This window comes from Rhinolophus hipposideros (genome assembly GCF_964194185.1).
Source record: "Rhinolophus hipposideros genome assembly, chromosome: 8".
NCBI classification, from domain to species: domain Eukaryota; kingdom Metazoa; phylum Chordata; class Mammalia; order Chiroptera; family Rhinolophidae; genus Rhinolophus; species Rhinolophus hipposideros.
The window spans coordinates 44,993,274-45,137,452 of record NC_138054.1 but is presented as its reverse complement, the minus strand read 5'-3'; the positions used below and the strand labels follow the sequence as shown (position 1 = coordinate 45,137,452).

The following is a 144,179-nucleotide window of genomic DNA, read 5'->3' as shown; positions in this document are numbered from 1 at the left end:
AATAAGGGTAGAATCACCGCGAGGACGCTTGATAGGAAAGCTGAGGTCTAGAGTGATGAAAAGTGTGTTAGTCAGTGTGGTGAGAAAGGGTAAGAATCTGGTGAACTAAGGTTATCCAGTTACTACCAGTAAACTCCACTGTGATCAAAGACAATTCATCAGACTTTAGGGAGATTGAATAAAATATGCTTTTAGACTATGAAAATCTTTTTACTTTGATTACAGAACAATATCTAATATGTATTGTATTCTGTATCTACTTGTTCCACCTATAACACACAAATTAGATACTATTGTTGCACCCATTTAGCAGATTAAAAAAACTGAGATGCAAAATAATTAGCTTCATAGATAGCAACTGGCAGAGCTAGAATTGAAACTTCTGACATCCAACTCCAATGTCCATGTCCATGAGCTCTGTTCTCTATTATTCTTACTATGCTATACATGCTTAGACAATAGCCCTTTGACTAAAAATGTAATTTCTTGTATACACTGACATAGCAAATAGGTTCCCTAACATCTTAGACAGAAACATTCAGTACAAAGTTGTACTCCCTTTCGAAAATTAATATTTAGGAATTTAACTTACATGTTAATGTTTTATGAGATGGTTGAGTCAGTCCAGAGACCCTGATCAACTCTGGTTGATCAACTCCTCCCCCCCACCCCCCAAAAAAGTTATCTAAAGTTAAAGACCAAATCCTGAGTCCTGGGCATCCCATTAGACCTTAGCTGAATAACCAGCCTCCTCACTCCCTTCATAGTCTCTCCATCTCATATTTCAGACAAGTCTATGTAGCTGTTTAGGAAAAAAATTGCCCTGGGATAAGTAAGAAAGTACTCATCATCTTAATGTGACGGATAGAAAAGTAGCACAGGACCAGAACAATACTCATGTAATTGTTCTTGATTGCTTTGGGAGTTGCCACTGAGCTTGAAAGAAGTGCCTGGGGGTAGTATCTGATTAAAATGTTGGTGTCAGAGTGTGCGTTATTTGATTCCCATTTCAAAATCTAGTTGGAGACACAATATTCTGACCAAAAAAAAAAAAAAAAAAAAAATCAATAACTGAGAATGTCAAGGTTTTTATGTTTCTTTGCTCTTAGTGATTCTGAGGCTTCCTAAGCAGACAGATTTGACTCAGAGAAATGTATATCTTTTTCATTGGTCACCTCAGCAATTTTCAAAAACGTACCAATGCACTTATTAAAGTCCATGTGTAAAAATTCGGGGCTTGTCTTTGTAGCAGAAGTATTAAATAAGTTCAACAATAGGACTATTAGACTGAGGTGGTTCTAATGACTTTACAGCCCAGTAAATAAATCAAACCTAAACCTGTAAATGCCTCAAGGTTAAGAAGTTGAAACCAAAGGTCAGCCAATCACAAAGAGCAACTAGGCTTTCCCAAATAAGGCAACTGCTTAAACTATAGCCAATCAAATTATTTCCTTGCTGTGATCCTGTGTCTTCTCTATAAGAGCCTTGCCCCTGGCTCCCGTCAGTGGAGGTCTCTTAACCACTTCTGGTTTAGGACTGCCTGATTTGAATGGATTTTTGCTCAAATAAATTCTTAAAATTTTTAATATGTCTCAGTTTATCTCTTAACCTAAGCATAGAGAGGGTTTGTATTATTAGCTCACGAAGCACTTAAGTAAGGGGCACTTCAAGATCTTTAGCAAATGTGTTTATGTGCCTGCTTATGATTCCAGGCTTGGATCAGTGGAAAGAAAGCAACAAGCACTCTGCCCTCCCCATAACCCAGGAAAGGAGCACTGTTAGGCACAGTATTTACAAATAACCCATATACTGATTACCAATTTCAAAGACAGTTTATGGTAGGGAAACACAAGCTTGAGCAAAGTTCAAATTGCAAAGAAAATGTCTTTTCCTTCCAGGGGGATGTTTTGTTGAAATGCTTGAAATATGTTTACCAAAAGTGAAAAAACAAAACAAAACAAAAAGCAGTTTAGTAGACTTTTATGGCATCTCAGAGGTGGTGCTTGGGAAAGCTAATTTTAAACTTCCTCAACCTGCTTTGGAGTCCTCCTAACAACACTGGAGGGAGAGCTGTGGCAAAGCTGCCTGAGGCTGAGACTGGATTCCTCAGGTTTGTCACTCTCTTCAGGGTGTGGCATGGGCAAGACATTATGCAAATGTTGCTGAATAAATGAGAGACTTTGTCTCATTGCTCAGTTGTGCCTTTCATCAATGGCAATTTGGCTACACAGTTGGCGGTAAGGGTAAGCTAGTTGACCTCTTGGTAGGCTGCTATAGAGGAAATTTAGGAAGAGTGAAAGCAGATGACCTTGATGGCATTTTTAATCTTGAGAGGCTATGATTTTAAGACCTTTCAAAGAATCACAGTTGGATGGGCATAATAGAGCCGCATGCCTGGTGCCTTAGTCCCGAAGCACAACCTCTCTTACAGAATTTGGTGATCTAGTGATGAAAATAAACATTTCCAAGAAGAACTGTTCTAACCCTTCAGATATAGGCTGTAACACAGGGTTTGTCTAACAGTTTAAAATCAGAGCCTCCAAGCAATTTTGGAAAAATCTGTATTTTTTTATCCTGCTGGACTCAGCAATGGCCTCATCAAAATGCGGGGGTACTTCTCTCAAGGCCCAGAAGCTCCGTGGGGACCATTTGAATCTGGGGGAGGCTTGCAGGAGCCCTGAACTTAATTGGCTCCTTTCTTTGGCTCCTCTGAGACCCTCACTGCTCTCCACGCGGAGGTAATGACACGTGCCACCTTACATTCATTAGTATAATAGCTTTTATGATTTGATTTGCTCCTAAAAAAGTGTTATGCAAATGCAAATGATCACCAAGACTGATAATTAACAGGCTTTACCTGCAAATCACTAACACTGAATGTCTGTCTATGTCAGAGAATGAGAAATTTGAAGCATTATTTAAGAAAATTCTCCCCTCTTTGTGCTAAATATGGTGACAGTCATTTGTAAAAGCTATGCCTTTCTCTGGTTCTGTAGCCTGAGTGTTTTTGCTGACTGAGGGATATACTGATATAATTCATCTTTCAGAAGTGTTAAATGCTAGGGTGGCAAGATGCCGCATCAAGTATGAAGGGAAGGGAGAGGAGCGGGAAGCATGGAGTCTATTTCCAGGTGGGTGAAAAAGCAAAGTCCCCAAACCTTGTGTATTTAATAGAGAGAGATTTGTCATGATTTGTACACTGTCAGCAGCACACACAAAGAGCTTTACAGGATGAGAAAAAGTGCCAAAAGCAGGCCCTGAACATCTCAGACGACGCGTAGCTCAGCCCCATGCACGTTGTTTTTCTCTGCCCTGTCCAGGTACCGGATACCACTTACTGAGGGCATTGGTTATCTCCATGAAACCAACAATCTGATTAAATAGCAAAACCTTCAAGTTCAAACCTGAAAGGAAGAGAGAATTTTTATTTCTAGAAGTGTACTTCATTTGCCCATTAAGTTAATCTGCCCATTCTACTATTATATTATTTAAATAATTTTTTTAAAAGCTGAAATGAAGGATAAAGGTGGCCAGGCTTTCATTCCCTAAGCAGGTTGACTCCATTTTTTTTAAGGATACATTTCATGAGGGTGTTTTGTTTGTTTTATATATATATATATATATATATATATATATATATATATATACACACACATATATATATATATCAATTACAGCTGACATACAATATTATATTAGTTTCAGGTGTACAACATAGTGATTAGACACATAACATAACTTACAAAGTGATCACTCCTATAAATCTAGTACCCATCTGACATCATACATAATTATTACAATATTATTGACTATATTCCCTATGTTATAATCTACATCCCTATAACTATTTTGTAACTACCGTTTTTTACTTCTTAATTCCCTCCCCTTTTTCACCAATCCCCCAAACACGCTCCCATCTGGCAACCCCCAAAATGTTCTCTGTATCTATAAGTTTGTTTCTGTTTTGTTTGTTTATCTTATTTTTTATATTCCACATGTAAGTGAAATTATATGGCATTTGTCTTTGACTTACTCCAGTCAGCCTAATACCTTCTAGGTCCATTCATATTGTAGATGGCAGGATTTCATTATTTTTTATGGCCGAGTAATATTCTATTGCATACGAGTATATGTAACACCACTTCTTTATCCATTCATCTGTTGATGAACACCCAGGTTGCCCCCATATCTTGGCTATTGTAAACAGTGCTAATGAACATGTGAATGCATATGTCCCTTCCAAATAGTGCTTTAAGTTTCTTTGAGTAAATACCCAGAATGGGATTACTGGGTCCTTCTTTGTCTTGTTATAGTCTTTGTTTTAAAGTCTATTTTGTCTGGTATAATCGCTCCCCCAGCCTTGTTAGTTTGTTTCTATTTTCACGAAATACCGTTTTCCATCACTTTCCCAATACCTTTTTCAGTTTGCATGTACTTTTGGATCTGAAGTGAGTCTCATGTAGGCAGCATATTCAAGGGACTTGTCTTCTTATCCATTCAGCCCTCTTATGCCTTTTGATTGGAGCACTTAATCCATTTACATTTAAAGTAATTGTTGACAACATGTAGTTACTGCCAAAATTTCATGAGATTTTTATTATTATTATTTTTTTTTTACTATGTGAATTGGAGCATAGCCTTTGTTTTTCCTGTTAACTGATGTCTTCCTTTAATGACCCTGATACTGACGAATATGTGGCAAAACCCTCTCCTTATTCAGCACAGTACTTAATTATGGCGCATGAATTATGAACAAGGAAGCTTTACCATTAGCTCAGGGCCCCTTATCTTCCTTGGCTTGCTCGGGGACTGTTCTTTTGACATTCTTTGCGGATTTTTTATTGACTTCTTATAGTGTCACAACTTGATCTGATCTTAAATGCTTGCCTTCTCTGTGTAGCCCATTATAGTTTTAAAACTTGGCTCTTTCATCTGTTTCTTGATCCAAGGTCAGGATTTTCATTTGTCTATAGATAATTTACTTCTACCGGTTATTTGGGATTTTCAAGCTCAAAATGCCAATTGAAGTGAGTTCAGAGACGAAAAGAGACTCGAGTACTTAGGAGTCTAAATCACTTAAGGTTCATCCCTGGGAGTTAATTCTCCAATTCAAGGTGAGAAGTTTTATAGAGTGAGAGAGGCTTGGTAATTCATGAATTGACTTCTAAAGTCTCATGTAATTTGCTTTTTAAAAGAAGTGGAACATTAGTGATTTGGGTTCAAACTAGCGTGCACTCAACCAGAGAATTAGTCCTGAACTTTTTTTGTGTTTTTCCATTCAAACAGGGAAATTGGTGTAGAAAATAGGAGAAATTGACTCTGTAACCCGCTGATGTTAAATCTTAACATATAAGTGGGAATATTTTAAAAGCATATTTTAAAGTAGTCCAACCTCGATTACAGGATTGGAATCATTTGAATCTTCAGCACATTTTCAAAATTTGCCAGTTGTTTATGTTTCCTTCTCTCTTTTCATTCTTTACTTCTCTTTTTTCTCCTGGTGCTACTCTGCTTCACATGTTTTAACTGTGCAACCTAGCAGCTTCCCCCATATGCCGCCTCTTTCTCCATACTACTCAGAATTCCTTTCCTTGTAAGGTGATTTCAGCTAGGTGGTAGGAGAAAATATTTTGAAAAATAAACTCCCCTTTACTAGACTATTTGAAAAACGTACATAGAAGACAATGACATTTATAAAACAACAACATTCTAAAAGTGGTGTTGTGGCTACTTACTGGTGTTGCCCACTCTGAGCAGTAGAATCTTGACTTCAATGGTTAGAGTCTCCCCAATGAAGAAATTCATGTATAACAGAAATGGCAAGCAAATTCATCTTATTAGGCTAATTCAGGTTGACAGTGACTGTTTGCAGTTCCTTATTAAGAAGGTCTATAACGTAAAGTTTAGGTACAGTAGGAAAGAACAGGACAATCCCCCAGAGCTATCTTCCGTAGTTTCGGAACATGAGGATGGGGATCCCAAGGTCAAACTTCTACCATTCCTAACCCATTGAACCATGCTAAGAGATCCTATCCTGTCAAGCAGTTGAAACTGTTAAATGAAATAATGCTTAGGAAGTATTTAGCATGATGGTTCTCGATTGTAGCTGCTCATCCAAACCACTGTGTCACACTGAGACTTCGCTGCAGTGCGTCTTAAGTGACTAAAACAATACAGCAACATCATCAACAATAACAACAACAGCGACTGACTAGATCAAAGTGATTTTCCACTGGGATTGAGACCCACTGACAGTAGACCATCAGAATACTTTAGCTGCTGCTGTTGTTACTTTGTTACTATTATCATGGAAAAGCATTTCCCAAATGGTGTACTGTGAATACCAGAGCACTAAATGATCTATCAGAATGAAAATTGTGATCACATATGTGCGGGAAATGCTGTGTGATCTATTGCCTTCTTCAAAACTAAAAGGCACACTTACTTATTGAAAGAGTTGAGAAGTCCTTTAGTAAATACATTTATTTCCCAAATTTTTGTGAATTCCGAACTTTATCCCTGAACATCCATTGATATTCTTTGATAGTAAAATTCAGAAGAATACATTCCGAGTATAGTTCTTAAAGATTTAACTTAAGTAGGAATACATAAAACAAATCTACACATACGGTACTATGTAATTCTATTTTGTATAATTTCTTATTTTGCAAATTAAGTAACTGTTCCTCTTACCAAATAAATTGCAGCAGAATGCAACATCATGCAGTCATTTCTGGCATAAAAGATGACAACAGAAAACTTCTTTTTTGACTGAATCCAATTACCATCCCGATTTTCTGTCTCTCTGTACCGCATTCTCCTCAAAAGAGTTGCCTATATGTGTTGTGGTAGGGACTGAATTGTGTCCCCCACCCCAAAAAATTCCTATGTTGTAGTCCTAACCCCCAGTATCTCAGAATGTGACTCTATTTGGAAATGGGGGCCTTTAAGGATGTGAGTAAATTCCTATGAGGTCATTAGGTGGGTGCTAATCCAATCTGACTGGTGTCCTTATAAGAAGAAGTATTCAGAAACATTGACAGACACCAGGTATGCAGCACACACAGGAGAGACAGTGTGGGGACAGTGAAAAGGTGGCCATCTGCAAGCCAAAGTCAGAGGCCTCAGAAGATATCAACCCTGCTGATACCTTGATCTTGGACTTCCAGCCTCCAGAACTGTGAAAAAATATGTTCCTGTTGTTTAAGCCGCCTGGTCTGTGGTGTTTTATTATGGCAGTCCTGGCAAACATGCTGCCTCCAATTTGTCTACTCCATTTTCTTTTCAACCTGCCCCATTCAGGCTTTTGCCCATGCCATTCTTCCACAACGGCACATATCAGGATGCTGTAGCCTTTGACACAGCTGATTACTCCCTCCTCCTTGGAAATATTTTTTCCACTTCATTGCTAGGAAGTCAGATTCTCCTTTGCTTCCTCCTGCTTAATTGAGCGGGTCTTCTCAGTCTTCATTCTGGTGTCTCTTCATCTCTCTGATCTCACTTATCTTATGTATCTATTATTATCTATCGTCTGATTCCCTCCACTGGAATATGAGAGATTTTTGTCTCTTTTATCCACTAATACGGAGTCAGCATAGAACAATGCCTGCCACATACTGAGTAAGTTCAACAAATGCTTTTTGAGTGAATAAATAGAATAAAACCATTCATTTCACTTAGGGAAACGGTCTCTTGTCTGGTCTAGAGTCTTCAGTGAACTCTTGTGGTTCACTCTGTTTGGATGCAGTAAAAGTTCATGTCAGCAGCACTTTAGTAAATTCTTGCATGGTCTAGCAGTCAACAAGAGGTTCCAGACCTGGACTCTCTGCCTTCCCTGGTTGTCATAACAGAGGCACAGTTCTTTAATCTTTCTGTGCCTGTTGCCTCAAATTTGAACAAAAGCTAATGATTATTTCACTCTGTGGGGTTCTTGATGAGAAAAAGAAGAGAATGCACTGTAAGGTACTTAGCACAGGGCTTGGCACCTTGTAAATACTCTGTTATCTTCCAACTTTGTGATCGGAATCTCTGTAGTAGAGCTGCATAGGTTATTTGAATGCAGAGACCTTGGCTTTTGTTCTATTGTCTTTACCAGTTCTAGTGCTACAATCTGCATAACGAAGTTACTCAGAAATGCCTCCCACTAGTAGAAGCAACACCCTAACCAGCTACATGGGCTTTGGAAGCTACATCAGAGTCACAAGGATGAACTGGACTTTCTGGGTGGAAGAGTAGCAGCATTCATTTTTTTTCCCTCTGTTCAAGTGTCAGAATGTCCAATGTATCTCTTATAATTCTGTTGGAAAAAACCAAAGAGAATCTGAGAGTTTCATATTTAAGAGTTATGAGTCAATAAAATACTTTTTTGGATATGGAAATGCAGCACAAAATAGTTAAGTAACCAGAGCATATAACAGGAATTGTGTATCTCTATTCAGTTGAGGAGGGGCATAGTATAGGTAGGAAGGGAGCTGTTTGAAGCTTACAGTATGAAAAGCACTTTAAAGAATCCTTTATTTTCTGTGCTCCCTCCTGTTTGCAGCAGAAAGCAAGGAGTTATTTCACAAGGCTCTGGGCCAGAGAGCATGGAAAATCCTGAGAGAACAAGCTTCAGCATTAAATGCATAGACAAGAGAACCCAAACCCCGGATAACACATGCAGGAGGTCTCCATTTGGCAGAGGGCTTGGGAGAAGGCAAACCTTCTTAGCAACAGTGATAATAAGTATGCTATTGAAGATGTACATCAAGTGTTAGAATAAGGAAAGCCTGGATATTTTGTAAATTTTAAGGAGGGAATTATAGGTAACTAGAAAAGCAAGTATAAAACGGGGCCCAGTGAGAATAAGTGGTTTAGTATGGTTCAGAACATAGTGTGGGGCTGAGGTTTCCAACATATTTGTATTTACAAGGTAATTTTTAGATGGTTGCAGTTACTGGCTCTCCCCAACCATTTAAACTCAAAGTCCACTTTCCTTCTCTGGGTATTGCATGAGGGACTTGGGTCACTACAGTGTAAAACTCTAACAAGGAAATGGGTTAGAGTTGCTGGAGCAGTTAACACAGCCTTGCTAAGAGTGGTATAGTATAATACCTATAAGATGGGCTTTGAGTTCAAGCAGACTAGGCTCAAATTCAAACCTTGTGAGTGGCTAACTGGGTGATCATGGGCAAGTTAATTAATGTCCTTGAGTCTAAATTCTATTTTATATAATGTGGGGATAACGTTTTCTCTCTCACAAGGTGGTTGTGAGAATTAAATGCAAATATATAGAAACAACATTTAGCACAGTGTCTGCCTCTTAGTGTTTGCTAAGAGTAAATGATGGCATGGAGGTTGACAACAATGATTGCTAATGGCTTAGGAGGGATATCTTAGGAAGGAAGTTTTTAGTATCAGAAAATGGATATAACAGACCCACATTCAGATAAATAAACACACCTCTGTCCCTAGAAGATAGTGGGGAAAAGGGAGAACATCATAGCTTCACAAGAGAGAATTTGCTGTGATACTGGACCTTCTTACATAACTGGAACATAGAGGAGTAAGGAAGTATAATCCACTTTGTCCCTCTGTACTGTAGACCTAGCTCACTTGAGCCCTCTGCTCTCATTGTCTGGCCACCTAATATCAGAAGATCAATGATAAACTCAATAAGCTCTGATAAAGTCGATTCTGGAACTTTAGAAAAAAACTAGATAAACCCAATAACAGAGAAATGATCTTATTGGATTGTCAGTGATAGAAAAAATATACGCAATTAAAAAAATATCCTTTTGGACTGTAAGAGAAGGTATTTCTTTCGCAGTGGTGTTCCCCAGATCAGTGGGGCTAGACAGATCTTATACTAGAAAGGATGTGCAAGTGGTGCCCAAGGAACATGCCTTCTGCTCTTTGTTCTAAGTTTCCCCATGCTGCCCTTTGGGACATGCTCCCCAGGTAAATGTTACATAAGGCTCTCTGAGTTGTTTGTCAAAACCATTTTTGAAATGGTGAAGATTTTTATCTGTGCTACCATCATCGATGTCGATAAAACATTTTCCTGCTGATCCTCTTAAGCTCTAAAGGAAGACTTCTTGCTATTCCATAATATGCCCTGACTCCTGAGATGATTACATTTTATGTTTGCTCATGACATAAACTTTCAGAACCGCCAGCTGAGTTGTCATTATAGTACAACTGATTCCTTGATCAATGTGTAGTATCTGAGATGTCTTTGTTCCCCTGACTTCCCACTGGTTATCAGATTATAGATAAGAAGAAAAGAAAAGAGTGTAACAATCAGAGCAACACAGGGGTCTCTAATGATATTAGAGGTTACCTTCTCTTTAAGAGAGCATTTGTTATTTTAAAATGATTGGATTATCTAAATATGTCATGCTGGGCAAGTCAACTCAACCATAGACAGGGGCCTTTGGAAAGCTTTCTTCCTGATCCCAGAGTTCACCTCATTTTTGGCTGCAGGAAATCTATGGCCTGAGAAATTAGAGGTCTGGAACAATCTCTAATCTCAGAGGATGGCTTTTTTGTTGAAGTGCTGCCTGACTGTGAGGAAAAACACAATTTTCCTTATTTTTTTAAAAAATGTATTTAAAGAAAAGTACTTAATGCTAGCCTATTACTTTGCAGAAAAGAGATAATACTTTCCACTTGCTCTGAGAAAACTTCAGCTATTTTATTTTTTTCCCAAAATGAAAGAAAATTGACATATTGAGACATTCTTTGGAAAGCTTATAAGACATTTAGAGTTGGCTTGCAGTCTGTAGATATTCAGCCTATCAAAAGATTTAGAAATAAGCCTTGATTGATCAATTTTCCTATTTTGAAAACGTCCCTGAATCCGTTATTATGTAAAACAAATACAATTGGTTTTCCTTTCAAAGGTGCTGTCTACGTAATATCCACTGTGCTTCAGTCCTAGTCAGAATTGCCACTTCCCACCATGTTTCCCCGAGAATACTACCTTACCAGAAAATAAGCCTTAGCATGATTTTTCAGGATGACATCCCCTGAACATAAGCCCTAATTTGTCTTTTGGAGCAAAACTTAATATAAGACCCGGTCTTATTTTTGGGGAAACACGGTATACGCAGATACCCTTCTTCTTACAGAAATGGGGACTCTGCCTCCTCCCTACAACCCTTTTCTCTATGGTGCAAAGCCAGGTGAGTGTGACTGGGTAAACCACTTTGTGTTTAAAATATCTTTGTTGAATCATAGCTGTCAGGTTTTAATCTTAATGGAATAAATGCACAGGTCTTACATGCCTGTGTCATGTAACAGCTACTTGGTGAAGGAAATTGTCATGCATGCAAATGTGATCTCCAACAAGGAAAACTCAGATGGACCATAGCAAATTGTATGGAAATCGCTGGAGCTAGTGATCACCACAGAGAGAATGTACAGTGTGTAATTCAAATGGCCAAGGCTGATTATTTAAAACAAAAATCATTAGGCTGAAAAGTGTTCTGCTCAGCCGTAAAATTTGAGTTATCCTTTCATCCCCTCAAACAGTCTCATCTTGTCCTTCTCAGCTCCAGTACACCAGGCTTAGGGGCTTCGGTCACAGTTTGTAGCTAATCCATTTCTCCTGCGTTGCTACCGTGGTTCCCTGAAAATAAGACCTAGCCAGACCATCAGCTCTAATGTGTCTTTTGGAGCAAAAATTGATGTAATACCCGGTCTTATGTTAAAATAAAACCGGATCTAATATAATATAATATAATATCGGGTATAATATAATGTAATATTAGGTCTCATATTAACTTTTGCCCCAAAAGAGCTGATGGTCCGGCTAAGTCTTATTTTCGGGGAAATGTGGTAGCAGGTAAGGTTGTTCACGCAGAAGTTGTTGATGACAGTGGAAAGCTCTCTGCTTTCTTACAAGAAGACCCAGAAGCCTCAGATAGCTCAGGCTGAAGTATTGGTCTGATTAGTCAGTGGGAGAAGTGTTGACCTGATCCCTCTGATTAATCTCACCAACAGTGCAAAGACCAAGTGGCTGGAATTGTCATAACTTCTACTTTGTGACCAAAAATTGCTCAGAGCTAATGGGCAAATGGGCTCTGATAGATAACCCATTGGGTAGGATATTGGGGAGCCAGCACGTGGATATTTCAGAATAGCAGCTCTAGCTGAGAGAAGGGCAAGGCACAGATAAAGTGAGGTTGGAGAAAGGATTTCCAGTAAGGAAAGACTTCCCTTGGGTCTCCTGGTTCCCACGGGATCAGATTCCTGTGCTGAGCCATAGGCTGTGTTAATGCTTCTGCCCTGTGTCTCTCATGTAAATGACTGAATGTGGAGTGTCCAGCTGTGTACCAGGCACTGCATAGTACATTAATTTAAATTTAATGCTGTCAGGTATTAGTATTATATCCTTCCTGTTATCCAAATGAAGGAAATGAGGCTCCAAAGATTAAGTAACTTGCCTCAATTCACACAGGTAGTGCACAGGTATTAGGAATCAAACACACAGATATCCAATTCTTGTGTTTTAATTACAATACACATGAATGCCTCATTTCTTCTCTGCTCTTTGCAGTCTCTTTCCTACCTGAACAGTCTTATTTTATTGTGAAGTTAACGATCCTAGAGCAGGATTCTGCCTGAAGTATCCTTCCTGAAGGAGTTGCCGGGACTGGTGGGTCATCAGACAACGACTGGGACCAGCGTTGATTACCTGATCACGAGGTTCCAATGCAAAGAGTGCAATGCTGGGTGGACCTCTGCAGAAAGAGAGTTAAGAAAAAGTCACTTGACAAACAAATGGAATAAACTATGTGACACTCACTGAGTGTCCCCATGTATGTCAAGTTGAATGAAAAATAGAGGCACAGAGATTTTATTTTTTTTCTGTTTGAGGTAGACCCACTGCTGGATCTATATTGGGTCCAGACACATGCTTGCTTTTATGATACAATATTATATACTGTAATAGAGCTTAAATTACTGATTTTTAATAAAGACACCTATTCCCAGCCTCATAGGTCTTAGGGAAAAACATTGATGCCTATGATGCTATTCCTAACAAGAAATTCAGATGTTTTCTGATTCCAGACCCTCAAATTATTAATAATAATGAAAGGATCCTAAGGAGAGCAGCAAGAGAGAAGAGTTGAGGAGCTCCTCTAGCTGAGAAGAGATGACAACTGTGAAGTCTGCCGTCCTCAGTACTACCATTCTGAGCCTGGCGAAGGGCAGAGTCTATGCTGGGAAAGCAGGACATCAGCCTTACTGAATTTCTTTTTTTTCTTTAATTTCTTTTTTCTTTTTTTAATTACATGGTATTGGGGTGACAGTGGTCAATAGATTTACATAAGTTTCAGGTGTACAATTCTGTGATCCATCATCTATATCTCACATTGTGTGTTCATCACCCGGAGTCAGTTCTCCTTCCTTCACCATATATGTGATCCCAAAACAAAGTCTGGTGGCTTTTATTTGATTAGCAACTGTCTTTTTGACTTTCTGAGGGCAAGGCATTGATGGAGAGGTGCGTTTAAAGAAATTTAGGATATGAACCCTAACTCAAGAAGTACAGTCAAGGGAGGGAGAGGGGACTGAAGGGGGCGGGGTGTGAGGTGGGCATAGTACTCAGCAGGTTCTTGTAAAACGTGAAATGCCAGAATTGTGTCTTGGCAGAGTTGTGTCCTGGCAGTTTAGAGGAAGGGGAAAGCTTGTACATTCCAACCACAATAAGAGCTCAGAGTTACAGGTACGTTTTTGAGAGACCCTGTGAATATTTTTTTAATATATGTAATTTTTATTTTTGCTCAATGCCCTGGAGTCAAGCTGTCTGTTTTTTTTTTTGTTTGTTTGTTTGTTTGTTTGTTTGTTGTTCTGTTTTTTACAGATTTCTTTTTATTGGGGAAGGGGTACAGGACTTTATTGGGGAACAGTGTGTACTTCCAGGACTTTTTTCCAAGTCAAGTTGTTGTTCTTTCAATCTTAGTTATAGAGGGTGCAGCTCAGCTCCAGGTCCAGTTGCCATTTCTAGTTGCAGAGGGCGCAGCCCACCATCCTTTGTGGGAGTCGGACCGGCAACCTTGTGATTGAGAGGACGCACTCCAACCAACTGAGCCATCTGGGAGCTCAGCAGCAGCTCAGCTCAAGGTGTTGTGTTCAATCTTAGTTGCAGGGGGCGGAGCCCACCATCCCTTTGAGGGACTAGAGGAATTGAACCGCAACCTTGTGGTTGAGAGCCTTCGGAGTTAGGAGCATGGAGCTCTAACCGCCTGAGCCACCGGGCTGGTCCCAAGCTGTCTGGTTTTGACACCCACCTTCACTACCTAGAGATTGTGCGATGGTATCCAAATTACTCTCTTTCTGTGCCTCTATCTCCTTATCCATTAAACAACAACACTATTATTAACAACAAATACTTCATTGTATTAAACGTGAAGAGTAAATGAAATAATTCATATAAAGCACTCAGTGCATAGCTTGGCTCATGGGAGAGTAAGTCAAAAATAATACTATAACAGAAATTGTTGATTGCGTACTTAATATCCATTCTCTCCATCCTTGATGACCAAACCCCAACTGAGTTGAACGGCAACATGCCCAGATAAATGTTCCCTTTCCAGCCTCCCTCCAACCGGAGGTAGCCACACGGTGCAGTTCCAATCAATTTGTTGTAGGTGGGAGTCTCCTGGAAGTTTCTGGAAAAGTTTCCACTTCCCTATTCCGTAATGTGGATCTCAGGTCAGAAGTCAAAGCCACCATTTGTGATGGTAGCAGCAAGCAGAGGGATGTTTGGAGAGAACTGCAGAAATACCAGCCCAAACACCACCAACCTACTCAGTCAACACCAGCAGGCACCTATATCCAAGGTTTCTTTTTATGTGAGGAAAAAAACTCCATGTTACTTATTTTTGTTTTTATATTGACTCTGCGAGATGGTCTTCTGTTATTTGCAGGTGAAAACATTCCTAATCGGGTTAGCTATGATTTTTAATTTTATTTTTTAAAGCCAGAGATTATTTTATTTATTCTTTTTAAAAATTCAGGAAGATCAGTATTGTTATTCTCAGTGTTTTTTTTTTTCAGTTGAGACTTAAATAGGGACTTAATGATAAAAATAAAATTTTAATATGAAAAATAGTAATAATGATAGTAATATAAATAATGAATTCTAATAAAATAATACAATACTAATGTAATAATAGCTGCCAGTTTTTGAGTGCTTATTATGTGCCACTTGCATTATATGTGATTAATCCTAACAACTCTGTATCGTAGGTATTGTTATCTCCATTTTACAGATGAGGAAACTGAGGCACAGAAGAGTTAGGTAACTTGCCCAAAGTGACAGAATTGAGATTCAAATTTATATCTTTTTGACCACCAAACTTACGTACCTAATTAACTACCTAATCCTACTGGCCTTTCTATAGTTCTAAAATGCTTTCTCTCTCCTCCATGTTTTTTAACATGCTGTTTCTTGTGTCTGGACCAGTTTTCTCTCTACTATCTTTTCTTGGCTGAATCTCATTTATATTAGAAAGCTCAGCTTAAATAACTCTTCTTGGAAGACTTCCTGACACTCCCTCCCCTCTGTGTGATTCCACCTTGTCTGTTTTTACTCTTATCATAGCACTTAGTCCACTCTTCTGTAAATTCATTTTTTTTTTTTCTTGCTAACCCGATCAGAAAGTTCTCTTCCCAAACACTGGCTCTATGCCTTATCTCTCGCTGTTCTCTTAGGATCTGGCTTATAGTAGACATTCAGTTAAAGTTGTCAGAATTGACTGACCTTTTGTTTTAGTTGGAAGCTTGAGGGGACTTATCGTACCTGGAAGGCTGGAATGAAAGCAGGTTTGGGGGAAGGGAGAATGATGGGCTCTATCCCTGGGTACCCAACAGGACTTGCATGCAGGTCAGTTCTCATAGTGCCAGGGAAATCATGCTCACTATTTTAGCATTTACTGCAGTCAACTCTAGGAGGACTACTTAGCCCATGGTCCAAATAAAAGAAGAAAGAAAGTGCTCTGAAAAGGTGGCAGTGTGTGTCTCTAGAAGGCAAGCCTAGACATGTGGTAGGAGTTAAAGAAATGCAGAACTACAAAAAAGAATCCCTCCCACGGATGTCTAAAAATGATGTTCCTAGCAGCTTTAGGTATCACAGTTGTGCGGGCAGAAAAGTATTTGATTAACTCACTGGCATTATCTCTAAGGTGTGGGTGTGTTGGAAATTTGCATGCGCAGGGCTCCTTTCAGATAAGCTGTTGGACATTGTTCTATAATACATAGGCTGCATCACTGCTCTTCAGCCCTGTGTCCATGGCTGAAGTCATACACTTTAAAAATTGTCCCTTCCAAGGTTAGTTGACTTGAAATAGAATTTCTGAATGTACTGAAATGAGACATATACCCCACCCCACCCACCCTCTTCATTCTCTATACACTGCTTTCTCCTGAAGGTTTTCAGATGGCTTTTTCTCATCTGCATTTTTTGGTCTGTATTTATTTAGGTATATGGTGAATCAGACTTGGTTCATTTAAGTGGAAGAGTTAGTCATAGTGCGATATTGAGGTCTGAAGGGGCCACATCCAGGAGGATCTGCAGAAATAAAGGGATGGGAATGTGGTGTACACAGCATCCTCACTACTCTGCCCCCTTCTCACTCCTGGGTGAGATATACTCTTTAGCTGAGTGATTCCCATGGTTAGAGAAGAGAGCTTTCCACCCCAAGTTTCAGAAGGACAAACCCAGGTAAAAAGAAAACTGAGTTTCCAAATGTGACTAGGTATTCCTGATTTTACCTGAGTTCATTGATTTATTGGTGATTCATTTTTTCTATCTGATTTATTAGTAATGATAATTGATATTTTTAGATCACAGTAATTCCTAATAGGTTTATTTCTTTGTCACATTTCAATCAACTGGTAGTTGGATCCTAGGAGCAATTTGTTGGTAACGGCTCTGAAACTTAGTGTTGGTTAGTAGAAAATTATACTCTAATTCAGGGGTTGGTGATTTTTTTCTGTATGGAGCCAGATAGCAAATATTTTAGGCTTTGCAGGCCATGTGACCTCTGTTGCCATGACTCAACTCTGCCATTGCAGCCCCAAAGCAGCCAAGACAATACAGAAACAAATGGGGGTGGCTGTGTTCTAATACAACTTCATTCACAAAAACAGGTGGAAGGATCTGGTCCAGTGCAAGGCCATAGTTTGCTGACCCTTTAATTATCGATGTGTTCAGTGGACAGAGGGAGATTGGTGACACAGGTTCTATACATTTCCCTTCCCTGATATGGAGAATCACGGCACCCAGACCTTTTCACTTTCATAGTTTCATTGGTTTCTCCCCACAAACGCATGAGGCAGGGAGCTGCAGGCTTTTTTAGGGCAGTGGTGCATTCTGTTTAAGACCACAAGCTTTGGAGAAAGAGCAGGGCTGGAATACAGCTCTGTATTTATAAGCTGAATGAACAGGCAGACTGTTACCCTTGTGGTGCCTCAGGTACTGAATCTGTTAAGAGAACGTAATAGCATCTTCCTCAAGTATAAAGTCCCTTCATGGATGTTCATGATAAATTTAATTATTATCTTCACCATTTATGAACTGGGACTAACCTCATGGCATTAATGAGTATTAAATGTGGTAGACTATGTAAAGCTTATAGCACAATGGTTAGTGCATAGTGATGCTTAATAAATGTGTACTAGTATTAATTTTCCCATTTTACCAATAAAGGAAATTTAAAATGATCAAATAATTTTGCCAAAGCAGAAGTGGGACTGAAACCTAGTCCTTACAATACCAGAAATCAGTCTGTGCCCACTAAAAATGAACAAATGTGTGTTAAAACTCCCTGAAAAGGTACGAAGTGAAACTCAAATGGAAATAGTTTTCATTGGAAGTGGTAGGATATAGACAAACCCTAACTTTCTATTAGTTTCATTTATTTGTTTGTTTATTCATTTTGAGTCATATATTCCCCTGTACAATTCCTTAATTTGAGATATATTTTCTTTATATACCAGGAGGCAAGTTGTCCCTGGGGATAGAATGTAAGCTTGAGAACTGTGAGGGTTAAAAGATGTCATATTGCCTCTTCTTCTACATATGTTCCACTTGCTTTAAATGCCGGTGTTTTGTTTCGTGTTGGTACCATTTCCTCTACTCAGCTGAGTAGAGAAAATGGTGGACTTATAAACCAAAGTGGGAGGAGGCTAGAGACCTGTGACGTGTGTACTCCTGCGGCTCAAGAAGATGACCTGGGCTAGTTAGATGAATTTCCACCCCTCTCTTCTGTGGTGAGTGACAGAGCAGTGAAGGGCTTTGGAGAGGGGATGGTGCTTGGAATGTCATTAACAGTGAATAAAAATTCAGCCAGAGCTGAAGGGGGAAGTTATTACGGGCAGAAAGCACAGGCTAAGCAAAGCAGGGCTGACTGGAAAGGAGAGAGACCCTAAAGAGAACTGCCAGGAAGCCGTTGAGACTGTTGCTTGGTAACCACCTACGTAGCACAGTTTGGTGGCTCTTCGTTGAATCATTCAAATAACTCGTGGCTGTCCAATCCTGTTTTCCACCCACATAAGGGTGAGCACTTGGATTGGAATCTAATTCTAAATCAGCAGCTGATCTCGACAGCAGTGATGGGGAGTAAGTTATATCAGGAATATTTCTTCTTAATTCAGGTGTAAGTTTTTGCCTCCTCTCCTAAGAACCCTGCAGACTCTCCTAACCTTGGGCAAGAAGGCCCTGGGACTAAGCAAACTATGACTGACTTGAATGACACTCACCGCTGCAAATACTGTTTCCACAAATAATACCTAATTCTAGAAGAAGTGAAACTTAAAATAGAAGGGGGATGAGGGAAAAAAAGCCCAGGGGAGGATGGAAATGAACATATTCATTTATTAAAAAGGAAATATAAACACTTTCAAAATATGGCCCTTTCAGCACTGGCAGGCGATGGAGAAAGATTTGTCCAGATCACGTGTGTTTTCTTGACGATACTCCTCCTCCCTCCTTGAATAAATTGATAAAATATCAAGAGCTGTTTTGGAGAAAACAGGCACCCAAGAATTTACAGTAGCTGTTGCACACTGCAGCAGTGACGGTGTGTGTTTGATTCTAGCCCAAACAATCTCTTCCTCTCCTGCACAGAAGGATGGAGATTCTGGTCATGACTCACAAGAGGGATGGCCAGACGAATGGGGACACCAGGATGAACATCTTGGGCTTGAGTGGGCCTTGTGTGCCCTTACAAGCCTGGGGAATTGTAAGAGCAGCCCCTCCCCCCATCTGCCTCCATTTGCTTTTCATTTATCTTTTTCACTTTCCACCCCCACAAACACATGCACACATTGAAGAGAAGAGGCTGTTTCTGGCTTGCTAGCAAATCACATCCAGACACGAAAAAGCGAGGAGAGAATACTGCTGAGAGAGCGGACCACATTTTTGAATAGCTGAGTTAAGGACCCTTTAGCAGGAAAGAGACTTCTAGGTGTCATGTGGTTCTTCCCATTTTATCGACTTGTTTTGCTTCAATGGTAAAAATTCTTGTGAATTTCTGTAATTAGCAACTTTTGTGACGGTTTCTGAAAGAATGACAGAGTGGCCCCATCAAACAGAATTCCTTCTCTGCAATACATTTAAATGTTTAATGTATATTTCTTTAACTTCCTGGAAGAATGGCATTACCCAGCTAAAGCCTGAGGGTCTGGTCATGTTCTATTCTTTTTTGATTCATATATTGGGGAAGAAATGAGTCACACTTGATTGAGGTATTGAGACCACCTGCTCATGCAAACTATGTGTGTGCATGGGGACAGAGTGAAGTGAAATGTCGTAGGGTGGACAGTGTTCCTTCCTGGACTTGAGACCACGACTTGCAGCATCTTGATCTATGAGCCGTTGGGTCTGCAGCCAACTCTGCAGAGAAGGGGTGTGTGTGTGCATGTGTCCTGACACTCTGGTTCTTCACGGAATGTCCAACTTTTACATTGATGTGATCCTTATTGCCTCTGTGGGAGAGACTGTTTGCCCAATCAGACTGCCAGGCACAAATTATGGTAATAATAATAATGGTTATTTATTGTTTGTTTTGTGCTTGGCAGTGTGCTAGGTGTCTCACCTCATTTAATCCTCCCAATATTCCATGAGTAGATATTTATAACCTCTACTATAATGACCTCAGGGAGGTTCAATGAGAGTACTCAACCTCAGATCTGCTTATCTCTGAAATTTGTGCTATTTTATAGCTTTTCTGATCTGATTCTGGAATTGCGCTGTGAAACCCACCATCTTTCAAAATCATTCCCATAAAATGTAAGGCAGTGAGAATATTTTATTCCTAATGTATGACAAAGTCAGAAATTTAAAACGCTTCAATATCTGTGCTACTCAATTTAGCACATCATTTTATGTTCTCACAAATTGTTCTGTTTCCTTTATAGAGACCAATCCTGGAAGGCAGATTTTTTTTTTTTTAACTTTATGTGTGAGTGTGTGTGTGTGTGTGTGGGGGGGTGGTATTCTTTTTTCTGGGCTTAATATAAGATTAGAAATCCAATTACAGCGAAGACAAGGGAGCAGACAAGACATTACATGCGTGTGACCAATGCAAGGTGAAATATTTTTACCTGGTTCCTGTGGAATCACATTTTATACGAGGATTAGATTCTGAAGTCAGCACACGTGGTGATTATCTGTTAGTCTTTTCCCCAGCACCAATTGCCTATCTAACACAACCCCTCATTTCTCAGCCATGTGGAATTTAGACCGGGTATTCTCATCACAACTGCAGAATGTGCCCTTACTAGATTAAATTAATGAGGAATGCCATCTCCTTGGCTACAGCTGTTGATTCAGGGATATCACCTCACCCAAGTAAAAACAATCAAGATGTTGTTCCTGGTCTTTGGTGTGATCTATAAGAAAAGTAACCTTTCTTCTTTCTATAGCTTCTTGTGAGGACCAAGAAGGCCAGATCTTCATATGAACCCACCCATTACTGAAAATGCAGAGCTATGAAATGATGAAAGAAACCTGCATGTCAGGAACATTGTTTTAAGTCCCGAGTTACCCCTACCCCAGCACTAGGAAGCAGTAGATTTTCTCATTGCTTAAGGATTTTGAGTTGGTTTTTCTGTTCCAAACAACACGAGTCCTACCTGATTTTCCAGGAAAGGTAAAACAAAAACAAAAACAAACCTCATATGTTATTACATTATAGATGGTCACAAAATCTCAAGATCATTATGACCGTTTGTTTTGGGGTTTTTGTTTGTTTGTTTTGTTGTTGTTGTTCTTTATCATGGAAGCAGATTGCTATTTCTTGGTTCTTGGTTTGGGCAAGTGTAGAGGTGACTGACATTCATTTAAGGGCTATATTATAAAAAAAAAAAAAGTACTTCTTTCAATTCTAGAATAACAGCCAGTATAAGAAGACGCTTAAAATGAGTAAGGCAAGTGGAAACTGAGTTTATCCCAGAAAATAGCAGATCTGTGCACTGCTCTAGGACATGTGTGCATTGAGTAGATGTCAAGTAATATCACTGTCCTTGTCAGTTGGGGCTGCTGTAATAAGAATACCATAATCTAGATGGCTTGAACAACCAACATTTATTCCTGAGTTCTGGAAATGGAAAAGTTTGAGATCAGGTTCCCAGTGTGGTCAGGTTCTGGTGAGGACCCTCCTCCAGGTTTCCTTACGTGGCAGAGAAAGGGAGCTCAGGTCTCCTTGTAAGGGCTCCGACCCTATGACCTCATCCAAACCTAATTACCTTCCAAAGATTCTCACCTCTAAATATAATCACATTGGTGATTAAGGCTTCAACATATGAATTTGTAAGGTAGCACAAACATTTTACCCATAGAAATTACTGACACTTTAAAATTCCCTCCCTCCCTCCCTCCCTCCCTCCGTCCCTCCCTCCCTCCTTCAGTCCCTCTCCTCTCCCTTCTTCCCCCTTCACCTTCTCTCTCTGACTCTACGAAGTAAGTATATGTATTTGAAATTACATAAGAAAAATAAATATATCTAGACTATAACTCCATAGAATTATCTAACTTTATCCTCACAGTATCACTTTAAGGAAGAAGTCAGTATTTCAACATTCTACACATAAGGGCATTGAGACTCAAGAAAATTTAGAGCTTTCAGCACTGTATTTAAAACCAGGATTTATAGCCAGTCCTATAAGACACAAGCTACATGACATGGGGGAATCAATAAATTATTTTTTGATTGATTAAAACTCTTATTGGACTGCAACTTAATGAAAGTTATAAATATGGTGGCAAATTGCTACCAGTTAGGAATCAATGACCCCGTTTAATAATGTGGTATTTAAAGTCTTGGCCTATCCCCTTGACTATCTGAGTTTTCCCCGCTATATTTTAGTTTTAGAGTCTTGTAAATGTCTAAATTGCAGACTAACTGGGGATCATGTAGTAGTAGCATGTCCCTCAAGTAGATCTAAATGGCTAAAGCATGATAATTTCTCATGAAACAAGGAAATCGCACATGTAATATGTCAGAAAATAGTTACTAGAATTCAGAAGAATATTTTAATGATTTACTGAAAGAAAAAAACAACTAGAAACAGAAGTCAATTTAACATTAACATAAAAAAAATCAAAATAGTATTTTTTCCATGCAGAAAAGCTATAGATGATGGAAGCAGAGGGATACATGTGAGGCTTAAGGTACCAAATATTTTTACACCCAGGTCTTTTGAATATGGGAATGCAATAGTGGGAATAGAGATAGGCTGTGATTGTCTTAGAACCTTACCCTCAGCAGTTTCTTTTCACATTTTCCTTATTGGCAGAGTAGAAAGAAGGAACTCACATTTATCAGGGGCCGACATTGTACTAGTCTCTTTGACATGGTGACGTTATTTAAATTAATCACTTTAAGCTCTTTGAGATAGACTTTCGTTTTAGAGCAAACAAACATCTGGAAATTTTAAGAGTTTTGCCAAAACAAATACCACATAATAGAAAACCCAGGTCTCTAACTTCACAAGTCTAGAACAGAATGCACTAGAGCACATGTGTTTTCAAGTCTCCTAAATATCAGAAATGATCCCCACAGAGTCGTCTAAAGCTTTCTCTAAAACTAAACCTTGATGGTTGGAAGAGTTTTTCAATTTGTTTGTTTTTTGAGTTAGAGCCATTAGTTCTCTGCACCTTCCTTTGAATTTCTCTGCTAGCCATAGACTTCATCCTTTTTTTGCCCCTGGTATTGCATATACTCTATAGAGTAACTATTGAATGGCAGCACGTATTGGAGGAGGACGGAAAGTGAGTGAAATGAGATCATTTCGAGGTGGTGTAATGTCAGGAAGACCTGGGTCTCATCATTGGATCTTAAAATTTCTCATTGTGGGATCTTGGAAGGTTACCTAACCACTATGACCCCCACCTTTTTTTTTCTCTCATCTGTAAAATGGAGATAATGACCTTTCATAAGATTGTTAGTAATAATTAAATAGTATATGTAAATAACCTTACAGAGCTTTCTTTCAATCCTCCATGCCCCACTTCCTTCTATGGTTAAGTTTGGTATAAGGGAGTAGGAGTCAAGTAGTCATTAGATAATACTCTGAATATCCAATATATTCCAGCAGATGTTCTCCATCGTAGGTCACCCTTCTAGTGGAGAATCGTTTAGTAGTCTGTTGTGCTTTAATGCTTTCAACAGTTTGTTGGCTTTAATGTTTTTTCAGTGATTCTTCATCCTAACTGTGCATCAGAATAATTGATAGAGTGTTTTAAAATACCCACATGCCTAAGCTTGACTCTGACCTTGACTCATAGAGGTTCTGGTTCAATAGGCTAGCAGTTGGGAGAGAAGCTCAGTAATATGTACTTTTATAATCTCTATGGGGAATTTTGTTGCATATGTCAGGTTGAGAATTATGACAATTTAGACCACATGCTCTCGAATGCCAATGATAGACCAGTCTTGGAAGCAGGTGGGAAGGTTGCATTCCCAGTAGATAAACTATGCTGAGCCCATCCTAATCCCCACAGCTTTTTTTCTTAAAGTATTGTCTTTAAACTACCTGAATCAGTAATACTTGGTATTGTTATAAGTGCAACTACCTAGGCCTGTCCTGGTATCACAATCCTTATTTATGAGGCCCCAAGAATCTGTATTTAATAAGTTGCCCAAGTGATTGGTCTGTACACTGAAGTTGGAGTATTATTGCCAGAGAGATTTCAGACTAGAGATATATGTTGAAGACAAATCTGAGAATAAGACACAAACCTGCAGGGGTTTCATATGAGAATTAACTGTGCTGATTTCTGTAAGTACAATGGCTCTTGACTCATTGTGAACTGAACCTGTGCTTGTTTCTTCAGTGAATTGATTGTACATACTAGACATTTAATTTTGACCCCGTCTCCTGTTTTCTTGCTCTTGCATAACTCCACTATGGACTTTCAGGTATGCCAAGATCTTGAAGAAAATCAAGCTCAATTCAGACCAACTTCAGAATAAAAATGAATTTTTTTTCCTTCCTCCTTAGAAAATCTGACTTAATTAGTATAGACTCTGTTTAGCGTAGAAACAAAATAATAGGTATTCTTTGAATTCCTTGATTTTGTATCACTTTGGTGAAAGCCCATAGCATGGAGTTTATGTTGCATTTGAGTGCATCCAATAAAGAAGGATGAAATATCACTTGTTTTTATAAATCAGAAGGGGAACTACGTGGTAAAACATGCAATTCGATGCCCTAGTTTTTGACAGTCTATCTAGGAAAATGTCATGCTGCAATGCCAAGTAAATTGCCAATCTTCTACAAAAGAAGGCTTTCTTGTTCTTTTGGTAACTATGGAGGTTTAGTGTGCTTGGATCTTCTGTAGAAATATCTAAGCTGTGTTACCCCACTCTATGCCCACATCAATCAAGTGCAGTTTTGTCAAAGTGGCTTTAATTTATTCCCTAACTAATCGTGACTCCTGCTGAAGTTTCGGTCACATGGACAGGGCTTGGGAATAAAATAATAGTGGTTTTAGAGGTTTTCTTCTTAATATTTTTTTCATATGTTTTGATTAAAATGAATTAAGCTTCGGCTAATTTAACAACCTTTACAATAAATTCATCAGACCCCTGAAAACACGGGGAAACATAAAATAGCTGCTGCATTCGCATATTAAACTTCTGGTCTTTAGTATTCTGTGATTTATAAGTTTTCTGGCAACTGTTTTATGGAGTACCCTCCCTTTCTTTAGTGGTGGGAGGACCAGGAAGAATAACAATTACCTTATAACTTTCTCAATTATTTTACTGTAATTAATCCTTTCACAGTCTTTAGATTTGGTTTTTTTATTGAAAGGGTAAGAAACAGTAGCTTATTTAGATCAGACTGCCTTGCCCGTATATTATACATCTGAATGTTGGCCACCAATTTTTTATAAAGTAGCAAGATTCAAGAAACAGTTTGAGGGGAGCTAATTTATCTAGACGCTAATCTCTAGTGGTTTGCATTCTTATCCTTTTGATTCTCTGGTTTATGTCTTCATCATCCCAAGGTGGGAGAACAGGTTCTAAGACTCACATCTCCCTAACCCTCAGTCTGAGGTCCATCTCATTACATTGTATCGCCATCCTTTTGTATATTTCCTTGCCTGTTTTCTGCTTCGAGTCCATAGGTATGAATCACAATCACATCTCTTAAGAAATATTTCAATTCCCTAGGGTGGGAACTAGTTTTGTTGCCCAAAGGAAATACACAGTCTATGCTTCTAAAACACATGGAAAAATATCTTGTCATTAGGAAGTAAGGATTCACATTGTCAAATAACTCAATACCGTGATGAGGTTTCAGAAAGAAAAAAGAAACAACCTAAGAGTATTTGAATTCAGGAAATTTTACTTAACAGGATTAATTTCATAACTTGCATCTGAGGTCCTTCCTCATCAACTTGCTTCCTACTTTTCCAGCTCATTTCCTGTTACCATCTTACACTGAATATTCCAAAAACACTAAACTGTTTAAAATTTTTATATGTCGTATGTTAGAAGGAAACAAGGAACAGGTGGTTTGCTAAAGACTCGGAGCAGCAATTGTCCTGCAAGAGCTACAACCGTAGTATAGGCTGCCAGGTGGGACCTGAGGCCACAAGGCACTGTTCCTTGTGAGCCGAACTAGAGAACACACAGCCGCTGCTGGAAACGCCACCACACAGAATGAAGAAAATACGAATAGCCTGGTTACTCCCCTCTTCTGGCTTTTCAGTCTTTCACTATTAACTTCCATTGCATAAACTTATAGAAGTCAGTTGGTAAGAGAGCTTGGGAAATATAGTTCCATGAGATATTAATACAAAGCAGAGTGGGAAGGAGGTAGAAAATGGATCTTAGAACAAAATTCAAATGAATTTTGCAAACTGTCTTTAGTTTAACTTACCCAGAAGTACTCTAAAATGAGGACTTGAGGTCAAGTGGGTTATTTGGGAGGTGAATGCAGGATATACAGGAACAGAAGTGGGAAAATGATATATAGAAGTTAAGGAAACTGATGGCAGTTAAGGAAACTGATCAGTTGAGAAAACTGATATGTATTAATAATAATATGCATGTTACCACTGTGTGCAGTTGGGGACCAATAATGTGGGGAACCTCTGAAAAACTGCATAGAAAATGCATCAGATATCCCACCTGCAAGTTGAGGAAACTGGGGTCTGAATGTCCCAACTCTCTTCTCTCACTGGTGGAGAACTGATCTTGGGAGGGGTGGGGCCATTATACTGGGGGCACGTCCAGCCTTCCCTGAGCACGAGTGAAAATTCTCAGAGAAAGGTGTTCAAAGAAAGCTCACAAACAGGGAATCACAGGGGCTTACAATAAGAACTTGTCACAGGTACAGGAACAGTGAGTATCGAAGGGGCAATGACAGCACCTGATACATTCTCAAGATGGAATCAGGTGCTTCTTTTTTCTGTATTTTTTGTACTTTGTTCATATCTGTCATTCTGTTTATTACATATCTGTTTCTAATCTATCTCATCTAGATGTTTGCTTCTTAAACCAGAAGCTATTTCTTATTCTTTATCTAGTCCTGCCAATGACTAGAAATCTTATATATATATATGTATATATATATATATGCCACAGAAATCTTTTATATATATATATATGTATATATAAATTCAATCATACCTAACTTCTCCTTTCTTATAACAAATAATTTAAAATATCCCATTTACTGTACTGAAATTTAAATAGTATGCCCTAACTCCATACATTAAAAAAACAACAACAATATTATGTCCTAACTCTGATATAAAGGAAAAATAAGAAACTGACTTATAATAAAATATAATAACATGCATATCATGATATAAAGGATAAGGGATGCATATAGTAGATGACATAGTGGTTAGATAATTGCATTTACTCATAAAAATACATTTAGCTTTAATAAAAAGGAAAATATTAATCTGAATATTATTTACAGTTTTTATCTTCATTAATTGAAATAAGTTAAAACATGACTCAGTGCCTATATGCATAGACTTAGTGTAAATGCAACAATTGAAATGCAGAACGACACAGGAGTGTTGTGTTGGCCATTTAAATGTCATGAGATTTGTTGTGACTTATGACATGCTTTTCCAAAAGGGTAAACAAATCTTGTTAGATTTACTAAGAAGGTATTTTTTTGTTGAATAGCATAATGGCATTTCTGAAAACTTGTATGTAATTAAAACAGAATATGTGTGTGTGTGTGTGTGTGTGTGTATTTACATGAAAAGTAAAGTTAGGATTTCTGCTCAGATATTATATAGAGATTATTCATCTACACGAATTTCCCACAGGAGATTTTGTGATAGTTGCCAGACACGAAACAATTCTCTAATGTGCAGGATGGGTCTATATATAGCTTTCCTGGTTAACCATACACCCTAAATTGCAAGAGGACCCCCTAATCATTGTGAAAACCAAAAAATACTCTCAAATTTCTATTAGATCCCTTTGAACATGGGACTGCCCCTTGAGAACTGCTCTGTTAAATGTTTGTTGAATGCGTTTGCTTCTGCAGTAGATTAGCCCTGAATATTGTATTAGTTACAGATAGGTGAACAAGAGGTGGAAATTGCCTAGTGATATAAAAACTGGAAATTTACTGATGTATTAAAATCAGTTCCAGACTATAAACATGGTTGATGGCTGCTTTGGAAACATATGTTTAAAAAGTCTGGATATTTAAAAATGTTCTCCAGAAGAAAATGTAATGGACTTGGCCATTTCAGTCCAGCATTTTGAAAGTGGCTTGGAAAGAGATATGAGAGCCATGTTTATCAGATTTGGAAATAATGCAAAGTTGGGAGGAATAGTTAATGTGATGGGTGACACCCATGGTAAAACAATGAGTTAAATACAATAAAATTCAAACTCAGTTTCCAGAATATGATTGCATCAGTATATAATGAATGCATTATACTCACTTGTATTCATTCATTAGCTCATTAATATCTTAATAAGTAGACACACTGGTTTCACTTGTTTCCATATGATCTTTAAGGACAACAGATGTCTTGTGTTCAAGGCTATTACCCCACTCTATTAGATTTGCTTATGGTAATATATTTAATTCTGAATGGTGCTCTTTGAGCACTGACCAATCTGAGAGCTTTTAGAAAATACAAAGATAATGAAAGATCTAAAAACGTCTCCATTTGAAGAATGATGGACAGAATTGGGAATGTTCAGAGTGGAGAAGAAAATATTTAGAGAAGACATAGTTCACAAATGAGTGAATTAAGATCAGAGGGGCCCAGTAATTTGCCCACAGGAACAAAATTAAAATTGTTTGTAGTTTAATTTATTAAATGTGACTTACCAAAGTGACGAACTCTGCGTCATTTGCGATGTTCATAATAAAAACATGTATTGGTTATGAAAATCCAAACCACTATCTACACAATCCCCCAAATGTAGTGGCTTACTAATTCAATTACTTAAAATTAGTTAATTTCCATGTATCTAACTGTCCAATCCTTGATCCTGTTAAGTGATGTTTTTTCCTCTAGGTGATGGTTCTATAACTCATACTTTCTGCATCCTTTTAGGGCTTCAGTATCTTTCTCATTTACCCTGCCAGGAGGGACAAAAGAGCATGTGTTGTAGCACAAATACTTTCTAAAAGCTGCCTTGCAAATGGCAAAAACATATTCCACTAGATAGAAGAACTCACATGGGAGGTGGTTTGGGAGGAAGAGCAAGCAGTGAGGAGGACTGTGAGTAATATCGGCCTCACTAGGCAGTTGTCTTCCTAAGATTCTGGGCTATGAAAAGAGCATGAATATGTTGATGGGCAACTAATCTTTTCAGCCACAACTAGCACGATTACTTTTTTCCCCCTCATTTTGCAGTTGAGGACACCAAAGCTCATTAAGATTTAGGAAACTTTTCCAAGGTCTCACAGCTTTTAAGTGACTGCTGAATTTTTGTCTAATTTGAAAGTCTAGGTTCTAATTCATATTATGTTCTTACGTCATATTATACTATCTCTAGGGAGAGACAGTTCTTCCATTACTACACTTTGCTCTTTTCTTCAAATGAGTTCAATCTCTCTGTTCTTACCATCTTTGATTGATCAGCCAGTGGAATCTTACCTAGTTCTAACTTTTCTTGAACCAACAGTTATATCTTTTCTCTAGACAAATTATTTTTCTGTTTGTCTCCCTGAGGCATGCCACCAATCATCTTTCTTCTGGGAGTGGTTAGAACACACACACACACACACACACACACACGTGCTTGCACACACTTAGACACGCCCTTTCTCTGACCTTTTCTAACTCATGCATTTTTCTCCTTTAGGGGATGAAACTACTCCTTGTTCCACTCTCTGGTATTTAAATAAAGTCTGCATAAAAATCTTTCAGGCTATGCTCAGTCTCCTTAGCAACCTCTTTAGCAACAGACTTCTTTAAAAAGGAATCTCAAAAAAGTTACACAGGACCATATTCCTTATAATTATACTAAAAATTGAAATTAAGAAAAAAATCTGTCATCACAACTTATACCATCTTCCCTCGCATTGATTCATTCAGTAGTCCTCTACTTATTGACTTGCTTCTGCTCCTGCTATTACTGTCCATTCTCCACATTGCAATTAGAGCCATTTCTAATCATAAACCAGTATGTATTATTTTCCCATTAAAATCCTTCTTTCCAGTGACGTCTATTTTCATTCTGATACAGCTCAAATTTTGACTAGACCCTAGAAAAGCTTAAAGTCCCCCATCTCTGGAACTTACTCTCTCATGTTCTTCCTTGCTCCTGCCGTCCTGCATTGCTGTTGCTCCAGTCTGCCAATCTCATTTCTTCTTCAAGCCCTTTACATTTGCTGTGCTTCCTGCCCTAAGATTTTTACATGATTCATACCATCTCATGCTCACTGACCACCTTAGTTATTTATTAATAGCATTTGACTCTATCTGAAAATACAATCTCTATTTGTTAATGCATTTATTATGCATTCATTTCCGTGAGAGGAAGACTTTGTCTTCTTCAATACTTTATTCCTCATCTCTTGGCACAGCGTTGGCAATGAGTAGTCACTCAGCATTGGATAAATTAAATAACTAATGACAAATGTTTGTTTAGAGCTTCCATGTACCAGGCTGTCTTGAGTAATTTTTTTTTGTTTCAGAATGTTGATAAAGTGACTGACATTTGTTACAAACAAAGCCCAGTACTGTGCCCATATCCATCCTGGAAGTAAATGCTGATGCATTAGGGACATTCTACTCTAGGTTTAGATTAAGAGCAGAGTTGGGATTCTGTCAGGCAGCCAAAGCTGACCATATTTAGTTTGCAGAATTGACAAAGGCACTGTCTCTCCGGTTTGGCTCCCTGCATTCATCTAGACTTCACGATCATGTAAAACATGTTTGCTTTAACTTTGGGCAAACTTCAGCATACTGTAGTTTGAGGGCAATTCATCTTTCAGATAGACTGTTTCCAAGATTATAAAATTGAGCACAGGTGACAAAAGGGGTATGCTACGTTAAAAAAAAAATCATACACCATCATCACGTGGGACTTATTCCTGGGATGCAAGGTTGGTTCAATATCTATGAATCAATTAATGTGATACACCACATAAACAAAATTAAAGATTAAAATGATATGGTCATATCAATATATGCAGAAAAAGCGTTTAACAAAATCCAACATCCATATATGTAAAAACTCTCAACAAAATGGGAATAGAGAGAACATACCTCAGCATAATAAAGGCCATATATGACAAACCCACAGCGAGCATCATACTCAACAGGAAAAAGCTAAAAGCATTCTCCTTGAGATCAGGAGTAAGACAAGGATGTCCACTTTCACCAGTTTCATTCAACATAATATTGGAAGTCCTAACCACAGCAATTAGACAAGAAAAGTAAATAAAAGGCATCCAAATTGGAAAGAAAGAAGTAAAACTGTCATTATTTGCAGATGATATAATACTATATAGAGAGAATCCAGAAGATTACTCCCCAAAATTATTAGAACTGATAAATTCAGTAATGTAGAAGGATACAAAAATAATATTCAGAAATTGGTTGCATTGTTTATATGCCACTAATGAACTGTCAGAGATATTAAGAAAATAGTCTCATTTACAATTGCATCAAAAAAAAAAACCTGTGAATAAATTTAACGAAGGAAATAAAAGACCTGTACTCAGAAAACAATTAGACACTGAAGAGATCAAAGATACAAATAAATGGAAGCATATAATGTGCTCATGGGTAGGAAGAATTAACATCATTAAAATGTCCATACTACCTCAAACAATCTATAGAATCAATGTAATCCCTATCAAAATACCAATGGAATTTTTCACAGACTAGAACAAATAATCTTAAAATTTTTATGGAACCATAAGAGACCAAATAACCACACCAATCTTGAGAAAGAAGAACAAAGTTGGAGGCATCACACTACTTGATATCAAACTATACCACAAGGCTATAGTAATCAAAATAGCATGGTATTGGCATAAAACAGACACATAAATCAATAGAACAGAATAGAGAGCCTAGAAGAAAACCCACACCTATATGGTCATTTAATCTATGACAAAGAAGGCAAGAATATACAGTGGGGTAAAGACAGTCTATTCAATAAATTGTATTGAAAAAACTGGGCAAATACATGCGAGAGAGAGAGAGAGAGAGAGAGAGAGAAACCAGATGACCTTCCTACAGCATATACCAGAATAAACTCAAAATGTATTAAAGACTAAAATGTAAGACCTGAAATCATAGAAACTCCTGGAAAAAAACATTGGCGGTAAAGTCTCTGACATTACTCTTAGTATTACTCTTAGTAATATTTTTTTCTGATCTATCTCCTCGGGCAAGGGAAACAAAAGATAAAAAAAGTAAACAAATGGGACTACATCAAACTAAAAATTTTTTGTACAGCAAAGGAAACCACCAACAAAATGAAAAGAAAGTCTACCGAATGGGAAAAGAGGTTCGCCAATGATATCTTCGCCAAATTCTTGAAATGTTAATATCCAAACTTTGTAAAGAACTCATAACACACACGTACACACACACACACACACACACATGCACACACACACACACACCAAAAAAACAAACAACAACAACAACAAAAAATAGGCAGAAGACCTGAATAGTCATTTCTCCTAAGAGGACATGCAGATGGCCAATAGACACGTGAAAAGATTATCAACATCACTAACATTAGAGAAATGCAAATTAAAACCACAATGAGATATCACCTCACACTTGTCAGAATGGCAATCATCAATAAATCAACAAACAACAAGAGCAGGGCAAGATGTGGAGAAAAGGGAACCCTTGTGCTCTGTTGATGGGATTGCAAATTGGTGCAGCCACTATGGAAAATAGTTTGGAGGTTCCTCAAAACAGTTTAACATAATTAAAAGTATAGAAAGAAATTTTCTCCATCCCTTAAAAAATTTCTATAATAAAAAATAGAACTACTCCATGATCCAGTAATTCCACTGGATTTTAGAAATCCAAAACACTAATTCAAAAAGATATATGCACTCCTACGCTCACTTTAGCACTATTTACAATAGCTAAGATATGGAAACAATCTAAGTGCCCATCAGGAGATTACTGGATAAAGAAGATGTGGTACATATAAATAATGGAGTATTACTCGGCCATAAAAATGAATGAAATCTTACCATTTGCAACAACATGGATGGACCCAGAGCATATTATGCTAAGTGAAATAAGCCATACAAAGAAAGACCAATACCATATAATCTCACTTAAATGTGGAATTTGAAGAACAAAAGAAACAAAACAAACAGATTCATACATACAGAGAACAAACTGATGGTTGTCAGAGGGTAGGGGGTTTGCAGAGCTAAGTGAAAAAGGTGAAAAATCACAAATTGGTAGTTACAAAATAGTCCTATGGTTGTAAAGTACAGCATAGAGACAACAACTATGTATAGTGCCAGGTGGGTACTGGACTAATCGGGGGGATCACTGCATAAATTATATAAATCTCTCACCACTATGCTGATCACTGTACATATGAAACCAATATAAAATAATATTGAATGTAACTGAAAAAATAAAAATTTAAAAAATGAAAACAAAACAGAAACAGACAAATAAGAAAGGTTTGCTTAAAGGGGAGAAAGGATTCCTTAGTACTTTTTATTCCTGCCCCTCTCCTCATTGGCTAAGTAGGTGCTTTATAGATGATGCAGATTATTCCAGAGGAAATTAATGCAGTGTATGAGTTAATAAAAAGAATTTCTCCTGCATTAACTTTCCCCTTTAGCTCTTAATTAGCTGTTCAAGAGCAGCACTTCTGTACATGTCTAAAAATAGACAGAAGCTTGGTCAGGAGAAAAGTAAGGCAACCTGTTTTCTCTGTATTTCCTTAGTTGTTCAGATTTGCACATTATTTTCATGAAACTGATAGGTTTTGTATATTTTTTCTTTTAAAATTGTGCGTCTATAATTGGGAAATCATGCCCAGAGATTTACTTATTTTAAAAGCATAGTATTACATTACTTTGGCCTAGAGCTCTGTAGTTTTCAAAGCATTTTAATATAAAGAATTTAACTTTTATTCCTTGGATACAAAAAAGTGATTTTAACATTAAAAACCACTTGTGGTGGCATCTTGCCTTCACATGCACATAAACTGGCAGCCCCTCCTACCTTGCTGTTTCTGGGAGTCCCAAGGAGATGTCTGATTTTGTCTTAATATACCGTGTGCCAACCATTACTACCCTGTTTCCCCGAAAATAACACCTAGCCAGACAATCAGCTCTAATGCGTCTTTTGGAGCAAAATTAATATGAGACCCAGTGTTATATTATTGTATTATACTATATAATATATATTTATATTATATTATTATTATATTATATTATATTATATTATATTATATTATATTATATTATATTATATTATATTATATTATATTTATTATATTATATAGACCCGGTCTTATTTTACTATAAGACCGGGTCTATATTTTATAGTAAAATAAGACCCGGTCTTATATTAATTTTTGCTCCAAAAGACACATTAGAGCTGATTGTCTGGCTAGGTCTTATTTCAGGGAAACACAATATTACAAGTTGTCCATTGTTTTCTTTCTCATGTATACCTGATTCTTTGTTAATGTTCTCTGTTCTCCAAATTGTTTTTAAAAATGTAAAGTGTTCACTGGTGCCCGTTTACCATGAGAATGCTGATATCCTTTTGGACCTTGAAGGTGCCAGATGGGTGCTGTGAACTCCATGGAAGCGGAGAGAATGCTTTGGTTTAACATACAGAGGGTGCCAAAAAAATGTATACACATTTCAAGAAAGGAAAAAACGATTAAAATTGTAATACTCAATATGTACCAATAACAAAAGATGAATACAAGTCATGTGTATACATTTTTTTGACACTCCCGGTATTTTATGCTAGTTTCCTCTCTTCTTCCATCTACAGGGTTGCTTATACCAAGTACATGGATTCTTTGAGTAGACTCCATCCCCTATCCACTCACAAGGTGTGCTCTCACTAACTCTAGCACTGGCCCAACTTAGGCCTATGTGGGAGTCTGCTATTTATTATTTCATTAAGTTTCCATGACAACTCTACCAGGTAGTCAGGGAAAGGCATTATTGGTCCCATTTTATATATTAGAGACAAAAATAGAAGAAGTTGATTCATTTTTTTAAATTAAAAAAACTAATTATAAAGAATTATCGGGTTAAACTGAGGAATCGGATGTCTTTCTACTTATATTAACCCAGAACCTTTTTGTTATTTCTTTGTCTAAAGATGGTTCCTTTTTTTAGCTCTTCGTTCAAGGACTTTTTCCTTTCCAGCTTTAGTGAGGTATAACTGACAACAAGGACTTTCTAATACCTCTAAGTAGAGGTTTGGAACAGACTCCGGCAGGTCCATTGGGGTGATCAGACACCAGATGGAGAATATGGGCTAGTTAATCTCTAAAATCCCTTTCCAATCCTTTTGTGGTCAGTATTCCCATAGCTAAACCCAAAACAGAACTAACAACCACGTGACTCTGCTCAAGGAAAGGGAGGAGGTCTGTGCTTTTATTAACAGAGGGGTAAGGCATGCACAAAGCGAAATGGTCCATGGATCCAAGAGGAAAAGCAGAGGGAGGACATTTTTGGTTTAAGCAAGAGCTGAGTCTGGTAAAGCAGTTTTTGATTTACCAACTCCATCCCGTTCAAGGGTAGAATGGTGCTGACCTGACCTGAGGTCTTCCATGGCGGTAGGAGTTTGAAGGGGGGAAGAAGGAGATTACCCGTGGGTAGGACCTGAGTGGGAGCAAAACGTTGAGTTCAGAAACATCTCGGCATTGCAGAACCTTTTCCCATTTGTTTTTGGCTCCTTTTCCAAGTCTAGGAACAGCACAACCCTAACAGAGACTTGGGCGATAGTGGTGGAACAGAACTCTCTGGTATATAAGAGCCAGTTAGGGGAAACTAGCCTCCCAGGAAAGAAGAAAGACCATTGACGATTGTGAGATATTGAGAAAGTCCCTCTTCTTAGTCTTTGAGTCACCGTGACTCAAGAATTCTGGGACAACGAATTGTGAACTGACCACTGACACTGGCTGGCTGGCTGAGAGAACTGTCTCACTTTCCCTACATCTAATTAGCCCTTTCCCACAGTTTACTGCTTATTTATCTGACTAAAGATTTTCCAGCATGTAGGTTTTCCGTACCTGTGCTTCCCCCCAGAACACTGAGGCTCATCACCTTGTGTGTGTGAGTTGGTGGAGAAGAGGGGACTTTATTTCTTTATTTGGTTATCCATCATCTTTCTCCTGAAATGGACTCTGTGTATTAGCTTTGACCCATGGACTTGGAGCACTTTGCTAAATTCTTGAACCATTCGAATGTGATACTCTGGCAACCCATATAAGTGGCTTTGTATCATTTATCTCGGCCTTGGAAGCTGAGCATTCTAACCCAAAACACCGGTATGAATAGATGTAGTATTTATTTTTGATTGCGTATAATTTTATACATGGAAATAAGTGAGTTCAGACGGCATTAATAATCTAGTTAAGGTTCACATCAGAAAGGAAAAGCAGGTTTTCTTTCCATATGGGTAAACTGAGACAGGTTAAATGTTTTTCCCCTGATAACATAAAAAGTAACAGTTTTGTGACTATAACTGCAACCCTGATTCCTAGTTCCCTGTTTTATTCATCAATAAAACACACTCAACACCCTGCTCTCTTGCTCTGATTGTTGTATTTACATGCCCCAATTCTCCCATTAAACCTAAATTGCATTTGTAGTTAAATCTAAATTGTACTTTGCATCTCCAGCAGAAAGCTTTAATTTTTAAATTATTTATGAATTAGAGGAGAGGTTATTGGAGAGCACAGGTGAAAGTGTAAAGGTTAAATGACTGGTAAATTAGGGAAGTTTTCCTTAACCTTGGAGGATGTCTTCTGAGAGAGGAAGTGCACTTATGGCTTCAACAGCATAATCTGGAACAATGAAGTAAGGAAGAACTTTCTCATAAATTTCACTGTGCCAAATAAGGGAGTTTGGTTAGGCAGAAACAAATTTCCAGACACTGAAACTGTGTCTGACATACAGAAAGCACACAGTAAACATTTGTTAATGAATAAGACCGATCACTTTGCTGAGAGTTGTAAATCATAATGAAATATTATTGAATGAGGAGTGCTTCGAAATGTCCTCTAAAGTTGATTTCTATCCAGTTTTATGACTCTAAGACTTTATATTATATAGTTCTTTTTACTTTTTGGAATTTTAAACATAGGGGCTCATCTGAAGATGAAATTTCCCTATATACAGCTCCATAAAATTAGCTTATCACCCTTTTGTGAGAAAGTAATGCATCTAAGTGCATTTGAGTTTGCTTCGCAAAACATAATCTGCAAATCTAAGAAGACTTTTGCACAGCACTGTCACTTTGCCAATATCTTTACTTTGAACACGATTGGTTTCCTTAAATATTTGTTTCAAAGACTTGATTTTTAGAGCAATTTTACGTTTACAGTAAAATTGAGAGGAAAATACAGAGCACCCTCTACATGTACAGCCTCCTCCAATATCAACATCACTTACCAGAGGGGTGCATTTGTTACCAAGGGTGAACCTACACTCACATATTATAATCACTGTAGTCCATTGATACTTTAGGGTTTACTATTGGTGTTGTACATTCTGTGGGTCTGGACAAATGTATAATGACATATATCCATCATTATAATAGCACACAGAGTATTTTCACTGCTTTTAAAATCCTCTGTGCCCTGATTATTCATCTTCCCCACACACACACACACACCCCAGGCAACTACTGATCATTTTACTGTCTCCATAGTTTTATCTTTTGCAAAATGTCATACAGTTGAAATCGCGCAGTATGTAGCCTACTTAGATTGGGTGATTTCACTTCGAAATATATATTTAAGGTTCTTCCATGTCATTTCATTTCTTGATAGATCATTTCTTTTTAGGGCTGAATAATATTTCATTGTCTGGATTTCCCACAGTTTATCTGTTCTCTTATTGAAGGACATTTGGTTGTGTCCAAATTCTGGCAATTATGAATAAAGCTGCTATAAGCCTCTGTGTGCAGGTTTTTGTGTGGACAAACGTAAGTTTTCTAGTCCTTTGATAAGTACCAAGGAGTGTGAATGCTGGATCGTATAGTAACAGTATGTTTAATTTGAGAAGTTCTGTACGTCTTCCAAAGTGGCTGTACCATTTTGCATTCCCATCAGCAATGCAGGTTTCCTCAATATTTTAAAACTGGGTTTTTTTCATTCCAGTTTCTCCTTTACCATCTTGTGTGCATGTAGAATCACAGTGCTAAACATGGCTAGAATGGTCATTGATTAGTTTATCTCCATGGATTTTGGCAGAATAATGATTAATTTTGGACTAATGGGCTCCTAAATTTTTTTTAATCACAGCAATTCCATGTCTTTTTATTTCCATAATTTGTAAGTTATATAAACATTTGAAAGTTTGAAGTATATAGGAACATATATTTACTTTGTTTGTCTGTGACCCAGTCTCTAACCTTATGGTTTAAAATTTTTTTAAAAAGCACTAGATTACTTTTACCTAGAATTCAAAACATATGTGTGCATATGTTTTGTGCAAAACATATTTGTGCAAAACATACATATCTCCTAGTATTTATCTGTGTGTATCATTCCGAAATTTATCTTCTTTTCATTTACTTTTTTTCCTTACTGGTGATCTAATGTACACATATTTTTTTATTTTATTCTACATTAAAATGCATTCAATTTTAGATTCCACGCATTTGTCTTTATTCAGTTTTCAATGCCACCGTAATGTTTCTGAATTAGGATAATGTTTATCATTCTCAAAAGACCTGTTTCCTTGTATTCCACCTCTAGGTTCTCTGAAACGCAGTATTAATATGTGAAACGCATTCTTTTGATTGCTCTACAGAACTTTCTTTATCTTTAAACCATAGTATAACCTTATTATGTTTCCTGGATGCAGTTAGGACAGAATTAATGAAAAATGTCAACAAGAATAACAGTCGAATGTTTGACAGTGAACATATGCCACAGTCATTTTGGGGACAAATCTAAATTAGACATTCTAATTAAATAAAGGTCAGCTTTCCTAAGCAGATAAGTCAATAAAGAAGCGATAGTGTTTTTTTTTTCATAATATTGATACCATAGCTAACATACTTAAGTTATTTTTTTCTTTGAGTTCTATGTGAAACTTTCTGTATCTCAACTTACATACTAATGGAAAAATAGAAATAGCATATATCTCATTAGACTCTGCACAGCACAAATTATATAGGCTCCTTCATCCCAATCATTCAGCTTGATTGTGCGAATACATACCTTTTTGTTCTGTCCATATAGATCCAAATACTTATCAACAAGTCATTGCTAAGTATTTACTTTGTGCTTGGAATTTTCACATTTGTGTTGAAAGTCTGATATCATCCATTAGGATTATAAAGTTGATCTGGCCAGACAAAGGTACTAAAGAGATAGTCAGTCCAGCTTTTGATTTAACATATATTTAACATATACCAGTGGGACAATTAGGTTTGTGAATTTTCCACAGTGTCAGTGCACAGTGGAAAGTTCGCGAACTTAATTGTCTGACGTTCGTACGTATTAAGCTTTTTCTATATACTGTGTACACGAAGAAGAAAAAAATTACAACGTTTGTGTATCCCAAACTATTAGCTGTGTGTTGGAGGTGTTTCTAGGTAGTATGTTGAGATGGCATTAAATGACAAGGAATCATACAATGGGCAAGCTCTTTTCCTTTCTCTCCCTACCTTCTGATTATCGTCAAAGAGAATGTTTCAGTTTCATGTCCCCATATCAGCAGCTGCTTTCTAGTACTGACAAATATTTCTTTCCTTCCTTTTTTTTTAATGAATGGGAGTGGCATCAGTCTAAGAGTTTGAGGTAGACAACATTATCATTACAATTTAACAGTATGATTATTATTTTTGTTGTTTTTGTCTGGTGCTTTTCTCTCTAATTGGAGTAAGAGATACAATTTTCCTTTAAATAAGTTGATTTAAGCTAAAAAGTAAAAAGTGTAAGTTGAAAGAATATTAGCAATACAGGTGATACATCAATATGGCAAAACTTGGACATTGTTACACATATGCCCAAATCAGGAAATGGCAAAAAACAAAACAAAACAAGAACAAAAAAAACAAGCACTTAACAAATCAGGCCTCCATGGCTATTTACTGATTATGGTTTTTCTGCTCTCCATAATAGAAAAATACAGTGGCCTTTTGTCTTTGCCGTAAAGGCAAGCATGGCAGAAATAAGAATGAAACTCAGGAACCATGATACCTGGAGAACTGATCCTTCCCTCAGCAGCAGCATGCATACCCCCAGACCACGCCTGCCATTAGAATATAAGAAGTGGAAGAGAAATCCCTGGACTCATGGGAGGCTAAGCAACTCATTGAACTTGTTGGAACTTCAGTTTCCCCAATTCGTAATAAAAATTTAATATCTTCCTTGTTTGTCTTACAGGTTTGCTTTGAGGCTTAAAGAAAAAGCTGTGTATGAGAGAGATGTGAAATTCTGACCTACTGTGCAATGTAAGACATTATTATAATTGTATATTACCAGTCTGCCTTTTGTGTATGGATCATTGTTCTCTATGCTGATCCTTTGCCCATAATCCCTCATATTTGTTCTCCTATGTCTGTGCTTCCTATTTCCTAACAGATGTAGAAGATAGCTGCCATGGGGACATTAGTATTTGGCAGAGAGTCCACTTCGCCTATCTCTACTGGGACTACCTCATAGGGACCCTCCACTGGATTTACTGCATTGGGCAGTTTCTTGTCAACATCATCTGTTCTCCTGTTCTCATGGCATAAGGGAAGCTGAGGTTTGACAAGGATCAGAGTCAAGATCTTAAAGGCATCTGGTGAGTACTTGTTCCTTGCCTTGGCACATGGATGGAAATAGGGGTTTCTCACTGCACTTTGAGTAAACCTCTCTTATGGCACATACTGCATTGTACCAATTTTATATGTTAGGCTTATCTTTTGCAACTGATCTCCTAAGTAGAAGAAATTTGTTTTATTTCTATCACCTCAGAACCCTACTCTATGCCTGCTATATAATAAGCAGTCACATTTTGGGAGGAATAAAAGTGCAGGAAAGAAGGAAGAAAACATGAAAGTTGGGCAGGGACGAAGGAAGGAAGAAGAATGAGTGAATTATCCTTATTCTCTGGAGTGGATAATTGTGTTTTTATCATCTCTGAAGGTAGAGCTGTAATTTAAACCTAGAATTATCTTCCTTAGTATCCATTTTGACTACAGGTTTTTTTTCCTTTGGTTTAAAAGCCAAATAATACGTTTTCTTAAGTGAGTGCTGTTTTTATGACATGGTAAATATATATAAATAGCAATCTCAAAATGTTTTAATCAATTTTTCTTTTGCCTATGGGATTATTTTGTTTTCTAGTTCCCAAATGCCAAAAGAAAAAAAAAAAGTAATTCAATTTTTAAAAATGTAGACAATTTTGCCTTTTGATGTGAGATCTGGGCACTCATCCTTGAACTGCAATTAGAATCAAGAAAATCATTAAGCATCTCTAAGAGGACATCTTATGTGAATTTAAATAGCTTATATTTTTAGTTCACTTTTTCCAATTTTAAGCCATTGCACCACACATAAAAAGGCATTTTCTAGGTCAAATGTTTACCTAAAAAATTCCTTGCTACACTTTGTACAGTTCTCCTTTATCCTCAGGTAGCTGTGTTTTAAATTCCATATGATTATGAAAGAAAAAAAAAGGAAGGAAAAGAGGGAGACAGTAAAAGAGGAATAAGATAGAGAAGGAACTTTTACTTAGATTCTTAGAACAGCAGACAGGAAATATTTTGGAGACAACGCTACAGTTGAGAGAAAAATAATCACAGTGTGAGAAAATGTTGCACAAACATAAAAATCTAAGTAGAATATTTGTTTTTTTCTCTTATACTCTAAGAACCTTTTTCTTTATTGTACAACATTCACCGTCAGCTATCTTCATTGCATTTGATGTTTAAAAGTTGCATATCTTCCTCTAAAGATTTTTGTTCAGTTCATTAAAACTGCTCTTGTCTACACTGAATGATGGTCTTTGTAAGAGAGCGAGCTATAAACACTGGTATTTCACTGAGGTCAAGAACCATTATTTTTCATCTTTTTATCTTAGGGTTTGGGAAAAAAGTTTGGAAAGTAGTAGACACATGATGAAATATTTGATGAAAAATAACTAAATGATTGAATGATGTATGAATGACAAAGATCAAATTTAAAACAAAAGAAAATATAACAATATCCTAAGTATTTTATTTAGTTGAAAATCACAAATGTTTACTGTGTGCCCTCCATGATTTGTACACTAAATTTAACACTGTAAGTTACATACAATTAATAAGTTTCTGAAAACAGTTTTAATATCAGCCACAGATTATATCATGATATCTTTAATCAGCATCAATTTTTGCTTAATTGATATAATTGTGACATACATTAATTACTAAGAATGTCATGATTAACCTCACTAACTAGTTTTCTGACTTTTTATGCAGTTGATAAAAACTCATAGAAGAAAAAGTCTTTATGTGTAAAACTTTGTACCTGAACAATATAACCTCCTTTCTACTTCAAGCTCCATATGTAAAGTTTAGTTACATATGGAACTTGAAGTATTTTCATTTTAGTTTGAAGATGGTTAATTTTTCAGGCCCTGATTGTTGAGGAACCAGATATCAAGGTGGTAAATTAGGACAATGGGACAAATTGAAAATAACGTTCAAACCTTTATTCACATGCTGTGACAAGAGCAAGCAAGAGACGAAAAGTGGCACTGGTTCCTCAGTATTTCATTTCTTTCCATTGAACTGCACCAGGCAAGGTCAGGTGGATTAGTGCAGAGGGGGCTGGGGGTTGGGAGAGTCTTCTTACTGTTAAGGAGCCCACAACAAAAAGCTCCTGCCTTTTATAGACCTGGGGGGCTGGATGTGTAAGGAATAGGACTGGAAAGTTAAAGTAGAAAAATTACCTCGGCCAAGGCCATCACTAAGGAGGCCTCTGAATGGAGGTGCCTAAATTAGGAATGCAGATATGTAATATGTAAGCGTGGCTAGCTGGCCCAGGGGCGGGGGTGGGGGGAAGGGGGCCGGGGGCTTGAGTCCTTGACTACAGCTCCCTCTAGGAAACGACAGTGCGCTGGCGGTGTGCCAAGTCTGGTGTGGGGAGGGCAGCTTCTCCCCACAAGACCTGCCAGGCAAAGCTTTGTAATCGCCTATAGCTTGGTCAGACACAGCACGTACAGGATTCTGGCCTGGAGCCAGACTCCTCGCTGTCACACCATCTTCCCTCAGCTTTTCAGCACTGGGGATTATGCTGCGCAGCTCACTTCTGTTAGTGTCCCTCTGCCTGGAATTCTACAGCATCTGGTTCAAAAATATCCTTCTTTTCCATGCCCGTACTATCTTTCAGACACTTGATCTCATGGTCAATTAACCCGTCTCTGTTAACCTTCATTTCCACTTGTTCTCTGCCATGTGCCACAGATAACAGAGTAAAGAATTATCCCTGAGTGCCCTCAGTACTGCCCAAAATCAAAATATCCTCTCCCGTCATCTCTTGCTTTCCTTCCTCTCATGCATAAAAAAAAAAAACGGTCTTCCATCCATATTGATATTTTAGAATATTGTTCTGTTAAATTATTAAATGAGTCCCCTTGTGGCCAAATGGAACTTTTTTTTCCAAAACTCGCTACCTGAATTATATGACTTCAATTGCTGACATCCTTCCTTGCCCTGACCCACCCCTGTCTTGGCATTTTAGTACCTAGCCCTACATTAGCCTCACATTTTGCTTTCTCTGCTTTGTTCCTGCTTCTGGGCGACAGTGTTTGCTAGAGCCATCAAACTTGGCTTGCTAGAGGTGTGTGCTGTCCAACCACAACTTGGCTGTGGAGGTTTGCTTGGCAACCCTCCTGTTCATCCCTCATTGGATTTCTGGCTCCCTTTCTTCAGAGCCAGAGTCAGGCTTTAGCTTTACATCACTTATCTTTTCCCCACTTCTCTTTACAGCTGACAACTTTCTCTGTTCCTTCAGTGAGATGTGAGCTCTCCATCTACTCCTCAGTACCTCCTGTATATCCTTTGTAATTCCCTGTAAGAGAAAAAGTGATGTCTCTTTCTCTCTCTAAAGGCAACACGGCATCTTCAATATTGTAATATAGCATAGTGATAAAGAACATGGACTTTTTAGACTAAAAAAATGCCTGAATTTGGATCCTATATTCACATCTAAATTAAAATTTAATATAAGAGGGGAAACAGGACCTGGATTTACACTCAATCCTGAAACAATCCAGAAAACAAATTAAAAAAAAAAAAAGACAGGTAACATATGGAACAATTGTTTTTAAGACACTAGAATTAGGTTATAAAAGATGACCCATGGAAAACAAGAAACAAATGTATACTATTCTTAGATTCTTATACTATGCATGAAGTAGTATAATATCACTTAGAGGTATACTGCATTAAGTTAAGGATGTACACTATAAATTGTAATGCAACCACTAAAATGAAAAAGAAAGCTGTAGCTAATAAAGTAATGAGAGAAATAAAAGGGAATCATAAAAAAAAACAACAAAAAACAAAACTCTCAGTGAGTCCAGAAGAAGGAAAAAAGAGAAGAAAAAGGGAACAAGATGAAATTGGACAAATTAAAAATAAATAGCAAGATGTTAAACTTAATTATCTCAATAATTACATTGAATGTAAATGATCTAAATACCCAGTTCGAGGTTAAAGATTATTATATATGGAAAAAAGAAAAACAGACTCAACTGTATGCTATCTATAAGAAACTCACTTAAAATTAAAAATTTATCTCAAAGCCACAGGCCTAGATGATTTCACTGGTAAATATTTTTAAGGAAAAAATAATATCAATTCAACACAAACTTTTCTGGAAAATTGAAGAGGAAATACTTTCAAACTCATTGAATGAACAGGCCAGTGATAGATGTTATTAATGCTGTACATATGAGGGATTTATCAAATCTACCTGGGATGATTAGGAAAGCCTTAACTTGTCTTCCAGTAAAACCTTGTTGATTTTACATTTCTTTTAATTGATAACACAATGCTGTACCTTTAAATAATGCCTAATTTATTTCCTGTTAGTGCTATAAGCTATATAGTGTAACAACAATAACAAAAAAGTCCATCAATAGAACAAATATTAAAATGCAGCATGGACAGAATGTCAGTTATGATCGATTAAATACAAGGTCAGACAATTAAGTTTGCGAACTCATCCTAGAAAAAGTGCTACACACCTCATTGCTGAATATTACTATGGTCACCTTTGAAGTACTTCCCTTGGGAAACTATGCACCTATGCCAGTGCGTAGTACACCCTTAAAAGCAATTTTGGAACTTTCTGGAATGGCCATCAGAACTGTCATCGTATTACCCTTGATGTCCTGAATGGCATCAAAGTGTCTTCCTTCCAATATTTCCTTTATCTTCGGGTAAAGAAGGAAATCATTGGAGGCCAGATCAGGTGAGTAGGGAGGGTGTTCCAGTACAGTTATTTATTTACTGGCTAAAAATTCCCTCACAGTGACATATGTGCTGGTGCATTGTCGTGATGCAAGAGCCATGAATTGTTGACGAAAAGTTCAGATCATTTTCGACTAACTTTCACACAGCATTTTCAGCACTTCCAAATAGTAAACTTGGATAACTGTTCAGTTGGTACAAATTCATAATGAATCATCCGTCTGATCTCAAAAAAGGTTAGAAACAGCGTTGAAAATAACTTCACAAACTTAATTGTCAGATCTTGTATCTATAAAATAACTGTAAAAATCTGTATCATTCACTGAGAAGCCTTTTAAAGGTTATTGTAAAAATGAAGTGATTTTTTTTCTTGATAGAAATTTTGTATATCATTTCTTTAATGCAAGTTACTCCAATTACCATTTGGCTAATGAACTCTTCAAATTTCATTTGCATAATTGGTGCTAATTTTGACAAGGGGAATTTGTCCTGCTGTGATAAAAGCATCATTGGACTCACCGATAGTGATTATTTAGTTTGAAATCAGCACGGACACACCACTGAACAGACAGCCTTGTCATTCTGGAAACGCTGTTTTGTCTTTTTAGGTTTCTAAAGTGCTAGCTTGCTTTCCCGTTACAGGGTCTGGGACTCAAGACATAATTGATTATACTCAGAGTTAAGGTTACAACTAGTGACGAAGCTTTCATTTCAGTGGCATCTTCAGAGGAACTGATAATTCTGGTCTTCAAAACGAACTATCTCTTTTCACAATTTGAGGACATTTTTATATGTTACTGTTTATACTTGTATATCGGTGAATATCAAGTCTCTATCTCCATAGCTCCAACTTTGCTCCTGAGATCCATAGTCACGAAGCAAATTGCCTACTAGACAGTTTCACCTGGGTGTCTTGTACTAGCTAGCCTCTGTGCTAAGTACTCTCCAGAATGTACATTGATGGCTTGGGGGATGAAAGCACTCTTTAAGTGAAACAGATTATTAGACCAAATTAATCTAAAACGGATCACTTTCTCAGACCTCGAGACGGACTTGACAATTAGTACAGACCCCTCCATTACAACGATGGTGATGCAGAATGACTATGCAGGTATGAAAAACAGAGCTGGATGAGCTGTTCTTCTGTATCTGGAACTGTCTTGTGTAGACACAACTAGATTCATGTATTTTATAAAATGCACAGGTCCATTAAATATCACTGAGTTTGATTATTAAGGTGGGGAGTCAGGGTAAAGCCAAGCTAATATTTTTTGTTTCTTAATAAATGATATGAAAACCAGTTTCCTCCTGGAATTGTTATGTGGATTAAATGTGATGTGACACGAGCAGTGATACCACTATTTCCTGTATAGCACACTTAATCATGGATTTCGGTAAAGCAGAGGTTCCCTCTCGTTTTTGTTGATTTAGATCTATTAATCTGAGTCCCAACCACTACTGCATGGAAAGTAGCCATTACTACAAACTGGAGGGATATGGAAAATAAATAAAAAATATACATTTGAAAAAGAATCAGGAACGTACTAGCAATCAGAGCTGCAGTAGTGAGGGGAGTTTGGAGAATTTGACATTTATTAGGTACGGATGATGTGCTGGGCTGAGTGTGCAGAGTGCTTAATATGCTTTGTTACATGTGTCCCACAAGGGTTTGCTGAACGCTTGCTGGGCTTACACATTGTGTTCCAGGCATGAGGCTAGCTAAGAAGCCTGTAATATCAGTGCTATGCTGTCCATTTTTCTCCCTTACAAATAAACTGAATATTGGAACTTTAAGTAACTTGCCTGGGCTTGTGCAGCCTATGTTAGTCAAAAATCGAACCTGGGTTTATTTGGCTGCAAAATGTGTGTTCTCTATTCCAGTACAGTGCTGTCTTCTGTGTTCATTGACGGTTTCCTACCAGGCAGTGAAATGAAACTAAAAATGATGATCTTTAGGAGGGGGTGTGAGTTGGGTTTAAATTCTGGTTCCATAAATTATTAACTTTATAATCATTGGCAAACCCAGCTCCTGGCCCTCAGTTTCTTGACCAGTGTAATGAGTAATACAACTCCCGTTTATGTGGCTTGCAGCGATGATTACATGAAACAATGTCTGCAGAGGGTATGGTTTATTATCTTGTCCTCAGAGAAAAAGTTATTTATTACATTTTTTAAAAGAGTGGTGCCTTCTTCATTTTTCATTCCAGCATCTAGCACAAGTATCTATTATGTTATAGAAACTTAAGAAATGCTCATAGACTAAATAATGAATAAATGAGTGAATGTATATAAGGCATTCAAAGGGAAATGCACCTTTCACAACAGTGTTCTCATTCAAATAACCAAGATATGCTCCCACACTGTTAGTGTTCTTGCTTATCATTTTGCTTTCAAATGATTCCTGCTGCCAGGTAACATTACTAATGCTTCACCTTGTATTTTGAGAAGTATGTCAGACCAGAGCATGCGGTGAGAACTGAGGAAGCACAAACCACATCCAAAGTAGAGCAAGAGAAAATGATCCATTAATCCAGAGTGAAACAGCTCGGTTTGTGGATCAAAATTACCAGAGATGTTTGAATGGGCTCTGATTTTGTAAAATAATCCACAGAAAAACATACTTAAAACGAAACTTTTCAGTTCTTTCCAACTCGATCTATACAGGCAATGCAATCCCAGACAAAATCTCAGCAAGTTACTTTGTGGATATCGACAAACTGGTTGTAAAGTTCATACTGGTTCTAAAGAGAGGCAAAGGACCCAGAATAGTCAAGTCAATATTGAAGGAGAAGAACAAAGTTGGAGGAGTGACACTCCCTGACTTTAAGACTTATGATTAAGCTACAGTAATCAAGACAACATGGTATTGGCAAATGAATAGACAAATAGATCAATAGTACAGAACAGAGAGCCCAGAAATAGACCCACTTTAAATAGTCAATTGATCTTTGACAAAGGAGCAAAGGTGTATAAATACAACGGAGCAAAGATAGTCTTTTCAACAAATGGTCCTGGAACAGCTGAAAATCCACATGCGAAGTAAATAAATAAATAAATAAATAAATAAATAAATAAATAAATAAATAAATAAGAATCTAGAAACAGACTTTCTACCGTTCACAAAGCTTCACTCAAAATAGACTTGGGCCTAAATGTAAACTGAAAACCTTCAAAACATCTAGAATATAAAGTGGATGAAACCCAGATGACCTTGGGTATGGTTATACTTTTTTAGATACAACATTAAAGGCACAACCCATAAGATAAATGATGGATAAGCTGGACTTCATTAAACTTAAAAGGAAAAAACCTCACGTGCTATGAAAGACAGTGTCAAGAGCATGAGAAGAAAGCTACAGCCTGGGAGGAAATATTTGCAAAAGACACATCTGACATAGGGCCGTTATCTAAAATATACAAAGACCTCCTAAAAACAAACAATCCAATTAAAAAATGGGCAAAAATTTTAACAGATATCTCACTAAAGAAGATATACAGATGTCAAAGATGCTCATATCAGATGTCATCAGGGAAATGCAAATTAAAACAACACATCTAGTAGAATGGCCAAAATCTGATGATGCCAAATTCTGGTGAGGATGTGGAACAACAGGAACTCTCATTCATCACTGATGAGAATGTACAAGGATACAGCCATTTTAGAAGACAGTTTGACAATTTCTTAGAAAAGTAAACATATTCTTACCATAGGCTCTCGCAATCATACCCCTTGATATTTACCCAAAGGAGTTGAAAACTTATGTCCCCACAGAATCCTGCACATGGATATTGATGACAGCTTAATTTCTAATTGCCAGAACTTGGAAGCAACCGAGATGCCCTTCAGTAAGTGAATGGATAAGTAAACTGTGCTACATCCAGACAATGGCATATCGTTCAACACTAAAAGAAATGAACGTGCAAGTCATGAAAAACATGGAGGAAACAAAATCATTTTACTAAGTGAACAAAGCCAATGTGAAATGATTATATACTGTATGATCCAACTATACGACATTCTGGAAAAGACAAAAAAAGATCAGTGGTTGCAAAAGTACCGATTTTATGGCCTATGGAACATACAGTGTCATTTTATACTATTGACACATTATATATGGGTTTTTCAAAACTAAGTAAAAGAAACAAGTCTAAAATATCTAACATGTTCTATTAACTAACAAGACACTAATATTTATGTAGTGCCTTGTTAGTTTTTGTAAGGACTGACAAATTGTGGTAGATTAGATTCTTGTTCAAAATATTCATTTTCTCCTCTCCAGGGCATGTATGTACCTGCCCCCTTACTTTGGGCTCTGCCGTGCGGCTTTCTTTGGCCAATGAAATTTGAATAGAAGCAATGATATGCCAGTTCCACACCTATGGCTTAAGATTAGGGTTGCCAGATTTACCAAATAAAAACACAGGGTATCTAGTTAAATTTGAAATTCAGATGAATGATGACTATATCTTAGTATATATGTATGTCCCAAATATTGCATGAGATGTACACATGCTAAAAAAGAAAAAAAGAGTTGTTTATCTGGATTTCAAATTTAACTGTGCATTCTGTATTTTATCTGTCAACTCTGTGTAAGCGCCATTGAACGCTTTTGCTTGTCTTGCTAGTGCTATGGAAAGAATATGCCCTGGCCAGCCCACCAGTCCCAGGAAGGGGATGCGAGGGTCATTGATCAGATCTGCAGTTTAACCTGCAGATTAGAGCTGCTCAGCTGACATTTGTCTACATCGTCTGAGCCACAGCCCACACATTCAAAACACAATTGTGTCAGCAAAATAAATGCCTAAGGTTGTTTTTCACTGAAATTTTTGTGGTTGTTATACAGTAATAGGTGACAGGCCGTCTTCCCTAGCTGCCAGCATCTAGAATAAAGGACACTTTTTCTCCTCACCAATCCTTGTCCCTCTCGTGTTTTGGACCCTTTGGCAAGCTGCACTGAACCTGGAGGGAAGTTGGCACGCTGTCAACTGGGCCGGGCCACGCTGAGTTTCAGTTTCCTTTTCTCTTATTCTGAAGACTCAAGGTTGCTGAAGAATTTTCTGCTATCATTTTATGCCTGCCTAGCTGTCCAGGTAGAGCAGCTACCCTGGGCTTCAGCCCTCACACCGATTCTACAAACAGGTTGAGAAACATGGCAATGGCAACTTCTTTGACATGGATACAAGAAAAGAAACTGCAGATCGTTTTGGGAGGAAAGCAGTTTAGCCTTCTCTATAAGGCTAATGTCCATGAATTCTCTACTAGCGATTGGTTTGAGATATGCTGTAATCAAGGGCCTACTCTAATAGTGATTTACGGTGATCCAGTTATTAGGGGATATATGTCAGAGAATTACCAGAGAGCAAAGCCAGTTTCCATCCCGCTGTTTGCCTTTCAAGAGACTGAAATTTCAGGATGTAACATAGGACCGTATGGACCAGTTAAATTGTTTGGTGGAAATACGTGTCACTATAAGAATTTGGAATTCCACATACATCTACAGAAAATAGAGGAGACTGTGAACTTTAATTTTAAAATTAAAACTACCTGAATGCCACCATATTTCCTTCCAAGAATGTGAGGTTTTTTGATGTGAAGGTTTATTGGACACAAGGAAGGTAAAAGGGGTCGCTGAGCTCGGGAGAGCTTATTGTCTGCCGTCAGGACTTACAAACCATAAGGAGACCTAGTTCACCTCGTTCATTCTGCTCCTGGGACCAGTTGGAGCGGGGTAGTCTAGCTTTTTCAACTCAGTCAAATCTATTTTCCGAGGCCACGTAACCCACCAGGCTTTGGTGGGCTCTGATACAACTGGGATCACTGAGCAGTACAGGACATATTCCATGAAAGATGGGAAGGATGGCATGTCCCTGCCATTTATTCTGTGCACCTCAATGGGGCTGGATGAGGAAGAAGGAATGTGCGCGGGTGACATACTCTACATCTTAAAAGGCCACATTTCTGACACATACCAGTTTAATTTCGCGAAACCAATTACACCAGGTCATGGTGACTATAATGACTTCCCATTGCTGGAGGACAGAATCCATTGTGTGGCAATTGTATTTGACGCTAACTCTGTTGAAGAGCTCTCTAGGGAGATGGTGGCAAAGATCAAAAGAATTCGAAGAGAGATGATAAAGCGTGGTATAGCACATGAAGTTTTGCTCATTCATGTGGATAACATGGATCTGATTAGGAAAGGCGACCTTATAGACGTACACAGAGGTGTGCCTGTGAAGCTCAAGCTAGAGGCAGCCCACACAGAACTTGGATTTGCTCTTTCTGACATCTTGGTGGTCAGTAATTACACCTGGGAGTGGGATCTGGACCCTGTAAAGGACGTTCTGGTCCTCTCTGCACTGGGACAGATGCTGTGGACTGCAGATCACTTCTTAGAGGATTTGCCTCTTGAGGAAATAGCTCTCCTACCTCTGAGTCCCTCTTAATGTGTGCGGTCAGTGATATGTAGAGATATCAGAGGCAAGTAACTTACCAGGTGTGCAAGAGGAGAAAATGACTATGGGAACCCTTCACACATTAATAATTTTTATCTCATCATAGAAGAGCAAAAGTTGAAAAATGAGAAAACACACGATAAAGAGAAGTAGCTGGAAATCAAGAGTGTATTTTACTTATGGCTGGGATGACGATTCACAAAAGATTATACTATCTATAAATGATTAGAAATAAAGGGATTTGAAGATTATAAAAAACAATCATCATTTTTTGGATTTATGTTCTATAGCTGTGAACAATTAAAGTTTCCTCTTATAAAAAAATAGGTGACAGACATAAGTTTTCAGAAAATAAACGGAATACAAAGCACATTGGCATTGTTACCATAAACACACGATCAGTAACTTCAGCGACTTTCTCTAAGTTGATCAAAGGTCTCATGTAGATGCACTTTGTGGTAAATATTTTACTTTTAATTTATGCCCAGATAAAGTTTGTTCCTTTCGGTAACACAGTACCATTTCTGTGAGAGTCACAAATTACCCTTGATTAATTACTGGACCTGAACCTTTTCCAGTTCACACCTTTCTCCTGCTGTTACCTATTTTCTGCCACACACAGACCAACTAACTATTCACACTTATAAGTCTTGTTCATTTATCACTTTATTCAATGGATATTTACTTAGTGCCTTGTTAGTTATGTGTCACTGCCTACCTAGCAAATCATTTCAAAACTTAGTGTCTGAAACCAACATTTCTCATCTCACAGTGAGTCAGGAATCTGGGAATGGCTTAACGAGTCCTGTGCTTCAGGGTGTCTTACAGACTATAACCAACATGTTAGCTAGAGTGTATTCATCAAGATTCAACTAGGGAAGATTTCTGTTTCCAAGCATATTCACGTAGGTGTTGGAAAATCCTGTTCTTCATGGACTGTTTATTGTACAAAGTCTCAGGTTCTCAGTGGCTATTGGTCACAGTTCTCCCTCAGTTCCTTGCCTCCCACAGTTCTCCCTCAGATCCAATATGCCAGCTTATTTCCTCAAAGTATGTAAGCCAAGGCAGCAATGGAAAGAGAAGACCAGCAAGATGGATATCTCTGTTTCATAAACCTAATCACAGAAGTGACATCACATCACTTTTGTCATAATCTCTTTATTAGAAGCAAGTTCCTAGGTCCAGCCCCCATTCAGGGGAGGATATAACACATGAGTATGACCACGGGGATGTGGGGGCCATTGGGATCCTTAGAACCTGTAAGCATTACCTGATATGGCAAAATAAGAGTCTTTGCAGATGTCATTAAGGATCGTGAAATGGGGAGATTGTCCTGGATTATCTGGGTGGACACTAAAAACAATACATGTATTCTTATAAAAGCGAACCAGAGGGAGATTTTATACAGAGAGGAAAAGAAGCTATGGAGGTGGAACACAGAGAGATTTGAAGATGCTGGCCTTTAAAATTGGGACGATGCAGCCTTAACCCAAGGAATATCAACAGCCGGCAGAAGCTGGAAGAGGCAATGGATCTATTCTCCCCTACAGCCTCCAGAGGGAGGGAGGCACGGCCAACATTTTGATTTTGGCCCAGTGGTACTGATTTTGGACTTCTAGCATCCAGAACTATGAAAGAATAAATATATGTGGTTTTAAGCCACCAAGTTTGTGGTAATTTGTTACAGCAGCTGCAAGAAAATAATATGGGACCATGTCAGAATCCGCTTACCATAGTACCATTTGTGTGTGTGTGTGTGTGTGTGTGTGTGTGTGTGTGTGTGTGTGTGTGTGCGCGCGTGTGTCAGTGTATCGTTCAGGAGTCTTTCATATTCACCTAACAGAAAGTCATTCTTAAATTAGCCTAAACAAGAAACATTTGTATTAACTCATATAAGTGAAAACTCCCAGGTCAATTTAGTTTCAATTACTCTCCACACTTGGGACTCAAGTAATGCCATATATCTTTCTTTATTGTTACTTTTATACTTAGGCAGAATACGAATTGTTGCCAAAATACAGCTGAAAAATGACTGACGATACCTCCTGCCTTACATACTATTCTGAGCATAAAGAGTCATTCTTTCTCCCCAAGTGTATGCCCCATAAACCCCAAGAGCAATTCTCATTGGCTATGATTGAGTCATATGCCATTTATGAAGCCGATCTCTGTTTAGAGGTATATGATAGTCTTAGTTCAGGCTGGTTGCTATGTCCCCATTGGAGGTGATGTTAGCTTCACCAAACTCATGGATTAAGAGGAGTGATTTCTTAATACAAATTAGAAGCTGTTATTGGAACAAAAATGGATAGATCCTGGATAGGTTAAAAAAAGGGGGGAGGGAGGGTGTTATATTTCATTCAGTGCTAGTGAGAAATAGAGATGAAAAAATCAATTTCTTTTTCAAGTAGTTTAGAGTGTAATGTTTGGTGAAAAACACTAAAAAAATTATTACAATGTGTCTAAAATAATTTCTCAGAAACCAAGGTTAAACAATATCATAGATACAGATAACATACATGCATACAGATTTATGTACATTCTACTTTAAGCAAGTACCTCATTGACTTTCTTGATACTCCCTGGAAACATCATGCTGTTTTACATCACAGAACTTTGGGAAGTAGTATAATATATTGTTTAAAAGCATTGGTTCTGGGGTCATACTCTCTTGATTTAAATCATGGCATTACCATTTTCTAGTTCTGTGATCTTTGGCAAGTTATTTAACCTATCTGAGATTTAGCGTCCTAGTTTTTACAATTGAAAACTGATTACCTACTGTTTAAGATTTTTTCTAAATTGAGATTTAATGAGCTGGTTCATGCTTAGAATTTTAGGAAAATGCCCAGCAGTTACTCCATAAGTATTATCTATCATTATCTCTCAGCTTTTCTGGGCCTAAAATTTCTTCCTGTTTTCTCTTCTGCCAATGAATTCCTTTATCTTAAAGGAGTAGATTAACTCAGCTCTTATTTGAAGTCTTGTCTCACAACTTTTCTTAACAGTTTCCCTTGGTTTTACCTCTATTATTATACTCACCATATAATCTTATAAACATGCGCTTTTTCAACTTTTTTTCTCTTGGTAAACAGTCAGAGCTTGAGAGTGGGTCCTCAGTAGGTGTTCATTAAAATTTTCATGAAATAGTATCTTAAGAAAAGGGTGGTGAAGCCGTTGCGCACATTGCAAATCCCTGGGAATCAGAATATATTTATTCTCTTTTGGCTATACCAGAAGTTCACATAATGGTCTCTACAGTGTAATTAATTCATATATTTCTTAATCGAATTCATATATTTCTGATATAACAGAGCATTGTTGCATTTCAGAATATTAGTAAGAAATAATATTGTTTGCAAAGTACATGAAGTGTTTTAGTGACTAAAAGTTATTTTCACTGTTGTTCAATGATGTAATTCTCCTCAACTGACATTTTTGTTTTTGAAAAAAAAATCAAACCATGCAAATATTTACCCTTATGATATGTTTGATTTCCCTTTGTAAATAAGATTGATAACTAAAAGGTAAGCTCTGTGTTTGTGGGGTGGGGGGAGAGAGAGAGAGACAGAAAGAGAGAGAGGGAGAGAGAGAGAGAGAGAGAGAGAGAGAGAGAGAGAGAGAGAGAGAGAGAGAGAGACAGAGAGAGAGAGGGGGAATATGAGAGAATGAGAATGAATGAGAATCTGAAGAAAAAAAAAGTCCTGGACTTGTCTGATGTTTGTTTTGTCCGAGATAATTGTTTGAAAGGTCATATCCAGAGTTAATTAATCTCTGGCTGTACGCAACAATATGTATTATACTAAAGAAGAATATCACATTTGGATTTACCCCTAGTGGGGGATGGTGAATCAATATTTGTTCAATTAAATTGAACTGAGTTGGAAATCCTTCTTCTGTAACTTTTATGGAGAGCCCCTGTGTTATTTCTCAGGTCTAAGAGATCTAAGTTTGAAAAGCCTAATGAATAGTGACAACTGTATCTTCAAGTGCTTTTTGATCTTCCCTTTCTGTGCCTGCCTTTCCACTGCTCTTATAAACACTCTTCTAACTTTGTTTATTAATCTCCCAAGTAGCAATATTAGCAAATGGGGCCAACTCACAGATGGAAAGTTAGAACTTGGGCCAGACAGCTAACATATTCATCCACTGCAGTCCAGAGTTAGTCAAGTGTGTCCAGCTGGGTTAGCATAATAGGAGGCCTATTAATACAACATAGCATCATCATCAGTGAATTGAGACTAAATTCTCTTTCACCAGAAATGAAACTGCACCGTCATAGTGAATGTTCCCAAACGCTGTGGGGAAAAGCACAGACCGGTCTAAATTCAGGATTCCTCAACATCTAACAGAAGGATTTTCACCGTGGTAAGTAGAATGTGTGTTTGCCTCTCAGTGCATCTTCCGTTCCATTTCCCTTGAAGACCATTCAATCAATAGCTAATACGAGCTATGGCGGGTAGATTGTTAAGGCAATTGTAAATAGAAGACCTACAGTATTCAAATCTAATTTTTTTGCAAGTGATTCAAATTCCAGGATGCTACAAGGTAAGAAGCCAAGGGTGCAGAATTCACATAGTGGCACTGAAGAAAAAAAAAAGAAAGATTTAAATAAGAGCTAACCAACTTGTCACATATTTTACAGTGAATATCTTAGGCATTATTATTGTCTAATTATGACAAGAACTCCCCTTCATATTGTCCCTACCTATACACGTGCTCAGTGAAATGGAGAAGTGAGACAATTCCAAAGCTGTATTAAACAAGTAAACAAGAAACATGTATACTGAAATTATCTAAAGGAGTCCAGAACTGAATTTGTGTGGACACATTTTTCAATTTTCAAATTTATCTCTCTGGCTTTGGACGTCACCATTTTGATCTTCATTCCTCTTAGCTCTTTGAATAATTTATTAAAAGTACAAAAATCTAGACATGATCTGAGAATGAGGAAATTGACAATGATGCTATTATTGTTGGTGAATGTCAATCAACCTGCAAGAAGAAGACTGCCATATTGGAAAGAGCTTTGTCGTTAGGGGCAGCAGGTTTGAATGTTGCATCTCCTAAATGCTAGCTTGATTTAGTTATTTAAATTATATTTTAAATTCTAATTACTAAATTCTAATTAGGATAATTATAACAGTACTTTCTTCATAGAATTCTTGTAAGGCTTATATGATACAATGCAAAGCACTTAGAACTCTGACATGTAACAAAAACTCAATAAGTCTTAGTCATTCTTATGACTACAGTTATGACGTTAGTAATATTGTTATTCACATCCTGAAAGAAATGTATTTAAATCTCAAGTTTGTCACTTAGTTGCTTTGTAAATATGAAAAAGTTATTTAGCTGCTCTGACTCTTAGTTTTTTGGTATATCATAAGGGGATCATATCATCTACCTCATAGATATGCTGTAAAGTTTAACCAAAGTATTCCTTGGCAGCTTGTACTATACTGTAAATCACCAATATCATTTCTGGCATAGCATTTGATAAGTAATAGCTATTTTTATTGTTGCCTATTATTGTTATATGTTCAACAATATCCTAAAGTCTTTGAGGGGAAGTACAAAAAAATGCATGTGTCCCAAGGCTCTTTAAACCTAATTAGACAGTCAGGACATAGAGAGTAGACTAAGAAATAAACTGTCTAAGCATTCAAGCATTTTTGATAATTCACATATATCAGTAAAGAAATTGGACCTACCCAATGTATGATTATTTTTTTAAAAAAACTACATGTCTTATGGTAGTAATATATAATGAATATGATACATACAAATAGACACTTTAAGGGAGTAAGGTAAAATATTATTAAAGATATAAAATCATTTTTACTTTCAATAAATATTATCAATTCATAAATAGATTATAATTTGGGGGAGCAATGTAATTGAATATGTCTCATCTCATTGATTTTTAATTCTGTGATATAGCAATGTAAAGTTCTAATTCTGGTTTCATTTTTTTTTTATTCCTCATTTTTCTTGCTGTCATAGTTGGAAAAGATTTATAAATCCAAATGGCAGAAAGACATCATCAAATGTACTTAAAAAATTATTACACAGGATATTTAAGTTTATTGACCAGTTATGAAAAGTTTGTTGTTTCATCTTATACATTTCCTTCTCTGATTCAATTGGTTGTTTTTCAACTTAACTGTAAAATGTGGTACTCTTACATTTTTAAAAAAGGGTTTCAAAAATGGTTAAAAATTATATTTTGGAGGTTTTAGAGGTTTTAGAGTTTTAGAGTTTTAGAGTTTTTAGAGGTTTTTAGAGGTTTTGGAGGTTTTAGAGTTTTAGAGGTTTTAGTGTCTGCAGATAGGAGCCTTTTTATACGTGATAGACACCATTTTTGGCAGCAACACCAAAGATGGATGGAAACAATATTAAGTATCTATTTTCCAAATACCACCTCCACAGCAAGAATATCTTTCGAAAGCAATTGTTTTCTTGTTTATTATTGAGACATTACATTTACCTTGAAAGTATGTATTTCAAAGAGTTTATTTATTAAAGATCTGATAGGTAGCTGCTACCGGACAGCGACTTGTCATACCAGAAAAAAAAATCAGCAAACTTGGAACTGTTGCCTTTTGTAAAATAGAAACACAAAATTCATCTTTAGGGTCAACAGCTCTTTTCACCATACTGCCAAAAGATAGCCAACAAAATTTTGTGAGTAAGAAAGATTTTACAGCTAATTCCCATTTTATCACAAAGTGTGGTAAAGATTTTGCTCTTTTAAAAATCTTTAGTTTTAAATGCAATTAACCACATGATGTCATCCCATTGAATGCAAAATGTGATGTGTTAGTACACCAACCACCCAGTAAGAATGGCACTGTCAACACTTCTGTCCTATGGTGTTTTTATTCTTTTCAGGGATGATTTTTCTGAAATAGTTCAGGCAGTGTGAAGACTGATAAGGCAGAGGTTGAGTAAGACAAGGTGAGGCAGAGGTCGGCCCATCTACTAAATGTTACAAAAGTTAATTTCTTCCTCACATCGATATTAAAAATAAATATCATGTACTCTTATTTTCTCCCTGCCCTCAGTGGATGGTGTTGTACATTTCTTGGTTTGTGTCTCCTATTTTGGAGACCACTGCAAAGACTGCGGACTTTGGATGTAATCTGTGTAGGAAAATCAGCAAAAACTTGGCTGGTAAGAAAAGGTTCATCCTTTGAGTTTGGGTCAGGGAGAAATAGCCTTTAGTTAACGAACTTCTTTGTGACAAGTCTTTTAGTAAGTGCTTTCACACCAATTCTCCCTTTTCCTTATGGTATTTAAATAGTAAAGTGATATTCTCAGGGGTCTATACCTGTGCTGTCCAATAAAGTATCTACTAGCCATCTGTGGCTCTTTAAATCAATTAACGTCATATAAAATTAGAAGTTTTGGTTCTTCAGTTGTACTAGTCACGTGTCAAACCACATGACTAGTGGTTACCATATTGAACGGCATAGATTATAGAATATTTCCATCATTTCCAAGAATGCTATTGAATAGAGCTGGTCTGTAGAGGAACCTCTTAGGAGGCCTCGCACAGAGATTTTCTTTATTGCCACAGGTACTATCTAAAAATCTAAAACGCCAAACGTGAAAACACTAGCTCATATGTATTGAGAACTAACTTTGTACCAGTATGGTACTAACTGTTTCATAAGGATTCTTTACTTAATTCTCAAAACAGGTCTATGAAAGAAATTTTTATAGAGGAGAAGGAAGTAATCCAAGGCTATTGGGTTGTTAATGAGTAAAGCTGTGATATGAGTCTCAGCAGTTAGAAGTGGTAGCGCATTTGCTGATATCACATCCTCTGTGCCAAGCACACAAGTGGAGTGAGGAGACTCAGGCACACGCCTTGGGCACAAAATTTAAGAGAACGTAATGTGACCAAAAATTTAGTAATCGAAATAAAAATATTTTTAATGCACTATTTTTTAAAAAATGAAACTAATGCAAAAAAAATTCATGGGGAAGATGATATCAACATTTTAAAATAAAAACAGAATTATTATTACTGATTTTTCCTTTTGCCTCAGGTTCCATTGTGGTTCTGTATGGCACTTTATTTAAAATTTCGGTAGTGCGTCATCATGTCTTTTTTTTATTTTTTTGCACTAATTAGGTTTTTAAAATATTTCCTTCATAAACTTTGAATCACTTCTTTGGGTTCTTGCGGTACCCATGACTGATACAACTTATTAATCAGAATCTCTGAGGGTGTGAACCAGGAAGCTACATTTTTTTCGAGCTTCCTAAAGTAGATTTGGTAAATAATGATCCATGGTTCTCTCCTCTGCTTTGTTTACTGGTGGTGTATCCAGATAAATTAGCCATCTGGGCACAGTGATTTCATTACCATCGGCTTTTACCGTCACATGACCTGTCTTGCTGTCTGTCTTGATTTTTAGGGCAATTCTCTCTTCCCATGTCACCCTAAGTAACAAGTAGTGATATGTCATTAGATATAGAAATTGTTATATATAAATTTCTTAGATATAGAATTATTGGGAGCACATAGTAAACACTCAGTGAAAGGTAGCAATATTTTTTATTAGATGACATTTGTTTTTCCCACTCCTGGATGTGTTTTTTGCTTGAGAGATGCGTAAGTTGGCCTAGAATAATTAAGAATTGAGCCATTGTACTGGAAATTCTAATGTTACAGAAAATGAAGGCAACCATAACAAGTGATTAATAATGAAAAGTGATAGTATGTTCTGTAAGAGACTAGTACCTTCTAGAGTTACATTAGACGATGGCTACTGTAAAAAACCACTCACCTTTCACCAGTGTCTTTTCAATGTTATATTCCAAGGTTTCATACTTTACAGAGCACCTCCATTTCTAGGAGATTCTGTGGTACACATAGGGAAAGAAAAGGAGAAATGCACGGACTTCCGGTGCAGACAGATTGGATGAAATCTTGGAAAAGATACCTGATCTCCCCGAAACTCAGTTTCCTCATAGGAAAAGCATATGATTATCTGAATATGTTTATATTTGATTGTGGATAGGGTTTATATTTTCTTAACTTATAGTTTGTAGAGCTTTGTTAGTTATATAATTTTCATGCCTAAAACATAACCTTTGCTTGGTTATTATTAACTGTATTTTCAGCTAATGAAGATAGATCCTAATGAGAAAAATAAATAAATAAATAAATGAATAAGAGTGCAATTTAATTTGAGCTTTCCCTAAGCATACTAATCCAACCTCCATTCTAATATCGTGTTTCCCCAAAAATAAGACCTAGCCGGACCATCAGCTCTAATGTGTCTTTTGGAGCAAAAATTAATATAAGATCCAGTCTTATTTTACTATAATGTAAGACCACCTTTTATCTAGCATAATATAAGACCAGGTCTTATATTAATTTTTGCTCCAAAAGACACATTAGAGTTGATCGTCCGGCTAGGTCTTATTTTCGTGGAAACACTGTATGTGAATAAATTATATGAATAAAAGTATAACTAGTAGGTAGATTATTAGTGTGAGATATCAGTCACCTAACCTTTTGGTATGTATTTGTTGAGAAATGTACAACTGCCTTATAACAAACAGGATATCACGTAATCAATTAGTACACATTTATGGAGCCCTGATATAGTTCTTATTGAGTCTTTGGTCTTGACTCATTCTAATCAAATATGTTTAATGAATCACTAACTACTTAAAGAAACTATTCTAAATCCCACCTTATTCTGATACTTGATTTTGATGTCTACAAGTAACTGTGTTAGTGGTGTGATTATATATAAGGCAGAACTCTGCACGAGGGAACCCCAGTTTTAACTGACATGTAGTGTAACTGTTGTATGTGATGGCTTGGTCAAGCTTTGTGTCAGGGATCTGTTGCTGCCTTTTAAAAAAACACTATAAAACTTTGTGATATATTGCATAATTTATTATTTCTCACAATTCAGTGCATTGACTGGGTTAAACTGGGTAGCTTTTCTGTGTTATATGAGACAAGTGAGGACGAGTGAGAAGTCAGCTGGGCCTGAAATGATTGCAAAAGCATCTTATCCTCTAGGGTGTGGCCTCTTGACATATATTAGTTTAATGACTGTCTTCCAAGAGGTTGAAAGCAGGAGACGCCAGTCTTCTTAACACTTGGGCCCAGGATGTCATTTCAACTGCATTCCAGCAGGTCCTGAGACTAGGGTTTCATGACAGAGGAAAAAGACTCCACCTTTGATGAAAAGTGTGGCATATGTGTATAGGGGTGGAGGAAGTGTTGATAATGACATATGGAGTCCATCCATCTCTGTACTCAGCCACCACAATTCACACCTCCCCCACCTGCAAAATGCATTTATTTTCGCCCCAAAAGTCACATCCGATTATGAAATCAGCTCCAAGTTTAGGACCCTGTCACCTCGATTGATCCCAGTTGGGGATAAAGCTCCTCAGGGGCAGTTGTTCAGATGCTGGAACTTTGGTGCAGTTTCCAAAATAAAATATATGGCATTGGCATTGTGACCAGGTAGCTGGCAGAAGCCTGAATGGTGAGCCAATCATTAATCAAAGAAGAATGGAAACTGGGGAAATTGCTATGGGAGACTAGAAAAAAGGTAGGCCATTTAAATATTGGCAGAAAGATTGAGAGTGCCAGCTAAAGTTACTTGAAAGATAGAAAAAGTTCCTGAATAACCCTGGATCTGGCTGGGGAGCTTTCTAGGCAATTTTTTTTTCCAATCACAGTTGACATTCAATATTATTTTATATTAGTTTCAGGTGTACAGCATAGTGGTTAGACATTTATACAATTTATGAAGTGATTCCCCTGATTAGTCTAGTACCCACCTGGCCCTATGTATAGTTATTATAATATTATTGACTATATTCCCTATGCTGTACTTTACATGACTATTATGTAACTACCTATTTGTACTTTTAATTCCTTCACCTTTTGCACCTAGTCTCTCAAACGCCCTCCCGTCTGGCAACCATCAGTTTGTTCTCTGTATCTATAAGTCTGTTTCTGTTTTGTTGTTGTTCATTTACTTATTTTGTTCTTTAGATTCCACATGTAAGTGAGATCATATGGTATTTTTAGTTCTCTGTCTGATTCATCTCACTTAGCATAAGACACTCTAGGTCCATCCATGTTGTTGCAAATGGTAAGATTTCATTTTTTATGGCCAAGTAATATTCTGGTGTGTGTGTGTGTGTGTGTGTGTGTGTGTGTGTGTGTGTGTGTGTAGTGCTAAAGTGAACATAGGAGTACATACATCTTTTCCAATTAGTGTTTTGGATTTCTTTGGATAAATACCTAGAAGTGGAATTGGTTGGTCACAAGGTAGTTTTTAAAAATTTTTTGAGGAACCTCCAAACTGTTTTCCACAGTGGCTGCGCCAATCTGCAATCCCACCAACAGTGCACAAGGGTTCCCTTTTCTCCACATCCTCATCAACACTTGTTGTTTGTTGATTTATTGATGATAGCCATTCTTACAGGTGTGGGGTGATATCTCACTGTGGTTTTTATTTACATTTCTCGGCTGGTTAGTGACGTTAGGCATCTATTTATATATCCGTTGGCCATCTGTATGTCCTCTTTGGAGAAATGTTTATTCAGGTCCTCTGCCCATTTTTTAATTGGATTGTTTTGTTTTTTTTGGTATTGAGTTGTATGAGTTATTTGTAAATTTGGGATATGAACCCTTTATCAGTTGTATCATTGGTGAATATCTTCTCCAATTCAGTAGACTCTCTTTTCATTTTGTTGATGATTTCCTTTACTATACAAAAAATTTTTTAGTTTGATGTGGTCCCAGTTGTTTATTTTTTGTTTCCCTTGCTTGAGGAGATAGATCAGGGGAAAAAAAATTTACTAAGAGCAACGTCAGAGAGTTTACTACCTACATTTTCTTCTAGGAGTTTAATGGTTTGGGGACTTACATTTAAGTCTTTAATCCATTTTCAGTTTATTGTTATATATGGAATAAGAAGGTGGTCCAGTTTCTCTTCCTTCTTTCCTTCCTTCTTTTTTTTTTTTTTTTGCATGCATCTGTCCAGATTTTCTGATACCACTTATTGAATAGACTTCCTTTACCCCATTGTGTATTTTTGCCTCCTTTGTCATAAATTAAATGACCATATAGATGTGGGTTTATTTCTGAACTCTCTATTCTGTTCCATTGATCTATGTGTTGTTTTTATGCGAATGCCATGCTGTTTTGATTACCATAGCCTTGTAGTATAGTTTCACATCAGGTAGTGTGATGCCTCCAGTTTTATTCTCCTTTCTCAAATGGTTTCATTCTCATTTGGAGACTCCTCTGGGGAAGGATTTAAGGTCATTCAAGTTGTTGGAGGAATTTATTTCCTTGTATCACTGTGGGCCCCAAGCTTTTGCTGGATGTTGGCTGGAGACTGTATTTGCGTCCTAGAGGCCACCCACACTTCCAAGGCTGTTCCCAACTCCTTGCCATGTGGGCTTCTCCACCATGGCTGCTTACTTCATCGAGCTCATATAGAGCTCAAGCCCCATTTTGTCAAGACAGAGTCTTAAATAGTGTAACATAATCACCAGAGTCACATCTCATTACCTTTGTCATATACCATTCGTTAGAAGCAAGTCACAGCTTGCTTCTATATAATTGTGAACATGAGGAGGTAGGCATCATTGTGGGGGGAGGTCACAGGATTCTACATAACTGTGAACATGAGGAGGTAGGCATCATGGGGGGGTCACTTTAAGCATATGCATAACAACACTCTAAGGGAGGAACTATTATTATCCCCACTTTGCAAATGAGAAAACAGAAGCATTTGGCCAAGTTCCCATGTTCTGGTGGGTTGTGGCAATTGCCTACAAATATTCTCCCATTCTAGGCTGTTCATGATGCTCCCATATTAAGAAGTGGAAAATATTTTCTCAGTCTTGAAACTGGAATAGCCTTGTGACTTGCCTTTTCCAACAAAGTATGACAAAAGGACTTCTAGGACTTCTAAGTCCAAGCCTTAAGAGAATTGGCAACTTATACTTCTCTCTTTGAGCTCTGAGCCCCATGCAAGAAGTCCAATCTTTCTGTTGGAGAAACATGTGAAAAAGAGTGGAGGGGATATATGAGACCATCCCATACATTCCATCTGAGCTCCCAGCTGATTACCCCAGCCGACCCCACATGAGACTCCCCCCCAAAAAAAAACTATGAAGAATAGCAAATCATTTTTATTTCAAGCCACAGTATTTGTTTTTATTGCTATGTAATAAATTACCACAAACAGCAGCACCTTAAAACAACACATGTTTATTCTCTCTCAGTTGCCCTGGGTCAGGAGTCAGGTAATAGCCTAGGTGGGTCTTCTGCATAGGATCTCAAAATACTTCAGTGAAGGTGTTATACAAGTTGCCATCTCATCCAAACCTTGACTAAAGAAGAATCCACTTCCAAGCTCATTCAGTTAATTGGCAGAATCCATTGCCAAGCAGCTCTGTACCTGGGCCTTGGCTTCTTACTCATTGATGGCTGAAGACTTCTCTCGGGTCTGTAGGCCACCGACAGTTCCCGGCCACATGGTCTTTTCCATAGCACGTCACATGTGACTGTTTACTTCTTGCTCAAATCTGCTAAGACAGAAGCATATATAATATAACATAATCAAAGGTGACATCCTATCACCTTTGCCATGTAATAAACCTAACCAATGGAATGAAAGCTCATTGTTTTGCCATATATTATTGGTCAGAAGGAAGTCACAAATTCCACCTGTACTTAAGGGTTATTTTGCTCACATCAGTATGTGTCTGACAGGGCCATTGTTGTAAATGGCTTATTAAGCAACGATAGATAATTAAAGTGTCTTCCTTTGAGCAGAAGCTCTGTCATTTTAAGCCATTAAAGAGCCAAAAATTTGTCATTTTTAGCCATTAAAGAGCCTAGTCAGATACACCACTTTACTAAATATTTAAAAATTAAAGAAGCATCATTTAAATAGAAATCTTGACCACAGTACTTAAGTAGAGAGTGCTTCCCATCTGTGTCAGCAGGTAGGAAGCGCTAACTTCAGAAAATCTTTTAGGCCATTACAAATGCTGAGCTCAGTCTGAGTAGTGTTGTATCCATATTCTACTTTCAGATTCAAGATTCTAGATTCAAATAAACTTTTTTTGGAGGCAGAGTCATATTGGGGGAATATGTCATTTCATATCTCAAGAATTAAGTTCAGAAAAAAATTACAATAATCACATCACCTGACATCAGATAATCTTGAAAGCTGAAGGCCAAGGGTTGTGACATGTCATTAGCAGGAGCCTTTGAATGTTAGTTATAATCTCTTCACTAATACTCTAATCACCATAAGTGAAGATGGGAAAAGTTTGGATCATGTTGATACCCTAACCTGCATAGATAGCTCCCAGGGTATGCTTTTGTCAAAGGGCCATTTACAAAGATTACCAGGATCAACATGTATCATTCAGATTGAGATCATTTAACAGGATATTATTGCTCCAAACTCCGCTACAGGTGTTGCTTCATTGCAAACAGTAACTGTAACTTAATTCAAACTATACACAATAACAAATTGTGTGAAAGACAATTCATATGCGTCCTCAATAAACACTCAAAATAACCCTATTTTAGGTACTATGGTAAACCACTTCAATAAATAATTGGAGGAAATGAGTCTTAGAGAGTTTATCAAAATGACAAAGATTACACAGCTAGGAAGTCACAGAGCCATGACTCCAACTTCACTCATTCCCATTGTACTCCAAAGCCCGTATGTTTCTCAGACTGTGATGGCCTGTCCATTTATCATTCCTCAAAAGTGGATGATGCCAAAACTTTGGGGAAATATTTGGTTTTAACCTCTGAAATCTAAGCATTCCTCTCATTGGAGACTGATAATAGCGATAAAGCATAGATTGTCCAGGGTTTTCTTAAAAAAACTGAGATTATAGATGGCAGGTTGATAGTGTCATCCCACGTGTCAAATCATTGATGTCTAGACATGCACTTTTTGTTTGTTTTTCAAATCAAAAAGAGAAGTTTGAAAATCTAAACTAAATACGAAGACTTTGACCCAGACAGCATAGCTGGCTGGTTTTACCAACAGTAGTGGTAATAAAAACCAGGGGCATTCAGAGAACTGAATCGAAGAATTAAAGAAATAGAGTTTTAGAAAAGTAATTCTAAGCTTATGAAAAAATAAAATCAATCAGTTGAGGAAGGAATTCGCAGTGAAAGAATCAGCACTTCTAGTCTCATAAATAAAGTATGAAAAAGTCTCTTACCGCTGAGGAGAGTTGCTGTACTTCACATCACAGAACTTCATGGAACTGCTGAACTTCAAACAAACTAGATATAGACAGCTCTGAAAACTCAGGCATGTGACAGTTCTTCCAAGGTCACCACAGAGACCGGAATAGACAAGAAAGGATTTTACACCCACCAGTTTGACCCAGATACGGCTTCAAAATAGGCTCAAAAAGCCACCTCATTTGTTCATTCATTTTTGTCATGCACAGGTACTGCCATTCCTACTGTGTGCAGCAGGTATTGAGATAAGCACTGTGGATATAATGGTGAGCAAAATACACCTGGTTTCCACTTTCATAGAACTCCCAGTATAATGGAGCAGAAAAGGAAGACAAGTGAACAGGCATTTGCAATAAAGTGAAATCGGTCAACTGTTGTGTTATGTAAGTCACAGGGGGAGGGCATGTCAGGGAAGGCTTCCTGGAGGAAATCACACAGATGGTGAAACCTGGGTAATGAATAGTAGACAGCCAGGTTAAGAAGGCTTAGGAAGCCTGTTTTATACAAGGAAATGGCTGTGTAAAGACTCAGTAGTGAGAATGCGCAAGAAACATAAGAGGAACAGAATGAATTGGGACCTGGTGGAGCCCAGAGTTTACAGGTGGGCGTGGCCAGCGGTGATCGTGGAGTGTTGGGCCGGAGCACAGCCTGTGGGTCTTGTGAGCCTATTTGGGCAGTGAAAAGGGGTCAGTACAGGGGAAGCACTGAATGAGGGGAAGAGAAGTGGTCAGATTATTCCTGGCTGCTGTTTAGAAAATCAATGAGAGTTGGCAAGATGAGATGTAGTGAGACTAGTGTAGCAGTTATTGCATTAAAGAATCAACAAGGTTGCTGATTCGCGGTAGGAGCTAAGGTAAGGAGGACTCAAGAACGTTTCCCTGGTTACTGGATTGGCCAGGGTATAAATGGCAGTGCTATTTAGTAGATAGGAAATCCAGGAGGAGGAGCAGGCTGGAGGGGGTTTACAATGAGTTCAATTTGGGGCAGGAAGAGGTTTACTGAGAACCACTCTAGTGAAAGTTCAATATCACACACACACACACACGCCCACTTTAAAGGATTTGGTGCAGAAAGTAAAAGTGATGGTAATGCTGTATCTTCATTCTTCATCCAGTCACTATGATAGTAAGTTGATAAAAAGTGGATAACTCATACTTTATGTTTAAAATGAGAGAACTTTTACAAACAGTGGTCATTCTATAACTTTATAACATTTGTGATTATCTCCCGTTTCATACCTTTTCTGTCATTCATAAATAATGTTAGTCATTGTATTAGTCTGGGTTCTCCAGAGAAACAGTACCAGCAGGATATGTGTATGTATATATAGAGACATTTATTCTAAGAAATGGGTATAAACAATTGTGGGGGCTGGCAAGTCATAAAATCTGCAGATCAGGCCAGCAGGCTGGAGAGCCAGGGCAGTGGATGTTGCAGCTTGGGTTCAAAGACGATCTGGAGATAAGAATTCCCTCCTCCCTGAGAGACCCTTAGTCTTTTTCTCTTAAGATCTTTAACTGATTGTATGAGGCCTACCCACATACTGAAGGGTAATCTGCTTTACTTAAAGTCTACTAATTTAAAGGACTGTCTCATCTTTAAAAATAACTTCACAGAAACCTCCAGACTGGCATTTGAACCAATTTCTGAGTACCACAGTCTAGCCCAATTTGCACATATAATTAACCATCATCATCATACCTATTTACTAACATATGGATTATAGTCACATGTGTATCACTACAAAACCTTGTTCAAAATATATTTTAAAAGTTCACAAGTACTTCTTCAATTTAAAATTAGCTTTTTAAAAAGCTAATTTTTCCCATGTCGTACATTAGTCAATTCCAGAATTACAACTGATTACAACAATTGACTTTCAACAATCCCCAGTGGGCCAGTCTCAAGATTGCTATAATATTCTCAACAGTAGTAATTGGTACTGTAGAGGAGGTTGCTGTTGTCATTGCTTTCAAATTTCTATTTAAAACCAAGTCATCTTTGGTGGATGACTTAGTGTTTTTGTCCCAACTCTTCACAATCTCCTTACAATACAACTTTTGTCCATATACTTTGCCTTCCAAGAGAGTAGGTAGAGGATATATCTCCTCCTCATTGACATTGAACTTGGCTCTGTGCCTTGTTTGGAGTAATAAAATGTGCACAGATACACAAACAAAGTACAGTTACATGGTATGACTTACCACCTTGTATTTCTATTGCTCAGCAAGAGGAGAGAATTCACTGAATAGCTATTGTCTCAGAATGAGAAACATGTGGGGCAGACCTAAACTGGACATATATTTAGAAATAGACCCATGCCGCCTGTCCAATAGACCTATGAGTAAGGAAATTTATTAATTTTCTAAGCCATTGCAATTCTGGGGTTGTTTCTTATATAATTCATTTATAGAAAAACCTGAATCGTACTGTAGAAAAAGGACCAATGTACATGTCACTGGAACTTAATTAATTGGCATCATATTTTATTCATTCATCCCACAAATATTTATTTAGTGACTACTACATGCCTGGGATCATTCTGGGCAGTGTTAGTACTTTTCTACTGCCAGTGATATTTCTTCTCCTTTCTTATATAGGGCACAAGAAACCTGCCTTGCTGGCTTCTTGTTTAATGTGGATCCAGATAGAGTTGCTGTAAAAGAAAATAAACTTTCATATTATTTTTTACAAAACAATCAGTGTCAATCATTATATGGCCTGAAGGAAGGAAGTCAGACACAGAATATGATACTTTCTGATTAACAAAGTAACGATGGAATTTTAAACATCTTATATACAAACGAAGTTACAGATTGCAGGTGGGAACACTGAGTGAAAACAGGTCAAGGTAGACTGCAGTGAAAAATGACTGAAATCTTAGGGGTGTGCAGCAGCAAAGATTTATTTACCACTAATGCGACACTCCTGGCATAGGATGGTCTATGACTCCTCTTCATGTTATCTTCCCTCTGGCCCTTTGGAATATCTAATGTGTAAAATATTGTTGAACTCATAACAAAGGGAAAGTATGTGATGGCTCTTAAAATTTCTATTTGAAATACAGTTCAGTCATTTCTAGTCTAATCTAGTTGGCTGATTCTGTCATCCATGGGTCATGAAGTTATAACCACCCTCCAGGGAGAGGCACCAAACAATTGTGAACCATAATATAGTCATGCTGAACGTAATGATGGACCACATATACCAGTGGTGGTCCCATAAAATTATCATAGAGCTGAAAAATTCCTGTCACCCAGTGATGTCATAGCCATCATAACATACGTAGTAGTTCAATACGTTACTCATGTATTTGTGGTGATGCTGGTGTAAACAAACCTAATGTGCCACCAGTCGTATAAAAATATAGCACGTACAATTATATACAGTACATTTCACTTGGTAACGAAAATAAATGACTTACTAGTTTATGTATTTAATATACTATACTTTTAATCATTATTTTAGAGTGTACTCTTTTTACTGACATAAACAGTGTTTGCTGTAAAATAGGATGCTCCGTTCGGCTGGCAGCAGCCTTAAAAAAAAAACAAACAGAAGAACCCCTAAGAAAATTCACAGTGAAGGGTTTAGCAGAAGCTTTTGCAGACCTCAACAACCTCTTTAAAAATGTTGAAAACAAGGACCGCCACACGGAAAGGTTTTCATTAAGTGAGAGGAATATTCATGGTACATTAACTGCTTACAAGCAAATCAATGATGAAAAAAGAAACAAACCAAGCAAACCAGCCTGGACACATTTCTGAAAAGAATGACACATCCTCAAGAAGAGCCTCAGCAGGTCCTTCAGGAGCTCGTCCAGGGGAAGACACTGGCATCCTAGAAGATGACAGCTCCGTGGGAGTTACTGCTCCGGAAGACCTCCCGTGGGACAAGGTGTGAAGGTGGACGACAGTGCTATTGGTGATGCTGACCCTGTGTAGGCCAGCTCATGTGTGTTTGTGTCTCAGTTTTTAACAAAAATGTTTAAAAAGTAAAAAATTAAAAAAATTAAAAATTGAACAAAGCTCATAGAAAAAGGATATAAAGAAAGATTATTGTGCAGCTCTACATGGTTTGTGTTTTATGCAAAGTGTTATTACAAAAGAGATGAAACAAATTAAAAGTTTTTATTATAAAGTTACAGTAAGCTAAGGTTAATTTGTTATTAGCAAAAGAAAAATATTTTAAAAATAAATTTAGTGTAATCTAAACTTAGAGTGTTTAGAAAGTCTGCAGCCGTGTACGGTCATGTCCTAGCCTTCACATTCACTCCCCACTCACTCACTGACTCACCCAGAGCAAGTTCCAGTTCTGCAATCTCCAGTCATAGTAAGTGTTTAATGCAGGAGGACCATTTTTTAAATCTTTTATATTGTATTTTTACTGTATCTTTTCTATGTTTAGATATACAAATATTTACCATTGTGTTACGATTACCTACACTGTTCTGCACAGTAACATTTACAAGCCTGGGAGCAATAGGCCATACCAGCTGGCCTAGGTGTGGAATAGGCTGTCCCATCTAGGTCAGTACAAGTGCACAATGACGAAATTGCCAAAGGTCACATTTCTCAGAATGTATCCCTATCACTAAGTGATGCATGACTGTATGCTTTTTCTATGCAAACACCTAAAATGTGTAGCCTCAGAATTATTGGTTACATTCTGTAGGAGAAGACTTTAAACTTTTGAAGTCCATAGCCTTAAGGGAAATTCTTCGAAAACAGCCAAGGCATTTTATGATGAGGAGATACCTGAACAGGTATAAATCTGTCATAAATCTTACCCTAACAAGAAATAGAATATATATTTGTAATAATTCTAGGTCAAATGCCTTGCAAACATTCCAACATTTTATCTTTATCAATGAGTAGAAAATGACTTCGGAGTTCAGAATTTTGCTTCCTGCAATGTACCTGAGTCCACAATCTTTTATCCTCTGCCAATTTTTTCATTAATATTTGCTAATAAGATGCTTCATAGTCCCTGGGGTCAGCATGATTTTTATTAGATAGGACTGAATCAAAGAATATAGGGCTTATAGGTTTTCTGTTCTGACATTAAAGATTACAGGGCTTAATAGTTATATTTTTATCTTCTCAATAAAGCAAATAGCAAAATCCCTGGCATAAAATAGGACTAAGAAAATCCTACTCCTTTGCCAACAAATATACTTCCAGCTGCCTTTAAGGATTATTTAACCTTTATGAAACCTAAAAGTAATGCTTTACCATTTATAAAGTGCATCTTAAAAATTCAATTAATTCTCATTACAAGCCTATGAAATATGTATTAGTCTGTTCCCTTCTTTATGGATGAATATGTTGCGACTAGAGGAAGTTAAACAATTTTTGAAACTTCAAATACTTTAGCAAGTATTTGCTAAAGGGACCTTTATTCAAATCCTATACTTTTCCCGGCATACTTGTTATATAATGCCTAAAATTCACTTGAAAATATGTCAGCATAGTTAATGTGATAGTGTGTATGTGCGGGTGATTTAAATTATAGCTCTAGAGGTGGTTAGATGGTACCATCCTGACAGGACTTTAGAGGTGGTCAGCTAGCAATATGATAAGGACTACATTCCAGATGTGGCAAAAAGGCACATCCTTCAGCTATTAATACCTAATCAACAACTGATACTTTACTAAGTAGACAATCAGTGTAAAAAATGGGCTTTTATTGGTGAAATTACTGTTATTATCATCATCTATTTTAAAAACGATCTTTATTTGAAAAATGGAAAATATCCAATATATGGGTTTTGGCTAAACCACCCTTGCTTGTTGTCTGCATCTCTCAGAGATGGCATCTGTGTTCTGGATTCCCTAATTGACCCTGTATCTAGTTATTGGTTTTGGGAGACTATCTGGGTTGCATGATGTCAATTTGACAGATTCCTTATGTCAGGAATTTTGCTGTGTCCTTATCAAAACCCTTTTAAGGATTGAAACACCTAAATGACATGGAACTGGGGATTCTTCAAGTGTAGAAAACAGGCTGTATGAAGCCATTCTGTACCAGCTTTGCTAATAAATAGTCATCTAATAAATGTCCACATAAGGGACAGAATTGAGGAATAAACTGTGACTCGCTGTCTTTATAACCTGGCAGCTAGTAGGTTATGGAGAATAACAAAGACCAGTCACCTTCCATTTGACTAGCAGCTACTTTTATCTATAACCAGATTGGCTTAGGTTAGTTCTCAGCCATGCTGCGTATCCTCTCATAAACATCATGCAGTGCTCCTTCGTGAATGCTGGACCCTGTAACCTGAGGTCACCTGTGTGTTAATATTGGGAACATTGACTTGGTGACCAGAGCATGATTTTCTCAGGGCCTTGAAATGCTTTGACTATATATCCCTGCTCTGCAGATAATTGTGTAAGCCAGAAAGTAACTCCTTAAGAATGTTTCTTCAGATACTCCAGAGCCCCTTGATTCTTTCCATACAACTATGTAGAACGAGAGATTTTATTGCAATTTACAAAAATTATTGTTGTTTGTATGCATCAAGCATACAGAGAAAATAGTGATACTTTGTAATAAAAAAGTATTTAGCATTTATAAAAAGCCCATCTTTATACCGCTTTACAAATACCAGCTAATTAAAATTTACTAAAGACAATTTATTTATAACCTAATAAACACATGGTGGAAATAAGTAAAACAAAGCACAGCTATAGAAAAGAACATCCACATAAAATGCTAATTGATTGAAATTATTTTTTTCTCCTATTAGGGTACATGCCCCCACTGTCTACTGTAATTTTATTATTGTTTCAAGAAAGCTATGTAAACTTATTCTGAATATCACATTTTTACCATGCCTTTGAGATGGCCCTCAATTACCATAGCCATCATCTTAAGGAAAAAGAATCCGTTGGCTATTATAGTAAAATCCAATTCTGAATAAAAAATCAAGTTGTGTTGTTATTGAAATCTGGCATAAAAAGTAATTTCCTTTGGTTTTCCACTTTAGATTCATTGATGCTCTGATTATCACTGATTTTTGTCTTTCTTGTTGTGCTTTCCAAGGTGGTACTATTATTTTGACAGTGAGCCTTTGTTGATAACAGAAAATAGTCAATTCTGCAGCCCTAATCATTTAAAAAAATTCTATACTGTGTTATTAGTTTGAAATCAAGACTGTATGAAGAAATTTGGAAACTTTGATTTGGCCATACTACCTTAATTGCTAATTTCTGCATCAGTAAGTCCCCAGAATTGTATGGATGGGAATAATGGTATTATCATATTTTTGGCATTTTATGATATAAGACGCTTTTCCTTGTTTTTAACTCTTCCAAGACTTCATGACTTCCTAAGATTATAATCCTCTCTTACAACCCATTGGGGCAGACTTGCCCATATAAATTAGAAGAGGAAAACTAACCACTGATACCTCAACACCTGTAGGACCACACTCAAACTCCTTAGCATGATACTTCTTATGACTATAATTTTTTGATCCTTATTGATTTTTTCAGCCCAATTACTCAATGTAGTACCACTTGGATCTTGAATTCCACTTCCACAAGGAATTTTTATGCTATTTCATACTTTAGTTCTTTTGTACAGTTTCCTCTTTTGCATAAGGTAAACTTCGTTGCACCGAGCAAATCCTAACCTTTTAAGATGACTTTGAGAGTCCACTTTAACATTACCTCCACTGGGAGAGCGCTATGAAACCTCCCAGGCAGAGTTCATGATGCTCTCCTCTGGGTCCCATATCATCTTGAAAAATGCTGACACTGTATTTCTATTGGTCTGGATTATCTGCCCGATTTCTCTACTAGTCCCTGAGCTCTTTAACTACACAGATTATTTTTTATTTGTGCTTTTGCCTCCTTAGCCCTTTAGCAACTTGTGTAGGTCTTTAGAGGAAAAGACGGATCTGGTTTTTCTCCCAGTTCCAAGGATGGTTTCTTCATTGTCTGGATACCTTGCTCATTAATGTTGAAGAAGGGGTATTATTAACCTGATTGGTTAGATATAGCATGATGACATACCTCATTAGCTAGTGGACAGTCTGTTCTCCTTTCTGCTTTTTTTCTATCGTGAAGCTACAGCAGGAAGTGGGCCAGAGGCCCCCCCCACCTTTCAAAGTAAGCCTATTCATTTCTCTCTCTTTTTGGTAATCCTTTCCACAGTGTCAGTGACCTGGAGGACAATGAGATTTGACTGTTGGATTAGTGATAAGAGACTTACTAAACATATTGTTTAGTAAGTCTCTTACTAAATTGTTTACACGGATCTTGAACAATCCCTTTGTTGACCATTCAGAGCACCATCAATCCAGGCTACCTTCTACACACTGTCAGCACACAGGGGTAGAAAATGTTTTGCCTCACGTAATTTGCGCACCTATCACTACTTAGGGAATTTTAGAGGCTAGAACTTGACTCTACTGAGCTGACAAAAAAAAAAAAATCATATTAGAGGGGGTCCCACATGTGAAGAGAGAGAACAATCAGAAGATCAGATGGCTGACATATTATAGCTGCTAGAGGAGAAAAATGTCAACTTGAACAGGAAAGTGATATGAACAGTTAAGAAGATTCAAATGAAACACAAAAATGGCTTTTTGGAAATAAAAAAAAAAATCAAAAAACATGATTTACAACTAAACAATTTTATAAGTAAACTGAAAAAATTTTGACCATTGTTGAGACCTGAATTAGTAGTATCCTAGAAGAAATAAAGAGAAGCTCAGAGCAAATATTTTGATTGAAATATATTGATTGGAAAAATGGTGGCGTGAGGTGAGCCTCTGTAAATCTCCCCTGGAATTTACAACTAATTGAACAACAATAACTGCACAAAGGACTCCCTGCACAGCAGACAGGCAAGACAAACAGGCCCACTACTGAGTTCACCTAAAGGTGGGCAAATTGCGTGAGCGGGGGAGGAGGGAAGGGAGAAGTGCAGAGATGGAGCCTCGTGGGCACAGGACGCCGACCTAGCTCAGTGCTCCAAGCTCACTGCATCCTGGAACTACCGCAGTTACGGGAAAGAGAAGAACTCTGACTGCTAGGGCTCCGCTTATGGCCCACAGGGCTGAAGGGGCAGCATATAACATTGCTGAACCCAACGCTCATGTCAGAGACCTCGGAGAAAAGACTGAGGGAAGAAGGCTGAAAACAGTGGTTTAAGCCCTCACTGCCAAGCAGAGAACAGAAGCCTTAGGCACTGAGACTACCTGCTCCTCCCTCCCCTCCCAGAGCTCGCCCCGCCCCCACCTGCCCAGTGCTAGAAGCGGAACAGTAGCAGTGTCAGATCAAAAGAACAGAATATTTGCTGTTCTGCGAACTGTGGACCGCAGACACAGATTCGCAGCCCAACTAGTTCCGGCAAAGGGGAGGGAGCTGTGGAAGCAGGACCAGCTGTGGTGGTGGTCGCTGCCATTGTTCTGGGCCACCTCTCACAACTCACCCCGCCCTTGGTGCCACCTATCTGGGCAGATTCCTGCAGGAGTAAACAGAACTGATGAAACATATGGGCTCTGAATTTGGTGCAGGAAGAGCTTTGGAACTTCCAAAGCTCTCCGCAACCCACACAGACACTGCTCCGTGTGACCCAGGCAAACTATTAACAGAGGAGAAGCCTCTGTTGTGTGAGAATCTGGAATAGTGCAGAGAAAACATTGTGTGAGAAGCTGGAATAGTGCAGAGAAAACATAGCACCACTGTGTGAGAGAGAAAAAAAGACTGCAGTCGGAGAGAAAATAAAACATTCTACCAACAAGTACTGGATAACAAAAGAAAGACCTCTTCCTATCAATCTGTTGCAGAAGCCACTTCTGTAGATGTCTAGGAAGAGAAGTAATAAATCAGTAATTGCCATGAATAACCAAGGCACCAAGACAGCTCAGAAAGAAAGTGAAAAGTCTCCAGAAAAGGAACTTAAAGATATGGAAATATGTGATTTAAATGACAGAAAATTCAAGATTTAAATGACAGAAAATTCAAGAAAAAAACTCAACAAGATGCAAGAAAACACAGAAAGACAGTTTAATGAACTCAGAAACACAATCAAAGAATAACATGAGCATTTCACAAAAGAGATTGAAATTTTAAACAAGAACCAAATAGAATTTCTGGAGATTAAGAACTCAATAGAAGAAATTAAGAATGAAATAACCAGCTTAGGTAGTAGAGTTGACCAGATGGAGGAAAGAACCAGTGACATCGAATATAGAAAACTGGAAATTACACAGATGGAAGAAGAGACTTGAGACTTAAAAGAAATGAAAGAATTCTACAAGAACTTTGTGACTTCATCAGAAAGAGCAATATAAGAATAATGGGCATATCGAAGGAGAAGAAAGAGAGAGGGGAACAGAGAATATATTCAAACAAATTGTCAGTGAGAACTTCCCAAACTTGTGGACAGAACTGGATCCTCGAATCCAAGAAGCAAATAGAATGCCTAATTACCTCAATCCCAACAGGCCTTCTCCAAGGCACATTGTATTGAAGCTGTCGAAAATCAACGACAAAGAAAGAATCCTCAAGGCAGCCAGGGAAAAGAAGACGGTAACCTACAAAGGAAAGCCCATTAGATTATCATCAGATTTTTCAGCAGAAACTCTACAAGCCAGGAGGGAGTGGAACCAAATATTCAAACTATTGAAAGAGAGAAATTATGAGCCAAGAATAATATATCCAGCAAAGATATCCTTTAGATATGAAGGAGGAATAAAGACCTTTCCAGACATACAGAAGCTGAGGGAATTTTCTAATACACGACCTGCACTACAAGAAATACTAAAGGAGGCTGTTTGACCGCCATCAACAGGGACAATTTGTAGCAACCAAAACATAAAAAGGGGGAGAGTAAAGGCCTGAACCGGAATGTGGGAATGGAGAAAGTAAGCATGCTGAAGAAAATGGAATACTCTAAACATCAAACTTTCTTTTACATAAACTTAAGAGTAATCACTCAAAAAAAAATCCAGAACTGAAGTATATACTGTAATAAAATTAGAAACAGAGGAAAACATCATAGAATACCACCATACAGAAATAATAGACAACAACAAAAAGGCAAAGACAAAATAAGTCAGACAGAAAAAGCAGAGAACCATATGATTTCACTGATATGTGGTATATAAACCAAAACAACAAAAGAACAAGACAAATGAGAAACAAAAACTCACAGACACACACAATAGTTTAGTGGTTACCAGAGGGTAAGTGGGGTAAGGGAGTGGGAGATGAGGGTAAAGGGGATCAAATATATGGTGATGGAAGAGAACTGATTCTGGGTGGTGAACACACAATGGGATTTATAGATGATGTAATACAGAATTGTACACCTGAAATTTATGTAATTTTACTAACAATTGTCACCCCAATAAATTTTTTAAAAAATAAGAATGAAAAAAAGAAATATATTGATTGAAAAGAGATTTTGAGGTTAGATCCAGGATACAATTTGCCAAAAAGAGAATTTCCAGAAAAAGAGAAAGGAATAGATGTACGGGTTACACTAATTTAACAACCATTCCACAACAATATCCCTAAGTTGAAGAAAGACCAGATTTTATCATTTTGAAGCATGCACTGGGTTTCTAGTATGAGTGATAAAAATAAAAAGAAGGACATGTACCTGGGTATAAAAATTTCTAAATTTAAAGATAAAGAGGAAAAAAATTCTTAAATCTTCAGGAAGAAAGATCAAAGTGCTTACAGAAGTCAAATAAGCTAGAAGATAGTGAGCTAATACATTTAAAAGAACGAGAGAGAAGAATTATAACTCTAGAAACCTGTAGCTGTCCAAGGTATTAACATGTAAGAGCAAGAAAGATAGATAGATAGATACAGATAATCCAGAATTCAGAATGTGTGTCCCCTTACATAGGGTGATATATAATTTATCATTTTAACTGAGAGTGAAAGGTGCCACTATTAATAATGATATCACAACAACATATATAAACTGGGATTTGCTAGGAAAACTGGACTGGCATATAATTTATCATCCTAACTGAACGTGAAAAATGCCACTATCAATACTTACACCAAAACAAGTATGACTACCTAGGAAAACAGGGATGAATGATCACAACCCATATACCACATTCAAGGAAAATTCTGAAGTACTTGAACCACTAAGGAAAAAAAATGAATCAAGGGAAAAAACTAAGAACTCAGGATGCGAAAAAAATGAACTGGGAGGAACAAGTATTGAGGAATAAAAACTACCATTAAATTTAAATGAATAGTGACAAATCACTTGGGAGTAGAAGTGCAATAAAGTTTCCTGAGATATAGAAAGCATATTCAAGATAAATTTTAATAATTGTCAAAAATTAAGAGTAATAAACTCTTTCAACAAGAGTTGGGGTAAGAAAGGAAAAAAAGAGATGCTCTAAAGCATTCTTATCACTTCATCTGGAGGGGGAGAGACTATTCAGAGAGAGGATAGTTGAAGTATCCTTGTGGTCTTAGTTTATTTCGGTGGGTAGTGGAGAGGTAGTGCAATAGGGTACCCAGAATTAGCCACACTCAAGTTTAAGGGGACAGTCCTCCAAGACTTCCACGTCTGCCCAAGATACCAAGTCTGACACCAACCACAAGTTTGGGTGTCTCACGGGCCATCCTCATTTTAGACCAGCTTGCTACACATTTGAGCATCTCCACAGATTTCCTCAGATTCAGTATTTGCTAGAATAACTCACAGAACTCAGGAAAACACTATACTTATGATTGCAGTTTTATTATAGCAAAAGGATACAAATCAGAACCAGCCAAAGGAGCAGATACATAGGGCAAAACTGGGGACTAGGAGGGTTCCAAACATGAGGACTCCATGTCCTTAGGGATGTGTTACCCTTCTAGCATTAATGTATAGCAATACGTGTACTGAGTATTGGCAACCTAGGAAGCTCATCTGAGGTTTGTGTACAGTTTTTATCAAGACTTCATCATGTAGGCATGACTGATTGAGTTATTGTCCAAATGGTTGAATTTAATCTCAATTACTTCAAACCTTCCCTGGAGGTCAGGCTGGCATCATGTGGCTCAAAGTCCCAACCTGCTAATCACATGGTTGGTCTTTCTGATGTGACCAATGGCTATTCTGAGTCATCTTGTTAGCATAAACTATCTAGGGGCCTGCCATGAAGCAATGATCAAGTGTTATCCAAGAGAACAACCAAGAATAACAGAGTTACTTTTATAACTTGAGAAATTCCCAGGGTTTAAAAATTAGCCCAGATAAACTGGAGATAGAGGCCACACCTCTCTTTGGGCTGAGACCAAATTCTTTATTTCTCAAAGTCATCTTTGTGGAGAAATTATTTTGTAATTTCTCAATTTATATTATAGAGGTTATGCATCTGAAAAAGGAATACAAATATATAGCACAACTTGTGAATTATCCAAGGGTTGGGGGAATTGATGAATTGCTGAGCTAAATCAGCAAAAATAAGGATAAGTTAAAAGATGAAACATTGATCAGTGGATAAAAGTGGAAGTGATGTTTACAACTTGCAAATAATTCCCTGGAAGGGGAAGGTCCTGCCCACCCATTGTTCTTTTCTCCATTCAGTTAGCTGGAATGTGGATGTAATTGAAGAAGATAGATAGCTGTTTTGGAACACAGGATGGAATCTGTGATTTGAGAAGATGGAAGCCCTGAACTTCAACACCATTGAGCCACGGACTCAACTGTGAGAGATCTGTGAGATAGGAATAACTACATTTTTAGAGGATCCTAACCCATATCCTAAGGCATACAGCTAGGTGCAGGCATACTAACAAACCGTTAGAAATAGATACCCATAATGGAAATAATAATACTATCAGATAAGATGGCATTTTATGTTAAAACACAAAACATGGCTAAAATAGGTCACTGTGTAATAATAAGAAACAAATTCAACATGAGGACATAATAGTAGTAAACTTGTGTGTTCCAAACAATACAGCACCTAACTACATAGGCATAACTATTAAAAATATAAGAAAATATTGAAAAGGCAGAATTATAAATTTATAACAGAAGACTTCAAAAAAAACCTCTTCAGAACTGAAAAGATTTCATGAATAAAATTAAAAACTGAAGACCATAGAGACTTCAATGATGCAATCAATAAGTTTGATTTAATCAACACATATAAAATATTATAATCATCATATTAAAATATCTAGAATTTTATTTAATGTGTGTCTGCATAAAAAAGTCATAAGATTTTTAAAAATTCAAGATTTTTTCAGGGCACATTCTGTGATTATGATCCAATCAAATTAGAATAAAATAACATTAGGGTGTTAAAAATCTTATAATTTCAGACACTACTAGATAGATATAAAAATCAAAAGCAAAATTAAAAGTCATCTATAAAGCAAAAAGCAGGATAACATCTTATATCAAAACATATATAGGATACAGAAAAAGCAATACACATGGAAAAATGTATAGCTTTGAATGATGCATAATGAAGGAACTTAGTATTTATGTTAAGAAATTTGACATGCACAATAAACAAAAATAGTTAAGGAAGACGAAATTAAGAGGGAAAATGATATTAATATAGTGGAAAAGTAGTAGAATGGATTTTTAAAAATCTAAACCCCAATACTGTATAAGTTTTTGATTACTTTGTAAATGTTATATGGGTTTAGAAACTTTATAGTAGAATAAATGCTATATTAGCATGGATCAAAAGAGGTTGATTGCTTCCATGGCAGAATGTTTTCAATTTTATTTGAAATTCCCCACAATTTTATTGTGGTAACTAATGTTTTAAATTAACAATATGGGTGAATTTTGTGATAGGTAAATGCCATCTGAAAGCTGAATTCAACCTGTATGTCACCAGTTTGTAGCTTCTACTTTGTAATATCCCTTGGTGTAGCAGTCCCAATTTTTAGCACACTGTCTGAGAAGTCTGTTAGCCAAAATATGCACATCCTTATGTAATAATAATAATCAGCCACTCTTTTAGTCTTATTTGTGTTATAAGTATACATGTTAATATTATTTGGAGCCCAGTATTCCTATTTATACTTCAAGGAGAATGATATTGCATTGAATATAAAAGTGAGAGAAAAAATAAAGTAAAATAAAATAAAATAAAATTCATCATAAAAAATACGGGTAGTTTCATAATAAAGAATGAACAAGGAACAATTTTACTTGATGACTGTCCAATCTATACACCCTAATTGTAGTTTTTGACCCATTTTGTAGGGTTAGCAAGCCGTGGTCTCTTCTCTACATGTCATGAGATGCTCAATAGTTTGATCCAACTGTCCTTTTCCTCTTAAAACAAAAGTCATCACAGAAAACCAGAAATCGGTATCCTTTTTTTTTTTTCCAGGTAGAATAGAGACAGGGTTCACAGCCATGGCTTTCACGCCAAAGACGCTCATCTTTCTCATGAATTCCAGATAAAATTCAGAATTGCCAAGGATTACAGCAGATTATTCAGCGATGTGAATTAGTCACACAGATCTTCTTGAATCAGTTCTGTGAAAATGGTAAATGGCTAAAACCCTGTGCCAAAAGAAAGAAAAGGACAATGCAATCTGTGAACCCAAATTCAGGCTTTTTGGGGTTTAACTGTAACTGTGTCCAAATGCTTTGCCAGAGGAGAGGAAGGGCTTGGAAGTTAAATAATGAGTCTAGAGATTTAAGCCCCATCTGTTCAGACAGGCCGAAGCTCGCTGGATGATAGTGTTTATGCTTGGCATTGATTGATGTCATCTCAATTAGATCTTGACATGAGAGATAGTTGAGGATATCCGAATTAGAAATTGGTCCAGGATCCAGAACATGAGCCAAGAGCAGTGGTTATGAAAACACTATAGTAAAAGAAAGTTAGTGTTCTCTTCCCATGGTCCACCCCGTCTCAAAAAGAAAAGAAGAGAAAAAGGAGAGAAAAAATAGTAGAAGGAAAGACAAAAGAAAAGAAGAAAAAAAAGGGAGAAAATGTAGAATGCTACCAAAGACTAGAAAATGGTAAAAATACCAACTGCCTATTTATAAATAATAATTATTTGCATGTATATTGGCCCATGTGTTCCTGTCACATTTATTTTCTTTATTATCCTTAAATGTTAATTTTCTCTTGCATTATAAAAATTAATTTGTAATCAATATTCACAGTTTCTGATAATTTAATTCATTAAATTAATAAATTTATTTTGTTTTCAATAATGTGGCAAACGACATAGTATTTCATTATTATTTTATAGTACTTAAATTGCTTGTGCGATCAAGTAGAGTTTAATGTTTAATTTCCATATATTTGTTAATCTGTTATTTACTCTCCGATGATTTGGTAGTCCAAGTTTTATTTTGTATGTGTCTTAGCATATTAGGCCCTGCTATCTAACCTATCCAATCTCTGCCACCTATAAATTGTTTGGTTTTTGACAGTTTTCTTAATTCCTCTTATTTTAAGTAGTATTAAATGGGAAAAATATGGGTATGGTATTAACCTTTTGATTCACTTCTGAGTTCTAGATCAATATATTCAATTATCTCTTAGACACATTCATTTCATGTCTCAAAGTTATCTCAAATTCAATATAGCCAATATTGAATCCATGTAACCCTCATGCTCTCCTAAATGTTCCCTGTTCTGGTGAACAGTATTACCATTCAACCATTTGAGTATACCAGGAACTTAAGAGTCATCTTTCTCCTTTATTTTCCATAATCAACAAGTCACGAGTTTTGTTGGTTAAATCTCATAATATCCTTTTATCATATTTCAATGAATCTAAAATCCCATAATGATAATATTCACTATTACTTTATTCATTAAAAAAAAATGTTGCCAGTGCATGCATTGATACGTTGCTTAAGAGTCTTAGAGGACCAGAGTTTTTCACACAGCATTGTCATTGTGCCATCATGAACTTTGGCTATATGCCATTTCTATGAGTGTTGCTCCACTATCTTTCGGATTTTACAAAATGCCATGCACTTGCACGGGCAAAGGAAATTGGACAATCAATACAGCACAGAGACTATAAGAAGCATTCTGACATCAGAGATGTTAAACATTTTAAAATGTGTATTAGAATTTCAAAATATGGTATTTATCTTTATCTCCACTGACATCTCAATAGTCCAAGCTATAATCATTTCTGTTTAGACAACTGCAAACGTTACTGCAGTTGTCTGTCTGCATTCATCCTGCCCACCTTCTATCCAGTCTTGTGTCCACTTAGCAGCTAGACAGTTTGAAAATCTGATGTCACTTGTACCCAGTCTTCTTTCTCTGGCTCCTTTCAATGATGTCCCATTGTGCTTAGAATAAAGATAAAACTTTGTCTTTATTAGTCTGCTCTTGCATGGTCTGGCCTCCACCTCTTCTCCAACCTCATCCTTTTCTGCTTTTCCTTACTCTGCATTCCACAAGACAGAGCTCCTCCACTACCCTGCCTCATCTTTACATATCTGCTGCATTCCCTCTGTCCAAAGGCTCTTCTCCCCCATAATTAAATCATCCTTGCCCTTCAAATTTCAACTCAAATTCCTCAGAGAAGCCTCCCTTGAACTCTTCAACCAGGTCAAATTACTAATTAAATTGATCTAGAGAGCACTTGATATAGTTGCAGTGGTAATTATTTTGTGATTATTTGGTTAAACTGCAAACCCTGTAACAGTGGTGACAATGCTTACTTTTGTTCCTCACTATATTGCCAGCAACTAGCACAGGGTCTGATAAAGAACAGATGGTCACTATGTGTTTATTGAATATATGAAATGATAAAGTGTTCTTATTAGGGCTGAATGTGATAACAGAGATTATAATAGTGCAGTGCATCAACTGTTTCACAGTAAACATTTTATGTTAGCTTTTATTGTGATTGTTGACTGACAATATTCATATGCCATCTCAGGCTTTTCACATTCTTTTAAAGAGTTAACTTTTCTGTATATCTTTAATAGTTTCAATGTGTTTGAAGTGCAATGGACCCAAACGATCTCTCTTAGTTATACAAGAATTGTACCAGTCATGAAACATTTGTTTCCTTGCCATGAATTATACTGAAAACTACCATGTTGAGAGCATATCAAGTTAACATTGTTTGATATAAGCCCCAGATTTACATCTCTTAGAAGAATGAGAAATGAAGCTTCAAATTTGCCCCCATTTGGGCAGTACAAGTCTATAATCATGGTTTAGCTGTTCTTTTGTTGTTTTTTTCCTCCTAGTAAAATTTGAGGATAACAGGTTTGCTAAATTGCTTGTTTTAATGAACCTACTTAAGGAATGCCAACATTTCATTTTAATAATCTTGCTCCCTTAAAAATATGTTATTTCTTTGTTCAAAGGCCAACTTTACTTTTGCATTACTCATTAAAATTCCTTTACATAAACACCATTAGTATAGAAAATGAGCCTATAAAAATGTCGCATTCAACACTATCACTTCTATGTGTCTACCTCTATTTTAATTTGAGTCCTTGATAGCTAGTTCTTGATTATCTTGCATTTATTAACCATGCATTGTGGATAGGGAATACAATTAGGTACTGTAAAGGACATAAAGAAAGATTACAGGCATACACCATAAGCTCTCTCAAGCTCCTTTTTTCTTCTTTATCATCTCCAAATACTGGAAAGCCCTTTTTCTTTGATAATAGGCAGAAAAAGCATACACTTTCAGTTGGAGCTAGTTAACCAAAATCAAGTTTGCTAAGCAACCTTCCTCTCTAACTCTTTACCTATAACAATATTGTAGATACCCGTGGTAGATTTATTTCATTATTGTGACCAAATCCTTATCTTCTTAGTATCCACATTCTTTGTCATGTGCCCTTGTAGTTGCTCCCACCAAGGCCAAGTATATTTCCCCACTCCATGGATGTTGGCCTTGGCCAAGTAACTTCCTTTGGTCAAGGAATTTTGTTGGGTCTGATGAGAACGAAAGCTTGTCATTTGCTTGCATAGGTGGGCTTGCTCCCTTGTGCTTCTGTCATAATAATGAAAAACACATGTTCAAGTTAGATGGAGGGTCCAAAGGGAATGAAAGGCATGGAGAGCATATCTGGATAATCTGTGGCTTGGAGCCAACTTGCCCTGAAAACCCATGAATAAGAAAACAATGCTTATTGTTATTTGTCACTGACTTTTGAGATGGTTTGTTATCTACCAATAGTTGACTAATACATTCCTCTTTTTTTCTTTTGGTAATTAAGAGAGATATGATATGTAAGATGTCTAAATGTGCTAGGATGCTGAATCGATGATATTATCTAGAATAGGTGATGAAGAAAAAGGTCATAATCCAGTAAGAACAGAGGACATTGACAGAGCACTTTAGAGCTCTGAAATCAATATAACGGCATTTGACATTCATCTCACCAATTATATGTCCTTGGGGGAAGATACTGAACTTCTATAAACCTTGATTTCTTCATCTATAAATCGAGGATGGTAATGGCACATAACTCATAGTGCTTTAAGAATTCAATGAGATTATGCTTTTGAAGGATTTAGCAAAAATATACATAGTAAAAACATAGTAAGTTTTTAATAAATGTTAGTGATTTTATCATCATTATTATAATTATTATTAATTATGTGTTAATAATTATTATTATCAATGCTATTTCAATATGTTCTTTAGGGGCAGAAGATTATTGTTCAATTTCAGAAATATCAGCCAATTACACTTCCCTTTCCTCAACTTACTTCAAAAACATTACCAATTTGAGAATCACCAACCTTCTTTTTAATAGGTCCAAATTTCCCTATTGTTCAGTGTGTTGGTTTTAACAGGGATTTCAGAATTCACAATATTTGAAAGTTCTAATAGCTTGACTTCCATTGTTCTCTTTAACCTCAGATTTCTTTGTGCCAAGTCTGATTGGTTAATGAAACAAGATCATGAGTGATACTGTTAGGATCATTCCATTTTGTCTTCTAAGCCTGGTAATTCCTCTTAGCCAGGACATTTTATTAACATAATATGGCTTTTGATATAAGAGCTCTACTCAAATGAATATTTTTCTTCACAGGAAAGATCAGTTCCAAATAGTATAACTTAACTTTATTTATTCCTTTTTAACATTTGTGTCTCTCACTAATAAATGAGCTTTCTTAAGGGATGGGTCTTATCTCTTGCTCATTGCTGCTGCATCCCCAAAGCCTAGAATAATGCCTTACAGATAGGCTTACTCACGAAGAACTTGCTGAATGAATGAATGAAGGAATGAATGAATGAATGAATGAACGAATGAATGAATTTATATTGATAAAAAAGGGTTAGAACTTCAAGCACTTTTATATGAACTATTTTCTTTAATTCTTATAGCAGCCCTAAGAGATAAGTACTAATGTCCTCATTCCACAGATAAGAAACCTTAATTTTCTAGCTATTTGCCTAATGTTACATAGCTTTGGAAATAAAACCAAACCAACTCTAAAGCCCAATTGCTAATGATTACCCACTAGTTGCATCATTTTATTGTTATTTAAGCAATTTCTTGTATAAGTTACCTGAATTAAACCCATTTGTAAAGAACCAAAGGAGAAAAAAAGAAAGATTTTCTCCATCAGCATATATGGAGAAAATCTCAACTCTAATTACTCATTCAAAGAAGATTTTTTTCTGCAGACAATATTTTAAAGGCCGCAATAGGAAAACACTTCATGAATCATTCATTTCAGTGGATGGCTTTCTTCATTCAGGTGCAGGTTTTCTTTCTTGTTTTCATACATTTATCTTCTGGGATCATAGCTGTTCAAGATAGAAAACAGCTTCAAGAATCTGGTTCATTTACAGTCATATATTTTTTTCTTTTCTTTTGCAATCTCTCAGTTTGGAAGGGAAATTGGTTTTCCCTGGATCACTGAACCAGTCACATGGCTTTTATTTGCCTGGGCAGTATCACCTGAAATTCAAGGGCTATGACTCTGAAATATGACTTATTCAATGAAGGTAAAAGAATGAATTAACAAGTAAGAAGGCACTGATTTATTTCTTGGTAGAAATGTAGACTCAAAAAATACAAATTTCCCAAGGGAAGTTACCTTGCTTTGGATCCTTAACCAGATCACCCAGCAGTACATACACAATCACACTTAAAATGAATTGAACTGAATGAATTAATAGCAACTAGTAGCTGAAGACAAATTACTGAACTCTTTGGTTCAAGGCATGTGATTATATATCTCAGAGATTTTTCTGAAACCCACATAAGGCTAGTGGAGTGTGTTGAATTAATTTTAAGAAGTGATTTTTTTGTCTCATTGACCTGTTGTGGAAATGCAACCTGTGCTATGAAAAGGGCTTGTAGGTGCTAGCTGCTTAGTGTATCAGTTGGCAAAGGAGTCCTGGAGCTAATCAAATGGATTTCCCAGAGAAGCTGAACTTTTCGTCTTTCGCAAGTGTTCATTTTTTCGCAAGTGTTCATTTTTTCTCTTTCCCAGAGTTGGAGGCTTAATGCTCAAAAAAGAGAAAATATTTTCCCCCCAAAGGATTCAATATCTGAATTGGTTACTCTAATCATAGTTAGAATGTGTTAGTTTCAAGTGAAATAAACCCAATTGAACTAGCTTTACCAACACAGAATCTATGATGAGATTCTAGAGGTAGCTAGTTCAAAGAAACTGAGAGTATGCAGTCCAGTGGATCTCAAGAGTGATGTGGGTTGTAATGCGGCTGCTGTTATCAACTGGTCCAAACGAGAGTGCATTGCTGAACTTGCTAACCTCTAGCAATTCTCTGAGCTGGCCACTAATCACAGTCCTTCCTAGCACCATGCCTTTCTTTTTCTAGCAGGCTAACACCTTTGTTTTCCCCTCAGTGCAAAGTGTTTGAAGCATCCTTGAAAGGGAAGTGACAGAGGAAGCTCTGCTAGTTAATAAGCATCTTTTCTCTCTTTCCTATAAGTTCCAGGAGGCAGGATATTTGCTTTCTTCAAATTATGGAAAGTGATACTCGCGAATAATTGGATTAATTAACCCTCTCATTACTGTCCCCGGACTGAGAGGGGAGAGCAGTTTTAGCCTTGAAGTAGGTTCTGGGGAGCAGAAAAGCACTTCAGCCGAGAAAGCTACGACACCACCCCGTCCCAGAAGCCATTACTTGCCTGTCACTTAGAGTGACTTATTATTGGCTCTACTTATAATTATTCCAGATTGGCATTTTTATGTGTGTTGGGGAAGATTAAGAAAAATGAATGTGTCAGGAATTCACATCTTGAGAAAGAATGATACGTGTAAACAACCAGTTAATGCCAATATAACTTAAACAGCTATTGAAAATGTTGTGACATTGAAGTAATACACTGATGATCAATACCTTTTGTTGATGCTTTACATGAAACTGTTGAAAAATAAATTATATCAGTGCTTTTTATTATCAACCTGGCTGGAAATACTTATTGTGTAAATCAATGGCTAACTGAAAATAACGTAAATATTCTTTTGTGTCTAATTTCAGTCAAAGTCCGAAAAGTGGCAAAATAATTCCCAAATTTCATCTGCAAGAGCAATTGGTATTAGCTATAGTTTAACAATTTGAATTCGCTAGGATATTTTAGCTCCATTTTTTATATTTTAAGTAGAAGAAGGTTAGGTTTTGGAGTGGGCATGCAGAAGTTTGAATCTTTATTCTATTTTAGTTAAGTGATATTTGGCATATTTTTTAATATCTCTGAACCTCATTTGTAAAGTGAATTATTATGAGGAATCAATGGAGTATTGTATGTATATAAATGAGTAGAGTGACACACACCAGATTTAATAAATAGTAGTGATTATTTGTAATATTATTACATTAGAAAATAATATAGCACATAACAGCTGTATACTATAAAGAAAGAGTTGTGCTTTACAATAGGTTAGGTCCTGGAAAACCCTGATTTCCAGTAATATCAATATATTTATTTTTCTTTCCTACATTATACACAAAATAATTTCAAAATTACCCATGTATAACTATCAAGAACAAAATTATTAAAGAGAAAACCTAGAAGAAAAATCAAATATATAAATACTAAAAAACACATAAGAATTAGAGTTTCAAAATACACATAAAAAGTCATTCATCCAACATTAACGAGTTAGAAAACATAATTGAAATTTTTCACACATACTCGTACACACAGACTCACACATCTATGAATAAACTTAATAAGTTTGCAAAACTTACCGTACAGATCAGGGTTTCTCAATCTTGGCACAATCCACCTCTGGACTGGATAATCCTTTGTTGTAGGGAAGTTGCCTGTACATTGTCGGATGTTTAGCAACATCCCTAGGCTTCATTCACTAGATTCCAAAAGTATCCTCTGCTCCCCTCACCCATCCCCCTGAAGTCATGATAATCAAAGCTCCTGACATTGCCAAATATCCCAGGGGACAAATTTGTTACTACTTGAGAACCACTGGTATAGATTATGTCATAAAAGTATTGTCTTAAATGGAAAGCATGATTGACATCTTTCATGTAAATCTCAGTACTATAAAAATTTCAATTCTGTTCAGTTTTCAATAAGCTTTATAAAAAACTATTAAGAAAAACCTAGAACAACAAAAAATTATGTGGGCAGATAATTCAAAAGAAAAAATTGTATTGGCTAATAAATATATAAATAACTTTTCTAACTCACTAATAGTAAATGGAAATAAAAACATAACTGGTTAACTAGAAAACATATTCTTTTAAACATCAGTATTGGCACATGTACTTTGAAATAGGTTTTCACCTTCCCTGCTGGTTGGGGTGTATGTTGGTATACGCCTTTTCAGGGGGCAATTTGACAAAAAACTTTAAAAATATGTACCTTTTTTTGCCCAGTAATCACACTCCTTGATATTTATCCTTCACAAATCACCTATGTGCCAAAATATTTGTAAACAAGGGTGTTTGTAATGTGATATTTAAAATAGCAAGAATTAGAAATACCATGAATTTCTAAAACTAGGAGTTAGAATAATTATGGAATTACCTTGAATACAACATTATTCTTCTATTATCATACTATCTCGTTCATAAAATGTGGTTATTATAGAAATTATCTTTAATAATAATGATGTGAGTGTATTTGCATATATAAATGTGATAGGTTAAGCTTCTCAGGAAGCAGATTGAGCAGACTCAGAGATGGAATTTGTGTGTTGGGTGTTTCTTAAGCAGAGAACAACAGCTGTCGAACAGAGAGAAAGGATGCATTTGGAAACAGCAGAAGAAGTTAAGCTATGCCTTATGCCACTGATGCCCTTTTTAAACCCTCAGGTGGATTGGAGCTATAATATTCATTGAATGTCCCAAAAGATGGGCCAGGACTTGACACCTCTGAATCAGTCAGTTATTGAATGTGGGCTTCTATAGAAAGCGACATGGCCATTGATGAGGTGGTCTTTGCACCTGAGGTGTTCTCCAAATAGGCTGACAGCCCTGTGCTGGTGGTGCTAGTCCCAGCAAGTGCGACAACAAGCCTTTATGGAAGGGCCTTCCAGGTGGTACATCATAGCATCCATCATAGAGTATGTGTTTGGTCTCTGTGGGAGAAATAAAGTAGCATCTTTCTTTCCTGTCCAGGTTCTGCACAAATTTAAAAATAAGATTTAAAAGAATCCTTCAGAAAAAAAGTGCTGCTATTGAAGAAATTGGCAAGTGGGTCTTCTTATACTTACTCCAAAATTAGACAGTTTCCCATTCAGTCTTCAGCATAGTTGGCCCGGGAAAGCCTTCTCACTGGGTAGATACCCACCTCACTAAGACTTACCATGTGGATGAACAGAACAGAAAGTGTGCTCCTTTGAAGGCAACTGGGTCCCAAGAGAATGAAAAGAGGAAGGGGCTGGGCAACTCAGGAGCCAGTGTTCACTTCCAAACTCACCAATCTGATTTCTCCTACTTTGACAAGGAATGAGAACAGGTGTGCAGAGCAACAAAATACTAGAGTGATACACTGATGGGCTTCCTCCCCAGTGAAGGAAAAAAAACATATAAACAATTCAGAAAAAAAATTATCCAGTAATAATAAACATGTGGGGGAAAAAAGATTGTAAGTAAACACAGTATGCAAAAATGTTATATCTGAGATGTACTGTTCCGGTGATGCTAATGTTCTAATTTATGTTTTTTGAACTTTTACAAATGCCTTTTATTGAACATGTGTTGCTTCATGTTCTAAAAATATTATTGTAAAAAATAATAACAAAGCCTGTTTTTTTTCATGATAAAATAGGTAGTATACAGGACAAGGAATGGTGCAGTAGGAGAAAATTGAAATAAATAGAGAAGAAGAGTAGAAATGATAGGGCAACAAGAATAGCAAGTTCAGGGCATGGGAGATGAGTTGAAAAGATGGTGGGCAGGACACTGTTCCTACTGAATGAAAGACAAGTAAGTACACAGAGCTAACAGTACCAGCCACAGTGATGGGGGATGGGGGTGCTATGGTAGGAAACAGGCTTCTTTTACTTACCCTTAGAAACCTGAGTGCTTAGAAAACTGCACGGCAGTTCTTTGGCTGCATCCCAGTTCAGATGACAAAACTTCAAAACTGGCCCTTGGATCCATCAGTCAGATTTGAAACATAGTTGAATTCACATGCCTCAAATCTATTTCATTTTTGTTTCTCTCCCCAACAGTAGAATGCACACTTTATTAACAGGACTTTATTTTCTGTACACATTGCTATTTCCCAACACCTTTAAGAAAATTCATAATAGATCATCAAACAATATTTTTTAAATGCTTGGAAATGAGCTAGGTGTGGCTATCAGCCTGTGAAAAAATAATCCAAACAATCTGTAATTCATAAATTATAACAGTTATATAAACACCATTTTTTGGACATACATTACAAAATAGGATTTTGGGGTGAAATGTCTACTTTACACCAAAATCTTTTTATTAACATGAAAGATAGTCTAAAAATGGAAGTGTTTTTTCCTTTTCCTTTTTTGATAATGAACCCATAGGCTAGTTTCTATAGCAATGAAGCAGCTCTAATTAAAGGTTTTGTGATTTCAAATGAAAAAGGGCATGCATCACTGTCATTTATTTCTATGTGAGTGGTCCACACCAAATGCATAAACATAAACAAACACATCCATTACTCATTAGCATTTATAACATGCTAAGCAGAAGAAGCAGCTTTCTGCATATGCCCTTGCTATTAATCATTATGGCCATTGTCTTTCACTTTATTGCTTCCATGTTATAACCTTCTCAGGAGGGAAGAATTTTATGATTTGCACTACTCTTTGGGAATAATGCAATTAATGTGCGGGTTGAAAAGACCAACAGAAATCGACTTGATGCTTAGTTGTGGTTCGAAGAGGTGGATTTAAAGAATCTGTATATTTTAAATTTAGCATTCCTCCTTAATACAGTCTCTGTGAAACACAGAAGTATAGAAAAGTGCTTTTGTTGTACACATGGATTCTTATGTGTATTTCTTCATAATAACAATTTTCGTGTATTAAGTGCTTACTATACGCAAATTCTCAAGCATTTTAAAAATCTTTTGTAAATCTTCATAACGACACCATGAAAAAAATGCTGCTTTCTCACTTTTAATTTATATAGAAACTGAGGGAGAAGGGTTCATTAAGTTTTGAAAGGTTTGCACATTTCGTCACTTAGTCACTCATTTAAGAAATGTTATTAAATGTCCTTTTTATGTTATGTTTTATTGTTCTGGGGATTAGGAAACCTTCGAGCAACAAGACAAGTTTTCTGTTCTTACAATGCTTAAGTTCCTGTTAGTGATATAAGCAACAAATAAAAAGAAATACCAAATAAACAAGATAATTTCCATTACTGATATATGCTATGAAAAACAAATTAAATATAGTGATAAATATAGTAAGTATGGTAATAGAGTGTGACTTTTGCTGGAAAAGTCAAAGACGTTTTAAAAAGGTGAAGTCGAGCTGAAGCTCAGGATTGAGATCTAGGCATAAGATCTAGGGAAAGAGCATTCCAGCCAGGGAGAAGAGTGTGCGGGAACATAAAGAAGTCCAGTATACTTGGGGAATAGTGCAAGAGAGGTAACAAAAAATACAGCTCCGTCGGGTAAACCCCGATACTCTGATTCTACAACCTGTGCTTTTATATAATAGCTAATATTTAGCATACTTTTCAGCCACAGAACGTTCCCAGTTCAGGACTGGGCCACAAGAGTTCTGAGACTTAGGCCAACATAGCTGCTACTCCAAAGTGTGATATCTCTGAGAGCTCTCCAGCGTTCCTAAAACTTACATAAATTTTGCATTCTGTTCCCAATATTTCTTTGTTTTAACATGAAAAGGATATTTTTGAAAAATTTGAATTTCTGGATAGATGAGCCATATTTCTTTTGAGACTCTGCCTGGGGAACCCATGCAGCACTTCTGAGCACTCTGGTGTATGTACAACATATTTTGAGAAGCACGATTAACAGCACATAGGTAACACAGGTAAACGCTTAATGAACAGATGGGTGAACTCATTCAGTTTGTTCCTCATCGCCCAGCTCATGGGGCTGTCACAACATAACCTTAAGTATCTTGTTGGGAGGTGGCAAAGCAGAGTGTAAAGTACACTTACTAGCATTCAGGTTTATCTAGGTTTGAAATTTGACTCTAGTGTTTGCTGGTGTGTGACCTAGGGCAGATCATTGAAGCTCTATGTGCCTGTTTCCACACCTGTAATAGCTGGGATAATACAATACTCTGATACTTTCAAAGGATGAGAACTGGATATGACGATGTACACAATAAGGAACTGGTTCCTTGGATATTGTGAGTAAGGTACCATATAAGGGTATAGAAAATCCCACTTTTTGCCAGTGACTAAAGAGGAGCTGCTTTCAGGGACATGTGAATGAGTACTTTGACCCAGAGAACAGTAAAACTCAGAATATGCTAATATCGTAAAGTGGCATCAGGGGACAATATTCAACTGTAGTATCTCGGTATACTAGTGTGTTGCTTTGTAAGTTCTTGAATAGTTATTGAATAAGTATATCAATAAGTGAAAGAATAATCAGTAGGGTGGTATGCCATATGCAATCGGCAAGTAAAATAGTTGATAATTTAATTTTTAATTAATTTAGTTTTTCTTATAGTTTATAAGGGATTCAGTTTTATCCTGACATAGCATTGCTGCTGAAAGTACTTTATGGCCAAATATCTTAAACATCGTGGGTATTGTCATTTAAAGAATCTCTCAGAAGTCCTGTAACAAAGAAACTATCATGCAGAGGTATGCTGATACACTGTTCTCTGGAAAAAAAAAATTCTAATCTGTAGTGTTTGAAGATTTCTGTGGTGTCAATACTCTCACCATGGCCTATTTCAAAATACCCGTGTGACATCACTGGATACAGTGAAAGAAAGAAACAAGTGAAATTAGTTCTTGTGAGCTGGTATGAACCAGCTCTAGCAAACCACTAGTTTATCATAATATCAGGATTTTCTAAACTTATATTTCATTTAACAGCATGCCTACTAATAATGTATGCAAATGTTTTCTTTGGACCTTCTTTGTGAAAGGCTGCCCTAGCTTTGCACTAGGTTTTAATGCTCTCTTATTTTTATCTTTATACACTTTCTTGAGTGGCTAGCAAAGGGGAAAGGTTATAGCTACTGCATATTTCCTGGGGACGGTACTTGCAGTACATGAACTTGTCCTGTCCTGCATGTCCTACATAAATGGGTTGAGACCTGATGATGTAAGAAGGCCCGTCTAGTCTGGTTCTCCCCTTTGAAGGCACAGCGATTCACTTATGTCAGCGCTCAGAGGGGGTCGAGTCCTGAGAGTCTGATGAACTTGAGCTAGCTGAAGTTAATGTGACACTGAGACAGACATAAAAAAGTCACATTGGCATGACTAGAATATTCTTTCATTCTAATCATGCCCTATGGGAAAGTAAATATGAATCTGATGCTACCAACTGACTTACTAGCAGAAAATAAAGTAACAGGGACTGAAAGAACTTGAAGTCCATTGATTAAGCCATTTTTTTTCTCTATGTTAATAGCCCTACAAGAGGTAGATGGTTATATAATTTTATAAGATCAAGGCAAAATTATTGAATGCTGCCATTTCATTTTAGGGATTCTTTTGCCACGGGCACTGGTGGCTAAAGCTGCCTTTACCAATATGATTGATAACAAGATGGGCTCTGCCAGATTTTTTTCTGTTGTCTTTTTTCAATCATCCCATAACCACACCCCACCCCTAAACATCACTGTATTATTTTCTTACGTATATATTTTATATATTTAATGAAGTTATAGTCTAGTCTTAGGTTTTAGAATATTCTCTCTTAGAGGTTTTGAATATCTTTACTCTGATCCATTATATTTTGTTCTCACTAGTTCATAGTCAGATAATAAGCTTTTCCCCCAATATCCTAGCTATTGTGGGTACCTAACTGTAACTCTAAATTGTTAGAAATTTAGCAGCAAATATAATACTAGAAGGGGCCTGGGCTTTAGGATTTTATTTAGTCACCCCAAAACACTGAGTGTGCCTTTTCTGTGTGCCAGATTTTGTGGAACACTGGGGATACAATGGTCAGCAATGCAGACATGATCCCAAACTTCATGAATTTAAAGATCCGGTAGTTCTACAACATCACATGTTGTAGATTTAGATAGGCAAATCACTGCATCTCTTGGAGCCTCAGTTTCCTAACCTGTAAAATGAGTATGATGATATTTACCTTTCAGATTGTGTTGGGAAAATACAATTACGGCAAAAATCTCCTAACCCAGAAATCCTCTCTACAAATGTAGTATGGAAAAAAAACAGTTTTATTATTAAATAAACATTAAACCAGGAAATTTTGACACCACAGGGAATCCGCTAAGAGGTTGCAAAGACAGAAAGAAATCTTATCCTTTTATTGATTCAAGCTGATACAACCCATTACATACATGTTGTCAAGATAAACAATAATTAGTGCTTAAGTAAGAGAACTTGAGAATCGCATTTGTCATACATAGTTCATCCAAATTTCACTTGGTAGTTGGGATGACCATCTGTGTTAGCTAGTTGGCTTTATCCAGAGGAAAAACAAAGTTTTCCTACCTTTATGATAGGAAGCAGTTATATAACTGGGAGGGTGGTATCCATGGAAGGTAGCCTCCTACCCTCCCACAGCAATTGGCAGATAGAGGGGCTATCTCCCTTGACGTTTATATTTCAAAGAAGTGGCTCCCAGGTGTTTAAGAAAGACATTCCTGGGTCATAAAGCTGGCAAAAGGCCTATCTAATTTTCCAAAGAGTTTTTATGCATTTCACAGAGAAGAAACAGTACTTACAAGTTTTGAGTTTTCTAAAATTAAATAGTCTAAGAAAAAGGAGGGAGGGGTATCTTTACCCTTATTTTCAACAGTGAGCATTAAGCCCATTTTATTTTTATTCTTACCTGCTCTTAAAATTGTTATAAGAATTGAACAGTGTAAACTCTTAAATGTTTTTACAAGCTGAAACTATCATTTTATCTGTAGTAGACATCTTGATTCCTTGAATTGGAGTTATCTGGAGGGCAGAGAGGTATTGGGGGACACTGCTAGAGAGAGTCCAAAACTGTAAGAACAGAGATGGGAAAGTAGGAAGGAGCAAGCCTCTTGCGGTCATGATGTAGTATATCATGTAGTATATCATTTGCATAATTAGAACAAATGCTGTCTGTTGGGAAAATGTTTACGGTAATATTGTACGCAGAGTATGTTGGAATTTGTGTGTCACTGGAATAGCATAGCATTTTTCTGATAGGCAGAAAGCAAGAGGAAGCAATTGTAATTGTCCTAACAGAGGAATAACATGAGATAATAATAACATGCAGAGAATTCAACCTATTAGCATTTAGGTGGATAAAAATGTGGATAGAATGGCAGTTGAGAGTGCAGGTATTGACATCCAGTAGACCTGGATTTCAATTCAAGCTTCAACACATACTAGCAGGACACACTCGGACAAGTTTTTTTTAATCTCTCTACAGAAGGAACTCATTTGCTCCTCATCTTTAAAATTGGGATCATGGTACCCACTCAGTAGAAGCATTGTAAGATTTAAAAATGTTTAGTCTGTGTCTGGCATATAGTAAATGTCAATAAATGGTGACTGCCACCAATGCCACTTTCATTATTAATAAAAACAATAGATAAGTTGAGAAGGTTTTGGAATAATTAAAGGATCTATGAAGGACTGTTGAGAGTCTGGTTTGCTTTCTAGGTTTTAGTTTGTGTAGCAAAGTATGTCAAAGGTTAAATCAATGGAGCAGGGACAGCAATTTGGTGAAATAAATAGACAATAGTAAGCCTTTGTCATCTGTGGAGACTGATTGTTTTAATGGGCCAAATTTATCACCACTTGTCATAGGACTTTGGAGATCCTCTTGTCAAGAGGTAGAATATATTTTCTGTATATATTGCCAGTGAGGTGTTAATAGAAATGAGCTAACAGAGACCTGCAAGAGCAACTATACATTTCCACTGGTCCTCCTATAGCTTTAACATTGCCATGAGAAGGACACGTCTGAGGCAGTCTGAGACCGTTAAGAGGCATGTGGAGCAGAGCCAAATGGCTCCAGTAACCTCAGAGGACAGCCTGATAACCTGCACACCTGGGAGAAAACCCAGCCAAGATCAGGAGAGCTGATCCTGGATGCTATCAACTTTCTGTTGTTTATCACAAAGATTTGTTGTTGTTTGTTACTCAGCAATAGCTAACTGTCACATCATCAGACAGACATAACATCAAGCCCTATCTGGGGTGGGGGGGTGGGGGGAAGCAATAGGTACCTCACAAGTGTGTTGTAAGGATTAAAACACACAAGGTGTGCAAAATGCCTGGCATTAGAGAAGCATTTAGTGAGGGCTGGTTTCTGAGACTGATAAAAGGCACCTTGCAAAGAATGTCTCTAAACTTTTCACAGTGCAACATATTTTAAAGTTTGTGATTACTACTTATTAGACTGAACAAAGAAAGAAAATGGAAATGCTACATTAGAACCCTTAATGATAGATTTCTGTACGTTTATAATTCCAAAATAGGCTTCTTTTCTAAAATGCTATGTATTGCTTTTAAAAGACCCATTTTACATGACAGACATTAAAATAAGTCTCTCTTTAAACAATGAACTAACTGCTCAAGGTAAGACTTTATTTTTTCCCATTAATAAATGGCCTTATTTTCTATTTACATAATGGACTCAAGCAGTCAATGATTGGTTAAATTGCTCATTCTGCCTTTTGCCTGCAAGGCTTTTGTGTGAGCAAACATCTAGCACAAAATCTGACTGCCATGGAACATTAAACAGGTATTCTCCTTTTAAAACTTCGTGATCTCAATTTCCTGCAGCTATCCAATAGAAAACAGATGCAAATTAAGAGCCCAATTCGCAAAAATAAGGTAGCATTTATACCGGCTTCCTATGGAGATGGCTCAGAAAAAGTGTGGAAGGCACAGCTAGCACTTCCAAATGAAATGTGTGTTCCTACAGTTTCATAAATATCCTTCTGATTCTCTTCCAAATATTGACCTTTCTGTGCTAAATGCAAAGGTAAGCACAGGCACAAACAGGTAGAATCACAACAGAAAGCTGCCTCTCTTTAGAACATGCTTTGATGGATTTTACTGTTTCTTTTTTAGACATACTGGAGAAAGAGGAATAGGTTTATGCAATCTGACTTATGCCTGCTGAATAGTGCATCAGAGGACCAGAAAACTGATAGTTTTCTAGCCCTCTCTCAACATTACTAGCAAAAAATCTCTAGCATTCTAGAAAATGTTATTAAGGATGAGGTTCGTTGTTTTTTGTGTGTAGTGTGTATGTGTGTGTTTTTTATGTTTTTTGTTCATTTGCTTTACTTTTGCTTTATGAGAGAAAGGAAGGAAAAAAAGGCTTGTAAGAGATAAATGGCTTTTCTATATGTTGATGCATTTATGATAATCCTTAAAAGAGAGAAAAGCATACTTCACCTCCTTTAATTGTGAAAGCCTTCACACAGGTTTTGCTTTCCTCTAGAAAGTTTGTAACCTTTGGTCAAAGGCAATAATGGAAAAGGAAATAGAAAAGTGAACCCAAAATTGTTGCTTGTATTTAGGGAAATAGAGTCAACATGAATATTGGGCATAGCATCAGCTTCTACACTGAAATGAACTCTGTTGCAGATGATCATTTGGTCTGAACAATTTGTAGAAAAACATCAAGTTTATTGACAGTTTTCACCAAGGAAATCTATGATACCTATTTAACATAACCAGGCACTCAATAAGTACTTATTGAAATGAAGTGAAGCTGGTCTAGGCATATACTAAGGCCAAGAATTGGTCACTTGCATGGTAGACCAACATGGAGATAAATAGTTGGGTTCTTAGAAATATCCAGGTATCTGGCATATAATAGATAGCATAGCTGCTGATAGTTGACTTTTCCTGTGATTATTTTGGAAAGAGAAAATCATTAATAAGGAGATCTTGGCTATAAAGAAGGTGTCGACTTCTACCCCACTTTCACATCTCAGTTGTCTGTCTTAATGCCAAAATGGACTCATTTGTAAATGCAAGAAGTGGACATTGATACCTGTTCTGACAAATTGCCCGAGACCATTTTCCATTTATATTTAATCATCCATCCCTGCTCTCATTTCCACAGGTCTCATTTTCCAGAATTTTGCTGTTGTTCAGAAGTGGCCTGTGCCAAATTGTCCACATACAGTTGTTAGATTATTTGTGATAGATTTTCATAGCTGCTGTAGTTAGATGGCGATGAGCAGTGGCTACCCCCTGACAACATCGATACCCAGATGTCAGATTATAATAAAACAAGAGTCATAGCAAATTCAGCCACACTTTTTTTTCTTAGATATTTTTTAGAAATTATATTTCTTTAAATAGCTATAGTAATAACAGCTCAATTTCCTATTCTGTACCTTCAAAGATGTACCAGTTCTGTTCTTTCAGTGCTCTGAACATAATATGTCATCTCTAGGTTCACTAGAAATGATATAAAATGTGTAAATAGGATTCAGTTAACCTTACAGTTATCATCAGGCAAATAGAATATTCTGCTCTCATAGGTAGATATAGGATCATTCCAGAACCTAACCCCCATTGTTATCTTGAAGAGTGAGGGGTGGAGGTCTCACTGAACTACCTGTTTATGATAGGGTAAATAGTGTCTCCAGAATACAGAAAGCATATAGATCTTGTCTACCACTATTTTGTCACCATTGGAAATCCATTCTTAATATTTAGTAAATTAATTAGGAAAGCCTCTGACATTGATTGGAGAGGAATATAGCTGACTCATATATAACAACAAACCCTGGAGCTGGGCCTTTGTACTCCAGAACTATGAATTACTGAAAGGACTACCTTTAAATTATTAATTCAAACACACACACACCATGTCCACATGTTGACAACAACAGTTGTCAAAATCTTCTTTTGGCCCTCTCAGCTTGTTCATATTCACAAAGTTTTGAGCCTTCCTGTTTTGGATATTGAATTTTGGTGTTCTCTTTGGGACCTGTTATGTTTCACAATTTGATTTCAGCACCTATACCCCCGCCTCTCTCACCCTTCACTACAGCTTTCCCTGTCTCTAGCCACATCAAACCCTATTGGCTGTACCAACCTTCAGTCCTCTAATAGAGGAGGAGAGTTTGAAGAGAGTATCAGTCCTAATTGCTTCCTTCCAGAATGTTGAAGAGTGATGTATGTATGATTAGTAGCAAGAGGAAATGGTGCTGCATGGAAAAACAAGAAAAAACAATCCTCTGGTAGAGTACAATAAAAAGAACATGCGTATGTTTGGGATTCTGTTCTCTTTGTATTTCAAATCTGACTTTGCCACGTATGCCTCTATGACCTTGTGCACATTGCCTAATCTCTTTGATTCTGTTTCCTTATCTGTGAAGCGGGGATAATTTTCACTTCCTAAGCTTTATGACGTATATAAAGTACAGTGCCTGGCATATCCTATCTGAATAATAGCACTGTATTGGTGGCTGTGCTAGTCGTGGTAGTGGTCTTTTGCTGCTCCTACTGTTGTTACTATTACCATTTATCCTACAGACTGGATGCGAAATTGTAAGAATTTACTGAGACTCATCAAATGAAAAAGGCCTTTAGTGAGCACACGGGAGGAGGTACTACCGAGTATGAATTACTTTTGAACAGACAGCAGACTCTGCTAGCAATAATGTAGTATAAATGAGAGCTTCTGTGTGCGGAGACTGCTTCTCATTTATTGGTCTTTAAAACTGTATCTGTATGCTGTGATTGTCTTCAGTAGTGCCTTCATACATGAAAGACAATAAATACAGATTTATATGTGCACATGTAGTGTACTATGTTTTTATGTGTATGGACGTCAGAGAGAGGAATGCCAGCAAGGGTCTTAGTAGGAATCTGTATTATAATCCTAAAAAGAAACAATTCATCATTTTCCTAATAGGCATTTCAGTACATTACTTAAGAGCTTTAAGCTTTGTATAAGACAATTCTGGGTTATAATCCTGGCTCTCCTGCTTACAAGCCATGAAACCTCACTTATAACATCAATAAAATTAAATCCATTTGACAGCCAAGGAGAAAAACAGAAAAATCTCAGATATTCTACTGATACATTCTATTAAAAATTATAGCTACAAGGCATACGAGGTGTGACAGGTTCCCGAACTTTTTGCAAAGATGTTGCTGACCTTTTTTGATATCAGAGGGATTATTCATTATGAATGCGTACCAACTAGACAAACAGTTAACCAGGTTTACTATTTGGAAGTGCTGAAAAGCCTGCATGAAAAAGTTAGACAAAAACAACCTGAACTTTTCACCAACAATTCATGGCCCTTTCATCACGACAATGCACCAGCTCACACGGCACTGTCTGTGAGAGTTTTTAGCCAGTAAACAAATAACTGTATTGGAACACCCTCCCTACTCATCTGTTATGGCTCCCAATGACTTCTTTCTTTACTCAGAGATAAAGGAAATATTGAAAGGAAGATATTTGGATGACATTCAGGACATCAGGGGTAATACGATGACAGCTCTGATGGCCATTCCAGAAAAAGAGTTCCAAAATTCCTTTGAAGCATGGACTAGGCACTGGTGTTGGTGCATAGCTTCCCAAGGGGAGTACTTCAAAGGTGATCATAGTGATGTTCAGCAGTGAGGTATGTAGCACTTTTTCTAGGATGAGTTCACGAACTTAATCGTCTAACCTCATGTTTGGTTCCATAAAAAATGTCTAAATATTTTGATCATCAGGAAAATGTTTGAATGTAGGCATGTGATTTCATCAGACACAATGAAGGATGTTTGGGGAGTTCTCAGATCGATGTGCAGAGAGCCTTGATGCCATGTTCCAGGATGGTCCCAGTGGGGACTGAGCTCAGGACCATCTGACCCTGCTTGAACACTCCCTCCACTTTAGTTTCTCATATCGCCATGAACTAGTTTCTCAGATCACCGTGAACACAAATCTTAATTCCTCTTGTTAGGCAGGTCCTGATAACTGATTGTGAAATGGTACTGAGAATCTAGGATGCCTGCTGAGACCTGGTGGATAGGATGCAGTATCCATGGGCCACTGAGCTCCAGCCAAACCAAAGGCCTGTTCTGGATAGATGCCCAACTCCTAATGCTGGGAGCTTCTCACCATTTGCAGTCCTGGCACATTGTAGTTATTCGATAGGTATGTTACATGCTCAAGAAGCTATGGAAGTCACTTATAAAAAATATAATGATGAAAGCAAACATGTGTTTTCTTTTCTACGTATGTTACAGTCACTGGGCTAAACACTCTTGCAATCTTCCCAATTACCATAAGAAATTGATATTGTTATTTGCCTCATTTTTACAGATGAAGACACTGAGACTTAAGAAGTCAAATAACTGCTCAAAGTTATGCAGCTCACTGATATTTTTGATTCAGGCTGTCTGACTCCAGAAGTAGATTTTTTAACCTCCAAGCTATAGCACCTGTTCTTCACAAGTCTTCCTACCCATTAAGTAACAGGCCACAACCATCATCAAATCCTGCAAACAGCTGCAGTTCAAGCCCTGAACAAGTGTATTGTAAAGCCACAGCTGCTCAGACCATTACAATCTAGGCATTGCCCCAACTGAAAATTATTAAGACATTCTGAAATCACCCTTAAAATCACAGAAAGCCCATCACCGTCTTGCTTCCATTTTACTTTCTGGTCCTATTTCTCCACTATCCCCTCACACTTTTGCTCCTAGTCTAATCTTTAGTTTCACAAAGGGAGCCTGCCTTCACTCTGCAAAGTCCCGCCCACTGGCTGAAGTCACTCTCCACCCTCTTTCCTGTCATCAGCACCCAGGTATTCCGGCTAGCTTCCCCTGTGCCCTGAGCCCTCCTAGCCAGTGGCCTATCTGACTAGGGACTTTCTCCAATAACCAAGCTTTGATGTTTGCCCCTGATATTAGAGGCATACGTCCTCTTAATTATATTTCCCATGATTTTCCACTTTTTGGAAATAGCTCATTTGTGAAAGGAACAGGAGCAGAAGTGGCTGGTGCATGCAAACCTATAAGAGTTCTTGAATTTAAGAGGACTAAACTAAGCGTCAGGCGACTCATAGATCACGGGGCTTCAGCGTTAGTCAGTTTCCTAAGCATCTGAGGCCAGGCTGCACAATCACTGGTATGTATCTGCCACAGTCAGCATTGAAGATCCTCTCCCTAGAAACTGTGGGGGAATGAAAACATTTGAAGCTTATTCACATTTTCTTTACAGTTATTCATTGTTCATCTTGTGTGCCTGTCATCCTCAAAGCTACTGAGTTCTGTTTAGATGGCACCTGCAGACCAATGATCACTTTGAACGAGCAGTCTAAAAGCAGCTAAGAAAAGGACAAGTGAAGATAGAGCAGCAGCCTATCCAAGAAGCCAGATCTTCATTGTGTGTGTGTGTGTGTGTGTGTGTTTGAACATTTACAACTGAGCAGGACTTCAGCATTCCATGGGGGGAAATGAACAATAAAAGTGTAACACAAAAGTTATCTTTTTTATTGTGATATTTCAATTTTCACATCCTGAATGGTTTACTTAACATCTAGAAAAATCTCCTGAAGGGGATATTTAATAATGTAAATCGCTTTACAATTTTCAAACTGTTTTGATTGCTCTTTTAATTCTCCCACACCTGGTAGCTGACAGGACAGGGTTCATAACCCTTACTTTACAAGTGAGGGAAAAAAAGGGATGGGGAAGTTGAGTGATTTAGAGCATTGAACCTTTAAAACTCTTCATCTTCTAACTTTTCTAACGTTCTCCAAATCTTTCTCTGTGCTCTCTTATATATCCTTAGTCATCAAAACCTAACACTTAAAAATCTGGGCTTTATTAGGGAAAAAAAAATAAGCCACTTAGCAATGGGTCTTACATTGTGGAGAATCAGTCTCCCTTAGTGAAAGATTATTTTGCCAGTTCTCTCTGCTTCTTCCTTGCAAGTTTTTGTTCACAATTGTAATCGTCCTTCTTTATAAAAAGATACAGGGCTTCAGAAGCCAGAGGGTGTAATGGGTGATAACATCCCCACTGGTTCTTGGCCTGCTTCCAGGCCCACGAAGGATATCATTTTCAGTGTCATGCTGCCAATTTGCCTGGACAGCTCTCACCTCTTTTCCTACTCCCCAGCCCTCCCGAATCTTGCAAGCTCCTGTCTGAATTGCCTCTGCTTCTGTATGCCTTTTCAAAAAGCCTAGGTGCTTATCTGGGATATACCATTACAAGCTCCTCATCTTTTCTACTTTTGTCACTGATACCAACCCCTGCTGTCAGGGTTGATTATCAAGATTGTAATCTTTTTTATATATACGCCTCTGCTCTTTGAATGAGAGTTAAGTTTAGATGTTAGCTTTGAAGGATATTTTATTATGATCTTTATTTGTCGTCCTTGCTTCCTTTCAGAATATACAGGCAGCATGTTGATGTTTACTATAAATGTTCTAATCCCAACAGGATTTGCATAATGGAATAAATTTCACTATCATCACCTTAGACTAGATACACAGTGTACTATGATAATTGTCTCCTAACTGGCCTTCCTGCCTCTTTTTAAAGCATGTTTCTCAGTATTGGCAAACGGCATTATCTTTTTGAAATGAAAATCTTCTCATGCTGTTCTGTTTAAAACCTTTCAGAGTCTCCCAGTAGACTTTAGGATTAGAGTTTACATGCTACAGATTTATCTCCCAAACCCTTCATCCTGTGGTCCCTACTTACCACTTCTGTCTCACGCCTCTCCTTGCAGCCTTCCTTTCATCCATATTTCTTGCAATTCCTTAAACATGCTGTGCTCTCTCTTGATTCTAGAGGTTTGCACATGTCATCTTACTGTTTAGGTTGTTGGTTTTGGTTTTGTCTGTGTGTTTGTTTTTCTTCCTGGCCACCGTTTCCTTATTCTGCAAGACATACCAGACATCATCCTCCTTGACTACACACACATGAGGGTCATGGAAAATTCCTTGCCTCGGCTCCAACAAAACCACATTTATCTGAACCACATTTCCTTGTAGTTTGAGGGCAGGGCCTCTATGTTATTTATGTCTGTGCCCCAGTGCCTGGCACAAAGTGGGTGCTCAGCCATGGTTATTGAATAAATTATTGAGTTCTATACTCAGTATATGAGTATTCACAGGGCCCTTTCTGTAATCCCATCTTGTAAGAGATTGGGGTTTTCGTCTACTAATGTTCTGGCAGGATACCAGTAAACTGGGAGTCAAAAGGTCCAGTTCCTATTACTGGCGGTCCAAGCTTCTACCTGAGCTTCTATGTCATTCATATATTTTAAAATATACATAACATGTATTTATTGAATCTCTCCTAGAGGCTGACACGGGATGCAGTGGTGTACAACACAGGCAGAGTCCCTTTCTCATCGAATTCACATTGTATTTGAGCGACAAAGAACAGCTAGAGTTCAAAGAACAGTAAGAGTTACTGTAAGAGTTATAAAAACTTAAAACAGGATAAAGAGATAAAAGTAGCAAGGGGGTGCAATTTTAAATAGGGTGGTCAGGAAGGCACTTCTGATAAGGTGATATTTGAGCAGAGACTTAAAGGAAATAAAGATGAGCAAGTACATTTTTAAAGAAAGAGTAGTCCAGGCAAAGGGAGCAGAAAGGTCATAGAGCCTAGACCATGTGTCGCGTGTTTCAGAAATACTGAAGCTGCTACTGTGGTCTGAACACAACGAAGAAGGAGCAAGTGGTCAATGACCAGGTCAAGGAGTTGGCAGGGCCAAGTCATTAGGGTCTGCAGGTCATGGCGAGGTGTATCCTCTTTACTGTAAGTTAGAAGGGAATCCACTGGGGGATTTTGAGCAGATTTGAGGCATGATCTGATTATTCCTTTAAAGCATCACTCTGACTCTTCCATGGAGTAGATATTGTTGGGGGCCAAGTGTAGAAACAGATCAGTTAGGAACCACTGCTGATGACTTGGGCTAAGGTGGTGGCAAGGAAAGCAGTGAGACAGAGTGAGGTTCTAGATATATTTTAAAGGTAGATTTCAAAGCATGAAGTGTTTTACTAACGATTTACATGTGAGATGTATGAGAAATGGAGGCATCAGTGAGGACTCTCGCATTTCAGGCCATTCACTGAGATGAAGAAGAGCAGATTTGGGGGGAGTAGAGAAGAATCAAAGGATCAGAATTAGATGTTTAAATATATAGCTATAGGTATAAATATTGATATAGATATATTGATATAGGTATAAGTGTAGGTGTAGATAGATATATCGATGTAGAAGTAGATATAGATATACTGGGGGTGCCAAAAATTGTATACACATTTTAAGCGATGTTAACACTTTGGTCAACGTTGCTCAAGCAGTAGTTCACCTTAATCAGAAGTGTCTGGACGCTGATGATAACCACTTTGAGCACCTCTTGTAATTGCACAAGTCAGACATGACTTGTATTCATCTTTTGTTGTTGGTATGTATTAATACAGTTTTTTCCTTTCGGACAATGTGTATACATTTTTTTGGCACCTTCTGTATACAAGTGGAAATCTTGTCAACAATAAGATAAATGAAATGAGTCTGGAGAGGAGGTGTGCTCAGAGTTTGAAATCAAAATCTGAGAATCACCTAAACATGGGCAGATTTACAGCCACAGGATTGGAAGTTGCCACCAAGGGAGTGAATGGAGGCAAAGATTAGGGACATGAGCACAGGTTTAGAAGCCAGGGAAAAACCATCAGAGGAGACTGAGAAGATGGGACCCATGGAATAAGAGTAAAATGAGGAGAACACTTTGTCTTGGAAAACCAGTTGAAGAAGTAGTTAAAAAAAAAAAAAGAGTGTTTCAAAAGCTGCTAATAAGTTGAATCCGATGAGGGCTGTGAATTTACTCTAGATCCTAGTAATGTGCAGGTTTTGATAACCCTGACAAATACAGTTGGGGGAACAGAAACAAACGGAAACAAACGTGATAGAAATGAGTTCATGAATGATCAAAGATTAAGTAGACATAGACAATATAGACAATTCATAAACTAAGGCTGTTGGGCTAAGTTATTTTTTAAATTATCTTTTCACCTCGAATTTCCATTATTTAAAAAATTATATCCATGGAATATACCTCAGTACTTACTTGGGTGGCCAATTCAGAACATTCGGGTTCAACCTGATATCCTGAACATCGAATTACCTTGAATGCATTTTACTTTTCCTTGAGCATTCAGAAGGCACTTTAGCTTTTTCAGAGTCTTGGGGCCCCTTCGAGCTGCATCACTTATTGCTGTGTTGCAGAACTTGTCAATTAATAGAATTCTGGGGAACAGAGTATTTCTTGCATTTATAGTCACCTTGTCTTTTGCTTCATCCTTACCTTTGTTCTGCATATCTTATCAATTGACCCTTCTTTACTTCCTTCCTTTTTTCCTTCCTCCTTCCTTCCTTTCTTCCTTCCACCCTTCCTTATTCATCAAGCATGGGAGATAGCAATATCTCAGAGTGTTGTCTCTTTTTCATTTGGGGACGCAGATATGGAATATCTTCTGATCCATAGAGTAGTCTCCCGGTACAGAGTGCACTGAGCAGTCCCTGCAGATGAGGATGTCCAGAGGTATAAAAAGAAGGGGGAAATATAAAAAGAAGCTGAGGCATTATATCCAGAAAACTCTTTTAATCATAATCTCAGAGTGAACCTTGGGTTGACACTATGAAGGTCGGGCTAAGCATCAGATGCAATAATGAGTATCTGGAGAACGTTAGGTGTGGTGTGCAGCCTGAGTCAGGAAAAACAGTTTAAGATGGAGTTCTTGAGAGGTACTGGAAATCCACTTTCATGTTATGAAGATTTATGTAATATGGACAAGACTGATAGTAAAAGGTAGTACCACAATAAAACATAATTAGCGTAATGAAGATCTCGAAGTGTTTAGTTTTTCATTCTTTACTTCCTCTTTTCCTATTCTTCTTCCTTTCCTGAGTCTATCCTTGTTTTCCCTCTAACACAGTGCAAACTTCAGAATAAATCATTTTTTTAAAACATACAATTGAGCTTCAATATAAATTACCCATCCCTTTTAATTTAACTTCATTTCTTAAGTTCTACATCTATTTTCTTTTTCTGAAGAAACGTATTTTCCAGAAGTCACATTCTTTACACTTTCTCAAGGGGCAGAAAACATTACATTATATGATATTTTAAGTACAACCTTCAACACAGCAACCTGGGTAAGCAGAATGAATATAAGATAGAAAATGAGAAAAGTGGTCTACATTTTCTTTTTCTTTTTGCTTCTTCAGCAGGACAGGAAAATAATAATTTGGGCTTATGTGTAGGGGTTCAGAATCAAAGCCAATGAAGCAGAATGAAGTCAAGCTAGCAGCTGAAGGGGTACACGGCTACTGCCGGAATGAACTTTCCCAGACAGAGAAAGAAGATCCTGATACTCACACTTACCTCTTTATCGAGCACTTGGATAGTTGGAGCAGTGGAGCAGCTGTTCCTAGAGATATCAAATAGGTTCACTTGATAGGGGGAGCATAGAGCAAGATAGCTTCTAGTTCTGGAGGAAAATCGGTTGCAGCAATCGATGGGGGTGAGAAGGCTCATGACATGAGGTGCTCTGTAGGATGCGGATCTTCCTAAGGGAATTCTCTGCCAGAGTCATAAGGGCAGATTCTGAGTCTTGAAATTGGTTTCTCATTCCAAAATAGGTTAGGATTTTCCTCCTACCTTTGAAAGAGAAGTTTCCAGTAATTATGGCAGAGAAAAAAAAGACAGATGTAGTCAACCCCAGAACCTGTCTCTGAATTAAAGGAGTAACTGTGACTTTCTGATGGATCCTAAGACTAGTTACTGAAGGGTGAGGCCCAATAAGTTCTAGGGTTCTTGAGCCTTTCCCTGTGGAGCACAATTCAATCATGTGGATATACTAACCAAAGGACTGGAGTGCCAGTCACATTGAAAGAAAAGAAGGTGCTCCCTAGCACACTGCTGTGTTATTGGGGCCCTGAAATGTCCTTCACTCTGGAGTGATCCTGCCAGGTGCTATTCTTGAGGCCCACGCTTTCTCTCAGTGTTGGGGAATGACATCTCTGAACTCAGTTGCCCTCCTCTAAAACACTCTGGGAATTCTACTTAGCTCACAGTTTGTTGGATAGGTTGACACCTGAATAACTATAGTTAAACTGTAACTTGTTATATGATGTTTATAAATCTAGTAATTCCATGTTGGCTCCTCAGCTACTCAAGGACAGGAACATTCACAATTGAATTCCCAGCACCTGACACATTTTTAATACCAAATAAGTGCTTCTTAAAATACAATGAGGGGGGATTATACTACTATTACTCTTCTCCTTATGAATTATTTTATGTGCTCCTGTATCCGCCTGTGCCTGCTGGTCCTAGTACCTGCTGTACTAGCCTAGTTTATCTACAGCTAGCTGACCTGGCCCTCCGCAGCTATTCTACTCTAGAGTCTGTGCTGTCCAATATGGTAGCCAATAGCCACATGTACAACCGAAAGACAAAATTTCTAATTAAATTTGAAAACTGACACTAAATTTAGTTATGGGAAAACTTTAAGCCTGTTTGGGACAAGATGGATGGATATGTGAATCTACTTGTTCTCGAAATTGTATGAATTCCAAATACAGATAACTATTTCTGACAAAAATTTAGCATCTGAATTGAGATAGGCTAAAATGTAAAATATATACCAGATTTTGAAGACATAATACAAAAAAAAAAAAAAGAACATAAAAGTCTTATTAATGGTTTTTCTAATGATCATATACTGAGAGGATAATGGTTTGGATACCTTAGGTTACATAAAATATAGTATTAAAATTAATTTCACCAGTTCCTTTTTAACATTTTAAAATGTGGCTACTGGAAAATATTAAATTACATATATATCTTATGTTTCTAATGGACTGTGCTGCTCAAGAGAATCCCCACCGAATGCCACTGATGCCCCAGTTTTGATTAATATGCTGAAGTGAAAACTCAACTTAAGTTTATTTGAGGTGATGATAATGAGATGATAGCTGCTACAACAAAGATAGCATCTTAGTCTTGCTACTTATATGAAATGTTAGTGTTTACAAAGCACTCTTACCTAGAACATTATATTAAACTCTATAAATCACTGTGATGTTCTATAAAAATCATGGAAGCTCAAAGAAGCAAAGTGACTTTCCCAGAGTTATCCTGCCCATCACTGGCAGGACTGAGATGTGAACCCACGAGTTCTGATTCCGAAGGGCTTTTTCCACCTGCCTCACTGGCCTTCCCTTGTGTTGTATTGCCAATGAGTTCATCTAAACTACATCATTTTGATTATAGTAATGTATTAAAAAGTGACAATTGCAATTCAATGAAAACAGGCACTAGATTTTGGATCCCAATTGGATCGAAATTACAGGAATAATACTTAAGATTACGTAATACTCAAGATTTAAAATAGAAGCACAATATTCAATCCCTTCCTAACATCATTGTACATTTGTTCATTCATTAATTAATTTATTAATGTATTCACTCATCATTTGACTGCTGATTGTCAAGTCCTGTGTTAAATGGTTGGCTGTTGTAAAGATTAATATGATGCATCTATGAAACTACTTTATAAAGCAACTAATGCATAAAACTATTTTCTATTTTTAAATTAGTAATGACGCAGTAGTCTGTGATATGAGAAATGCTGTTCCATATCCCAGCTACAAAGATTGTAGTAATAGACACTCATCAGCCACTTGGTTATCCGGGCCAGAATTCAGTATCAGTTTAGGAAACTCCCCTTCCTCATCCTTGCATAATGTCTACAGCCTTAACTGTTTGACATCTGCAGAGTCCTCTCCATCCTCATTGCTATTATTTGGTTTAGGTACTTTTTTTTTCTTTTCTAAATAGACTTTAATTTTTATAGCAGTTTTAGGTTCATAGCAAAATGTAGCAGAAGGTACAAAGATTTCCCATATGCCCCCTGCCCCCACATAGGCATAATTACTCCCATTACTAATTCTAATATTCTCCACCAGAGGGGTGCATTTGTTACAATTAAAGAACCTACATTGGCGCATCATAATCACTCAAAGTTTATAGTTTACAGTATAGTTTACTCTTGGTGTTGTACGTTCTATGGGCTTGGACATATGTATAATGATGTGTACCCACCATTATAGTATCATACAAAGTAGTTCCATTGCCCCAAAAATCCCTGTGCTCTATTTATCTGCACCCCCCGCCCCTGCATTATCATCATGTCATGTAGTTGGAATTACATAATTTGTAGCCTTTTCAAGTTGACATCTTTAACTTAGTAAAATGCATTTAAGTTTCCTCTATGTGTTCTCATGGCTTGATAGTTCACTTCTCTTTAGCATTAGGTCATATTTCTTTGTCTGCATATACTATAGGTTTTTATCCATTCACCTTCTGAAGGACATTCTTGGTTATTTCCAAGTTTTGGCAACTATGAATAAAGCTGCTTTAAATATTTGTGTGCAGGTTTTTGTATTGATGTAAGTTTTCAACCCCTTTGGGTAAAGGAGTGCAGTTGCTGAATCATATCGAAAGAGTATGTTCAGTTTTGTAAGAAACTGCCAAATGGTCTTCCAAAGTGACAGTTCCTTTTTTCACCCCCACCAGCAATGGATGAGAGTTCCTGTTGCTCCATATCCTCACCAGCACTTGGTGTTGTTAGTGTTTGGGATTTTGGCCATTCTAATGGGTGTGCAGTGGTATCTTGTTGCTTTGTTTCCCTGATGACATATGAGGTGGAACATCTTTTCATATACTTATTTCCAATCTGTATATTTTCTTTAATGAGGTGTCTGTTAGAGTCTTTGGCCCACTTTTTATTCAGGTTGTTTTCTAATTGTTATGCTTTAAAAGTTGTTTGTATATTTTGAGTAACAATCCTTTATTAGATGTATCTTTTACAAATATTTTCTCCTTGACTTATCTCGAATGATGATGGCTTAACTAACTGATTGCCCCCCAACCTCACCCTGTTCTCCACAACTGCCATCAAACCCAGAACCCCCACCCCCCGTGTGGACTCTGCAATGATTACCTGGCCCTCTAGCTACTTCCCACCCCACCCACTCACCCCTGCACTCCAGATGTGCTCAACTACTTACAGTTTCCCAGACAAGCCAGCTGATTGATGCCTTCATGCCCCTGAGCACGCGTCCGCTGTATCCCAATATCCTTTTCCTGTTCTTTCAACTAATGAACTCTGACTGATCTTTCAAAAGTCATCTCATCAGCCTCTTCTTTTAGCTTGTTTTTCTTAAACCTCTTACTTGAATATTTAGATTAAATTGACCGATTCCTGATAACGCTTTCTTATCCCCTAATAAACATAAAATATGATGCTACTTTAGCACTACCAACACTGAAATACGCTGATCTGTTTACGTAAGAGTGTTTCTCTACTACACTGTTCACTACTTGGAGTTGATGGCTGTGTTTTATTCATCTTCAATGTCTGGCCCACAGCAGGTACTCAGTATATGTTTGCTGAGAAACTGAATAATTATCTTATTCTTTCTTAAAATCTTTTAGTGGATGCCTTTTGTCCACAAAATAAAGTCTGAACTCATTTCAGTGGTATACCCAGACTCTTCCCCATAAGTCCTGACTAATCTAGTCTTTTGCTGTGTCCATACATTTATTCATGATCTCATTAGACTAAAATATAAGCCGTTCTTTCAGTGAATTGTTAGGGTTTTAGGCTTCCAGGCCTTGACTCATCCAAGTTCATAGCTGAACTATTTCAGGGTCTGGTCAATCATGTCACCTGCATTAAGGCCAGAAGAGAAAGGGCTTGTGGGAGCTCTTTGTTACCTGTGGATCTAAAGACAGTGGGTAGGCTGAAATGTAGGCCAACCTTTAAAGTGAAGTCTAAAATGTTCCCAGCCCATTTTATATACCCCAGGCCTTGCCAATTTTGTTTCCCTTTAGCCTCCCTGCTCACCAGTCTTACATACTCCTAGATGCTCAGGTCTTTTTGTGGAATCTTGGGCTGCAAATTACACCCACTTTTACTGCCTCATCTTGACTACCATCCTTCCGGTGGAAGAAGTATGGATAGGTCACTTCATTTTCTATGAAATGAGAACAGTGCTTTCCAAGGGAAAACATTGGGAGTGAGCTTTCTGCAAATTCCTTACACTTAGTGAGTTCACGTGACATACCCCGCTCTATGTGGGCTAAAGCTGGCACTCAGCAATGCTAGCATTTCTTCTGCTGCTAGCATGTAATTAAATGCTTTGTGAACCATTTGGGGACATGCAGTTACGTAAAAAATCATTAAAATGAAGGTTGCCTCTGTTCCGTAAGGCATCTTGTTTTTTACATCCATTCAATCATTCTTTCTTCAGGTACTTACTGGTCCCAAAAAAGACTGAGTTGGACATTTAGATAAGGAGATTTTGTATTTCAAATTGGGAGCTCTCTAATAAATAATTGAAATATCAGCTGCAAAGGATGCTTCTTTAATTTTACAAGTGGAACAATAATGGCTATTTCTATTCCTGCCTCTCATTTCTATCCTCAAGTATTATCTGGTAGGTCAGTAACAGGCTACAGTTCCAAGTCAACCTAATTTCTAGCCAACTCTGCCTTTCCCAGCTCCTGTCTGCATACTTCTCTCCCTGAGCCAATTATGGCAGACTTAGAGGCTATCTAAGAAGTTCTGTCTCTCTCATGTCGTAAACTCTGGAGTGGCGTATGCAGCCTGTGGGCCCAGTGTCTAGTATACTGTGGATGAGCTCTTGGTTGAGTTCAAGCTTCTGAGGCACAGTATTCTCAGCTCCGCAACCCCTACACCATGTTGGCACTTTTATTTCCAGAAAACAAAGCAGGTCCCTTGGTTTCTTTACCTATTCCATTTGACTTACAACCTGAACTGCTCTGAAACCTGCCTAACTCTTACCAGCTGATTGTTATCCTCTCCTAGTGTCCGTGTGATTTTCTGTCCAAGACTAGGAAATTCATTGCATCATTCTGAGAAGACCACTTGCTGGATGATATTGGTTGCTCACCACTTGCACTTCTTCAGACGCCATGCTGTGCCTCACAGGCCAGGTGTGACATTCTTCTTCCTCCTCGTTCCCCAGGCATAGAGAAGTGGATCTGCCCAAACTGTGCCTGGGCTTCCCCAGCCACCAGACTCAGTCCCACAGAGCCCGGCCCTGCCTCCTTTAATCCCACCTCCTTCCCTCTCCTCATCATTCTTGTTGCCATGGGCTATGTATGCCATACAGTGAGGCCACTCCAGTTATGATTTAGAATAGTCAACTACATTTTTCATGGGAAAATCGCTTCTCTTTAACATGTCACTTTTATCTTTGATATCAAAACTACAAGCTGAATGATCTTCAGATTTGCAGACCTGAGCATATTTATAACTGGGCTCAATTCTTTTCTTAGTCTATTCATTATTGATTATTTTGTTGGCTTGTTTCTTTGAAAAGATTACTTTAGGTAGATACAGGCCCCAAACACACATTGAAAGCATGTAGTAAATTTGCTTTAATAAATATAAATATTTATATGTAAAACATATAAATATAACATATTTATGTGTATATATGTATAAATCTTCATTTTTTTTATAAAATCAGAGGCAGAGCAGAAGAGCATTGATATTAATATTTTAGCCTTCACTATGCAACAATATACTTACATAAAAGTAAGTTTAAATATTCCCCAATTACAGGATTATAGTATCATGGCCTGACTATATCACTGTATATATGAAATATAAAGTATAGTCAATGATGTTCCAGTAATTCATAGAAAAAGAAGCAAAGAGAGCAGCCTCTACTTTGCCACTGTAGGCACAGACAAAATTTGTAACAAAAATGCTTAATTATGCTCTTTGCATCAACTCACACTAGATTATATAATAACAGTGATGATCCCAACAAACAGACTACTTCATCTAGAAATAATATTCTACTCTACTCCCTAGGAGGTGCAATAGCTCCCTGCTTGTATAAGAAAGCAAAGATAGCTCTTCCATTTGCCAGTAATCATATGCCCACTCCATTCTGAAAAGTCAGATTGGAAGTTTTAAAGGACATCTCATGTTTCAGTTATTATGCTAGATAGTAGTACATTATGTGCCATTCGATTTGGCAAAGCGATGACATTGTTCCATAAACACCACTGAATTGCAGTTAACAAGGGCAGATGTTCAAACTCACTATTTAATAACACGCTCCTTAGCAAAATGACTGTAGTTTTTTAAAATATATTATGCACACACACACACACACACACACACACACTTTAGCTGAAGTATAAATTTCTGTTTTTAGAGTACAATACTAAAGATGCAGACATTTAACGTCTCTGAATCTCAGTGTCTATATCTATAATAAGAGGATAGGAATAGCCCACTTACCCACATGGCTATTGTGAAGACTGAATGAGATAATGTGTATGAAACACCTAATATGAATGTCATGAATAACAACCATTCAGTACGTGTTTTCTTTTCCCATTCTTTCCCCCATGAAATTTGAGGTTATCTTAACAGCAGTCATCACTACAAACAGTATTGTGCCTCAACAAGTCTGGTTTGGGTGGACATACCACTGTATTGACTTTGTCATCTGGATTCATCCTCTAGTGTGAATTGATCTGAAACAACTCTGGCTGTTTTCACATTAGCTAATATGCAATATTATACTAAAATGACAATGATGGCTTCCATTTATTGATAATTTCTCTCTGGGCTTTATTTCTACATCTAAAAGCTTCTCGGAAAGGTGGGAATATACTCCCCACATTTTGCAGGTAAAAAGAACTCAGGCACCAGTAGCTCAGGAGACACATCCAAGGCTGTACAAGCAGCAGGGACCAAAGCTGGTAACTAAGCAGTTGTGCTAGCTTTCCGGTGTCTGCCTGTCTACCACACTGCTTGCACTCTCTTTTGTTTTCTCATCTATTTACCTCAGCTGTCTCTGAGACAGGGCCTATGTGATATGCGTGCTATTATCTTTACTGCATGAAACATACAGTTCAAGGCATGAGTAGATCCTAAATTTCATGAAAGAAAAAAAGATTGTTCAGCCCAACTAATCATGCAATTCAATTCAGTTCAATAAATACCTCCAAAGATTTATGCAATAGGCCTAAAAAGTTCTGATTGTAGGAGAACTACAATCTTAAATAAGAAAGAGTGTTGTAGTTGTAGTTTTCTAAAATCCGTCTGGGGTTTATTCCCTAAGGAATTTGCGATATACTAGGGGCTACATATGCATAGTACTAAGGTGCTACATGACTAAACAGAATGAGCCACAGGCCATGCAACATACTGGGGTGTGTACTTTGGATTCTGCTTCAGGTGGTCAAAAAAGTGCCCATAGCAGGGGGGGTGAGTGAGATTGTTATGTCTGACATAGACTTTGAAAGAAGAGCAGAATTTCAATATGTGACAGTAGAGAAAATTGCGTTTCGATTAGAAGATGTATCAGCAAGATGGAGTCGATTGTATGCGTAAAGGTTGTAGGTCGAGATAATTTAGGCTGAATCAAGGGCCTTCTAAAAATCCAGAAGTGACAAGCTTGCTTCATTTGAACTCAAAGTAACCACAGAAGCTGAGCATTTATACTTCATTTTCAGGAATTAGAAAGAGTGGCTGACTTTTATCAAAAAGTTTACCTTTAGTTCTGCCCTTGTAAGCCATGACAGGGAAAAGTCAGCTATTATCCTTGACTTCTGTAGAAGTAGCTGAGTATGAATTAAATGAAAGGAGAAGTAAAAGATGAGTCCAAGGAGGAAAGGAGCGAGATGAAAGAAATCCTTGAAGTGTTAATTGCAACCACTGAAAAAGAGGTAATATGAAGCTGAAAGTAAGATGATCTGCTGTAAATAGAATTTGAATGCAGAATATTAGAAGGTCAGCAGATGGGCCTCTTAGAGGTGAAAAGCACATATGAACTCAGACTGAGAAATAAGGCTATGTGATAAGTTCAGAAAAAGATGAGATAAGATGATTCCAAAACTAGGAGATAAATTTTGACTTTGTGAGTTAAACCAGTTAAATACAAAGGGTACTGATAAAACCAGCTCTCTGCAGAAGTAATTAGAAAATAAAAAGACTCTCAAAATAAAGGAGAAAGAGCAGAGAGTTTCTGGAAATAAAATCCATGAACCAGAGCATGTGGTCCTAGGAAGAACATATACATATAAGGGAAAATGTAGGAACTATGGTATAAAGGGGGTTGAAATTTGCCTACCGTCAGTAATTCTTACTGATTGTGTGACATTGGATAAGTCACTCAGTTTCCACATCTGTATAATTTCTCTAATTATACCATCAGAACAGTATAGGAATGCGGGTTCCAGAATCAGATTGTCTGGGTTAAAATCTTAGTTCACAACTTACCATCTGTGAACCTTGGGTAACACAATTCCCTTGCATTATTTTCTTCATCTGTAATACATAAATTATTACCTATCTGTCACAACAAAAATTATTTTTAGGAGGTAAAAGGCAAAACTATCAAAATGTTTGAAACAAATAATATTATGATGTCAGGGTTGGGAAGAATTTTTTTTAACAAGACATAAAAAGTGTAAATCATAAAGAGAGATGGATAAATTTGACTATGTTAAGATTAAGAGATACAGTAAAGAGAGAAAAAAGAAGAAACATAAACTGGGAGAAGATAGCAAGAACTCATTAGAAACATAAAATATTGATATTCAGAATATGCGGTCATAGGACACTTAACGATGGGGATAATTTCTGAGAAATGTGTCATTAGGTGATTTCGTTATTATGTGAACGTCACAGAGTACACTTCCACAAACCTAGATGGTGTAGCCCATTACGCACCTAAGCTATAGGGCATAGCCTGTTACTCCTAGGCTACAAGCCTGCATAGCATGTCAGTGTATAAAACAACACAAGATTAAATGAAGCGCAAGAGAAAAATGATACAGTCAAGAGACGTAAACACGAGGCAGCTGCTAGTGTAACATGAACACTGTTTTACAGCAAATCTTTTTGTTTTATAAGAAAAAGTTTACACTAAAATAACAATAAAAAGTGTAGTATGGTAAATACATAAACCAGTAACATAGTCGTTTAGTATCATTATCAAGTAGTATGTACTATGCATAATTGTATGTGCTATACTTTTATACAACTGGCATTGTACAGTAGGTTTGTTTACATTCACAACATGTAAGTACTGTGTTATGTCAGGAAGTCACTAGACAATAGCAATTTTTTAGCTGTATTAGAAACTTAAGAGACCACTGTCGTATATGTGGGTCATTGTTGACCAAAGTGTGATTTGTCACACAGCTGTAGTAAAACTAAAATCTTACAAATCGACAAGGTAAAACACACTCTAATAAACCACTAGAGAAGAAAGGCAGTTAACCCCTTTAAGATACTGGTTAATTGAAATAAAGTGGGAGAGGAAAGAGATGCATGTTCTATTTCTTAAGCTGGGTGAGGATATTTAGGTATTCATTTTATCATTCCCATTTTACACACTTTTTTTTGTAAAGAATATATATTAGTGTAATTTTTTAAATGGAGATTGTAATAAGTACCTACTTCATAAGGTTGCTATGAGGAGAAACAAGTACTTTAGAACAGTGCCTGGAATATAGTAAATACTTAAGTGTTTATTACTATTATTAGCTTAAAGCATTAGAATCAATGTAAGTACTTAATATAAAGCACCTATTTTTTTTATTACATTTATTGGGGTGACAATGGTTAGTACAATTAGATAGGTTTCAAGTGTACAATTTTATAATACGTCATCTATCTGTCACATTGTGTGTTCACCACCCTGAGTCAGTTCTCCTTTCATCACCATATGTTTAACCCCCTTTTCCCTCTTCTACCACCCCTCTCCCCCCTCTGGTAACCACTAAACTGTTGTCTGTGTCTATGAGTTTCTGTTTCTTTGTTTGTTTGTCTCCTTTGTTGCTTTCTGTTTTATATCCCACATGCCAGTAAAATCATATGGTACTTGACTTTTTCTGTCTAATTTATTTTGCTTAGCATAATAGTCTCAAAATCCATCCATGTTGTTGCAAATGGCACTATTTCATCTTATTTATGGCAGAGTAGAATTCCATTATATATATATATATATATATAATGGATTTTATATCTATGTAAATATATGTGTATATTTGATGGTATACATATATGATGGCATATATATATATATATATATATATATATATATATATATATACCACACCTTCTTTATCCAATTATCTGTCGAGCTGCTATTATTTTTAAACTATTGTCTCATGAAAGAATATGTGAATAAAGAGAGAGTGGTCTTCATGGAGACTAGAACAGAGTAGAAGCAATTATCCGAGGGAAGGTCTGAATCTCTACTTGGCAGGATTGTTCCTACAGGTGGGGTGGTCCATAACAATACTGTAGGTCTATTATACTAGCCTTTATGATACCCTTGCTTTCATATCAAGTTCACAGAATAATCTACAGTTTCTTATCCAGTTTTGCTTGGAGAAATAAAATGTACAAATCAAATAATAGAAATATTCTGCTCTCTTGGTTAGTTTTATTGCATTTTATCTATTAATAGAGAAACATCCTATTTTACGATCTCTCGTGAGCTCAATTAGTGGAAGTTTTATCTTTGACAATTCAGAGAGCATCAGTAAAATTGTGTGTATAGTCCAATGAAATGGAAGACTGGTTCCTGGGTCATGATCCAGTCTCAGTGGTGAACCCCTGCCAGAGCAACCCAGCAGACCACTCTTTCATTAGTCCCTAACAATGAAAGATTGAAGAAGAAAGTGAAAAATGTTGTGCTAAGAGACTGTGTTTAGGGTTCTTGACAATGATACAGAATAGCAAATAGATGTTATCTCTTGGGATCATTTTAACTATACTGGAATGGCTACCTAGCATTCTGCTTTCAGTAGAATTCTGAAGAATTCTTCAGAGTAAGTGAGGTTAAACACTGAGAAGGGAAGGCAAGTTTGCTATGAATCGATGGGCAAATGCTGATCACCAAACCAAAGAGGGGAGTGATATTTTATGTGCTTGTTTTGGAAAGATATAAAATGTCAGGACAAAAACCACAGCTGCTAATAAGAAAGGATGAGGACCAGACTTGGGAGCATATATGCTCCTTATACATGCAAAAGAGAAGTTTCCTAGGAAATATTGCACTTGTTCTGTGTATAACATATAGCATGAAATGTAAATTCTTCTACTTCTGGTGTCTAGGTTTAGAAATAAACAAAAGTGATCAGAGAAACCACATTTAGGTTTTATTTGTATGTGAAAATGATTACAGAATCTGCATTTGAATATCTGTGCTCAGAGGTTGGTCAATATTATCAAAAGTGTGCATTAATCTCAAAGATAATTGATAGGGTCTGTATAGAGATTATAATAAAGTGTGAGAGATATTGTGTTTTCTGACTATAATATGATAGTAAGTGAAATTAATTTCTCAAAAGCTAGAAAATTTGACAGAGGTAAATAAAAGGTCATAGTCCCATTAGAACAGATGAATTGTTCTTAATGGTAAGCAGGCTGATAACCAGGAGAGAAGGTTCTCTCTCTTCCCAAGATATCCAAGAGTGATATTAAAGAAAAGCTTATCTTGACACTTGTTAAAATGGAAGGGCAGACTTTATTCAGGACGATGTCGATAGGTATAGGGTCTACTGAGATGTGGTTTTGCAGTGCGGGAGAGAGATAGGGCTCAACTCCAAACAAAACATGGACAAGTGAGAATTCACAGCCAAGGAGCAGTGTAGGGGTCCATGGATGGAAAATTATTAAGAAGAAACATCAGAGGTAAGGGGGTGGGGCGATTCTGACTTAACTGCCTGGATGGGATTCTTGCTGAAGACAGGTCACGGTGATCAGATATCACCTGGGGCAATAGTGGGAGATGAGGAATTTGAACAGATATTGAAGGTGGCAGATTCTGACTGAACTGACTTAGCAGGGGCCTTACTAAAATTGGGCTCTTGGAGACATGCCTAAAGAAGGGGCCTAGTCAGGCTCAGGAGACTGTATAGAGTTTAGTCAATGAGAAAGTCTTTGTCAGTGGTAACCCTTGGTAATGCATGATGTAAAGAAAGCTCTCAGGAGAAGGCATAAAGCCCTAAACTCTAAGCCTATATGTAGAAATTACGGGGAGTCCTTGCATAGAATTTTTAAATGTGAAGAAATGGGAGCAAAGGGTATATAGACCCCCAAGAGTAAATGAAGCAAGTTTGACAACTCCAACTTGATGAGGAAAGAGAGAGAGATAGATAGGTAGGTATGTAGGTAGGTAGGTTGGTAGGTAGGTAGGCAGGCAGGCAGACAGACAGACAGACAGACAGATAGATAGATAGATATTGAGATAGAAGCACAGCCTACTATCATACAAGAGAAAAAAATGGTCATAAAGGAGAACAAAGAAGATATAAAAAGAAAAGTGATGTATAAGAGAATAGTTCATTTTGGAATTGTTTTAGGTGAAAGATAAAGCACACACAAGGAATCATTCATTCATTCATTCATTCATTCTTATAGTCTTATAGTCATCCTGCAGAAGGATAAATCCCATCCAAAATTTGTTTTGGATGTCAAGAGTGATACACCCCGACCCCAACACACACACACACCAAGTGAGTATGAAAAGGTTTATTCCTTATAAAATAAGACCTTTTGAAATAAAAGGGTTACTTCCCAAGCTGGTCCAAAATGATTTGACAGAACAAGGAAAGGAGAGTGACTTAGGGTTTTTACTGCAGTTGGCATGGCGCTGGGTCAAGAGTTTGCACATGGGCAGGATATTGTGTGGTTTCAATCTTCCACCAGCACCAAAGGAATTCGTCTAGATATGGGGTAGAGGGTGATGTACCTTAGATGTAGGCCATAAAATTAGATGAGATATTTTTCTGACTGTAATAAGAAAATAGTGGAGGATTTTGTGCAAAAGAATTACATGACTGGATTTACATGCTTAAAAGTTTGATTTCTTTGCTGCTACATTGAGAATGGAATGTAGGGAACAAGAGCAAACTTTGAAGGGCTATGCAGCAATCCAGGTCATTTTTACTCGGCAAATAGCAGTGAAGCTGGTAGGAAGATGTTAGATTTGGGATATATTTTGAGAATACAAGCAACAGTGCTTGGTGACAGATTGCATGTAAAGTGTAAGCAAAACAGAGGAGTATAAGACGATTCCTAAGGATAAAGCCTGGTCAGCTGGGTTGAATAGTGGTTCCATTTTGTGAAATGGGAAAGACAGCTGTGGGAGGCAGCATGCAGAGCTGTATTTGGACACATTAAATTGCAGATGCCAGTGACACATCTAAGGGGAGATACCGACTATACATTTGGATGTACTACAGGCAATATACTCACAAGAGGTCCACACCTTTTAGAGTTATTGAGTGAAAATCAATCAAAAACTAATAAAGATTTGGCAACCCATGTAAAAAGTCCAGTACTTCTATGCAATTTATTTCAGCGACATTAATCAACAAGCATGAATTTGTTCAAAAAAAAAAAAAAAAAAAGAACAACCTTGGCGTGAAGCTGAAAACTCTGCTCAGGTCCAATAGCTAAGAAGTAGGGGCAAGCCGTTGTGATGTTGTGCCACTACCCAACCTGCTCGAGATCACTGCTGAGTTGTCTAAAACATCTGAGAATGGCTTCAAACCAATCTTTGGCTGTACTTTTAATGGCATATGGGCTGACAATGTAATGACCGGCACCGTGAAACACGAGACATTAACAATGATATTTAAACAGAGGTGAGAGAGATTTTATAAAGTGAAAGCAACAAGCCATATTTATCATCTACTACATGTTTTTTTTCAGTAGGACCTTGTTCACAGTCTGGAAAAACAGCAACAACAGACGAGAAGAGAAAGATGAGCAGAGAGCCATACACTTAAGGTAAATATATGTCAGGTGTTAAAGGGGTGACCTGGAAAAAAATTTACATTGTGTGTGGCTTAGACAAACTAGAATTTTTTTTCTCTTTATGATTACATTATGCTCTTCAAGGAGAGATGCTGGAATATGTGAGGAAAGTATATTAGAATGACCACAATTTCAAGGCTCTTGGTCATGTAGAACAATCATGCGCGTGGGAAGGGACATCATGTTCAGGCTGCCCTTGTAGAATGACTGCCATTGTAGAATGCCCTTGTAGCTGACTCCTAGAATCTCAACAGGAAATGTTGCTTGCTTTCCTCTGCACGTACCACCCTTCACATGCTTCCAGAACTGCCTTCTGGAAGCACAAATCATGTTTTATTTCTCTCATTTCTCAAAAACTGAGTCAAAGTCTTCCATTATCTGATATCAAACTGTTTTTCACACTAAGCATTCTGCTCGCTATGTCTCATTGTGCATTTTTCTCTGTTGTCTTTCTCTTATGTTCTGCCTTAACCTTTAGAAAACATGTTCCTACAAAATTCTTCTCAGCCTTCAAAACCCAGGTCAAATGTCTTCTCCTCTGAGATGCTTTCCTTGATCATCATCTAAACATAGTGCGTCTTTGCTTCCTCTTTGTTTCTCTTCATTAATTAACCTTGACTTCGTGAGCAAGTAATACAGTGGTTGTGTACTCATAGTTATTAATGTCGGTTTTCCAAGTTAGACCTTGAGAACCCAGACATCGTGTTTCATTTCATGTGTTGGTATTTCCACAGCCTTTAGCAGAAGGCCATGGTCATTATGTGCGAGACAGACTTGAAATCATGAATTTTAAAATGTTGTACTAGTGCCTGATATAGAGATAGGATTCAATTAATCTTAGTTCTTCATATTATGTTAATATTAGGATGTTGAACACAATTAAACCTATAGGAGCTTAGATATATTTTTTTCTTAATTCTATTTTTTTTTCCTGTTACCTACCTATGGATTGAGGTGGGTTCCAGAAGTTTGGGGTAAGGCTTGGTCCTAAGTCTTTCCCATTTATGTAGCATATTCAAAGGATGAGCAGAACATAGGTGTCCAGACATGGATCTGTGGATTTTTGAAGACCTTTTGTTTCTTTCCTTTTGTTCCATAGTCAGATCTAAAAATTTTAGATTTGAATGCGGGGCAATTTTTCAAGGTTGCAGGGCACGAAATAACCTAACTAATGAGCATTTGAGGAAGTTTATGATTTGTCCATGGAAAGGTGTTATGAAAGAACAAATGATTTTTCTTCATGGCTTCATTTAATTTCATTTATAATTATTTATTCTAAAGCTAACAGGCTTTATCTTTTTCCTTACTCTCTGTATTCAGTTTTATTAAAACAAACTGTTCTCCAGGAGGAAATTATTTTAATCTGATTCGAGAACCCCATGTCACATAGAAATATAATGTAATAAATCTTTGTTAAAATGTAATCCTTCCTCTTTTAAAAAATAAATTATCCTTTCATTTTTATTGGCATTTCTGGAATGATTGCCACTTTGGAACATTTTGAACTTGCCAAAATTGAATATATTCATCAAGAAACTAGGTGGTAAGTGGTCTTTTTCAGATAGACTTGGCAATTTCTCATTTCATTTCTGTACATCATGGATACTATAAGTTATCGGCTGCAGTTTTGCCCCTCGTTGTGAAGGCAGTTTAGCTCCTGAAAGAGCTAAGAGGAAAGATTTTGTTTTCATTTTTTTTTTCAGTGAAAGAAAGTTAGAAGAAAGTTACAGAAGCATTAATTACAGTGCAAAATTTATAGTTCTTACTGTGCTAGTATGGGGAACATTTATTGTTACAGGCTTAATTGTGTTCTTCTGAAATCAGTCATGTTGAAGTGCTCACCTTCAATAGCTCCACATATGACTGCATTTGGAGATAAGGCCTTTAAAGAGATGATTAAATTCAAATGAGGCTATTAGGGTGGGCCCCAATCCAGTCTTACTGTGGTTCATATAAGAAGAGGGAATTTGTACACACGAAGAGACACCAGGGGTTCAAGCACACAGGAGAGAGCCCGTATGAAGTTCCAGTGAGAAGGTGACCTCTGCTAGTCAAACACAGAGGGGTCTCAGAAGAAACCAAACATGTTTCTATACCTTCTTCTTGGACTTCCAACCTCCAGAACTGTGAGGAAATAAATTTCTGTTGCTTAAGCCACCCAGTCTGTGGTACTTTGTTATGGCATCTCTACCAAACTAATATATTTATTCTCTACTACGGTGGAGGGACCATTGATAGGAGTGACACTTCTGGCCTCTCTACTACCTCCTCTTCATACAATTGGTGATTTGGGGTGTAAGAAACTGGGAATGCTGTCCCACCTTCTTCCTTTTCAGATGTGCTGCCTCTAGAGAGCATGTGCTGCAGTGTGCTGTTGGCCAGAACAGCTACTAGACAGGCATCGCAGTTGTTCTCTCGTTCTTTGTCTTGGGAACCTGCCTGCCTGTTATGAACGTGCACCCCTTTCTCATCCATGCCACAGTTTACAGTGGGAATCTCTGCTGCTAGTGAGGGACACCTGATCTTTTCCAGTGCTTTTCATGCCTGGGTGTTTGCATGTATCTCCTTCCGGGGTGCAGCTTTGAAAACCCCACCATTAACCCAACCTAAGCTATATTCTTAAAAGCTAATTAGGTAAGTCATTAATTAAACTGGCTTTTTTGTCTCCATGTTTGTCTATTTACTTTGATTCCATTTCAGGTGGATTGGGAAGGGATATAATTAATTTACAGCTTTAAAACTCAGCATGTAAGAACTTAAACAGCAAGTTAAAACAATCATAGACGGGATCACTTGAGGATAAATATTTTATTAGAGACTAATTAGTTGTGGTGCAAAAGCTACACAAGCTAGTGACTGGACTGCTGATAGACACATTTTGACTCTTCCCAACTACAGATAACTGGCCGGTTTGTTTTGTTTAACTTGCCACATACGAATAAAATTTCCAGTTTGTGCACGGTCTTCATATTTTCAGCTCTTCCTATCCTCCAGTTGTTGGACATTTTATTAATTATAATCCACTTTTCGGGAAGATGAACAGCTAGCTCAGGGGAAAGAAGGAATGAGAATCTGCTAAGATGTTTGATTTTAGGAAAAAAGGAAATAATTGGCTTACCAGCATTGTCAGATCACCCAAGCTATAAAGTTAACATAATAATGATACTGATTAAAATTCATTGAGTGTGTATTGTATGCCACTACATACATACACACACACACACACACACACACACACACACACACACAGAAATCTGCTAACTTAGTGCACGTGCATTATCTCAATCCTTAGAACTACCTCATGACGAAAAGGAAGTGCATCAGTGTCAGCAGGTGCTAAGCAGGGGAGCTCAGGATGGAATTGTGCTTTCTGACTCCAAAGCTGATGCATTTACCACAGCAGCTTGCTGTTTGTTCTGTACCAGGAATAGGCATTTAGAGCCACCCAGAACCTTTCAATAATGGAAGACACAGAACCAACCAGTCAACTGAACAAAGGTATTAACTCTGAACCAGTGACTTACTTCAATTCACATTAAAAAAATAATAATTAGTTAAGATTTTAAAATATAATTCAATCCAACCTTCTTTACTTTTTCTCAACGAGTCCACCAAAATTCCCTTCTTTCGTGAAATAAAAGAAAATGGTAATATAGCCATTGCTATAATTGCTTTAAATAAGCTTGTGGCTTTTAAATCACATTTTTTATAGCTCTTGGGGCAGGGGTCGGCAGGGGTGGGGGTGGGGGGTGGAAGGCCAACTGATTTTGCCAGCAATATAATTTTTTAGTGTTTTAAGACTCCTAAGGAAACTGTCCTCAAAAAGAAACCCTAAAAATACACTATTTAGCAAAACTAAACTTACATACGAGAGCTAACCTAAAAGTTGCCTAGCAAAAGTAAGTGATCTGTTTCTGTTAAAGTTTGTTTATACAACAAAAATTCCCATTTGGTTTATTTTAATTATAAATAAACTTCCTAAATATTAGCAGATTTCATTAATTGCCATTGCAATCATGTCCTTCTCCATTAAAATCTAAATATGGATCATGTGAAAATAACAGTGTAAGTAGAGTGAGTCTCATCTCGTATGCTAGAAGAGCTAAGTATAGTTCTACAAAATGCATATTCTCTGATGAGTTGGTCACTCACACAAAAAAATAACCTCAAATGCAATGTGAAGATCCCCAAAACCACATGCAGAGAAATTTAATGAGTATTAATGATATTCTAAAAGAGATGCTAGACTTGTCAGTGGTGAGCAAGGAGGCTTAGATCGTGCTAATGTTAAAGCCTAACAGATTCCCTAAATGCCTTTCATGTTGATGTGAGATTCCTGTTTCCATAGCAACCTGTGGTGAGTTAAGAAGAGTACTGTTAAACTGTACTGCAATTTTGCGTAGTCTCTCCGAAAGAAAAATGTCAGAAGAAACCATTTCTCTAGCCATGATTGTAATCAGAGATTCTCCACCTCCACCCGCAAGCTTCTGTTGTTTCTCCTGAAGAAGAAATGAAAGGCAGTAAATCAGAAATCTGTTTAATGATCTACTCTATTCTACATGAGCCACACACCCTTTACTGGATCCAAGAATCACATTTGCAGCACATTAACATTGGAAAATCTGTAGGAAGGCATCAAAATAGATAAACGTGCCAAATAATGAGCAGGAGAACTAATGAACAAAGCATCTATGCCCTGATTCCTATTACAGTTTATTTTTGTTAAAACAACTTCCTGTAGGGTAGTGCATTACTGTCCTGTTTTTGAAGCTTTGCCATTCTTTGCATTTTGAAAGGCATGCAGAGATAGTGAATAGTTCTGTAGTTCTGCAAGGAATCTAAATCAAAGCCCTGACAAGGGATATCCACCCACATGTTTGCATCAGCTTTCCTAATTCATTCATTATCCTGCTCAAAGCTCAAGACCAAAAGGTTCATCCAGAATGGCAGAGGCAGTATGTCCATTGGCAATTATCCCAGACCATTCAAGGGGGAAAGTGTCACTGAAAGTAAAAGATCCTGATATAGGTTATCTTTTGTATGAAATGGAGTGATAGGAACGCACAATTTTTTTTTTTGGTAAACCACATTTATTTTGAGATATCATGGAACACTTGTAGCTAACATTGTACACCTACTGTGTTCTAAGTATTATATTTTACATGCATCATCGTATTGATTGCCATAAAAATGCAAAAGATAGGAATTATGAATATTATCTTCAGTTTTACAAATGGGAAAATTACCTAAGCAGATTGCCTGAGGTCATGCTTATCCTAGAAAAGTTTAAGGGAATCAGAGGTAGATTTTGAGGCTACCTACCTCCCCTTTATACATTCTTCTGCTGTTAATAATAATAATAATAATAATAATAATAATGATGATGATGATATCTGTCTATCTAGATTTAGATTGATAGCTCAGTAGACAGATAAATGCAAGTGTTTTCAGGAGTCATGCCGGGGGTCAGCTGAGTAAAGCAGGCTGGTGGGAGTGGAGAGACAATAGAGATTAGTGACGACTGCAGCCAGTTGAAGTTGGAGTTCATGTGCCTCTAAACGTAGCACATGCTCAGCTCCCACAGGTGTTTGTCATCTGTGAATGTGGGCTCAGTGTGGTCAGATTTTCTTACTTTTCAAGACAACCCACTAGTCCCAATTTTCATGGGTAATCTATGCATTTTGAAATGTCGGTACAAAAGGGAAGTGTGAGAACCAAGAAAAAGATGTGCCCCGGGCTTCCTTATTGTTTTCTCCAAGTTAGAAATTAGTCATCCCTCACTCCAAAAACAGAAGTAATTTCAAAGGAGCCCCAACCCCCACAAAACAACAACAACAAAACAATACCATGGAGGACAAAATTTAACAAGGAAGAAAAAGTGATAGAATTTTAGGCATTGGTGAGACTTTCTGGTAAATAAAGTGGAAAGAACAGTTGCATAAATACCATCTAAAAGTAATTAATGCCCAGTTCTGATTTTGACTTCACTTACTGAATTTCTGATAGAAAATGAATGCTTTCCCATGTTTTTCAATGTTGTATTTTTCACATTAAACAATTGAAGCAGAAATAATTCTATTTGCTCCTTAATTAAATGAAATCAATTTTTTAAAAAACTTGTTCTATAATTTTCTTCTGTGTGATGGTACAAGTGGCAAGTTTAATTTCATTCAACTGAATGACAGCAATACACACGTAGCAGAGATGAGTGATTTAGATTTTCAAAGCTCCTGCTCTTGAAGTTACCCAAGGTATCAAAGGCAGGGAAATCTTTAAGACACACACCTCCTAGCAGCCCCTTTCATACAGCAAGCAAGAATGAAGCTGACGATTACACTGGAAAGTGTTTACTATTGATTTTCTTAACACATTTACTTTTGATGACAGAAGGTCAGATTACATGAGTATTTCTATATATAGAAAAAAAAGGATCGAGTCCATTGTTTTAACTTAACTGTCTCATTAAATGAGCAGTAAAATTCTCTCTTGGGGGAGGATATGGATATGTATGTTCAAAACATGCCTTCGAGGTTTTCTAAGGCACTGTTAATGTTACATTAACTATCATTTTGTTGGAATAGTAATATTAGACCATTTCCTCATATTTTTTTTTACAGTCATTAGTTGACCAAATAAAAAACCCAAAGTTACATAAAGATGATCATGGTTATAAAAATAAATTTGAATGTTGACAGTGGTCCAGCAGCACATGTATTAATTAATGAATATGGCCACAGGATATTTCAGGGATTTTTTTTCTAACTTTACAAAACTGTGGGAGACTATAAAGCAACCAAGCTCAAGGAACATTCTGTTATTAATAGGAGTCAATCAAACCTAATGAATTTTGCAAAGGCAAGCTCATATGGATGGAAGTAAAGTTTTGTTTTCTGGGAATCTGAGTTTTAAGGCCATGGCTGGCAGGGAATTAGAACAAATACCGATGCTTGATTTCCATTTATTTGCACATTATATTTACCACTATCCACTGTTACTTAATAAGAATGATATGATAATATTAATCAGTGACATATTCAGCTCTTACTATATACCAGGTAAGAGTTTTTTATATATATTTTCTCATTTAATGCACACAACAACTCTGAGAAACAGGGGTTGTTATCTTTATGTTACTGGGTAGAAGACTTGAACCAAGGAGATTATGTAATTCACCTCAGGAAATAACTGGTAAGGACAGGAACAAAGATATGATGCCATCCTTTTTCATACTTATGTTCTCATCACTCCAATGTCACAATAGAACTGTTACTCTACTATTGCGGGACTGTGAATCTAGAATGCAAGTGAATTTCTCTGGATGACAAAATACAGAGTTCCAGAGAGCTGAATAAGCTGAGCAAGCCACCTGATAATTTGGGGTGCAGTCTTCTTTGTAAAATGGGAATTTTGCATGGCCAACTCCCTGGGATTAGTGTGAAGATCAAAGGAGTGCTTGTATTTGAGAGCGATTTTAGCAATAGAGACTGCTATCAAATATAAAGTATTGTTAGTATGACACCATTGGTTCATCTAGTCAGTTAAATGTAGGAATATTTATTTTGGAGGGGGCAATCAATAACATTCCTGTTTTCTTATGATATGGCTCAATCCAGTGAAAAATAAAGAAGTAGGCACATAGAAATCAAAATATGAACATGCAAAGATGATGGCATGGAGGAGATGGCTGAGATGTGTGGTAAGGATGGAATTTCTAATCTTCCCACACCATAGTCTGGATTTTCGAATACAAAAGAGGATAAGTTGAGTTTATAGAATTCTTTTATTCTTTATCAGCAACATACTGGCCTGGGGAGAAGAGGGTAGAAAGAAAGGGGATCCCCCATATTGAGAACTTTTGAGTAGATAAGCTCTACCAGATATAAAATCAGAGATAAAAATTTCTTCCCCACCAACTTTCCTACCCTGGGAAAAGTGAAGGATAAGACTAAAGACCCAGAGGGTTTCGTGATAAGATTTCCTAGTACAGATTAGATGAGTGGGTGAGAACCACCATCTTCAAATAGTAACCTAAATGTCAGTTGCTACAATTATTGTAGGATTATAGGCCACTCTTTCAGGCTAAATAAAAATGAATAATAAGCATTAAAATCTGACTGAAGCGAATTATGAGACCATTGTGTTTAGAACTGTAAAATATTCTGCTTAAGACAAAACTTCCCAGGCTTTATTTTATTGTTCAGTTTGCCCCCCAAGCCTTCATCAATTAAAAATATTGGTATTTATTGTATATCTTCCTTTAAACTGTTTTTTTGTCTTCCCTTAACAGAGCTAAAGAATATGTTACAAATAAGAATGAATGGAAACTTAGCTTTACTGATGAAGGATAGCAGGATATGTTACCCCCAAATATGCTACTTTGGCCGAAGGATTATTTTGACCTAAAGATAACTGAGAGGAAGCAAATATAAGAAAAGCTCTCTGTCCTCCCCTAATTTGCGTAAAAGTGGGACAGAAATTTGTAAAGGCACCCCCCCTCTCCCCTCTCTACTAGGAAGGACAAAAGGTAATCATTGGCAAAAATTCTAGGCCATTACCAGCCCGGGGATGCCACCAAGGGAATCAACATAACAAACCTTGCTAACACTAGACTGCACAAAAGTACCAACTACCAATGTAGTTTCCCCACACATTTGTCTTCCCACATTTGCTGCAACTAGAAGCTACAAGTCCTTTTCCTTTGTCTTGTCATGTCTTCAGAATATATTATTATTTTGTTAAGACGCTAGATAAGCCCAAGTTTTAACCATCTCTCTGTGAGTTTCTCTTTTCTGAATGCTCCCGTGTGTGTGTATGATGTACAAGTTAATAAACTTCTGTTTATTCTCTGCGTAATCTTTCTTTTGTTAGTCTAATTTATGAGACCCCAGCTTATGAACCTAAGATGGTTAGAAAATAGATTTTTTCCCCTGTCCTACACTGAAAACCACTTAGAAAATACTTGACTGAAAACATTCTAGAATGGCAGCCACTCTGAATTTGGTCCTCTTTCTAGCCTCACTTCTCCAAACTGCCTCCCCACATGCACACCCAATACACAACTTATTCCCCAAGCACATTACAGTTCCTACTCACCCAAGAACTCCAAGCTCTTTCATACATTCAATCCTTTGTATTTCCATGCCCAACGTGCCATACATAATGTCTCTTCATTGAACATTGAACTCCTGCTCATTTTTCAAAATTAAGCCTAAGTGTCACTGCTTCAACAAAGATTCCTAGAACTCCTGGAGAGAGTGGTCCTCTGTTCTCCTCAGCCACTTTGCTCTTGTCTCTGCTATAGCACTCACCATCTTCTGTGGGTAGCAGGGTGTCCTATTTGAGTCCAAACTTAGTCAGGCTATGCATATTCTTAATGGGCCAGTGGCTACAATTTGCGTGACTATTATACATGTGACTTTTTTTTTTTTTTTTGGCCTATGGATACGGGGCATGTTTGTTTTGTTTGTGTTTTATCTATTTCTAGGTCTTGAGACAGAAAACATAATAACAAAACAAGAAAACAAGGAAGCACATGGCACTGCCTAATCCTTTGGAATATGTTGTTGGTTTTCTTGAAAAAGGAGAGTCACAGCTAGAGACAGTTTTGTTTTGTTTTGTTTTGTTTTGTTTTGTTTTGTTTGTCTGTGAGAACTTGGGTACTGTTGGGCTCTGCTACAGAATACCATATTCACCAAATATAACTCAGAAAGTGAGAAAGGGTGATTTTCCCACCCCACTGTGGTACTGGGAAGAGGAGTAGCCCAGGCCCACCATCACCAGTGGCCACAGTGAAGTTCCCATAGGGGATTTTCTGTTATTTCTCTCCTTTTGTGATTTTCCTAATCAGTGTGTCTACCATAAAGTCCTTGGAGCTGATGAATCAGCTCATGTCCCAGAAGAATCACCCACTGGTATTTCTAGAAATCTTTGGAAGTGTATTGTAGGAGGCAGGGAAGTCCTGAGTGAGCAGGAAGGGAAAGAGCAAGGCTGGGTCGGTGACATTGAGTTACAAGTTCTCTAGAGCAGTAAATACCTTGCATTCAACAGGGTAGCTATTTCTGCCAATATGATGACCATTCTAATTGTTTCCTTGCATGTCTATATGTGCCCATAAGTTGTGTGACTTTTCTGATTAGAACAATGTCTTGATAATCAGCTTCAGTGCACCTCACACAATAGGCACCCCATTCCTGATTATTGAATGAAAGAATGAATGGATATGGATGAAATCGAAGTGCAGAATTGACTGTTTTGCTGAGTATTTACTGTTCACAACCACACATACTTTTCTTTGTATGTCATAAATCCTAGAAATTGAGGGAAACTGAGAAAACTGTTAGACTTGAACGTCTTACCAAAGCAAAGCAACCCAATTTAATATACATTCATATTTTGTAGGCCATGAAGTGTTCTTCACTATTAAAAGGTGTTCCATCCCCAGAATAAGAGTAGTATAATGGTTAAACGTACACCCTTAGAGTCACACTTGCCTGGATTAAATCTTTAGTCTATCACTCTTGAGCTGTGTATCTTTGTCTAATAACTTGTGCTCTGTATGTTTCAATTCTCTCATTTGTATAATGGTAATGATAATAATATCTACTTTGTAGAATTATAGTGAGTATTAAATAGTTATCATTAAAGTGTTGATAATAATTCTTGGCACATGGTAAATATTCATCAACTGTTGTCAGAGTTGATATTTATTTCATGAAATAAATTTTATTATATTTAGTATGGTCTTAGCTTGACCTAAAAGGTAATAATTTCAGCTACTTACTCAGGTTTGGATTTCCTATATTTCAGTTTCACTTTTGCAGTATTGAGGCTAAGACTGGACGGGCATACTGAACATTAGCAATTACATTTTTAATTTTTGTTTTGTTTTGTTTTGTTTTGTTTTGTTTCGTAGGTAGGTGTTTTAAAATGCCTACCATGTATTGCAGCCACATTTCTGGCCTTGTGAGGAAAAAAAAAAAAAAAAAAAAAAACTTTGCCTGCCCCACCCCCGATGCCTTTTTTTTTTCTCTTCCATTTTAATGGAAGAGAGAGAAAAAATGCTCCTACCGTTTACAGTTATTGACCTCCTGTGGAGAGATTGGTGATGCATGTGCTCACACTATGGCAAGCCCATAAATTGACCGACTGGTAGGTAAGAGCAACTCATTCCAATGTGGTCATTACTCCTGTTCCAGAAAGCTGCAATTACAACTCTAGCAATTGCTGTATGAAAGGACTCCTAGGGAAAAGGTTACAAAGAAGGGGGACAGAGCTACTTAGGAAACACACGAAGTCATAATTAAAACTGAGAATCTGTGTTTAGAAAACAGATATTCAATCAGGAGAGCCGTTCCTGCTCCCTGGCGATGTGCCCATTTCTCCTGCAGGTAGCATGGGATGTTGTTGTTCCTCAGACGGATCATGTTTTCATAATTGCAGTGTCAGTCCATTGAAAACACCTTGCTGTGAATCAGACTGAAGTGGCCGTGAACTCGGCAGAAGTCACTGCATTCTGAAAAAGTCAGGCATGATAAACACAGGCTTTGTAGAGGGCTAAGGAGGTGTGGAGTCTCAATGGAGGCAAAATGAATGGGCTCAGTTTTGAAAGTGAAATCACTGTTCCTCAGTCATTTTTGTGCGCCGCTTCTTACTCTGCGAAGCATGAATGCTAAGAGATAGAATCCAAATTCCCATTTTTGTTATAAGTCAGGCTCGTTTGCCATATTACTGAGACTGTAATTTATTTTCATCAGGATGTTATTTACAATATCATGAGTCGCAGGTTATAGCCAGATATCATTCCTATTAGTTTTACAGTGAGGCCCATTTGAAAGGGGCCCAACGAAACTTGAGAACATTTGGAAAGAGGTGTTTGTATTTTGGTGCACGACTAGTTTTCTTTCTCTCTGATTTCTGATCACATCATTTCAATGTTTTAAGACTTCAGTAGTTTGCCATTTCCCTTAGAATAAAGTTGCAGATAAAATACAGAACACTTAGTTAAATTTGAATTTCAGATAAATAATAAATACTATTTTAGTATAAGTATACCCATATATTGTAAATGTTGCATGGGATGTACTCATACTAATATTTATATATGTGTGTGTGTGTGTGTCTGTGTGTGGTGTGTGTGTATATATATATATATATATATATATATATATATATATATATATATATAGTAAATCTGAAATTCAAATGAAAGTAGGAGTCATATTTTTTATTTGCTTAGTCTACCCTACTTTAGGACAAAAATCTCAACTCCATAACCGAGCTCTACACAATATTTTTCTTGCATACAGATCTGCTTTTTGTTTTCCCATCATATTGAACTTATTTCAACTTGTTAAATATATTATCTCCTCTCTCAGTGCCATGCCTTTGCAGAGCTATTCCTTTTAGCCTAGAAAATCTCTTCTCCTGTCACCAACTATCAATGCTATTTCTTTGCTCAGCCCAAAAACTTCAAATCTTAGAAGGGTGTTTATTTTTGTCCTTGTTAGGGTTTCAGTGGAGGCAATAAATAAAAACCATGCATTGATCTCTTGAGCTAGCAGCTGATTGACAAATAAGGTGTAGAGGACAAACAGAATGAAAGCCAAACTGACTAAAGAATATGATTATAAATTCACAGTCCGATGGACTTCTACAACTCTCCCTGAATTGGACTTAATCTCCCAATTTTAGGTGTTGTGAAGAGCCAGCCAGAGTGCTGCTGCTTCCAAAGGAGAGGAAAAGGGACAGGGCTGAGCTAAGTCTCTTCTCACAAACTGATGAGTCAGATAAGTCACGCTTCCTCTCTTGGGGCTGGAGAGAAACTGGGAGTCTTCCTTCTAAAACTTTCCTTCCCAGGAAGTAGAAATTCTGTCCTCTCTCAATCTACCTCCCCTTTAAAAAATTAGGAATGTGGATTAAGTGTCTGTCTTCCATGCCCTTTTTATCCTTTAACTCTCTGAATTTGTTCATTAAGTCAATGCTCAGTTATTGGTGTTGCTAGTTTACTAGTGGGAGGAGGTTAGGATGATCACACTGTTACCTTCCTGAGGCCACCTGACCATATCCTGTAAAGTCCAGCCGGGCAGTTTAGCTTTTGTCTTCCAAAAGTTCTGAAATGGACCAGCATAGAATTCACTTCAAAGTCCTTTTGAATCCTGGATAGAGAAACCATTATTTATTTACTTTTCCAGCCAATTTACAACTAGATAGGTTGTCTAAGAGCAATTGTAAAGAAGTCCCAAAGTTGACTAAAAACCATATCCTATTATGAAGAACATGGCTGAAAAAGGAAGTCCAAAAGTTGCATCCCTTTTTGTTTACAAGTTAAGACCAAATAAAATGAAAAAAATTCCTTAGTAATGTTCATCCAATTTCAGATTCTACTCAGTATGACCCTCAGAGATTCTGCTGTCTGATGGTTGGATAAAGGTGGGATTAAGTAAGCAGTTACATGGAGTGTCTTCTAATAAAGAGTATAATTTCTAAGTCACATTCAAGGTAGAATTAATCCAATCTAAACAATCTCATGTACCATACTTTTTTTCTAATATTTGGACACAAAAGAATATCACAATATCAATTCCACCATACAAAATTTAGAAATTCACGTCAATCTCAAGCCTCTACAGAAATATTGTTTCCAGAACCAGCACTCTGTACAATCCAGACCCATGTTTTTGTTGAAATGAGAGCAGAAACTTAGTAGCTGAGGGAAAGAGAAGAGATAAAGGGAAGTCTTGGTTTTAGACTTTTGCCAGGATGCTTGTTAATTCATGTCAGTTACCTGAAGGCTACAGCCTGTGAAATTAAACGATTCCAAGAAAAATCTCCCGAAAGTTTAATTGTCGCACTATGTTTGTCCTTCGCAGGGGGAAAATGGGGAGGAAGGATCCCCTTAGGCACCATCTCCCCTCACAGAGAACAGCATTTGAGACATTCTCGCCCTCTTTCAAAGACCTTGAAACTGAACACGAGCTGCAGCTTCAGTCACCAAATCTCATGAGACATGCTCTTCCTTTCCATCTGGCATGTGCAAAAACCTCTTATTTCTGATTTCCCCTCTATATTCCAGGCATTCGGGGCCTTGTTGTATATTTTCCATGGTGACGTAAGCTCCACCCATTTCTTGTGAGCAGGCATTTTAGTCTTGTGTCGTTGCCACGGCTTCTTGTGACAAAAGTTCTTTGACGCTTGCAATCTCTTCTCCACATATGTTGATGCTGGAAAATTGCCCTGTGGTTTCCTGCATTGTATTTGCTATCGCTACATCTGAAGCCTGAGCTATGGGCCTGCTCTTCAGCACCATGATTTTCCAGGCATTCCTTAGAGAAGAAACCCTAGCCTTCTAAAACCTCTACTCTGTTTCTATTCTTTGCACTTCATCATCCTTATTGATCCAGAAATAATGCAACTATCATGTCCTTTAATTAATTTTTATCTTTTTGAATTTTCATTTTTTTCACCGTTACCCTTCTGATGGTACTAAATAAGCATATTTTATCATTACCTGTCTCTTCTTGATTTGCTCAGCAAGCTTGACTTCTAAAGGCTGAGTCACCTAGGTACATTTCTTCTTAGCTCATAGATTTGCAAAAAGTTCATGGAGTTGTTTCTCTGTCCCAGCCCAAGAAGAAGCTAGCTCCCCCATTGCCTTTCAAGGTGACAATTAATTGCTAATTAGTAAAAACTAACACATTTTTGTGATTCATACCAAGGTATGAATCTCTGTAATCTAAAGCCATGATATGCTCAAGGCTTATGTAACCAATAAATCAGAACACTAACCTGAGAAGACTTATTAGAGGGGAAGATGACCCAGGATCCTAGAGACAAATGACATGAATCCTACAGTTTAGCCAGTTTGTTCTCCATTTAGCCCTGAACAATGCCGTACATAAAAAAAAAAAAAAAAAAAAAAAAAAATTGGAATATATGAGTTTTAATTTCTTCTCTATGCCTGGCTCAAAATACACACCAGTATTCAGTAGCGCTCACTGAACTTAGCTGCCTTTAGAGTGTAAAGGTTCAGTCTCTAGTCTTCACTGATAAATTCAATAAATGTGGGAAAGAAAATCATTCCGCTGAGCAAGACCTGAAAAAGCCAGTGTATTGAAGCTCTGCCTCTCTTAAGGTGAGGTTTAGACAGGATGCGTGTACTCTCTTTACTCTCTGATCTGATCCCTTATGTGTCTCTTTAAATCACATCAAGGTCAGTCACAAAGGCCTGCACAGTCCCTGGTTGTTACAATACCCCAAGTGTCACCATCCTCAGTCTCGAAAGGCAAAGCTGCCACATGGCTAAACTTAGTAAAGTACTGCTGAATTTCAAAGTCTACTTAGTTTAAACCAAAAACCTCCATGTCTCTATTTGCCAATGGATTAATTTGGTCCCTAAATGCCAGTTTCTTGCATCTGCTTTACAGGTATCTGGCAAAGACACCAAGATGGTAGAGTGTAAGGGACGCCAACAAGTAACATATTTATTTTCTCTTCTAAGTTTAGAATCTACTGAGAAATTAGGTCTGGGACAGCTGGGTCAATATAAAAAGATTAGCTCAGATTTATTTCCATAAAGCTTACTGAAGAATGTGATTTAACTCTGATGCTGAAGACTGAATTGAACAACCCTTCCCCATTTCTGGATTGCCCCTGGCTGGGGGCCAGAGTCCCTCTGCTGTACTATCTTCTTGGGGACAGGAAGATAATAGTGCACGACACAGTGGGGGCTCTTCATTCAAAAGAAAGAAACCAGAGGGGTTGACTATGCTAAATTCCCTTCCCCACCCAACTCACCATTCAGTCAAGCACTCCATCTGAGGGGAGAAGTGAGTGAGGGGACAGAGAGCAGAAAAAAGCTAGAGGAGTGGGAAATTAATGTCCTCCTCTCTAGTTTCTCTGCCTAAGTCTGTGCTTCCTGTCGTAGGCTTTCTAGCAACTCTCCTCATTTTGTCTGTCTTCTGATATGTAACAGCTTTGAAGGCAGGGATTCTGTTTTCTTTGCTTTTCAATGTATCCTTGACATCTGGCACAGTGCTGGGACTCAGTAACTATGTGCTGAATGATTGCATGGGATCAGTATTGCGGGATCCTGGGATAGCACATTGCTCAGTAAACCTGGTCTTAGCAATTGGCTGTGGCACCACCTGAAGATCCAGATGGAAAGCATTTTTTCTCCTCTCTTTCCATAGCACAGGAATCAATAGCATGGCTGTGATATAAAGATATCCACCATGTCACTGTCCCCTTGTGCCCTATTTCTGGCAGTGCAGAGTATCACTGAATAGCCCCAGGGACCCATCAGTCATTCTTGTCTTCTCATCTTATACAATGGCAACAGGGTAATATTCCAGGTAACTGTCCCCTGAGATTACTGAGTTGTTCTCAGAAACATCATCTTCCCATAGAACGATAGAGATCTTCAATTAAAGAACACTGTATGCAATAAGTATTTTATTTTTCCTAAGTTCTATGTTAATGTAAAGGTATAACTCAGTTTGGTAACCACAAGGTCTTGACACAAGTTTTCCAATAAGCATGAACATTTTTCAGGGAAATGGAATGGATCACAAGCCCTCCCTCTTTGCTCTAATTTCATGTGGATGTGCTGACATCAAAGATATATGGGAAGAAAACTTGAATACAGGCTGCCTTAGAAGAGAGCTTCTTATATCCTTTCAAAGATGGAAAGCAAAGTTTTTAGTAGGAAAATTAAATAGATCAAACAGAAAATTGGATGAAGGACTTTCGTTTTATCCTATCTGGCATCTAGCATGATATGACTGAGGTTTAGTGAGGAATGAACTAGTCTGCATAAAAATTACTGTCACTTATAAAGTACTTAGTATATATGGCAGCCATAGTGCGTTATGCTTACGGCACATGATCCTATTACCCATTATAACTTATGAAGCAGGTATTCTCATTCATATTGTACCAATGAGGAAACTGAGGCTTAAAGAGTTTACCTAGTGCACTCAAGATTATAAAGCCAGTACTATGTGGCAGAGTTGGAACACAGGTCTGTCTGTTTCTGGACGCCATGTTCATCACCAGTGCACTCCAAAGAGGAAAGGACGTAGAGAGTGTTTGGAATTGACTCTAGGGTTTAAGGTAAAAAGCCGAAAGAAAGGTCCCCAAAAGTTCATACATTATCCTGTCCAGCTTACCCAGTAGTGGTGAGTTCCAGAAGAAATAGGGTATGCAATGGCTCAGTAAAGTTATCTCGGCGATAAGACCCTCAAGGAAAAATCACGGAGGCAGTGGAAAGTTGTACAACTATATATTTGGATTAGAGCCTAATATACTAATAGCCTGGAGTAGAGCCTAATCCCATCAGGATGGGATGAGAGCCAAAGGCTCTAAGTGGAAAAACCCAAATGAAACTGTCCATCCTGTACCAGGAGGCGTGTTCAGGGGGCTCCTGCTTCAGTGATGGCCTGATCCTGTGGGCCTTCCTTGGTGCTCAAATGGCACTCTGACAGTGGGGAGGGTTGAGAGGGTCAGCTAGATTGACAGGCTGTTGAATTTAAAATATAGATTTGTCTTATTAGGGAGACCGCTTCATGGACGGTGTAGGTGCCTGGCCAGCAGTGTACACCTGAAGCTGAAGCTGAATAATAATGAATGTCAACTATAACCATGTATATATATATGGTTATAGTTGTATATAGTCATATAACTATAGTCATATATAGTTATATATAGTCACAGGATGTGGAGTGCAGCCTAAGGAATAGACTCAGTGGAACTGTAACAGCTGTATATAATGTCACAGGGGTAGTACATTGGAGGAGGGAGGTTATCACTTTGTGAGGGCTATGCATGTCTAACTAGTACATTGTTTTTTAAAAGAAGAGTATGTTTGAGGTCCCATCATAAGCACTACCCGCTAATGGAGTCACGTACACACTACTACCTAGCAATAGCACATCTAATTTCTACAAAATAAAAGTTGTCCTTTTTTACATTTTTTTTTTCTTTTTTGATATTCCTTAGTGCTTGAGGATGTTTGGAGCACACAGAACCCTGCCTGTAGTTTTTAAATACTTTTGCCGAGTTTCATTTTTAAGCCTGAGTTGCAATTTAGTTACTTATGTGGCCATGGAAAGCAGACTGGATTCAGGTAAATGCATTTGACAACAGCAACCAGAGATCTATCCCAAGGAGGCACAGAGCTGGCAAAAGTTTGGGGTTTTCTTGTTCAATGGCTGGCTTCTGAGAGGATCACACGGATTTTTTTCCTTTTTCCTTTTCTTTTTTTTTTTAAGTCATCTTCAGAGTCAAGGCAGGCATTAGTATAGCCTCTGATCAAATTCAGAAATATTCTGTACAGTGTCTTGGAAAGTGGTCATGTCGATCTTTATAAATGGAAAGCTTTGTTGATGGGAAGATAACCAGTTCCTCTAACAGCCATTTTGTTTGGAGACTGATTTAATCACTATGAAGTTCTTCATACTAATTCAAAGCATGCCCATTGTAATTTAGGATAATGGAACTGAAAAAGACTTTAAAATTCATTTTGCAAAACACCTCTTTTTGTAATAAGAGGCCCATCCATTTACTCCACGAAGAAATAGAGTGACTCCACCATGTGTGGAGAGCCACTGGGGCATTTTGAGTGGAGGCATGATAAGATATGACTTAGATTTTAACAGGCTATCTCTGGATATTCCATTGAGAAGAGTCTGTAGGAGGCCAGGGAAAATAGAAAAGAGAGCAATTAAGAGGTTATTGTAATTATCCAGGAAAGAGATGATGGTGTGAGGTAGCCATGAAGGTCTGAAGAAGTGGTTGAATTCATTTACTGAAAGTAAAGTCAATAAAATTTGCTATTTGGGGGTGGCATGGGATAGACAGTTACCAAGGATGATTTTAAGATTTTAGACCTGGATGACTGAAAACATGGAATTGCCATCCACTAAGATTTAGAATGTAATCGATGGAGGAGATTGGGGAGGAGGATGAGGAAGCAGCACTTAGGGATATACGTTTGGATTGGGATACTTACTTGGCATCCAATCAGAGATACTGTAAGCAGTTGGATACACAGGAGAAAGCCCGAGGGACAGAGTGATAAGGGAAGAGATGATCTTAGTTGTCTGTGTGTGCATGTGTGTTTTTGTATGTGTGTGTGTAGTATCAATGCATATGTAATATTAAAAGCCATGAGACTGGATGAGATTACCAAGAAGGGAGGTGTAAGCTGGAAATAAAAAAGAGAGAATGAAGAAGAAAGGTTGCTGTTGTGGTATTAAAGAAAGAGAGGAAGGTGTGAAATGGTCATTTAGGAGAGTGGGGACAGTGAATAGAGAAAGAAAACATAGTATGATTCCCTGGCAACATTAAGGGCACACCTGAAGTTCATGGTCACAAATCTAAAGTAAGACCAATCCGCATGGTTTATGTTTCCCTCCAGA

The 144,179-nt window shown here is 37.3% G+C and overlaps 1 pseudogene across 1 annotated transcript; it reads left to right on the top strand.

The window, feature by feature from the left end:
* Window positions 1–50,754: 50,754 nt before the first annotated feature.
* LOC308501496 (interferon-induced protein 44-like) lies at window positions 50,755–52,051 on the top strand (annotated as a pseudogene). The gene has a single exon. The product of its transcript is annotated as an interferon-induced protein 44-like (transcript).
* Window positions 52,052–144,179: the final 92,128 nt, after the last annotated feature.